This window comes from Talpa europaea (genome assembly GCF_964194135.1).
Source record: "Talpa europaea genome assembly, chromosome: 1".
Classification (NCBI taxonomy): domain Eukaryota; kingdom Metazoa; phylum Chordata; class Mammalia; order Eulipotyphla; family Talpidae; genus Talpa; species Talpa europaea.
The window spans coordinates 123377749-123521927 of record NC_140073.1 but is presented as its reverse complement, the minus strand read 5'-3'; the positions used below and the strand labels follow the sequence as shown (position 1 = coordinate 123521927).

The 144179-nt window shown below is 37.5% G+C and overlaps 2 protein-coding genes across 3 annotated transcripts in view; one reads left to right on the top strand and one right to left on the bottom strand.

Annotated features, from left to right (window-relative positions):
• STAT1 (signal transducer and activator of transcription 1) overlaps window positions 1-18950 on the top strand; it is a gene marked incomplete at both ends in the record, with an annotated part of 29052 nt that extends 10102 nt beyond the window's left edge. Inside the window, 14 exons of the mRNA XM_084252500.1 lie at window positions 2040-2198; window positions 4001-4093; window positions 5575-5634; window positions 7637-7666; window positions 7756-7849; window positions 9027-9068; window positions 10324-10407; window positions 11198-11296; window positions 12374-12509; window positions 14323-14372; window positions 15076-15170; window positions 15895-16040; window positions 17645-17830; window positions 18871-18950. Of these exons, the coding sequence (XP_084108626.1) occupies window positions 2040-2198; window positions 4001-4093; window positions 5575-5634; window positions 7637-7666; window positions 7756-7849; window positions 9027-9068; window positions 10324-10407; window positions 11198-11296; window positions 12374-12509; window positions 14323-14372; window positions 15076-15170; window positions 15895-16040; window positions 17645-17830; window positions 18871-18950 (1354 nt within the window). The remainder of the gene's footprint in view (window positions 1-2039; window positions 2199-4000; window positions 4094-5574; window positions 5635-7636; window positions 7667-7755; window positions 7850-9026; window positions 9069-10323; window positions 10408-11197; window positions 11297-12373; window positions 12510-14322; window positions 14373-15075; window positions 15171-15894; window positions 16041-17644; window positions 17831-18870) is intronic.
• Window positions 18951-31086: 12136 nt separating this feature from the next.
• Window positions 31087-105071, bottom strand: GLS (glutaminase; the record flags this gene model as incomplete). Of its 2 annotated transcripts, XM_084240383.1 has the most annotated exons (18): window positions 31087-31379; window positions 34085-34148; window positions 34238-34314; window positions 36297-36358; window positions 57824-57916; window positions 60141-60272; window positions 61919-62095; window positions 64426-64476; window positions 65034-65100; window positions 68173-68231; window positions 68325-68357; window positions 76277-76335; window positions 81253-81416; window positions 83516-83595; window positions 84256-84385; window positions 89371-89492; window positions 89850-89946; window positions 104662-105071. In XM_084240383.1, 18 exons carry the CDS (start codon window positions 105069-105071, stop codon window positions 31223-31225), a joined length of 2034 nt encoding a protein of 677 aa, XP_084096509.1. The 2 variants fall into 2 exon arrangements, with proteins under 2 accessions (XP_084096509.1, XP_084096510.1); XM_084240384.1 differs by lacking the exons at window positions 31087-31379; window positions 34085-34148; window positions 34238-34314; window positions 36297-36358 and adding an exon at window positions 56635-56781.
• Between the last annotated feature and the right edge of the window lie 39108 nt (window positions 105072-144179).

The following is a 144179-nucleotide window of genomic DNA, read 5'->3' as shown; positions in this document are numbered from 1 at the left end:
GGGTGACAGCCTCCAGGGCCCTCACTTATGTGGAGCAAGAGGTCGGTGTGGCAATAATCCCGTGCAGGAAGAGGTTGCTGTGCTTGAACACAAGTCCCTGCAGAGTTCTGTGGGGGAAGCAGTCCCCAGGAAGGATGTGTTACACAGACTTCTGAGAGTAAATTAGGAGAAGTTCATATAGACCAGACAGGAGAACACGGACAGCGGTGCGGAGGGGAAGAGAGGCCAGCAGGAGCACAGCCTGCAGCACTGCCGATGGGGTGGCTGGAGAGTCACGTGCTGGGGGTAGGAGGAAAGCAGAGCTGGCAGGAGAGGCTGGGGCTGACTGATCATGGAGGTTCCCAAACCATATCTGGAACAAGGATTTTATCTGGGCACTGGTGGATCAGGCAGATATTTTATTTTATTATTATTTTATTTTATATTTTGTTTTATTTTATATATTTTTATATCATTTTTAATTTTTGTACTATGAATGCATTTTCATCTTGGTTATATTCCCCATACACTTCCCACCTCTCCCCTTGTTTTGATCCTACTCACTTCTCCCCCCTGCCCCCCATAGTGTGTCTCTGGTTTATAGTTGCTTGTTGATTTCGATTTTTACTTTATTATAATTAGTCTTTTTCCTGGTTCCTTAGTCAGGTTTTCTAGATTCCTGCTATGAGTGAGACCATCCGGTATTTTTCTTTTTCTTTCTGGCTATTTCGCTGAGCATGATCCCTTCCAGCTCCATCTATGTTGCTGCAAATGTCACGAGTTTATCTTTTTTGAATGCTGAGTAATTTCCATCGTGTATATGTACCACATCTTCTTGATCCAGTCATCTATTTTTGGGCATTTGGGTTGTTTCCATAGCTTACATATTGTAAATAGTGTAGGCAGATACTTTATTGAAGTGAAGATTTATTTCGCTGATTTTCAATTTTGAAAGGTTAACTCTGGCAACAGTCTGGAGGCTAGAATAGACACAGAAAGACCCATTGAGCCGATTCATTCATACCTTCAAGTAAATCCTTATGAAATGCTGTGTGCCAGACACTGGGTGACAACCTAAGGGGCCCTCGCCAGTGTGGAGCAAGAGGTCGGTGTGGCAATAATCCTGGAAGAGGTTGCTGTGCTTGAACACAAGTCCCTGCAGAGTTCTGTGGGGGAAGCAGTCCCCAGGAAGGATGTGTTGCACAGATTCTTGAGAGTAAATTAGGAGAAGTTCATATAGACCAGACAGGAGTGCTCTTTGGGATGTGGAGGGGAAACTGGTGAGAGCTAAACTCAGGATCAAGCAGAAGGGATGGAAAGGGTAGAGTCAGAGAGAATTTGAGGGGATGGTGACTGGAATAATTCCCAGAACCCTAGGCTGGAGATTTTGTGAGATTATTTTCTGAATTGCTTTTTTTTATACAATGAATATTCAGTCATTTGCTTTTATTCTGTGACTGACTTGTCCATATACACATTTCTTGTGGGTTAAAATGGAATTTCCCAGCCCAGTATACCCCCTTGCCCCTTGAGAAGCACTGACCCCCAAAACCTCCAGGGTGCCAGGAGACCCTGGGCTGTGTGGCGCCCCCCAGTGGTAACTTTGGGGCACAAGAAACCTCTTTTACTCCCCTCTGCCCAACATCTCTGTCCTGATAGAAACCCTGTGGGGGCTCCTTTCTGCCTCCCACATGGCCCTGATGGTGTCTGTCTTGTCCTGTCCCCAATCTCTGCCCTCTTCCCCTTTTCCTTGTCCCGTTAAGTCATTAAATCACACAGATCTTAAAGTCACATGTCCCATAGAAGCCGCATCCCCAGCCTGTCTCTCCTTGCATTCATCTCAGTAATATGCAGAGGTTTCTGACGCCAGCTGCCATCCCTTAGTGCATATTAGTTTTTTCTCCCCAAGAACTGAGCTCCTCAATGCCTAAAGGAGCGTTGGCCTCTGTCTCTCTGCAGCCTGTGCAGGTAAAGTTGTGCGTTGCCTGTAGGGTCCACTGTTACTTCCTGCGGGCTGCTCTGGGGCTATTTCTGATTGAGAGCTCTGTGTCTTGTGCCAGGTTCACCATAGTCGCGGAGAGTCTGCAGCAGGTTCGTCAGCAGCTTAAAAAACTTGAGGAACTGGAACAGAAATACACCTACGACCTAGACCCTATCCCAAAAAACAAACAAGGGTTATCGGATCGCACCTTCAGCCTTTTCCAGCAGCTCATTCAGAGGTAAATTGAGGGAAATGTATTTGCATCTTTTGTAATGTTTTTATCAGAGGAAAAATTTTATAGTAATTCAGATAGCTGAGAAGGGTTTCATAGGATAGATTTTTTTTTTTTTTTTTTTTTTTGCTTAACCAGCAATTGACTCTTTCTGAATTTGTTGTTTATGCCTACATCCCTGCCTAGACCAGGACTAGTAATTTTATTCCTGCTCTTTGTCCCAGCGCTAGCCTGCTGAGACCTGGTGAATCTAACCATATGATGACCTCTCCTTTCCATGGGTGACCTCATCTCATTTCAGGCTCTTAAATCCTCTCTGCTGAACTCTTTCATGGTAGCCTCCAAACTAGTGCCCTTTTCAGGTGCCCTTTTCCTTCCCAGTCCCGGTGACCCAGCTCTGTACCAGGCAGAGTCCTGTGTGGTTCTGCATCACCTACACAGTGGAACCCCTCTGCTGGGTACCCCGCCCCACCCACTGCCTGGCCCTAGCTGGCCACTCCAGAGTTAGCTTCCACTGACCCCGTTCCCAGGCACACTTCACCTTGTGCTGTTTTCAAGGCCCATCTAGTGCACTTGCTCCTCCATGTCTTGCCAACATTATTTCTTCCACCTCAGAGCCTTCTTCTCTTGTACCTATTTCAAAATTGTATTATCCCGAAAGTTTCAGCTTTCAGCTTTCATTTCATCATGAAATCTTGCCAGTCTCTAAACACATTCCCTCCCTTCTAGATCTGCATAGTTCATTTCTTATTCTTCCATTATGGATTTTATTATATAGTTGTCAAATATTCTGTTGCCAGTAGGTGGGTTCTGGATGGCAGAGATATGCCTTTGTCAACCATTTTCCCCCACTAAGGCTTGCCCATGGTAAGATTGTACAAGCATGCTTCGTAGATAAATAAATGGCATTGAGTGGAAGAGTAGATTTCATATTGCACCTTTTTTTTTAAATGCTAACTTGACATAATAAAAATATCTTTGGTTCCCTGTTGCTAATGTCTAAATAGGGATGTGTAGATGTCAAATTTTAACATAATTAAGGACTTTACTTGGGTTTTGGAGTGCAAATTTGACTTTTTTTTTTTTTGTGGGACCCTTGCTGGCGGCCAGGAAACGAACCAGCACTGCAGAGGCTGCAGGCAGCCTCGCAGCCCAGCGCTCAACCACTGCGCCACCAGGGGAGACCCAAATTTGACTTTTTTTATTGAAAATTAATGGTTGGGAATGTTTACTAGATAATAAATATTACTAAGCAATTTTACCAGAAGAATAATTTTCCAAAGGATACTAAAATTTGCATTTCAAATATAATGCTTATGATATTAAGTAATAAGTTACATACATGGTTTATTTTTAAATGTACTAAAATTTCTTTTTGTCTCCTTATTTTTAAATTGAGGTATAACATTATGTTATACCATTATGTTATAGGACAACATTATGTTAGTTTCAGGTTTCCAGCACAATGATTTGATATTTGTTATTTATATGGCAAAATGATCACCACTGTGAGTCTAGTTAGCAAATTTGATTCTTAGTGCAGATTTGTAAGTGAGCATAATCAATCCAGGATTTTCACTGTTGAAAAGTATTACCATCTCTATAATTACACTGATTTTGTGAGTACAACTTAGATTTAAAGATTTCTTTTACTGACTAACCTTACTTTATTCACCCAACTGGTTAGAATCTTTCAAACTGTCATTTAGCTTCTGCCTTCTCACTTCTTTTCTCTTTAGGGAACATAATTTTTCATTGTCTCAGCCTTAATGAAAATGCTCATTTCCATTTTTGCTTGAAATTTACAGCTCATTTGTGGTGGAAAGACAGCCTTGCATGCCAACTCACCCTCAGAGGCCGCTGGTCTTGAAGACTGGGGTACAATTCACCGTGAAGTTGAGGTAATGAAGAAAAGATGGAATCCCATACGCTGCTGGTCACACAATGACACCCTGATTTCTCTTTACAACACTGTTATACAGGGAACCTTAGCGGAATTAGAAGTAGCAGAAGTAATTTTGCAAAGATATTTAATATTTACAAAACCTAAAAGCATGTCTCATGTATTCATAATAGAAATGCAGCAGTTATATATATAAATACACACACACACTAATTTTTTTTCTACTTGTGCATGTAATGCAGGTTCACTGTGAAAAAGAATTTGAAATTACAGAACTGCAGTATATAACTGAAAGTTCCCAGCAGCCTCATCCCCTCTTAGCATAAACTTATAGTCTGAGCTTGATACAGCCCCTAAAACTGTATGTCCTGTGTGTGAATGTGGGTTTATGACATATGCATGGTGAGGAGGTTCATGGCTTTTATCACATTTCAAAGTTGCCTGCAACCTAAATAGTAACAACTTAGTCTATCCTCCTGGAATTTTGTCCATGTCTATACAAACATATAAAAACTCATTTGTATGTATGTATATGCATGTGTGCTTTTTCATACAGAGGAACACTCATGTATGCACACACAAATATATATGACATACAAGATTTCATTTTTAAAAGCTAGGGCCCTCTCTATAATGTTTTGCAGCCTGTTTTTCTCCTGTATAATAAATCAAAAAAATGCTTCCATGTGAGAACATGTGGTTTAACTTTACCCTGTTGGAAGGCATCATTCATTCAACCGTTCCTTTACTGAGGAGCACTGAGACTTGGAAGAGCCGTGCTTTCCTTCTGGGGTATTGCAGAAGTCGGGCCCCAGAGGCTGCTTCCCTGGCTGCCAGTGTTACAGCCTCACAGAGAATCACCCACCAGGCCAAGGGCTCCCAGCTGGAAGGGGCTAGAAACCTAACCCCATCCACCTGTGCATCTTAGCAGAGCTGACCACGCGGGGTTTCCTTCCTGAGGTCTCTTGCTCGACAGAGTAGAGGCAGGCTTCTACCTTCCACACTGCCCTACAGCAATTATCCATGCAACCCTCACGTTCCTGGTGATGAGTGATAGTTTTTTTTTCCCCAGACAGCACAAATATTAGATACAAGTTTTACTAAAAAGTAGTTTGCTTTTTTTATCCTTGCAATTGGCCCAAAATAAACATTTTGATAGAATACAGTATTGACGAGGTTATAGAGGGAAGTAGATACCCTCACTAACTTTTGGTGGGAATATAAAATCAGTCCTGCTGTCCATCATAATTTAAGTTACATTTTTGTGGTGGCAATTCGACAGCTAGGAATTTATCATACAAATATACTTTATAATTTATCATACAAATATACAAATAGACATACAGGATGTCGGTGCCTTTGATTGTAATAACCAAAACCTGGAGGTGGTTGGGGTTTCACTGATAGGGAATTAGAATATTAAATACATTATAATAGATTAGTTTTTAAAATAATAATGACTTTTATTTTTCTTTCCAGATTGTTGGTGAAATTGCAAGAACTGAATTATAATTTGAAAGTCAGAGTCTTATTTGATAAGTACGATATCTTTAATGTTATCTAAGATACATGTACTATTGAAATACTGGTTGTACTACCCAAATGCAAACTGAGGTACCAGGGCCATTTGAAAATGATTCTAGTAGATTTAAATCAATAGCTCCAGATCTGGATATTGGAAGCTTCCTGTAAAGCATGTATCACACACCCGTGTCTTTTTTGGATTATAAATGAACAAATGAATGAGTATATTTTGTGCATCTGAACTAGTAATGATCATGTCTTGAAACAGCTGGTCATGGCATCCCGTCCTCCTCCCAGACCAGCCCCAGCGAAGGGGCCCTTGTTCAAACACAAGCCTTCCTTCAGGCTGCTGGGTTGAGTTGTGGCCAGTTGTTGCACTGTTTCTGGAGTGAAGCTGGCAGCATTTGGAGGAGCCTCTGTGGAGCCTGCTGGATTCATGCTTGTCCCTTCTGAGCAATCGGACGCCAGGAATATGCAGGATCTTCCTTGAGGGTCTCAGTAGAATAAACCCATCCCACTTTTCCCTTAGACCCTGAACTTGGACTAGCACTGACCTAGCCACATGTTATGTGACACATGACTTTTCACCCCAGCTTATATTTAAAGCTGTAATTTATAGAACATAACCTCTTCATCTCTTCTGCCCTTGTCACAATATTCCTCTTGATCTCTGCCTTTGTCTTTCTATCTTTGGTTTCTCTGTGTATCAGTTAGCTCTTGCTGCATAATAAATACCCTCAAGCATACGGGCTCAAAACCCAAAAACATATTCATTCTCTGGTTCTGTGGGCTGTGGGTCATCCATCTGGTCTGAGCTAGTTTGGTGATTGCTAGGTGATCGAGCTTGGCCTTGCTCCATGTCTGAGGTCTTGGTTGAGATAATTGGGCTCCTCTCCCTGGGTCTCTCAAAGAGGCTAGCATGGACTTTCTCCAGGGGATGGCCTTCCAAATGGGCAAGAGGAGCAGTGTTGCTAGGGCTATTGAAACTAATCTCGGAATTATACACTATTATTCCCATCCATTCTGTCAGTAAAATCAAGTAAGCTACTAAGATATAAGGGACAGGGAAGGGAAGGCCCGCAAAGACTGTATGACTAACTGCAATTTACCACATTCTGCTTGAACTCAGTCTTCTAGTGCGCTCATGTTCCTTTCTCTTTTCTGACTGTTCCAGCTCTGAGTTTTCTTCTCAGCTTTGACAAGCACCTTTGCTTCACACTCTTCCTCTTATTTTATTCCCTTTTGCTTTAAACCAAGGAAAATTGGTTACTCTCAGAATTCCTGGTGATTGTTTTTCACAAAAACATCTAACTAAGATAGCAAAGGAAGCAAACTCATTTCACTGAGTGAGCTAATGATTTCTAATCTATACCTGTGCCACTAACCAATGCATTATTTTCCCAGAACATGACAAAGTAATCACTGAATTTATAAAAGATGTAAAGTCTCTCAAGATTTTAACTTCAGATTTAAAACTTAAACTTGCCATTCCCTCCGCCCCCCCACCACTCCCCAAATACGTGACTGTTCTAAAACTTTCATAAGGGCATTGAAGGTAACAGAGAATAAGAATAATGATTAAGCCATCACATTCAAGGGTCCTCTGAATTCTGTAACAGCAGGGGAGTGCGCTCAGTTGACTCCAAATGCCTCCCACAACATGAGTAATTTAAGCAGCAGTAACTACAGCATACTATGTGCTCTTTTTACCCATTCGCTAGTTTACTCCTCACGATACCCTGTCAGGTTAGTCCCTTTCACATCTTATACAGTTGAGAAACTTGAGACCCAAATAATTTATTTGCCCAGAGGGTGCTCAGTAATACTTGGCAGAACCAGTGATGGTTGATGAAGCTGTGAGTGAAGGAACGTAAAAAATCCACAGGTATAGATTTATTTTTTATTGATATTTTGCCTGTGCACATACTTTTGTATTTTTATTAAAACTCATTTTAAATATTTAATACACATGTATAATCATTTATCTTCATGCCTTTTTTTTTTTTTTTTTTGGCAGAGATGTGAATGAGAGAAACACAGTAAAAGGGTAAGTGAAGTACTTTGCACCATATTTTTGCTCCCTTGCTTGATTGTGTAATAGTTCCAAGCCTTTTATTTCTACCCTGTATTGTCTAGATTTAGAAAGTTCAACATCTTGGGCACACACACCAAAGTGATGAACATGGAGGAGTCCACCAATGGAAGTCTGGCGGCAGAGTTTCGACACCTGGTAGGGAGACACTTTTCTCTTTTCATGCTGGGTGTGGTTTCGCCTCGTTTATCTAGTGGCATTTGTGTGTGGCATGGAGGGCGCCCCCTAGAGGAATATTTTCTAGAGTTTACAGCTAGCGGCTTTACCAGCATTTTGGTTCCTTTTAGAAGGGGTCACTGTTTACTGCCATTTTCCCCCAGGGAGGCTTCCTTTGGAATGTAGTGATCTCAGTAAAATAGTGGAAATTAACCAGTGTGCACATAAATTATCTGCACTTGGTGCCTCCACAATTTCAGTGATGACTCACTCTAGACACTTCCTTTTTCCTGAGGGTTGTTATTGTTGCCACGTCCTGACTGGTTCTTCTCCTGCCATCCTGTATGGTGACTCCAGGAGTCTCTCCTCAGCCCCTTTCTTCATAATCTCACTGGTGGTCTTGCCCAACACCATGTCTCTCCTTTGTCAGGGCCCTTGCACCAGCAACAGACATCCAACAGCAGATGCCCATAAGTGGGCAGTGCCTTCATCCCTGTCTCCCTGAAAACCAGGCCACCAGCTCTGATGTTAGTACTGAACCCTCCCCTCCCTCTGCCAGAGCCTGAGGCAGGGTCATGGACCCTTTTCATGGATGACCCTCTCCCAGCAAACACTGCTAGGAAGCTATCCCTTGTGTGAGAGCCTCAGTCCAAACTCTGGGTTTCCAAAGCAGCTCTCTTGTTTCTAAGTTCCTTGTTGGAAGTCACAGGGATTGCAGTCCTCTGTGGGCCATCTTAATTGGGCCAGGAGTCTTTGGGCCTGCCTGGAAGACTGCAGAGGGAAGGAGAAGGCAGGTGAAGTTGTGCCCTGAGCCTGGGGAGCATGGACCAGCTAATGAAGGTGATGGGGGATGATACAGGAGAAGTTTGTCCCAGAAAGGGGACAGAATGCCAATTCCTGGGATCCTTCGAGACTGTTGGTGTGATGTTTGGCTGCTAGGGAGAGACCCTCCTGCTCATGTGCCCACTCCAGGGTCATTGTGTTAGGGGGAAAGGACTCGGGGCTGCCCTATAACAATTGCATCTCTTGTTTCGCATTCTGAAAATAATTTTACATTATTCTTTCCAAGTCTCGACTCTGGTTTAATTTGCAAATAAATGAAAATAGCTACTTTGATGATTATCGCACCATTTTGTAAAAACAGTTTCTTGTTTTATAGCAACTGAAAGAACAGAAAAATGCTGGCACCAGAACTAATGAGGTGAGTCTTTCTCTGGTGCGAATGGTCACTAACTAGTGGTCTGTTGGGTAAGGTTGGCTCCGTGCCCCTCCTCACAAAAAGGGGCTCAGACCCCAGTGAAGAGAGTAAATAAGCTTTGGTACTTAGTATATCTGTGATAACAATAAAAACTTCATTCTGCTTTATGTTATGGTTGTCAGTGATTTTGTCATGAATATATTGCCTCCTCAGAGAGCCCAGTGAGTAGACATGATTGATTGGGCATCTGAGTTGCTCACATCACAGATAGCAACATTGAATCGCAGAACGTTTTCAGGATTTAATATAGGGAAGGGTCGCAGGGAATTACCATCAGAACAGGAACAGAGACCAGTTTAATGACGACTGTGTCAATAACAAAGCATGCCCGAGGGTTTTCCTGCCTTCTCTTCTCATTCCCAACCCCCTTCTGTATTGCCCACCACCTAATCTTTCCATCAGTTTCTTTTCTACAACCAGGTCCTTGAAGACTTGTGTTTCTGATACAAATGAGTGATGGACAGAGGATTAAATGCCTGGCGTTGTTTGGTTTGGAGTGATTCCTCCTCTGTGCCAGTAGAGGTCGCGTGGAGCTGTGGGATGACAGTGGCCGAGGCCTTGCAAACACAGCCATGCTCTCGCCCAATCTCTGCCTTAATTATCTGTCACCTCCCAGAACTTGGTTTCCTCTCCTGTAAGTGAGGGTAGAGCTGCACTTTTCTGGTTCTAAGGTGTGATGGTCACATGAGACACTGTGTCTGAAAGCACTTTGAGAGCTCTAACATTTCTACCCAAACCAAGGCATTTTAGGACATGCCAGGACTATGCAAATCTACCCTGTCAGGAGACAATCACACCTGGAATATGGTGTGTGCACCTGTCACCTGCTCCCTGCCTTTGGTGTGCACCCCATGTCAGGTGGGGCTGAGAGGTGGCTGAAGGCCAGGACGCTTTAGGTCACAGATAAATTCATTAGAGTTATTTCCCTAGGGACATTTCTTTCTCTTAATCCAGAACCATTGCCTTAGGCCTTAATTCAGAAATTTTTTTTTTTTATCTTATCTCAGAGAGAATGCCAAGATATCCACAATCATTAGATCTGAGAGAGATTATTGAGAATTGGAGTTTTCTGGAATTGCAGCGGATGGTGTTTAGGCTCTCTGTAGCCTGTGGTGGTACTTACTCCATTTTTGAAAATTGCAGAATCAGTAATTTACTGGTTATGTTTGTTCCTCCCCCACCCTTTTTCTCTTTGAAGGGCCCTCTCATTGTTACGGAAGAGCTCCACTCCCTTAGTTTTGAAACCCAGTTGTGCCAGCCTGGTTTAGTCATTGACCTCGAGGTAAGACTGACATGGTCCAGAGGTGGAAAGTATTTGTTTTTGCTTTTTAACTGTAACATGATTTTTATTCCTTAATTTTTGTTGGTCTTGGTAAAAAAAAAAAACAAAACAAAACAAAAAAAAAAAACAAAAAACCCCTCGCTAATTGCTAAAAGATTATCTTTCTCAGAAAACCCTATTTTGACATTAGTTTAATGATTTAGAAAACTGTCGAACTGAATTAACCTTCAAATTCTTTAAGTTGAATGTTACAGTTGAGTTAGCCTGTTAATTTTTTTTTTTTTAAAGATTTTTTTTTTTTTAATTTATTTATTTTTTATTTATTTATACAAGTACTGGGTGCAGTCAGAAGCGCGGGAGGGTGAGAGAATTCACCAGAGCCAGAGCGGGGCGCAGAGCAGGCAGAAGGACCAAAGTACACTGCTGAGGGGAGCAGCGGGCGGCAGGAGAGGTCTGCGCGCCATGTGGGACCCTCCTCTGGTGGCCGGGGAGCAGCCGGGGATCGAACTGGCGCCGCAGAGGCTGAGGGCAGCTTCGCAACCCAGTGCTCAACCGCTGCGCCACTGGGGAGGCCCTAGCCTGTTAATTTTTTATACGAAGCATTAAGACTGATTTCTTAACTGGAAGATAATTCCAAGAGAAATTAAACTATAAACAAAATAATATGTACCTATTTTTAATTTTTGAGTGTAAGGCATAATCAAAATTGTAAATAATCCTTACATGTTTTTGAGGCTGCACATTCATTTGAAGTGATTCAGCTGATTTCAAGGTCTTTGTCATCTTTTAGACGACCTCTCTGCCCGTTGTGGTGATCTCCAATGTCAGCCAGCTCCCAAGTGGCTGGGCGTCCATCCTGTGGTACAACATGCTGGTGGCAGAACCCAGGGTAGGAGAAAACATGTGATTGGTACGAGGGGTTAAGCAAAGATGCCAGGCTCTGGTTTCTGCATATCTGAAATAGCTCCTAAGGGCCAGGTGTTGAGGGGAAAAGCAACATCACTTAAGTGGCATTGCTAAGGATCTTGACTGATTCTGGAAAAGTGAAAGTATGTGTATGTGTAGAAATGAGAATTATGATTTTCCTTCTATATGACTAAGCCCAGACAGTAGATGATTTCTTATAACTTATAGAGGAAAAGGTTCTTCATTTTTCATTCTTTTTTTGATGTATACGTTCACTAAATATACATGAATATGTATATTCACTCTGGGTTAATTATAGTCAAGTCTCATTTTCCACTGTACTTAGATCCTTTAAATTCACTGTGACCACTGACTGAGTGAATGCTAAACCATTGCTTTCCAGGATGGAGAGGGGTGAATTCCTGTGAGCTTCTGGTCACAAATCTTGTTGTCAAGCAGTCAATACATAATTCTGTTTATGAGTAGGTATTTTTAAAGACACGGTAGTATATTGTTGATTCATTAACATGGAACTGTACCTACTGTGTGTTATATAACAAGGCCTACGTAACACACATTTTCTCTATAAGGTTCATCTTGCCCTTAGATACTTTGTCACTGCACTTGAGGTGGTTTAAACAGTGAAATCAACAGTAAATCACAAATGTGTAACACATGGCGCTATATATACCTCCATAAGAACATTTGTTTATCAGATAGGAGCTGAGACAAGAAACTAGAATATCATTTTATTTGCCCTCAACTGTAAATGGACCTATTGGGTGACTCAAATTTTTCACTGCTCTATCATGGGTATATCTGTGAATGACTGCAAGAGGGTCTTGATGCAGGGTTTGGAGTTACAACCAAGTTTTAGAAAGTAGGTGAATTTTACAAAAGTGAACCTATATATTCAGAACACACTGTATTTTTCGTCAACTATGAAACTTCCATGTGTCACAGAAACTAGCAGTAAACTTAGGACAGGTCTGTATGGGGGTGCTGGCTTGTGAATGAAGACTCTTGCTTAGCCCTTAGCTTTTTGATGTTTTCCCTCTAGAATCTATCCTTCTTCCTGAACCCACCTTGTGCACGGTGGGCTCAGCTGTCAGAGGTGCTGAGTTGGCAGTTTTCATCTGTCACCAAAAGAGGCCTCAACGCGGACCAGCTGAACATGCTGGGAGAGAAACTTCTCGGTATGAACGTATTAAACTTTAAAAAAAAATTTTTTTTTTAAGAAGTGGGGTACAGGCCAGAGTTGCAGAGTCTTCACCAGAGAGAGCGGGGAGCAAAACAGGAGATGTATTGAAACACACTGCTGAGGGGAGCAGCAGGCAAGACAGGAGAGGTCTGCTGTGCCATGTGGGTTGCTCCTGGCCGGCCAGGGATTGAACACGTGCCCCAAAGGCTGGGGACAGCCCCATAGCGCTGTGCTCGACCCCCTGCGCCACCAGTGAGGCCCTGAACATATTAAACTTTTACATATATGTGTGTGTGTGTATATATATATATATATATATATATATACACACACACACACATATACATATAGAGAGACAGACATCAAAATTCATAAAAATATCTTTCCTTGCTCCTTTTCCCTCTTTGTTTTCTATTTTTTTCAAGGCACTAGCATGTGAACATCTGCTGGCTTTTCCAGCTGTGGCTAATGCTAGCTTAATGAGCATCATACCTCACCTGGGGCAGAGGACTTAAATTCTTTTCCCATGATCGTGTATTAATATCTCTGAGCTGTGTTTCTAAGGGAAAGTTTTTTGAATTATGTAAAATGTGTTACTTGTAGACAAAATAAATTCCTTGATGAGAAAGGTGAATCTTACTAACCTTGAGGAGAAAAATATCCAGTCCTTTGTGTGCTAAGAATAAGTTCCCATGCAGCCCCCAGCGCACAGCCGAGGCTCGGTCATGGCCCACCCAGGTAGACAGTGTCTGTCAGAAGGGCTCCTCTTGACCAGTAGCTCTGTCTGATGGCTGGGTTGCAGCCATGGTGGATAATTCCCTTTCAGTAACCAATGTTTTAGATTTATTTGTCTTCTACACAAAGCAAATCAAAGACCTCATAGTCTTGAGTCACATCTTCAGTGACTGGAAATGTGTGGGCTATTTCTTTAAACACCCACGGCAACCTTTATCTGGATTTGCTTTCTGCACAGCAGAGCTGCGTACACTAATAGGATCTTCTTCATCAAATGGCTCTTAGAGCAGTGCCTTTTTTAGGCCATACCTCTCTCAGTGGGGCCTTAAAAAATTTAAAAATAAGTCATTTTCACGTCCTTATTTGGTGCAATTTAAGAAAGTATCTTTTCTGCCAACAGTGGCTTATTTGTTGTTCTCTTTGAAGAAAGATGATGGCTTAACACCCTCAGAGCCTGGGCTGCTTTAGTCTTGTAGCTAATCACCCCAAGCTCCCCCTCTTTCCTCTCACTTGGCTTTTGATATGCGACCACCTCCCTTCCTGTTTGGAAGAAGGCTGGGGGAAATGCCTCTATTATAAATGTGGAAAGCCAAATGTGAAAGAGATGCCTGTGGCTCACCTTGGCCTTAGTTTGAACCTCAAAAAAATAAAAGAAGAGTGGGGAGGGGCGGGGAGAGGAAGGACTCGGGTCAAAATAAGGGGGGGGGGTGCAATTGTATGGGGAATATAACCAAAATGAAAATGAATGCATTGTGCAAAAATGAAAAATGTAAGAATTATATAAAATAAAATATTAAAAATACATAAATAAATAAAAGAAGAAAGCTCCATAGGGTCACCAGGAGAGGGGTCCTTGTTGAGGAAGTAGAAAGAGGCAGTGGGACGTGACATTGCATGGGGAGTGACCAAACTGAGGGCTTTCCAGGAAGAGCAAATAATTCAGAAAACTGTGTGAAATATGGTCTTCCTTTGTTGCTCTTGGCTCTTGGCGAACAAATACAAGACTCATCAGTTTAGGCAAAGCCTCAGAATCAATTTCTATTTCTTGAAAATGCTTGTTTTTATTTGTCAAGGTCCTAATGCTGGCCCCGATGGTCTGATTCCCTGGACGAGGTTCTGTAAGGTGGGTACTCCCTGGGGTTTAGACTCTGAGTTCTCTCGGATCTCTGTAAGCTTCTCATATTTCTCCCTGAGGCAGTTACTTAACTGTGTGCTGACTTTGGCATGTTTGTCACCCACAGAACCCCTAGGCTATGTTGTTTACTTTTCTTCAAGTCTGAGTTTCCAAGTGGCTTTGACAGGAAGCACCTGCTCATGTGATAACATTCCTTTATATACGAAACAAGTCTTCTGTTTTTGCACACACTGGCCCCTGGCCTGGCAGCCCGCTAGCCCCTTCCATGTGAAATGCGTACTCTGTGTTGATGACATGGTCAGCCTGGTGAGCAGATGAGCTCCTCTGAGCCTGCTGCCACAGAGGAACCAGTTGGAGGCAATAAGTAGACACCTTTAGGGTGTCTACACCCAGACAGTATTTACGCTACTGGATTTACTAGTGTGAGGGCAGCTTTGGTTCTGTGATTCACCCCGGAGGTCACTTCCTGACTGGTCTGCTACTATTTGGAGAGGGAAAACTATCCTGGCCTAGGAAGTAGAGAGCTTGGTGTCTGGATGCTGATAAGAGGGGAAGATTGGCTTTTTGGGATCAGTTCTAGCTTTGACAGCTGAGGAGGCTTTGCAAATTAAAATCTGATGGTGGGAGAAGTTATAGTAAGTCACCATTCTGTGTTTCTTTGTCCCAAAAATGTGCATTTGTATGCTTGCAGGAAAATATAAATGATAAAAATTTTCCTTTCTGGCTTTGGATTGAAAGCATCCTTGAACTCATTAAGAAACACCTGCTCTCTCTCTGGAATGATGGGTAAGGGTCATTGTGGATGTATTTTTGAAATGTATTTTTAGCACATACTCCTTTACCATGTGAATAGACAGGTGTGATTTGGCATCTTACAGAAATGCTTGTCTCTTCAGGGCCTCGCAATAGTGGAACCTCCTAAGATTACACTAAAGGTTTTATGGTGTATATCTATGTATATGTGTGTTTTCAGAGCTAAATTAAAAAGTGACATGAGTGCCAGTCATGCATTCATTTGTTTAACAAAAATTTCTTGAGCACTTACAGTATTGTCCAAGGAAGGAAGATAAAACCTTTAACTCAGAAAATTGTCCCTATCTAATTTATTCCCAGGGTCAGGTTATAGTTCAACAAAGATTTTAATTTAATCAGAAGTGCTCAAATGTGAAAATAAATTTTCTGCCTTTTCCTTTCCAGTATTAAAGGTACATAAATTCAGACATTTTCATGGCCTTTAAAATCATCACATGAAAATAGAAACTCATGAATCCAGCAACTATTTGATTGTAACATCCTGTTAATGAATTGTATTTTTGGACTTCAGCTTACATATGAATAACTGAAATACTTCCTGAGGCATCACATCAATGAACTAGATTTTAAAGCATCTAAAATCGTCCATACATTTTTATCTGGTGTTCTTTTACCCCATTCCAGTCATCTTGATGTGTAAGTTAACCTGGAAATCTAAACCATAACCGAAACTCCGTGGGTCCCTTCCCCTGTGCAGGTGTATCGTGGGCTTTATCAGCAAGGAGCGGGAGCGCGCGCTGCTCAAGGACCAGCAGCCGGGAACCTTCCTGCTGCGCTTCAGCGAGAGCTGCCGGGAAGGGGCGATCACCTTCACGTGGGTGGAGCGCTCCCAGAACGGAGGGGGTAAGCCCGCTGCGCTGTGCGTCCGCCAATTCATGATGTGTGCGAGGCCTGTACCACGCAGATCTACTCAGACAGCAAATGAGCTTGTGACATAAAATCAAGGATCCTATAGCACCCCAGGGGAGCCTCCCAGAGAGCATTTACTACATCCACTAGAATATTTGTGTGCTGCTTGGAGCATGTTGTGGAAATGATGGCTTTTAAAACACAAGGCCAAATTCTTTCCTTTTTGTCAGGCTTGTTATCTGCAGATGAAGGATGTGAGTCAGTGTGACCGGCAACCAGCTCTTGCCAGTTCTTGGGAGGAAACCCATTTTGTGCAGGGGTGGGTGCGCAAAACGTGCGTGATCCCACGCAAAGTGAAGATGAGGGTGGGCTTTGTGAGGGTGGGGTCCTGGGCACTGGGGCAGCCTCCACCCACCTTCAGATAGAGCAGTAGCAAGCTTATCTTTGTTGTATGTGGGTTCTATTTAACCAAATGAATCCATGGGTTCAGGATCCCCCAGGTCTTGGCATTACTATACAGGTTTCTGGGGAATGAGGCTAAACAGCAGAAATGGGAAAATAATCAAAACAACTGGTGACTTTTCACTGTTGCTTATAGTTTATGTGGGTGGAAGGACTAGAGCAAAAGCTGATTTGTTCCAGTGATTTCTATGCTTTCAGTCAAACAATGAAAAAAGATGGGTTACTTTTCTTGTTCTATTTATTCTTTTCTTCTGGTTAAAAAACAAACAGGAGAGCTGGGGTGAGCTGGTGTAGATAGTAGATGTTACAACCCGACCTTTTGATTTTCTTCATAATTCTTCTGCAAACTATCTGAGAGATGGGAGCTAGCAAACCTGGCAAAGGTTAAGAAAATCCTTGGAAACCAGAAAGTTCCAACAGTACAGCAACAACTGCAAAACTTTAGGATGCCAAATCTTAGTCAAAAGTTGTAGAGCAGAATCCTCCGAGCAGCCTCTGGAATGTGTGCTTCCTAGGAAGCAGAATTCGAAATCTGGGAATAAAATGGGAGTGAATTTTTTTTGGAGGGGTGGAGTCTTATGTAGTTGCTACTTTATTGCTTTTCAGATGGAAAGGGGTAAAGTCTATTATGTTAAGGATTAGAGAAAAAGGACCTTTTTGGTCTAGAAAATTATTTTCCATGTATTGTCAGTCCTTTCTCTAAATGAAACATTTTATTTATCATATAAAAAGAAAAACAGAAAATGAGCTGGTTTTATTGCTAGCTTAATATATGGTCTGTTTTTTACTAACTTAATATATGGTCTGAGCCAAGATGACCTAATTATCATTTACCTGGGACATCACTGAAGATGCAGGATTTAAAAGGTGTTTAACTTCTTTTGACCAGATTTACAAATCTGTGCAAATAATGACAAATGCCATGTCATTGAGAGTAATGATTGCCTTTATTTTCCCTGTTTTTAAAAAACGATTATAACTTATTTAGAAATAGAGCAGTATACTATGTATGTTATAACTCCAGGGCTGTGATTCGTTCTTACCAGGTTCTCTCAAATGCATAAAGGCTGCAATGTTCTGTTTCTCCCCTCTATTGTTTTGGGCTACTTCACAGACTCAGCTTTTCTTCTTTTCAGAGCCTTACTTCCATGCTGTTGAACCCTACACGAAGAAAGAACTTTCTGCTGTTACCTTCCCTGATATTATTCGCAATTACAAAGTCATGGCCGCTGAAAATATTCCAGAAAATCCTCTGAAGTTTCTGTATCCAAATATTGATAAAGACCATGCCTTTGGAAAGTATTACTCCAGGCCAAAGGAAGGTAAGTTGGGAGAGTGAGCAGTCCCTGCCCTGAGAGCCATAGCCCAGCTCTTTCCTAGTGACTGTTCTTCCTTCATCACTGTCTGGCTTGCTGGAGAGGGGGTTCCAGCACAAGTCCTCCCTGGCCTTCCTGTAAGTGCAGGAAGCCAGCACAAATCTCCCCAATGTGTGCCATTAATCTGCCACGTTTTAATTGCTTAAAGTAGATTTTCCAAAGCTGGTATAAATACCAGGCAGTAGAATAGAAACATTATGCATTGTTTTGCCTGACACAGCTATTAAGAAACGAGTCATTTATTGTTTGAGGGTGTTAGAAAGGCTTTTTTTTTTGCTGGGGGGGGAAGGGGGAGGTCTTGTGTAGTTCTACTTTATTACTTTTCAGATGGAAAGGGGTAAAGTCAGGACTGCCAGGGCCCATTGATTTATGCGAGACCGCTCAGGTGGAAACTGAGGCTGAGGAGACATTAAGTGGTTCATTCAGGGTGACCCAGTTAACAGGTCATATTGTTACTAGTGAATATTGTTAAGAGTCCATCTAGATTAGAACACAGGTCTCCTGCATCTCAATCTTCACTAACTTGCATTTAAGAGATTTCAAACCAGACTGATCTGGTTTGGAACATGCTGACAAAGTTCATTGCTTTTCAGAGTCAGGAATCTCAAAGTTAGCACAATTATTTGGGGGAAAAGATGCCTCCAGCTTACCTTATAGCAGTGTAAGTGGCACCAACCAAATTAGAACCCCAAAATCAATTAGAACTTTGCATGGTTGGGACTCCAGCTTCTAGAGGATTTCAAGTCTTGGAAAGAAAAATCTCTCAGTTCCATTTCTGTACTGAACTCTCCTCCTATTTGTACTAGTTGCTTTTGTATTCCCACCCAAATTTCAGGTGCCAGAGCAGGGAGGTCATAGAACCCCTTAAAGTAATAGACTCTAAGTTGTCAAGTAAAACAGTGAAATTTTGACAAAAAGAGAAAGTTGATGGCCATTTCTCGTGTGATTTCTGCTAATGGAAAGAATACTGATGTGTTTGCTTCTAGCACCAGAACCAATGGAACTTGATGGCCCTAAAGGAACTGGATACATCAAGACTGAATTGATTTCTGTGTCTGAAGTGTAAGTGAACACAGAAGAGTGCCATGTTTAAAAGCCTCCAGCCAGCCCATTCCTGGCTGGGGCTGTTGAAGATGCTCATACTTTGCTTTGTCTGTTGTAATTACTGCTACCTCCATCCCAGTTGGACCTGTTGGAAAGATCCTAACTAGAGATTGTGGTGTCACTGCCTATCAGCATTTTATTGCCTTTATAAAAACCCAAAAAACAAAACCCAAAACAAAGTTGTATTTAAGGTATATAAGTTCTCCCCAATCTGATATTTTGAAAAAGTATAAATAAAATGAACAAAAATTGATCGGAGTGGGAAAGTAGTTCTTTTTCAATATAGACAAGGCCAAAGTAAGAATTGAGATACATTTTTTCCACTTGCTTTTATTTTGTTGTTTCATTTTACAAAAGGTAGAAAAAAAATTGGAAAAGTCATTGTCAGTTATTTGGCCTGCAGCACTGACTTGGGGTGAATGGATGTAGCCTTCATGTAAAAACACTCTGGAGCAGCTTGATCTGCATACAAACCTCAAGGTAGGGATGAGGGACTCCCCAGACTTCCCTCCGGTGCTTCTCGTCCAGGCTAGCACTGAGGCTTTGTCATCTCGGTGACACACCGCAGCAGGCAGAAGCGGCCCAGGGTCCCATGTGGCTATTGCTCATCACGTCTTTGGAGTCTGACATGCTTCCCAAGGGCCGGGCTGGGGACACGAACCTCCTGTCTGTACTTTTTTCAAATGTATTTTCCAAGCGTACACACTGACATGAAATTAAAAATCTAAGGAATGATGCAATCACAGGCCAGAGATGAAATGTCTAAGTTTCAGAATCCAGATGTTAACATGCCCTTTTCCTCTCTCTCATTTTAGTCACCCTTCTCGACTTCAGACCACAGACAACCTTCTCCCCATGTCTCCTGAGGAGTTTGACGAGGTGTCCCGGATAGTGGGCCCTGTAGCAATCGATAGTATGGTGAGTACTATGTGTGTGTGTGTGTGGGGGGAATGTATCCCAGCGGTCCTGTGTGTGTTCTCTGATGCATGGAGGGCTCCCTGGTGGATGTTGGTGGGGGGCTAATGGGGAGGGATAGGGGACCAACTGTATGATCGGGGAAGGGGCTTGGGCAGAGCCTGGAGGGGTGGTTTTAGATTAGCCTGTGACAAGTTGGCACCTACTGAACACAAACAAGCTGTGTCATCACCAGGGTTTTTATTCCAGGCACTCAGCACTTACAAAAAAATTATGTGACATTTCAAATATTTAGAATACTGCATCTCTTCTCATCTCTTCTTTGAAGTTGTCCCTGTAGAAATTTCACATATTACAGCATTAAGATTTCTGTGATTTAAAAAAATGCTTTCCTTTGGCTTGTTACTCCAGCACTATGTCTGGGGGAAGGAGTGTTATTTTTAGGAAGACAGGGGACTAATATTTGGTAGTTACAATAATTGTGGACATGTAGCTGGCAGCACTGGAACAGTTTCACCCACTTCCTGTTGGAGAGCTAACTTGTAGTGGGGGCACCTGGAGCTGTAAAGGGCTTGCCAAAAGTAAAGGTTCCAGGAATGAAGCAGTTAATGAGTATTAAGAAAGGGATAGGAATAGGGTTGTCTGCAAGAGAGAACCTTCTTTTGGTTGAATGTTCAGTATGTCAAATTGTATTGTTTACCTGTCAGCTTGAAATCCTTCCTCTTAAAGATTTTTTTTTAGTTGACTGGTTTTTTGCTGATACTGTTTAATTTTAAGCGCTTTTCCACATGAAGCTATTCCAGTTCATGCTTTAAAAAAAAAAAAAACCCTCTCTGAGTCATCCCTGGCCTTTCTTCATCTTGGTGCCGGGTTCCTGGCATGACTCTGAGCTCAGCTCTGAGGGGGGAAGCAGGGAAGGTGGGGTTTGGTGGTGGGGGATGGGGGAGGGAAGAGGAGACTGCAAACATTCAGTGGCCTATAGTCCTCATTTCAGGGAGGGTTCTTATATTGCATTAATAATATCTGCGTAGTCAAGATTCTGGTGTGTAAATTTTTTTCTTCATCTTTTCCTCACCTAAAGAAGCATACCGAGGTCTTTGGAGACTGAACTTTTTGTACTCTCTGACTTGAGAATGAAAAAAGTCACTTAGAAAAATGCTTAGATAGTGTAGCATCAAAATAGTTCTGTTCCTATTAACAAGTGTACAATGAACCTTTTCTATGTAGAAGGTCACTTCCTCAGTTAGAATGAGTGCCCGATTCTGCTATAATGTGCCTTAGAAAGCCCTACACAAAATGGAATATTTGTAAAGCCCTATTCAGAGATTGTAAGATGGAACCCAAAAATAAGGTAATCTTTTGTACCTCCTTTGTTGTGCCTGAGCAAGTTACATCATCATAGTAATCACCCATCACCCATGAATAGGCGACATTTATTAAGCACTTACTGTGTACCCGCAACTTCACATGTAATGACTAATTCAGTCTTTCCAACAACTGTCTGAATTAGGTATTCTTAATTATTCCCTTTTACGGATGTGGGCAAAGATCCCCTCCCCGACCCCCACCCCCATGCCCCATAACATAACTCAGATTAAGCAGTTAGTAAATGGTGGAATGAACATTTGAATTCCACTGGTGTCTCTGGAGGACATGCCCTTGTCATTGTTCTGAAGGCGTGCCATGAAAAGCTGATCCTTGCTTCATTTAAAACATACTCCCTAAAGAAGCTGTTTGCACAGGACTGAGTTATGTTTTATTCTGATTTATTAAGACAAAGGCACTGTGGCCTTTGGATAAGAGACCTGTGTTTGGAAATTCTAACTCTGTCATCACCATCATTGCCTGTGACCTTGAGAAAATAAGATGGATTAGCTCTCTTCATCTGTGCAAGCAATTTTGACTGCTTTTTCTGCATCTCAGAATGCTACTGTGAGAGCAATTTAAATAGAGGCCAAGAAACGGTTTTGTGGTCTCTCTATACCACCCTGTACCCCAGCCCCTATAGCCATTCCATTCTAGATGATTTCCTTCATTTCATTTGTAGAATAAAATAAACCTATTTTGCACCCTCCAGTAAACCCATAGGAGATATATTCAGCTAAAAACAGCTATAATGTGGGCACCACACTGATTAGACAAAATTAAAGTTGGATTAGTCTGCAGATTGGGTGGAACTGCCTTATCTGTCTCGGATTAGCTGATTTCCTCTCAGCATCCATTCTGGGAACCAGGGCATCTGCTCTGAAACAGAACGAGCGCTTCTTGAGCTGGCTGGCTTCCCTCATCTGGAGGTTGTGGCTCTGACTAGGGTGGCACCATGACTGATGCCAAGGGCTGCCTCCGGAACAGAGGACTGAAGGCCCCTGAGGAAACTGTCCGACAGACACACAGCACCAGTGTTTTCTGCAGCATGACTTGAATATTTGTTTAGTCTGGATTTCTTGGACGGTAGACCTGTCCTGTGGGATGATGTGAGAACCAGTCTACTCTCCTGGAGGCCTTTGGTCAAAGCTGATGATGGTAATAATGGTAATATTGTCTGCTATTTTTCATCAGCTATACAAGGCATTTTACAAATGCTATCTAATTTAATCCTTTCAATAAATCTACCTCCTAGGAACTCTTAACCTCCTTTGCCAAGATTAGGACCTTGAGATTTTGAGAGAGTAACAGGCTGAGGTCACGCATTTAAGTAGGAGATGGTGATATGGATGTGAATGCAGGATCTCTGGTGCTCGCTCTCTCTCCCCGCCTCCCTCATCCCCCGCCAACCCCAGTCTGCCATCTTAACTACACAGTTTCACTTTCAGCCTTCATTGTACTTTTACAGCTTTGCTGTAAACCCTTCATTGTACTTTTTGATCCAAAATAATTTTCCAAAGAGCCCACTATTGAGCACTTGGGATTCAAAATAAACAAAAATGGACTGACTTCTCAAGAGACTTCTAGTCTAGTGCTGTAGTCTTTAGAGCCAGATGTCTCTCTGTGGGAGGCTGTCCTATGCAATGTGGAATGTGAGCAGCAGCCAGGCCGCTATCCACTGGATGCCAGTTGTATACACCCCCTCATCACACAGTCAGTGTGTCTTCAGACATCACAGCGGGCGGAGTCATCCCCATCACCCCTTAAGAGCAGCTATCCTAAGGGGAGAAGTGAGGTAGGCCTGGAAGTGAGTCAGAGGCAGGCTGGTATTCTTTGGATGACCAATTCACTGCCCACAAGATGCCCTACACAAGGTGGCTGGTCAGGAGGCACTGCTGGGAGGGGTGCACCAGGGGTCCCCAGTGATTCTGCTGCCCTAGCCTGTACCTGAAACACAGCCGTTCACACTGTTCCTCTGAGCCCTCTAAGCAACATTCACCATCTCCCTCACCCCCCTCCCAGGCGAAGCTCAGCATTGCCTCACCCTTATTTTGCATGAGCAGACTTGTGTTGCTCTGCTTCCAGACTTGCTCAACAGCAAAAGGCTTTATGCAGCCTGAATGAATTCAGAGAATTAAGCCAGCAGGCTGCAGAGTAATAGTCCATGAGCGAAGTGATAGACAGTCTAGTCTAAATGAAAGGACACTGCACGCTGAAGGCCCTCTAATTCCACACTGGTTATTTGGTGTCGCCTGTGTCTTCCACCTGCTCCACTGTAGAATAGTCAAATAATGTGAAATATATGAATCTACATTTTGTAAGATCAGTGCAATAAACTTAACCACATTTTATCTTTTTACAGATGAATGCAGTATAGAGCATGAATTTTTCTCATCTTCTCTGGCGACATTTTTCCTTCCCATCTGTGGTTTCCTCCTGCTACTCTTCCTTCACATCCTATGTTTCTAGGGAAATGAAAGAAAGGCCAACAAATTTGCTGCCACCTGTGACTTTTCCCTAATTCAGAAACAGCTGTTACTCTGAAGGGCTTCATGCATCTTGTTAAAGGTAAAACTGAAATGCCCTCTCCACAAAACGGTTTTGGCAAATGAAAACCATCTAGACACCCAAGCATCAGAACTAGAATAAGAGCTCTTGGGGAAAGCGGAGAAGCTTAATAGCATGTTAAAAAAATGCTGAGCATCGAGTCAGGCCCCAGATCTCTCAGGGTGTTGCATAGATCACACGGTTATTTGGAGAAATGCTTGATGTATGAACGGCAGATTTCTGTTCTGGAGAATTCTTATTTGTTTCCTCTGCTTTATATGTGGCTGGACGTTTTCCATTGGCTTGTCTGTGAAATCGTTTAACCTAAGTTTATATAGAATTACATCAACCCTTATCCACATTAGCCATCCTGCATCTGGGCAGGGGTAAAGCTTGTGTTCCTTCTTACATTTTCCACACTGGCCATTTAAAGCGAAGACAAGTTCTCTCTTACCTGGGAGAATTAGCTTTTCTGCTTATTTTGGCTTTATGATACTAGCTAATATCAGTAGAAAGACGTGCATTTTCCAAATTCATGGGTCGTGTTTTCTGTTTAAACTTTAATATCCAGAGCTGAATATATTCTGCCTTCCCCTAATAAGTAAAACTGTCTTCACATTTCTCTAGGGAGGCAGGGGATTAAGAATTGCTCTCTCAAGGCCAAAAAGATTAACGTTAATCTTAGGTGTAGAAAAACTCAGAAATTTCATTCATGTTTTTTGTGTGTTAATTTGTTTTTATTGTTATTGTCTGGTATTTAATCTATTAGTCATAAAAATTTCAAATTGAGAAGAAAAAAATAGTGGCTGGTGAATCAACCAGAAATATGAGACTCAAATAATTTGAAAATTCATCCTGTGTAATTGCATTAAGTATTGCCTGTTTTTCATTGATAAATGTGTTTTTCTGAAAAATACATTGGCAAATGGTTCATCTTTCTGGTGCTTTTTCTAGACCTTCCTTGACATTTTGTGAAGTGGACTGTTACTGATCTTCCCGTTCATTAGCATTGACACAAAAAAAAAGTAGTTTAGGTGGTGGGTTTGAAAGGATACTTTTATTTTATAAAAACCTTATTTTTCTCTGGTGGGAGTAAAGTTTTCTTGAAGCCTGTTTTAAGTATAGGTATTGCATTAAATAGAATATACACATGGGACTTTTCTTGATACTGAACACAAATTAAGGCTTCCTCTCCATTGTTACATATGATGACATGAACCTGACTAGGTTTGCATTAACTTTTGACATTGAAATGATGAAGGAACAAAGGAGACAGCATTTTAAAAAAATCTTACATGTTTTAAAAAATGTTATGTGTTATTGCTGGTATTTAACTACTAGGTATCTTTTTGCCCTTTGAGAATGATGTGGCGTGGCTTCATCTCACTGGACTAGCCACGGGATTTTGTTTACTTTTAAGAAGTATTAAAATCCCAATGTTGGTCTCTTATTAATAGCATTTCATGTAAAGATGTTAGAAATTACCACCATTATGTATAGGCCTGATGTTCTTCATTTTTTTCTTATATGTGATTGAAAATAAAAATGTAGCAGTCCTTATCTTAAAGTAATTTTAATGACACTGTTTCCCTTTCTTACCCTGCTTGTAAGCAAGAGTGCTATGGCTTATGAAGATGGGTTAGTTGAAGAGATCACAAAGGAAACATGACTGGAACAAGCTGTAATGGGTCCCATAAAAAGCAAACCAAAAAACCAAAACAAAAAGTACTTTGATCTTGGTGACCACAGCTGCCTCCTAATGCACAAATAATTTGGCACTGACTATACAATGAATTTGGGGCCTGATAACGTAAGTTTTTAATTTAAAAATTCATGTAAAAGGGGCTCTGTCTGGCCTCCAGAGTAGCCATCTGAAACTACATGTCCATGATTAGATGAGTTGTTACTGAAGTCACTACGCCATCCCGAGAGGTGCCAGTTCTTCTGCAAAAGTGTTAAAAGCTAGAAAGCCACAGTAAAGGGCCCCATGAGCTGGAAAAAAAATAGGACTAGTAAACACATAATCACCAAGTTAGATGTAATCTGGCAAGTTAGATTCAACTGTTGTTTGGCGATTCATCAAGGAGTGGCAATGTCCCAGTGTGATAAGCCGCACCTCTGCAATCGCAGGATGTCCATCTCGGAAATATCAAACTTCTGTGTATCATATACACTGAGAGCTGTTTTCTCCAGGGAGAAAGGTAGATAATGCCCTGGGTAGGTGTGTATCTCATGTAATTGTCCTTATAAGAAGTGACTAAATAGATCCTGCCCTAGGGATGTTTGTGTTTCAGCAGAATTCTAATATATTTATAGGGTGTTTTATATGCCTAGAGCTTGTATGTACCACTTGGGACAATTCTGTCCTTATTAAGGAGTTTTGATAGTCATTAAATGAGCAAAATCTATTTATTGTCTATAAGCTAAAGTGGAATATGATGGTAAATCTTAATGAACAAAGCACTCCTTTCTCATCTGACTGTATTAAGGGAAACAAGAAAAAATTAGAAATTGCATTGAAAATGCTCTACCTCTCTTTAGAAGTGAGGTGCTGTTCATAGAGTAAGGGGTACTTACTTGGGTGACTCCTTTTGGTTAGATTAATTCATTATTTCATAAGAAAAATGTTGAGCACTAGCCATAAGCCAGGCATTACTCTTAATGTTTAAGAGATTCCTGTTCTGTGGAATTTAAGATATTCTGAGATATTGGATCATATGTTTTAGTACAATCGCCTTACTCATTAAAACTTAGGACTTTGTGAGGCAAACATAACCAAAAGCTACAAGTAATTTATGTTATATAAAAATGTACACAATTTCAAAGAAATGCCATTTAAAGCCATTTTAGGAAGGCTAAAGATAATAAATTTTTAGACTCTTTTGAGTTAATAATGTAGCTCTTAAATGATACCTGCTTCCAAGTTTTGGTGAATTAACTTCAGGTTCTGTTTGTTAGAATGAGAAATTAAACATCTTACTTGGCCAATTGGTAAAAAGAACCATACCTAAGCAGCTTTAAAGTTATTTATTAAATCTCTATTGGCCATACACAGAACGTAAAGGTGTAACCATCAAGTAGAAATCTGTCAAACACCTATTATCAAACTGAAAATTCTGGGTTTCGTAATGCTTTTATTCCACTTTAGGCCCTACTGCTGGTGTCTCTTCACTAGCTTTCCCCAGTTCTTGTACAGGAATGAAGCAGTCTTGATATTCTGTGGCTATTATGTTGCTTGTTGGACTCAATTTCTATTATACTCTTTCTCGACTATGTGGCAAGACAATGATGGACAAAGCTGGGCACATGAAGGCCAGGAGTCAGGTTCTGGCAGAACAGAAATAGAATGCCAGGCTTACCCCTTTTAAATAACTGCCATAATTTTCTGACCTTTTGCATCCCAAAACATACATACCTTCCTTGCTCTGCTAGAGAATCACACCCTTCCTTTATATAGCTATGAAATGCCCTTCCCCCTAAAGCCTTCAAGTGTCATGTAACACATTCATGGGCTGCCTGCTGTGCCATCTGGTCTGAGATTCATGACTTTACTCATTTTACTATGAGGTTTAGCAAGCAAGATTAGGATCCCTAATCCTAGCCCCTAAAAAAAGTACCACAAAAGTAAAATGATTGTGTTGGCTCAAGAATAATTAAGTTTTGGGCCTCCCCGGTGGCGCAGCGGTTGAGTGCTAGGTTGCGAAGCTGCCCGCGGCCTCTGCGGCGCCGGTTCGATCCCCGGCTGCTCCCCGGCCACCGGAGGAGGGTCCCGCATGGCGCGCAGACCTCTCCTGCCGCCCGCTGCTCCCCTCAGCAGTGTTTGCGGTCCTTCTGCCTGCTCTGCTCCCCGCTCTGGCTCTGGTGAATTCTCTCACCCTCCCGCGCTTCTGACTGTACCCAGTACATGTATAAACAAAACAAACAAATAAATAAAACATGCCTCTATTAAAAAAATAGATAAAAAATAATAATAATAAAAATAAATAAATAAATAAAATAATAAATAATAAAAAAGAATAAGTAAGTTTTTCCCCATTTGGGATTATTCTTCCATTTGTTTCTCTATACTTGAGTCATGCTTCTATCTGCATATGCATAACTCAAGTTAACCATATTACAGGACTTAAACTGGCGCATTTACACTTCTCCTTAAACCCCCCCGAGGCCAGGTTTTAGCTAACATGCAAGCAGCTAGATAGTCTATCCCTAGTGTGTGGGATGTTAAGGCATGAAAATAGGACTAAAGAGTTCTGTATCCCAGCCCACTCTGGGATCTCAGCTTCATCTTTGAAAGAGTGGAATTAGAGATTTGAGTCCCATCACAAATTATTTTTCACCAACAGCTTTAATAACTGAAAATGGACAGCCATGGTGTTCATGTACCTTCACAATGATTAGAAAATCATACACTAACCCTGACCCTGCAGGCCACGGCGTACTGATGTTGGGAACTAATGCCATTTAACACACCCATGAATTAGTGAGAAGCTGCCATTTTTCCAACTGGTCCAATTCAGACCTCAATGTGGCAGCACTAAGTTCAACTCTCCAAATAGACTTGAAGCCTTTTTGAAAACCACCTCTCTTATTAAAGGAGGCTAGAACCCTTCCTAGTGAGGATATATTAAATGAGTCAAATCAGATATTTACTGAGCACTTCCTAACTGTAAAAGGGTAGTGTGAAATTCCAGGGGACTAGAAATGTACGGCCCATCCTCTCTCCTTAGATTCTCATCTTAATGACTGTGGTAACCCCAGCTGACCTCTTGCATAGTTCCTGGCTTACAGTAGACATTAGAAATGGATTTGAGCCAACTAGACAGTCCCTGCTCTTCCAACCCAGAAATGTAAGGAAAAAAAAGCCTTAGTTGTTTTTAAAGAATTCATTTTCACAGGTTTTTTTGGATACATGTATTTTATTACACTGTAAAAAGCAACACTACCTGATTTCATCTAAAATAAATATTTCCCAATCAGAATACTTACAACTTATAGTTTTAAGATTAGATTCACAAGGGGAGGTTCTGGAAGCAAATACATTCATAGCTGGACAATCCCCAGGAAGAATCTTTATCTCACATCAGGTCATTCGGTCCGTGCCAGACAGACAACTGCATCAGGCGGCAGTTAGCTAATTCAAGCTCTGCAGCTAAGGGGCAGTGGGTGCAGATTACACCCCAAAATGAGACCATTAGAACTCAGACCAGCAAAAACAACAGTGAATGCAAAGCTTAAAAAAAAAATGGCCATATACAGTTCTCATGATACAGGAAAAAGTCCATGATCCTAATGCCAAATCAAAAATATCTTTGGAGCATAATGATGGCAGGAGTTAACAGCATGATCAACAAGCATTTAAACCAAATGCACTTATTACCAGCCAACAGCAAACAGCCATAGCAGGAACTCGTGTACAGTCATAAATAACCTCACAGGTAAATAAGAGCACATTTAACTGAACCACTGGATTTTTACAAAAGTTTTAATCTGAGAAAAGATGAAAACTCTCTTCGTTCCCAAATAATAGTACCTCTTTTTATTATCGAAAAGCCTCAAAACCATTGGTAACTTTGAAGTCACACAACAGAACCATCACGTTTCATTTAAATCATACAAAGGAAGCTGCTCTTTGAGCAGTCACCTTAACAGATTTCAATTAAAGAGTCTTTACCCCATAATATCTTTGGGGATAACGCTGTTCCTGTGCAGCATTTTGCAAATACTACCTGTCTACCTGGCTTGAGAAGAGCCTTGGGGCCAGCTGCCCACCCACCGTGTTCCCCACAGAGGCACACACCTATAAACAGCTTCCTGCCTGATGTGGCTGAGTTGAGGAACACTGGCAATGGTTCCACCAAAGGAGGTGCAGTCTCAGTAAGGGTGATGACTCAAGCCACTAACTTAGCTTGGAAGCAAAAATCTAAACACCTGGAGGCTACCAGATTGGGAGAGGAGCCATCAAGCTTAATAAAGCTCAGAAGCAACAGGGTGTGCAGGTAGAAAAAGCAAGGAATTTTTTACATTAACGTCACAACCAGCATTGGTGCAGTTGAGGATTTTGCTGGTTTCACCAAGTACAGCTTCAGAGACGTCCATTTGTGTGTGTGTGTGCGTGTGCGTGTGTGCTTAATGATCAGAAATCCTTGTTAGCATACCCATTTACCTCCTGAGGTAATAGGATAAAGTGTGTGTGCAGTTCGTCCCCAGACAAGTCATGGGTCTCGATTTAAAATGAAGTGGCCTTTTCTTACTAGTAAACTACAGAGTCCACGAAAAATCATACAATAGAGAACGAGGAGAAAGCTGGGGTGATCTAGTGGTCCCCCAAATAGAACAAATACCTTGATGCAGATTTTAATGGCAGGTTTATATACAGCTGTTGTTTGGAGCAGTCCCAGATCATCGTGACAACTTTGGTAGCTTAGAGCACTTCTGAATTTATCTTTATCTTTATCCTAGAAGCTGAAACTATCTTAAAGAGCTACAGTAGCACACCCCTTCCTTTTTTTTAGGCTGATGAATTAACTAATTTGTCCTTAGCTGAGTAATTTGTCTCTGGTTCATCTTCTACAGACAAATGGCATAGTTATAGCTGGGATGTCAGAAATATGAGGCTTTTTCTGACTTACTGTGGAAAACATGAAAACTGCATAGTATGCCAGCACCCGCTTCCCCAGCTAGAGGAAAGAGGCAAATAGCTAAATGTCTGGAAAGAGAGGCTGGACGAAGGGGATATAGAAAAAGGAAATTTTTTTCAAAAGTATTGTAACTACATTCACACACGTGTTTTGGTCATCAAACATATCTTAAACAGATTCCCTGATAAAGTCTAATCAGAATTGGTCTATCCTACTGACAGTTGTTAACTATGATAATCTTTAAAGAGTCACATCATTGGAGTGAGGGCTATGGGAGACATTTTAAACACGCAACCATGAGTGGATATAGTTGTTCAAACACTCAAACTAAATCTATATTTGAAGTCAGGAAGCTCACACTGTTTTGCTTCTAAAGGCAGCCTTGACCTGTCTGGACAGACTACACAACAGAGCTTAATTTATAAGTGCATATCAGCAGATCACCACCATAAATTGAAAATCCACAAAACACACAAAAGTAAGTCATGAAGACCACACAGTTAAGCTAGCATTGGTAACTATTTCTTTTACATCGAATTATACAGAGCACGAGGTAAATATTGCTCACATTATGGAGGGGGATTGTTTTATTTCTATTTTTTTCCCAAAGTGATCAGATTTGTCCTGTGCGTACAATGAAGAAAACTCCAGTAACACTGAAACGACAAATGTAAAATATACATCACTACCAGATAAAAATACACACGTTCTTCATAATCATTTCCCACAATTAAATAGGTAAGTGGCTTAAATCTTGGGATTAAGAGCATTACAACAATCCATCAAGATTCTTATGAACGGTTTGATTTTCCTTTCCATCGTCGGAATCTCCTTGAGGTGTGTACTGGACTTGGTATTCCTGGAGGATTTTAAATACATCATGGTGTCCAAAGTGCAGTGCTTCGTCCATCGGGGTGTTATTCCACCTAAACAAGTAGCACAGCATGGACTGGGTCAATTAGGTAATTTCGGCACAAAGATGATAATCCAGCATTCTTAGATTTTACAATGACCCCTTGGGGGTTAAGGGGTCACTTTCAAATTCAGCCATTTTAGCAATACTACAAGTGAGGATAAACTGAAGAAATGTAGAAAGGGATTTATAATTCAAAAGTGGCCTCAAAGACCTCTTCAGATATGGGGAAAAGAAAAAAAATACCTTCTAGAAAAGGATTTTGTTTACATATCTAAGTGCTTATGTGTGTGTGTGGGGGGGGGGCAGCTGTTAGTGTTCTCTAGTTTTCCTGAATTTTAATTTCATGAAAGGCCAAAGGATCTTTCTTTAAATAAAATGTTCAAAGAAAAGTCAAGCATATAACATCCATCACACGCACCTTTGATAGAGAATTTGTGTTCCTGTCAATTCAAAATCACACTAAGTTTCAGAAGTCTGAAAAAAACTGACCTCATTAGGGCTCACACAAACACTGGGGAAGCAAGACTGGCCTCAGGACTCGACATTTCATCATCTGTGGTAAGGATGGCAGTCGGGGGCTCAATCCAACAACTACACAAACTGAACATTACCCTTCCCATCGTTTGTGTGTGTGTGTGTGTCTGTCTGTCTGGGGCTGTGCTTTTTGGAGTGATATAGTGAAGACTGAAGAGAAGAAATGAGTTGCCAGCTGTGGTGGTATCAGTTTGTTAACATTATGAAAGAGGAAATAACAGTATGAAACTCACAACCCAAGTAAATGACGGTCTGATAATTAGTTCCCTAATACTTCACACACCATCAAGTGTCTCTTCCCATCCTCCCTCACTACTTGTCTCACTTCCAGGCTCCCAGTCTCTCTTACTCCACTTTTTCAAGTGCCACTTACCACTTCCTTCCCATCTCTATCACCTTACACCTTCTTAATGGGATCACAATACAGAGCTAAAGGTTTTTAAAAGTCTCATTTAAATATGCTTTTGGATCAAGTTTGGTGACTGTTGCTAATTTTAAAAATCAGGTAAGTAACACTTTATATGGACCTGTGTGATTCCCAAAAAAGAATAACTATGAAGTTGCCTTTGACTTCCATTAACTCAGGGAGTGGTCAGCCCTAAACCAGAAGGGGGAGAGGGGAGACTTTTCAATCATCGACAGCATGTAATTATCTCTCTTTTTAGAAAAACTGAACGTTTACTGCAAGTTACATTTTACAACTCTTCCATGAAAAACACAAGACACCAATTTTAAAAAATACACTGAACTCACTCAAGCCTATTTTGTAATTTGAGGTGACAGCCATTCTATAAAATAGTTATTGTGGTCCAGAACAGCTGAATACCAAGTTAGGTAATGAGCTAACCTTTGCCTATTACATGGGTAGTTGTACTTCCACATTCCTTGCTTTCAAATTAGAGTGTGCACATTTACAAAAATCTGAACATTTTAATCCTTAAATATACAAAGCACAATAAATACTTCCAGCATGTGTCAGCCTTTCAGTTAGAATTATAAACATGAAAGGGGGGCTGAAGGGACATGCTTCAGTTTCTTGCTCTGGAGAGAGCTGGTATGGCATTACATTTGGGCATAAAAGGGAGGATTGTCACACTAACACGAGGGTTTAGAATACTATCAGTCAAGGTCATTTTCATTGTGATGTTATTTAACATCATAAAGTTGGATACCAAAAGTGTTACCACACTTAGGAAACTGCTAAGAATTTTCAGACAACAACATCATAAATTCACTGCGTTTTTTTGCAAGCCAAGCTAATAAAACCTGAACCTCTAATTTAAAAAACAGTAAACCTTACTAAATAGACCTAATAGTTAAAGAATAATCAACTTGCTCTAAACTTACTTAGTAGGGTCTTCAAATATCCAGTTCAAACTCTAAATCATACATTTCAGACCTCTCCATCAAGAATTTTTTTCCTTCCATTCTTCTAGCCTTTATTTCTCATTACTGACTCATCCAGTTATATAACTAGTTATATAACTTTGGTTATATAACATGCAAATCTATGAGTACAGAGTTGCATTATATATGTATATACATATGCAGCATTCATAGCCCTTGATGATGGGTCACTCTGTGGATAGCATTCACTGCAGGATAAAAGGGAATTTGCCATGTGAACCAGAAGGGAAAGAAGAGCACAAAATATTCCAGGCAGATTTCTCCCACTATATAGAGTGACCTCATCCTTCAAATTTTGGCCCCCTAAAAGCACTGATTTAAATTCATTTTCCATAAAGCCTTCCAAAATTGACTCTACTCAAATCCAGGAATTGCAAAAAATATATTCATTTTAAAAGTTCTGTAACTAATTTTCTTATACATTTTTAATTTGCTTTTATAAATGCTTATCATTTTTACCCTATGTAGTTAAAAAAACCTATGAGGACAAACTCCCTACTTTTTCTTCCAAATACAAAGCACTGTTTTCTTCACTGTCAGATTAACCTGGAAAATTCTAAATGAGAGACCATTCTTAGACAAAAATAGGATGTAGGAGAGAGGATGATGGACCTTGCAAAAACAAGGTTTGCTGCCTTTGTAAGTCACCATAGCAAGTTCAAAGATGTCTTCAATACACACATGGTGGATTTAAATATACTATCACATAGATATCAGAGTCTGTGTATCAATACACTCACTTGTCCATTTTAAGAAAGTAACTTAAGTGCTCACCTGTCCTTGGGGAAAGGATTTACTTTGCAGGCTTCCAACAAAAATTTAACAACTTCAACATGACCTAGATCCAAAACAAAACAAGCAGACTTTAGTATTAAGTAGAAAGTTAAGTCTTTTAAAAAAAAAAAAATTGAGTGGTCCATATATTACCTTCTGCAGCAGCTACATGGAGTGCTGTTCTAGAATCATAGTCTCGCTGTTCCATATCCATGGCCGACAAAGCAAATCTGAAAGTTTGTAAGCATAGCTATTCATTATACACAAATATTAATTCACACGTGTAACACTGACCCCATTAGTTGAATCTGAGGTCCTGTGAGATCCTGGCATTCTTCACCAGGCCCACTCATGGGAACTTGGGACCCTGTTCAACCCACATACCAGCATCTTGGGTAAATGCCACTACACAGGTTTTCCCTTTGTTCTTTTTGGGTTAAGATGAAGCATTCATCATCTCTCTCAGATTTATTTTATTTTTTTTAATTAAAAAAAATTTTTTTTTAATTTATAGAAGAGCTGGGGTATAGGCCAGATATGCAGGAGGGTGAGAGGATTCACCAGCTAGAGAGTGGGGAACAGAACAGGCAGACTGACCGAAGTACACTGCTGAGGGGAGCAGCGGGCCAGACAGGAGAGGTCTGCTTGCCATGTGGGTTGCTCCGAGACTGGCGGGGATCAAACCGGCACCACAAAGGCTGCGGGCAGCTTCACAGCACTGCACTCAACCACCTGCGCCACCAGGGAGGCCCTCTCACAGATTTAAGCTTCATTACATTACAGTTCAAAACTCAAGAACAGTGGCACAACTATACCAAAGTTCATGTCTCAGAAGGACAGAAACCAAAAACTAAACCTAAAATGTTTTCACTAAGACTCCCATTTTTATTTTTTTATTTATTTACACAAGCACTGGGGTACAGGCCAGAGGCACAGGAGGATGAGAGAATCCACCAGAGACAGAGCAGGGAGCAGAACAGGCAGAAGGACCGAAATACACTGCTGAGAGGAGCAGCGGGTGAGACATGAGAGGTCTGCTGCGCCATGTGGGTAGCTCCCTGGCCGCTGGGAATTGAACCGGCACTATGGACGCTGCAGACAGCTTCACAGCACTGTGCTCAACCCAGGGAGACCCAAGACTCCCATTTTTAAACTAGCATTTTACAGTCTACGGTTTACAAGTACTAATGAGACTTTATTTTTTTATTTATTTTTTTTTTTTTAATTTTCTAGAGGCATGTCTTATTTATTTATTTATTTATTATTTGTTTGTTTGTTTGGTTTATACATGCACTGGGTACAGTCAGAAGCGCGGGAGGGTGAGAGAATTCACCAGAGCCAGAGCGGGGAGCAGAGCAGGCAGAAGGACCGAAGTACACTGCTGAGGGGAGCAGCGGGCGGCAGGAGAGGTCTGCGCGCCATGTGGGACCCTCCTCCGGTGGCCGGGGAGCAGCCGGGGATCGAACCGGCGCCGCAGAGGCCGTGGGCAGCTTCGCAACCCAGCGCTCTACCGCTGCGCCACCGGGGAGGCCCTAATGAGACTTTAGTTGAAAAAATTTTTGAAGTGCACTTAAAAAAACTGAGGTATATTAACATGTAACATTGTGTAAGATTCATGCATATACAGTGAGTTAACTGGATACATCTACAATACTGCAATCTAGCCAATAGCTCTATGGGTCACACAATTCTCTCTTTGTGGTGAGAACAATTCAGAGCTAGCCTCTTATTTACTCTGAAGTTTATAGCACAGTATTGTTGGTACAAGTACTGGTCAGACAAAGCTGGAAATGAAGCATACACATTTTTCCATCTTAAAGTTCAATTGCAATGCTATACAAAGACCTAGCCCTGGTGATCTGCAAGATATCAAGTGCTCCCATTTGTCCATCCCCCTCATCTGCAAAGATGGGGTGTGGGCAGCAGATGAGAACTGAGATGCCCTGTCCAATTCCAGTAAAACATGAATACTAAGTTGCTGGGTTAGGTGAGCAATTACCATGTGGGAAAACAGAGGCCTGGGCTTTAGTAAGAGGCAGGAAAGGACAAGAATGCGCAGACTAAGGCACTGAAAGTGGAAATTCAATATAAATTTGCTCAGATCATCTTTATTAGAGGAAAACGAGAGGCATTAGCCTTAAAATGACTGCTTGCCCAGAAGCAACTCTCTAAACATCTGTGAACCTTGTGCTAATCCACCCTGTGAACATACCTTCGGAGGGCAGACACATCTCCAGTGTACGCAGCAAACAGGAGGTTTATCACAGACTTTACCTGCGAAGAAAAGAAACATTAAGCATCCAAAGGGGAAAATACACACACAGAACGTACAGCTGTGTTCAGTGACTTCCCTGTGTCCTGGGCACTCCAGCTGGGTTACATGCAAAGAGTTTTCACAAAAGACTGTAACCCAAAAGACTGCACGTGTTATTTTTTTCTTTTTTAAAGAGGATTATGAAGGAAAATTCAATAGTAAAGATAACATGTATGAGGGAAGGAATGATGACATCATTGGCATAGAAGAATGGAAACCTGTGATTTATGAGAAACAAGTAGCTAAGGCAACTGAAAATGTAGACTCTTCCTCACTTACATCTCAGCACTGCTGCCTTGCATCCTGGTAAAATGTGCATCACATCCTTACTAAATACCTAATCCCTGCCAGCAATTGTGGTCCTCACCAATCACTAATCACTGGCTTGTCTGGAAATCTTAAGAGACAACATTCATTATCAGTCATCTTAAAGGTAGGAACAGCACTAGATTGGTGAAGAGAGTCTTCCAGTTCCTTCCCAGGGGGTATAAAGTGGCGTGTTCTCAGAGCCAGTGACACTGCCAATGCCCAGAAGGGGGGGCTGAATTCCCCAATATTAAGTAAGCATTACTGAGCGCTGACTCATTACTGAGCAAGACTTCAACGTGTATCATCTTTGGGCAATTATCTACTTTCTTCCCTTATATTAAGGAAAAGTCTAGTTTTCCTTGAAGCCATTGGATTTTAGTCTGTTCTCATAAAAACCTTATCCAACACTATCTTTGAGGAACAGAACTATTGCAGTTTCTAAATACTTCATCAACTCCCCCTTCACTCTCATACTTCACAAATTCAAGATTCATTTAACAATTCAGCTGATACTGGACTCGGAGGTAGAAAACAGTTTAATTGCAGGGATGGAATATAACCCAGCTCTCCTCAAAGTCATAGCCCTGGAAGCTGGACATTTAACTGCGCCCCCCCCCCACCTCGCCCCATGGCTCCCCTAAGCTTCTAAATCAAACTGGAAATACACTGGACTTATGTAATTCAGCTTTTCAAAAAATGTTTTCCAAAAAATGTTTCCCACAACTCCTCTGAAAAAAGAAAGGTCCTGTATCCGATATTTTCTTACAATGTTAACTTCCCCTCTTGGAGACCCACGAGTCTATGTATGAAAGGCTCTGTAAAGTTCTGCAGTAAAGGAACCCAACTTGCTGAACATAACCTCAACATATTATTAACGCTTGCTTTGTTGCTCTCACAAAACAAACCCTACTCATTCCTTCAGTCCACTAGCTTCCCTTCTGGCCACGCTCTCCCACGCCTGCCCAGCCAGTACGTGAGTCCATCGCCTTCCCCTTAATCCAGGAGTTTTTTCCCAAAGGAGTGGGGGGAAAGCTGAACAAAATCACTCAGAATGTTCTCAAAGTAGGATATAAAAGCATCTCCTTCCATCTCTAGTTATCCTAGTCCCACACCTCAATTTGATCTATTTTAGGGTAGACTTTGAGAAAAGCCTCCTTGGTATTTTGATATGCATTCTTCTGGATAATGAACCTTTGAATCTGATCAACTTGGAATCCTCAAATCCCCTATGCTCTTGAATTCACAAAAGCTGCAGATTACTGATGGGCCATTGCAAATTATTCTCCTTATTTCCAACTGGCACCTCATTACTGCTTGACATTTTTTGTTGTTGTTGCTTCCCTCACTTTGCTCAAGCTTTCAAATCAATGGCTACTACTCAAAACAGAGAACCCTGACCACAAACTGTCCTCCTCCTTCCTTCTACTCCTATGCAACATGCCAGCTCATACCTTCTCTCCCTTCTCTCCAAACCTAAAAGCAGTAAGTACCTGACCTTCCTCATTTCTGAAAATAACTCCTGTACCTAATCCTTCAAACACGTTTCCTCCAGATCTCCTAACTTGCTCCTTCTTTTATCCCTTTTCTAGGATCTTCTGTGTCCCACTCCTCACTGGTTTCTTTATCTCAGCCTTCAGAGACAGCTTCATCCTATTTTGAAAAACCAATAGAATAACCCTATTGTTACCATTTCAGTGCACAATTTCTAAAAGTAATATATATTTTTCATTCCTTGCAAGTTTCCTTCACACCCACTATTACCTCTAAATAGTACTTTGAAAAGCTCCAGCAGCTTCTCGAAACTCTAATTTCACCAACACGCCCAGCCTCTCCCTCCCGGTCTCCTAATGCAGCTGCATTACCTGAACCTTCCTCTGTTCACAACTGCAATCATTTCCCACTTTCCGCTGCCTCATGCACTACGTAGTTTCCATCTTTCCTGTTTCAAAATAATTTCCCTCAAGGATTCCATACATTCCTCTAGGCCAAATGACTTCCCAATCTACATCTGATATAGAAATTTTCACTCCTAAGCTTTAACCCTACAGCTGCTCTGCTTGCTTGTCATGCTGTCATTTCAAACTCAAAAAATAGCTAAACCTCTCTTACAGTTCCCCACCCTGACTCCAAAATCCACATTCATCTGCCTACTCGACATGCCTCTGGGATGCTTAATAAGCATCTCAGGCTTATGCCAAAAATGGAACTTTATTTCTAATGCCTTCCCCCACCCGCAATGAGCTCCACCTCCAGTCTCCCTTATTTTGGGATGATGCTACAATTCACCCTGTTGCTCATACCAAAAACTGAGTGACTGTCCATGGCTGCCGTATGACTGCACAAGGCTGAGCCCTTCCCAAGGATGCCAAACCAACCCCACTGTGGTGCCCGGCACATCTGAAGGGAACAAGGGAGCCTTCTTCACCAGACACGCAGAGAGGGAGGCAGAGCTCGCTTTTTCTATAGTTGACACAAGCCCATCATACAGACCCTGGGGGAGCAGCGAGGGAGACATATTCCTTGATTCTATTTCACTCACAACCCACGACTAACTCCTGAACAAGTCCACTTCCACCTCTTCTCACCCAGGGATGCTACAGCCCCTTGTCCAATTCTGCTGCCACTGGTATTAAAAAAAAAAAAAAAAAAAAAAAAAAAAAAAAAGATCCAGGCACTCCTCATCATATCTATAATAAAATTCAAACTCTTTGCTGCAACGTTCAGAATACTACACGTTCTACTCTCTGGCTAAGCTGTGATTCCCCATCACTCTGCCCCCTGCCACACTCTACCCTTGCCAGGGATGCCCGTGCTGGTCTTGGTTCCCGGACTTAAACTTGCTGCTCTGCTACCAAGGACACACTTGACCCAGCAGTGAGGAGCTCTCTCCTCACTTCATTCATGTTTCTACCCAAATGTTACCTCGGAGGCTCTAAAATGCTGTCCTCTTTCCCATCAGTTTATCCCTTACCTACCATTATTTTACATTACACACACGGGCGTGCACAAATGCACACACAATGCTTCTTGTCTCTTTTCCCCATTAACCATATGCGCCATGTGGGCAGAGACCTATTTTTTCTTTTCCCCACCCTAATCCCAGTGCCTACCACATGCAATAGGAGGTCATTAAACATATATTGACTCAAGTGAACACATTACTCCACTAACACACAATGTCCTTTATATGTCAATAAAAAACAAACATTAACCAAATACTCTCTCCCAAAGCATCATTTAATTTGGTACCACCATTTGGAAATTTAATTGCAATTATCAGTACTGGTCTTCCATCTTTCTAAACTTTTCCACATATTTCTAACCATCTTCTCAAAATATTGATCTGATCACTGAAAGTTTCTGAACAAAGGAGTGTCAAAAAGAATAAAAAGCCCACCCAATCATTGCTAATAAAATCTGAACTCTTTAGCCTTGCCCTCCATTCAAAATTCTTCAGTCTGGTTAATTGATTTTTCTGTCTCAACAGGGCAAACAATCTTACTTATTGTTTACTTGTTCCTTGTTTTGTCATCTATCCCCTCTCCTTTTGTGACACCTGAATTCATACTCAAGTCCTCTCCTCCCCTCAGAAGGCTCTACTGACCCTTCTTCCCTGAAGTCCTTCCCCAGAGGCCCACCCATCACTCACTAGCGGGGCAGCCTGTGGCAGTCACCCAAACAGCTCAGCGACAGCAGGTGCCAAAGGGTCATCAGTGAGAACCTTCTCTCCCATTACGACTCTGAATGTGTGTTGTTTTTCCTAAGCTACAGTACCTACTCTTTATTCCCTGAAAGTGTGTTTTCTCTACCCTTTCTCTCTGAAACGTGACTCTTACCCCCGTGTGATCAGAAGTCACCTCCCTCCCCATTTGCCTGACCGTGGCACTATCACATACAACCACATCCTGTGTTTACCGGTCTAGCTCTTCCCCCTCACGACTCAAGAGAAATCCAGAGCTCCAAAAAATGCAAACCATTAATATAGTACCTACTACTCTTGTTCTTATTCTTTAAAATGTTAGTCTTAAACAATAAATTCTTGACCTATTTCAGTGACTGTATGCGTGAATTATAGCCCTTTTAAAAATTCTGAATTCAGATTGAGCTAGTTTGAAGAATTTTTATTGTATATCATATTGTTTATCACTTAGTCACTTAATTATTCATTTTCCCCCAAAGTTCTAAAAGAACATTTTTTTATTAGTGAGGTCTAAGAAAGGCTGACTTTAGAATATAATCAGTTTTTCACTTTATTCAGAAGCATATTTTGGCTGAGACATAAATGTAAAATGAGAAACAAGTAAGTTAAAAAGACTTTGGTGACTATCAGGAGGAAGAAAATAAGTGAAGGGTAATGTGGAAGCACAGTATTCTTTCCATGAAAACAAAAGCCTGGCCGTAGTGCTGAATTTAGCCCCACATCATTGGGCTGATAGCAAAATAAGTGTCATTCACTTCAATACAGAAAACACTAGGAGGCAGCACATGCACAAGCACCATTTAAAATGAAAAGCACCACTGGGGCCTCCGTGGTGGGTTAAGCACCCCACTATGAAGCAGTCTGCAGCCTCTGCAGCTCGAGGTCAATTCCCAGTCAGCCAGGGAGCAACCCACCCCGCGAAGCAGACCTCTCCTGTCTCGCCCGCTGCTCCCCTTAGCAGTGTATTTCAGTCAGTCTGCCTGTTCTGTTCCCTACTCTGTCTCTGGTGAATCCTCTCACCCCCCTGCATCTCTGGCCTGTACCCCAGCTCTTGTATGTATAAACAAATAAATAAATCTTAAAAAAAAAATGAAAAGCACCACCTCTTCACTAACAGCAAAGATCCATCCATACATTCACAATTTAAAATTGAGCTATGGATAGAGTATCAAGAAAGAAAATAGATGGCTTAACAGTTCTGAGAGTGCTATTTCACTTAGGGACAGTCCATTTCCTGGGTTGTTACAAGTTCAACAAACATTTCCAACTAAACCGGCACACCCTCGGGAATGATTACCAAGGCAAATCGCACTGAAGAATGAGGACACCCTTTGAGATGACTCATGCAGCTCCAAGCCAGCTCACGCACAGGACGGAGGTGTATTCATCACTGAACAAGGCTCATTCCTCTACTTTTCCCAAGAATACTTAGCTATGTTGATTTAAAAGTACTTGTCAAGGTGACCGATGTCCAGAAAATGAGTTCACATGAACTGGCAGAGGCATGGAAGCTGTATTTTCATGAATCACCCCTCAGTACAAAGAAACATCACACACAGAGTGTGGCCTGATGTTAAGCGCATACCTCTCCATGACGAAGAGAAAACTCACTCGGGCAGGTAGCCACTAACAGTTTATAAATTAAATGTTAACAGTCAGCCTTTCCTATTGCCTATTTTCCAGTAGACTACATTTTCTTATCAAATCTCTTTGTCAGAACCTGCCAGAACCAAACTACTTTATCTTAGTTTATCTGTACAAAGTCATGACAACAGGACAAAAATGTTACAGTTCACATGAGTTCATTTACCACTGGCATGCTCAACACATAAAAACCTCACTTTTCCAAAACAGTCAGAAGCAAATGGAAATTTTATCAATTTTACAAGTCTGAAACACGACATTCCTAACTGTTCAATCCTGTCATTCACTTACTCAATTTTCAGCCTATTTAAAAGTTGAATTATGTGACTTTTGTTCCCTCTGTGTAAGCCCTAAACCTGTATAAGCAGCAACCATTGGAATTATATAATCATCTCATTTAGTATTTATATAACGATCCACGGAAAAATCCATCATTTAAAAATTAACCACCATTTTTAAACATCTGACAGGCTGGTTGTGAAATATAACTATAAATGTTTTATTTATTATTACCACTGAGGTTAAGGCCTTGGCTCAAGATCAGATAGTGTATGAATTAGTGACGTGGCTGGGTGACATTCCCAATTCTGTACAACTAGACCACGATGATACACATCCTTAGGAAAAGACATTTATGGAGACCCTGAGGAGCCCTTCATCTGTTATTGAAAGGATAGAAGGAAACCAAAAGAGTTAATAGACATTTAGCGCTAATCCATAAAGGTCCTTTGCTAAATATTAGAAGGGAGGGAGCGTAGAAGGGGGAAGAGAAAGAGAAAGGGAGCAAAGACTGATTTATTTACTGGCTTTCCTCTTTACTCCAAGTATTTTATTTCCAGCTCTATTACCAAATGCAAAACTGTGCTTTCCCTTGTTTTTCCACATTACTTTCTGTCTTCATACAAAGACTAATTCAGCCCTTTTGGAAAGTTTTTAATGAAAAAATAAAAAGCAGACAACTGGAAAACCACCCTCTTTCCTACCACTTGCAGTTTGATGCAAGCTGCTCTCTGGTTTCCAGCTCACTACAGTATCTGTTGCTGTGGAAGTGATACTCTTCTTCAGCTTTTAAATAAACCATCATCACTCCAGATCTAATTCAGCTTTAAAAGTTTCATTTCAACTTAGCCTTTTGTAGGCTTTAAATGAAACTAAGTTTTTGGCCTTCCTTGATAAATACTTTGCTTAAGGTCAGCTTTAAAAACACAGTATCTACTGTAGCATAGCTTAAATTTCTTTTTTAAGTTGCCAGTAAATGTAATTACTTGCTGACAGGGTGAAACTATAAATTTGTAGAATGTGTATATAATGAACAGTATTTCCTTTTTTCCCTACTACTGAACTTACTTAATATTTGTATGGACGTGGAAAACAAAATTACAGTACTTTTATGATTAGATGTCCTTAAGGTTTGAGGCCATATATATTCCTAAGTTTTCAATGCCTTGTTCATATACAACCATTAATATACTATATATAGACAAAATTAATCCCAACTGACATGATCAGACGATTGCAGAAAATCTTTTATGGGAATTACAGTTTGGAAACTTCATGACCACATATCCAAGTTTTTTACACAAATTCATGAGGCTCTCATATGTAAATTTTAAGAGAGGAATACACTGATTAGTTACAGTTTAAAGTACTTTATAGAAATTTCACATACAAAATACAAGCTCAAGATGGCTTGTCACTGCATTCAGCTCTTTATTTCCAAAATTTCTCAAGTAGATTATTCTGAAATAATTTAACTTATTCTTAAATTAACGAGTCATAATTGTATCAAAGAAATCGGATAACCCATGGAAATAGAAAATTAGGATTATAGATTTATAACAAGACTTAGAGATTTATAACAAGATAGCTAGAATGAAGCACCTACTCTCCCAGGTCTGAGCTTTGTGCTTTAAAAAGTATTATTATTCCTGCTATTATTATTTAAAGGAGGAACCAGAAGGTATCATGTGTCAGCTAACTTGAGCAAGGTAACAACACAGTGGCAGAGTGAGGGCTTCAGCCCAGTGGGCCTGACGCCAGGGTCAGGGTTCTCAACCACTACTCAGATTCTACTGGGTCAAGAGATTTCCTAACAAAACAGGAGACAGAGTTCCTCACCAACACAATAGGAAGACTACATTCTGTTGTGATGGGCTATCAGGAAAAAAGAAAATACAATTTTTAGGCAAATCAGAGATACTGATTTTTCTTATTGACATACTAACAAAATTTTTTTTTAATTGAAGAGAAAAAAATATTCTACAATCCACAAATGGGAAAACATGGGAGATATTATCTTCACTCTTTAAAGTTTCTAAAAAAAAAAGTGAGTTTTGGGTTAAATGTGAACCAGAGCAAGTGTCAGTGCTATAACACTGGCAGCAAATGAATCGATTTCTTATCTCAGTAGCTCAGATTATTCTGGCAAATGCCAATAAATGGTCTTAAAAGATACCAATGGGTTCATACCCCAGCAAACCCTTCTTCTAGATCCTAGTACCAACATAGCTAACAATGTATCTTTGTGTGGTCTGAAAAACACCACTTCTAATTAAGAAGCAAGCAGCAAATAGGAGAAAAATAGAAATGAGTAAGAGCACAGGCAACTATGCCTCTGAAGAACAAAAGCGCATTTTCCTTGTGGCTGACCCAAGAATATTTGTACTGCACTGACAAGGTTTCTTATTCACAATCTGACTGGTTCGCTTCCGCTCTTACACAAATATTTGTTAAACTCCAAGATTTGCTAACATTACATTAGTGTGTTCAGAGAGGACAAGATGCCACATTTCTGACAAGATAGTGTTAAGTTTATTTACAATTATCAGCAACAACATCACACACAAGTACATGAAACAAAGAGTCAAAGAAAACTAAAAACAAAGATGACAGGAAGAAATTCATTACCAATGGTTGTATAGGACTTCTCCCCCACAAACGATCAGGGTCAAGGTCACTGGAATCAAAAGGGTCTTTGCACTGTCTTGTATAAATTTAAAATCAATTATAAACAAGGCCCTCAGAAGAGATGAGTTTCTTTGTTGAGAAACAAAACAAGGTTTTGGCAGAAATGGAGGTGAAATTAGTTTCAATTTAGTGTTAAAGGACATCCCCTGTGCACATCAACGTTGCTGCTACTACAAAGCAGAGCACACGGACACGAGGGTCCTGTATTTATTCCATCCACAATACATCCTTAGCTCTCCTTTTCTTTGTCTCTGAAGAGTCAAACTTCAATCTCCATTTTCCTTAATGCTTGAAATCTGTGAAACTCCTCATCTTAACTTTCATCTGCTTTGGTACAACTGATTGCTCTCAACTTCTTTAAATATTCTCCTTCCTTGACTTCTGATGCTATGCTATGATGGATCTTCTCCTCACTAGCCATTATTCCTAGTGGGAGTCCCCACTACTGTACTTTTAAAATAGGAGATCCTTGGGAGTTCTTATTCTACCATCTCCTTGAACAATCTCACACATCTCCACAGCTTTTGCTGACCACTCACAGAATTGCATCTCCAGGTTAGACTTTTCCTGAGTCCCAGACCTGTTATGTTTTACTCAACATCACTACTGCAATTTCATATATACAGATGTGTAGATCAGAACTAGCTCTCACATTGATAATTGCCTACTCATAATGCATTCTCTGTCCCTGTCCCCACTAAGAGAATGCTATTAGCAAGGTTGCAATGTGCCCAACTAAAAATACTTCCCAAGATTCCCTTGCAGCTACTCTGGCCAATATCTGATGGGTTTCTGGGAAATTTTTTACCTTTGACATCACTCTTTTATCTTACCTTTTTACTATATAAGTGAGACTAAAGCTAGAGCAGTCATATTGCAGCTATAAGACAACAGCCATGAGGTTTAAGGCCAGTACACTAAGGTTGGTGGAACAGCTTACCTTACTGATGGTACTAGCCCTGATTGGTTACTCCCACACTTATGTTAGAAAAATAACCCCGTGTGTCTGACCTACTGTCAATGAACACCCCATGTATATTATATGGGATGTGTGTTACCTACCAAATATTATGTGCTGCCAATTTTATTTCCTAAACACATCTCATATCTACCTTTCTCCCTCTACCACCTTAATCAAAGCTACCATCACTTCTCTTCCTGAGCCCAGGACTTCAACTTTGGTCGCCCTCTAGTCCACGCTCTACAACGCAGTGTTTTTTAACAATGGTATTCCCCTTCTTAAAAGCCTTCATTTTCCATTGCACTTGGAATAGCCCAAACTGTGTCCAGAGGACTAGGAACACCTTAGTTATCAAAATTGCAGGTTTTAAAATCAATTTGTGGTTAGACCTAAAAGCCTGCACTTTAAAACTACTTCTGAATTCAGATGTACATTAAACTATAAGAAAGCCTACCCTCCACACTGTGGTCTTACCTCTGAGATTCACCCTGGGTGCTCTCAACTCACCTTACCTCACTCTTCATCACCTTTGCTTTCTTTCGCCTGAAATATGTTAATAAGCTCCTTCTAGTTCTGGGGTGTTCAAGGCAAAGTATCCCATTAATCCTACTCTAGCCTTTCTCTCTAACTCATTCAAAATTGAACTATCACTTAACTATCAGGGAAAATCAACCATTTTATCCAGATAAAATGAGGTTATACCTCTCCTAGCACTTGTACTTTCATATGTGCTTTAAGTAACTGTTCGAGAAATGAAACATTAAAGGTACAGCGAAGCTCTCTCCCTGCATCCATTTCCTCCTGCCGGAAGCCTCACTGAAGACTGAGATGCATATTCTTATTTTGTGCATTTAACCACACTATGAGCACTTGTCTAAAGATCTGTTATCTATAAAAATGGTGCCATGTGGTAGATACCACTTCACCTCCTTTACAAGTTAAAATGAACTAGACCTACATGTATTCTTATGAACTCTTATTTTTAGTAATTTATTATTCATTATTTGCATTCATTCCTAGATTGCAATAACCCTGAGGTGGAGTGCACTTGTCTCATTAACTACTGCATTTTTCTTGAGCACCTTGCAGTTCAACACATAACAACAGACAATATGGGCTGAATGAATAATTAGTGACTGAATAAACAGGACAATGCTAAGGTTAATTTATGTAAAATCTGAACTACTCCATCAAATTTAACTGGCTAAATAACTTGAACTGTTTGTATGCCGTTTAAACAAAACTACTGAAATACAGAGGGATAACTGGCTCTTACTAGAAAGAAAAAATTGTAAAGATTATAATTTTCACTTATATATAGGTGGGCTTCACCTTGGACATTGGAAGGAAATTACATATAGTACCAGAAATAAGGAAAACACAAGATGAAAACAAAATTCCTCATCTACAGAAGGAAAAATCTTATATGGTAACTATTTAAAACAGGAACCAAGAATACTGAAATAGAAACCTAAAAACTAACAGAGTCCTGGCCACTTTCTAATCAAACTAAGCAGGAAAGAAAATTCATAAGAAGAATGAACAATTCTGACCAGTTTTATGCTTTATTATTATAAAAGCAATACTGGATGAAAAGGAATGATTTAATTGGGAAGTGGGTATATTTATGGCCAACTTGCCAGAGTAACGGTTTTGGGATAGGTCGAAGTTAATTTTTAGTTAAAATTTAACGAATTGTGTTTCCTCATAGTCCAGTATACCTGGTATAATTTGGTGGTTTATTAAGCTCAAACACATATTCAAGAACTGTAAATGGCTCTAGATGATAATATATTTCATCTTTTTATCAATCACTCCAGCTCTGCTGGTTTCCAAAAACTTTTTATTCTAAGTGGAGATGTTAACACAGATACAGTCACTCAAATAAAGTTCCAGATCATAAAACTGCTATATATAAATGACATTAATGAAAACCCCTTAGAGTTCTATAAGAAGTTCCAGGGAGTAAGGGTTCATAAAGGTTTAATAAAGAGTTTAGCTAAGAGGTAGCAAACAAATGGATTTTAAAATGCATCTCCTAAACTAACTCTTAAATAAACAGCAGTTTTCAGTGCAACATACTAATTTATATTTGATACTACAGGAATATACAAGCTTTTTAATGAAAGGCACTTATGAGAACTAAGGAATGATTTTAATGGTAAGATTTAGAACTGACATTTTATCTCCCAAGTCCAGTAACATAGGAGTTAATTTTCCCAGTAAGAACACTTGAAAACATATAGGTGATCATGTCTGCTAAAGCCTTAGTAAGTTTTACCATCACAACTAATTTTGAGTAAAAGACATTACCTTCCTACATGAATACCACACATGCATGTATTAAAATCACAGGCTATTGGTAACACAGGATGGAAATACCATCTGCATTATATAAGCCATAGTTAAAAATGAGTTTACTATAGCATAATCTTGTTTAATATGAAATTCCTGGTCATTCTGAAGTCATCACTGTCCTTAACTTTTCATGGGATATAAGTTTTATTAACAAGGAGGCCTAAGTGTCTCTAGCAATATTTTGCAATGTGAAATAGTAGTCAGGGGTCAAGGGTCAAGCTCTAGAAGCAAAACTGGTTGGGTGCAAATCGTAAAAGCTCTTAGGGAACTTGCAAAAGGGGAAAATCTACAGAAAAACCACAGGATCTTCTGGTAGTTTGAGTAAACCCAAGTTACTTGGGTCTAGGCCCATATTACTATATACTTAATTCTAGTCTGCACACTGCTAAGCTTCCTGTGATAAGGGAATGACAAAGGAACTCTAGACTTCCACGGTGTTTGGGTACAGGTAATAGGCATGGATGAGACACTACCCATTTTAAGCAGGTATGGTTATTTCAAACCTGTGATTAAGATTATTTGTACAATAAATTTTGTGGTTTACTATCCTGTGTCAGGATGAATGAGAATGGTACATTTTCCTGAAGCCATTTTTACTCAGACTCTAGAGCAGGAAAAATTTTAATCATAGAACTGATAAGCACTCTATGTTTTAAATATATTACAACAGGTATTATGAAATAGAACAAAATTTAACATGGATTTTTAAAGTAGACAACAAGTCTCAGAAATTCATGTATATGACACTGGGCTACCTAACCAGATAGTATACCCAACTCATTGATGCTTTGTAAGCACTGGCTGGGTGAGTCTATTAAGGGTCTGAATCTATTAAGATTTGTGCAGAAGACCCCAAATTCTTAGCTATCAAAAAAAAGTGAAGCCTCACAATGGCACTGAATAAGGCTTTCTGAAAAACAAAAACTACAACACAACGTGGGGACAGAGTAGCAGCTCTATCCAGAGCTCCTAAGGTACACGGACTAGTATGTGAAGTAGACCATCACACGAAAGGGACACCAGATAAGCAACAATGAGGATACCATGATTCTGTGACAGACATATAGGGTGGATTTAAAATAAAACTATACAACTGAGACAAAATAAAAATGAAGGCTTCATGAGTTTTTATTATTTGGCTAAAAAATACAGCAAATTAACTTTCTCCTTTAGGCAAAAAAAAAAAAAAGAGTCACACATACTCTGAATTCTGTTGTAATACTGATAGTTTTAGTTAAAACACTTCATAAACAGGTAAAGAAAAGGTTAAGCTCTCCTTTGCAAAACCATGCTCTGAAACTTCAATTTCTGGTAAAAAGAAGAGACATTAAGGTATGAACATTTTATTGTATGATTAAAAAGGGTTAATTGTATTAGTTACCAGATAATTTTAACAAAATCACTTTTCTTGTAATTTCATCAAAAGATGTCAATAAAGTCACTGTGCAGTAAGTTAACATTTATTCATTTCAATTCAAAGTCGAAACATTCTTAGTTCATTTTATTTAAATTAAAAATTTCATGCACTGGTTGACCTGGACCAACAGATACATGTATTCCAAGTTGAATGTGAAATAATAAGTTGCCAACAATAAATTCTACTACATTGAAAAAAGTAAGTTTGGACTTTAACCTTTTTTTTTAACTTTTGCAAGAATGTAAATTTAGACTGGCAAAATGTCAACAATACTTAAAGATCTGAATATGAACATATTAGCAATATTATGATTTGGAAATGAAAATACATTTCATGGGCAATATAGTTTTAAAAATTATCTTTTTCAGTCAAAAATGAGTTATGTAAGTGTGAAAAATAAAAAAATACTATTCTATGAATATACTTTGAATTTTTCAACTGAAAGTTTAATTTTGAATAAGAAAACAACAGATCTTGGGTAGAGCTCAATAACTGACATGAATATCATTAATCTAATTTAAAAGACAACCAAAACCTAAGTTTTATGTTATCCTCACAAAAGACAACTTGTAATTGCCCCTTAGTGATCTGTGAAAGGCACATACAAAATAACGAAAGAAGTAACAAGAGGCTAAAGATCCTGATTTTAATTTGGACTTTACAATGAAATGGTCCAAATATAATTAATACTTGTAAAATTGATGTTAATATTTTAGGATCATTCTAATTTTAATAGGTACAATGTGAAAGCAAGCAAAGTTTCCACTAAGAGCCAGTCTCCTAAAAGTTCAGGTTCTCACCTACATTAAACTATCAAAGCAAATTTAAATTCTGAGAATTAAGAAACCAATATTTTTTATAGGGTAACAATATTTAAGTTGTAACATCAGTGAAAAAAGGCTTTAAAAAATTAATGCACTTCAAGAACAGCAATAAATTTTCATCTTAAAGAATAAAAAGCTCATAACTATCTCAAATAAAAAGACTGCTACTCAGGACAATAAACATGCTAGAACATTAGACATATCAAGAGTACTGTTCTGAAGTCACTGAGACCACATATCTAAAATAAAATCAAGGACAATTTTGTATGGTACATATGTGCTGGGAAAAAGTAACATGCAAAGAAAAAAAAAAACAACACTTTCTGTAGGAAGCATCTGTTTAGAATTCCAGTAACCTTTTGGTCATTTAAATCTGCTTTTATTATATATTTAACCTAACCCCAAAGGAATTTATTTCTAAAAGTTAATATGCAATGTTTATTTTTAGAGTCACACTTCTGCTACACTTACTTTATTTCAAGGGTTCCACGGTAATGTTTATTTTTAGAACTACTATATAATAGCAACATTCACTTTTAACTGTATTAATCTTTATAAACTGTGATGTGAACTTTATAAACTTTTTACCTGAAAAATACAATCAAGTAGTTTAATAAATACTAATGGGACAGTTGGCAAAACAACTTTACAATCATATTATCTACTACCAATTATGTTTATTAAAAATAAGCAACAAAAGGTTTGACCCAATAAAATATAAATCACCATCAAAAAAGAGGGGAAAAACTGTAAACATGATAATTGAGAAAGCAAGATGCTAAGAATCCTGGAAAAGGAGGTTAGGTGGAGTGGGAGTTTACACCAGATAACCTTTTAAGATTACTTTCAAGTTCCATTATGTGATTCAAATAAATTATAAGCTTATGGTAAACGAATGTGCATCATATATCCAGAGAAGTTGAACTATGTTTTTTTTAAAAGTAAATCAAATGCTTCAGCTGGTCACAGAGTACGAATCAAAATGCTAATTCAGGGCTTCAAGTGGTACTACAGGGCAGAGATTTTCATTATGTAAATATAATTACCAGAAGCATAATATCAAAACAAATTTAAAACTATTTTAGGTAAGAATTTTTGCTTACAAAAACTAAGTCTTCCAGATAGAGTTCAATCCTCTAAGGTATTAGGATTGAAAGTATTTCAGTAAATACTTAAGGAAAAAAGAAAAACTGTCGTAATTTTAAATAGAAGTAGTTGAATTTGATGTTTTTTATTTTATTTTATATAATTCTTACATCATTTTTCATTTTTTGCACAACGTATGCATTTTCATTTTGGTGATATTCCCCATGAAATTCCCACCCCCCTCCTTATTTTGACCCTAAATCCCTCCTCTCTCCTTGAATTTGATATATTTGAGTGTATGTTTAGTATAATCTGGCCCTTGAATTCCATGACAGAGAACATACTAACATAAAGTCTATTCCAAATTAAGTGAAAATCTGAAGGATGGAATATGACTCATCACAACAAACTTGATCTCCAACATCTGGCTTCGGTTTTATGACATAATGTTAACATTACATCTAATATAAAAGTGGAGAAAATTGAGCAGAAATCACATGACTTTTTTAAAAAAAATGAACTCTAGTATTTTCAAGTCCATCCAGGTGAAAAAAAATCAAATTTTTTTATGTTGCTAGTTAAGATGAAACTAAAAGTTATGCACAGTGAAATAAAGAAAACTTACTGTAACAAGTATTCACTGGAAAGTACATTATTTCTTTTAAGATGAATATAATACTTCTATACAAAATACTTTGGAAACAGCTTTAAAGTCAAATTCTGCATGAAATCTTATGTTCTTGCTTTCCCTTTTGTGAAGGTCACTGTTACTCTTGTACTGTGTACAGTGCTGGTAGTGAACAGAAACCACAAATCTTTAATGCTAAATTGAACAAGCGAAATGCGCTATATTTGATTAATTCTACGGGCAGGATAAATTAAGAATTTCTTTAATGACAAACTTGGAACAGGAGCAGACTGATGAACCAGTTATAAATCTATACTAACAGAGGATGGATGAACAGAAATATGCAGACATAGATATAAATATACAGCAGGCCCTCTGTATCACAAGATTCCACATCCTTGCATTCAATGTACTGTGCATTAAAGCTATGAACTATGTGATTAGGCCTACAGTGGTTGCTCTATAATTGAACATGAACGAACTTTTTCCTTGTCATTACTCCCTAAACAATACAGTGCAACAACTACTTACACAACATTTATACTGTATTAGGTGTTATAAATAATCTAGAGATGACAAAGTATACAGCAGGATCTGGGTAGATTACATAAACACTATGCCATTTTATATAAATAACTTGATCATCAGATTTTGAACACTAGGGGTTCCACCTCCCTCCCAACCCAGTCATTGAGAAATGACTGTACACACAAATACACACTTATGTAACACATACCCACATCACATATAAATGATCAGAATACAGACCACCGTATCAGTATACAGTGTTTTTTTCCCACATATATAATGTGCCTATAAAATCCTACACCATCAGCTCAACATCACCAGGCTCTTTCATTTACCTCTCCCTTTACTTCAAGTGGGTTAACAATTCAAAAACAACCCATGTATCTTTAAAAATAATTGATCATAAACTGTTACATAATGAATATACCATGACAGTGAAACATCTTATTCAATAGTTCCAAAAGAACTTTAGGGAAAAAATTCCAGAGAATATTATAATTTTCCATAGACAATTGTATTCCCCTTTAAATACTTTTGAGCCTTCCAATATATATGGCATATATTCCCTGGAATATGAATGGCAGGTTTAATCAAATGAAAACAATTTTAATACTGTATTTGTGCTACATGCATGGAGTCTCATAATTTGGACCATGCTATTTGGAAATATACTAAGTTTCTTCTGAAAGTTAAGCTCCTTAAAAAATAGTTTAAGTGGATTCCTATATTATAGTAATCCACTTCACATAAAAACCAACTCAAAAAGCCACCCCAAATATATCTTTAAACACAAGTGATCATAAACTGTTACATAATGAATATACCATGACACTGAAACTCCTTATTATGATAGACTGAGTTCTCTTCTAATGCTATATATTACAATACTTTTGATTTAACAATGTTTTTCCTACTCTTTAAACAACAGATAAAACATACAATTACATAGTGAATAACATCAGTAATATTCTTCCTCATAAAGGAGAAAGAATGTGCAGATAGGGTAGTTTTTTTTTTTTTTTAGTTGTCAAGGAAGGAAAAATTGGGAGAAAAGCCTTTATTCAAATACTTCTAGTACAACCAATACTAGAAAATGTCTCTCCCGCCCCCCCCCAATCTCCCACCAAGCCAATGCTACGCTGGGTTTTAAAAAAAAAAAATTAAATGAAGCTCTTTAGAGTACGTCTAGTTTCCCATCACAGCAGACTCATTTATAAAGGCATTTTGATAATATTTTCATAATTTTTTCTAAGTTCAAAATCCCAACTATTTGTTGTACTTAAAATGCTAGAGTTGCTGTCATTAAAAATAAAAAAAAACCAATAAAATCAGCTTAAAATAAATTTATTGTACAATACAAAAAGTAGGCATACTGCAAAATAAAAGGTACATTATTAAATATACAAAGCAAATGAAAGAAAGCTAAATAACACAAATGTTTTAATCCAAACACTAAGGTAAAATGCACAACATTTATGTTAAAAATAAAGTATTTCAGGAGGATATGCATTTCAAATGAAATATTAATGATGAAAAAAAAGGAAAAATACATGCTAATTTCTAAATGCTTGAATATCAAGAACTGGTAATGGCAGGAAACATTAAATCCAACAATACTGGGTACTTGAGGACTTTATTTGAAAAGGCATTAAAAATACTGAAGGAACAAAAATAATGTCCTTAAATCTGGCAAAGATTTTCCTTTTCTTTATTTTTTAAAGTAAAGTTTGGGGGCCTATTCACAATATTTTTCCTCTTCCATTTTTACCTTTCTACAAAAATTTCTGGATGCTGATTTTTAACAAGATTCTATAAACAGAGTAGTCTAGAAAACCCTAAGTACGGTTGATAAACATGCACTGAAGCCTTACCAACGTAGTAATAGTCACCACAAATTAACATAAACTTTAAAATCCATACAAATACTGATACAATATGAAATTTTAAAATTTCATTTTATAAATAGGGCTAACTTTCAAATGAAGAAAGATGAAACAATTTAGAGCATGGGGAAAAGATAAATTTTTAATGCAAGTTATCAAAGTATCTAGTTCCTCAAACCAAAAATAGTCTCATGGAACTAACACAAACAACACTGTTCCAAGGGTGTGGCAGAGGTAAAGCCTTCAACACACCACCCTCCGGTAAGTGGCAAAACTAGAAGCATCCAATTAGGATATGCATCTGTATATTAGAGGAATGTTCAAATAACATACAATCCTTCGTAAAGATCCTTTAAAACATAAATTATTTGAACATATGAGTTTAATACTTAAGCTAGTCCAAAGGCATGTGACCAACACCTTTGGGAGGGAACTTCTTTTCCTATTATCAAAGTTCCCAAACTCATATGATCAGAATTATCTATATTTGCACTAGTATTGAAATTACCCAATGAAATCTTTTTTGCTGTGCTATAGTTACTTTTACAGACTTTAACCTATCACATAGGTGTCATGAAACAAATTCTCTTTCTACACCTCATTTCTGCCCCTCCAAAGTTTACAAGTTTAAAAATGAATAAAATTCAAAAACTACCAAGCTTGAAGCTATGGGGAAATGTGGAGAGAACTGGATAGGTATATGGAGGAAGGAAAAAGTGCGAATAGGTCCTATAAAACTTTACACTCACTTTGCCAAGACAAACTAAATATTGAGAATTATTTGAAATCAGGTTGTGTAGAACGTACAGACCTTCTCTTAAAAACAAGTTTTGATTCTCAATATAACCAAACAAAGGATCCAGATCTAGCAAATATTTTAGTAGCATACTTACTACCTTGAGACTGAATTCATTCATTTCCTAAGTACTCTAAGAGTTCAAATAGAAAAAACTCTACAAGATGTTATAATGTATAGTAAGACTCATTAGCATTTGTGAAATTATTAGGATAATAAAATTATTAAAAGCTAAAAAAAACAAAATTCACCATTCATACTTAAATATAACATAGAAAAAGTAACATGGATAATACCAAAATATAATTGTTCAGGTAAACATTTCACATGAAGACACTCACTGTCACTGCTTCTGAGTAACCATTATAGCTTTTTAACAGTGAAACATGTCATTTATCTTACATCTGAAATTCTTTGGCTGGAATGGTTTAGTAACATAAAACACTCCTATACATAACAATTCTGACAGAACAAAGGAGTTGCAAAGTAAAAAAGCAAGACACAATTTATATTTTAAAGTGTTTGATAAAATTTTAAATGAATTTTAAAATTTAAACCCAATCTATCACTAAAAATGGTATAAGATGTAAACTTAAGCTAATTTTATCATCTGCTATATTAAATAATCTGCAACTCATTATATGGACTTTTTTAGTTTTGTATTTAGCATAGAAATACTTTCTATTGCCACTATGTAACTGTCAGTTTTAAAACTGGAAAAGAAAAAACAAAATTCAACAAAACTGGTGAGTTAAATGTGTGGATTTTAGAACCAGGAATTACAAAGTTCTGTTACTATTCTAAACTGGAACTATCTAACTGTATAGTTACAAATTTTAATTACATTAAGGAAAATTTAAAAGAAATTTTTCCTTTTAGCATTTTTTAAAATAAAGCAAGTTTGCTTTATTTACTTATAAATACTTTTTAAAAGACCAACAAATCCACTTTTCAATGTATTAACAGAGATTGAAAGAAAAAAAGCTTTATGGTTCCAGCACCCAAAATTGAGAACACAAAAAAACTCAAATAAATATTTATAGTATGCAAAAAAGCTAAAGATGCTTGATGCAAAAAAAGCTAAAGATGTCTGAAAGGTTAAATGAAGAACATTCTGAAACTAGAAACCATTTCTTTAGCTTTTTTCTCCCAGACTTTCCATTCTATATACTACAGTTGTAGAGATGTCCTCATTTGACTCAGGTGACACTTTTTTCCATACTGTCTCTTTTAAAGCAAGTTCTTGTTGCAGACTTTCATAGTCCAATGGTCCAAAGGAATGCTAGTTGTTCAAGCAACATACATAATTTATTAGTGCACTTGAGTGAAGAAAGGTCCAAGCTATAAAACGGTATTTTTCAATGAATGTTATTGACATCTGTTAACACTTTCACCCACCACCATCTGATGTTCTGCTCCTTGTTATTCATGTTGTTTTCCATGGGAGTTTTTATTGTAAGATTTGCATAATTTTCATGTATTATTATTATTTACTTTGATTGGAATTAAAGATTAGAATTTTACTTTGAGAATATTATCTACTTCTAAGTGTCTCATGCTAGCTTCAAGTCTAACTAGGTCATTTTTAGAATTAACATTTTATATACGGGATGCAAAGGAATGTAATTAAAACACAAAACAAGTCCCATGGCCCAAGTGAACAACTATGTAAGACAAAAAATTAATTATTCCTGAAGTTTAAGTCCTTCCTCTCAGTATTAGGTCTAAAAAAGGTATAAATATTCAGTAATATGAAGTCAAATCCAGTGATAACAAATGGCTATATTTTAAAGTAGAATACTGTATTAAATCAGGTATGTTGCATTAAGTACTTTTTAGAGAAAAACCTTTTTTATAGAAAAATATCTATAGTAGCCTATAAAATATATGATGATGATATGTAAGGTCGCTCACTAATATCCCCTCTTATTTAGATATCCATCCATATAAAAACAAGTTTCAAGACTGTCACTGAAAAATATTAAAAGTAAATACAACACTTTCTCTTGATAGCATGGAGTGCATTCTAATGTGGCTTACTTTAATAAAATCAATTCTTAAAAATTTTGCTTAAAATACTAGAAAAATGGAGGGAGGGGTAACTCTGCTGCTAAGCTAACTAGTTTCAATTTAAGAAAACAGTAACAGTTTTTAATATATATGTACTATTGGTACAGGATGAAAATGTCAACAATTTGTTCACTCTCATTTGATCGGCAAAGATGCAAGGCCACTAACAATTAAACTTAGTTTTATTTAAAAAGGTGAATCTCATCTCTCGCAAAAAAATAATACATAATAATCTAAATAAGAATTCCGCTTACCCTTTGATCACCACCTTCTCTTCGAGGATCAAGTTTTTTTGCAAAGTGTCTCAAATTATCATAATTATGGAAATTGCACAGAGAAACAAGATCCTGCCAAAAAAAAAAAAAAAAAAAAAAAAGGTCAGCTTTAAGAAACTGCCTGTTCATGGGCTACTGTTTTCTCATATTTGAACAAGTTACCTTAATACTCTCCTATTTAACTACTTTCTTATGGAAAGCACCACTGCACATAACTAAAGCAACATGATACACCAAGAAAAGGACTGAAATCAAGATGAGAAGATACAGATATACATTTAGACAACACTAGTTACACAGCCATTTAGACTGCTTAACCTTCATATCCTATAAAATGAGTATTATAACAGACCACAAGAAAGAGTTCTTCTATTATATAACCATAAAACACCATAAAAATATAAATATTCTGGCTACATTCTATTATAGTGAATGAAGAATTCAATGTCATTCTCTAGTTTAAGATATAAAACACAGAAAATCAGATTTTAATTGACAAAGTCTGCAGAAAACATTACAATACTTAATGCAGACTGCAAGAAGTAGTAAATGTAAATAAAACCCTAAGTTGAAATATTAAACAAGACTTGGGTAACAACATAAAAAATGAACTAATCAACAGTTACAATTTTAAATTGCAGTGCATAGTTCCTCAAAGAACTTTTTTTAAAAGGTAGTTTATTTTTTTTTAATTTTTTAAAAAATTTTTTAAATTAAAAAAAATTTTTTTTTTAAAAAAGATTTTATTTAGGGCCTCCCCGGTGGCGCAGTGGTTGAGCGCTGGATTGCAAAGCTGCCCGCAGCCTGTGCAGCGCCGGTTCGATCCTCGGCTGCTCCCCGGCCACCGGAGGAGGGTCCCACATGGCGCTCAGACCTCTCCTGCCGCCCACTGCTCCCCTCAGCAGTGTACTTCGGTCCTTCTGCCTGCTCTGCTCCCCGCTCTGGCTCTGGTGAATTCTCTCACCCTCCCGCGCTTCTGACTGTACCCAGTGCTTGCATAAATAAATAAATAAATCTTAAAAAAAAAAAAAAAAAAGAAAAAGAAAGAAAAAAAAAAAGATTTTATTTATACAAGAGCCAGGGTAGAGGCCAGATGCGCGGGAGGGTGAGAGGATACACCAGAGACAGAGTGTGGAACAAAACAGGCAGACTGACAAAATACACTGCTGAGAGGAGCAGCGGGTGAGACAGGAGAGGTCTGCTCACGATGTGGGTTGCTCTGAGGCTGGCGGGGATCGAACCGCCACTGCAGAGGTTACGGACAGCTTCACAGTGCTGCCCTCAACAGCCTGTGCCACCAGGGAGGCTCTAAAAGGTAGTTTATGCATATTCAACAGATTAAAGATAAAATAAGCTATAATAAGCAATCTATTGATTTTTTTTTTTTTTTTTTTTTAGAGGCATGCTTTATTTATTTGTTTGTTTGTTTGTTTGTTTATACATGCACTGGGTACAGTCAGAAGCGCGGGAGGGTGAGAGAATTCACCAGAGCCAGAGCGGGGAGCAGAGCAGGCAGAAGGACCGAAGTACACTGCTGAGGGGAGCAGCGGGCGGCAGGAGAGGTCTGCGCGCCATGTGGGACCCTCCTCCGGTGGCCGGGGAGCAGCCGGGGATCGAACCGGCACCGCAGAGGCCGCGGGCAGCTTCGCAACCCAGCGCTCAACCACTGCGCCACCGGGGAGGCCCAGCAATCTATTGATTTTTAATTTACCTCTCCAAGTACAGTATCTTTCGCTGAGCTTTTGAAAACTAATTACAACTATAAAAATTAAAATATAAGCAGCAAACAAATTACTTTCTGTGAGAATGATTATATCGGGTCTGGCGGAGCAATTTTTTTTTTATAAAAGATTTATTTATTTATTTATTTATTTATTTATTTATTTATTTATTTATTTCTACGAGCACTGAGTACAGTCAGAAGCGCGGGAGGGTGAGAGATTTCACCAGAGCCAGAGCGGGGAACAGAACAAGGAAGTACACTGTTGAGGGGAGCAGCGAGAGGCAGGAGAGGTCTGCGCGCCATGTGGGACCCTCGCCCGGTGGCCGGGGATCGAACCTGCGCTGCAGAGACTGCGGGCAGCTTCGCAACCCAGCACTCAACCACTGCGCCACCGGGGACACCCTGGTGGAGCAATTTAAAGCTCCTCTTTTGAGTCTTCCATGGCTACCCAATAACGAGGAGAGAGGCAGCAGAGTGCCAATAATCAATAAACTATGGAAATGAGTTAAAAAACTGAATTACTGGATAGTTCAACTTTTACAATCAATACTTCCATTAAGAAAATGTACTTACATGACAAAAGTGAATTCCCTTAACACTGTTGCCCATCTTGTCCAGAGGAGGAGACCAGCACATCATGCCCATGACATTGGGGACAACTAAAAGAATGCCCCCAGCAACCCCAGATTTTGCAGGAAGACCAACCTGAAAATGATTTTAATAAATATATATTCATATTTTAAAATAAGAAACATGTCGAATAAAGAAATTAGCTTAAAAAATATGGCATATCCATGCAGAATTCTCACATTAAAAATACTGTAAAAATGTATTAGTAATATGTTTATAATATAGAAGAAATTATAAAACAATTGGGATGTATTTAAATATAAAAGAAATTCTGAAAGACATATCCTAAGGAGTTAAAGTGGATTACACCTATATTGTGAGGCTCTGCAGGTTTTCGTTTTATTCTTTTTGACATCAATGCTTTCTAAGTGTTCTAGAATGGATATGTATTATTTTTAAGCATTAACTAGTTAAAAAAAATTTTTTTTCAACTAAAAAACACTGAGAAATTCTATCTTCCTAAAAGATTATCAGTGGCCCGTTGTCAGAGAATTGCCTGAGGAATAGTGGTAAGATGGTAAGTAAAATTAATCTTCTTCAAAACAATTAAGTTTATATTATGTAAAAATTAACAATTATGATAAAAGACGAAACTAATGTCTTTTGTTTAGTGTACACTAATGGTTTACTAACAGTCTGGCATTGAGTGCCTCTTGTGAGAAGTGCTCTTGCACAAAACAAACAAATCGCCTGAATAGGATATACCAATTTACAGGAAACAAAAGGGACAATGGAATGGATGTACTAAACTAAATCTAGACTGTGAGAAACTGTACTGATAAAATGACCAGTTTTTTCAACCAAAATTAGCAAGAAAAAAAGAGGACGTTCAAGGGGAAAACTACAGATTTTAAATAAAGGGAGCTACACTCAATCACAACAAATGGCCCTATTTGCACCCCAAGTCAAACAAATTAAACAAGAATTTGATAGTTCAGATAACCTGAATATTAACTTTTTTAGTTAATATTATTACATTTTGTAAGTTTATTTTTTAAGTTATTTTATTATGTGGTAATGGTATTGTATTTTTTTTTTTTTAAAGAGTCCTTAAATATATACTGACCTATGGCATTTATATACTGAACTATGACATGGGTGAGGGATGCAAAAGTACATACAGATGAAACAAGATTGGTCACACATTGCTAGTTTCTGAAGTTGAGTGATTGGGAATATTCAGTTCTACATTTCTGTTTTAAATCTTTCAAATAAGTATTTTAGGGTATTGTGACCACACATAAGCAGAATGAAGTAAAAGTCTGTTTCACACGTGGTAAATGTGTAACAAACCTTAAAGTATATTTCTGTTAGGTTTTAACTTTGATAGACTTTAAGCCTTTACAGCATCTATGGCTGTATGTCACTAAAGATGTAAGACATCACAAATATGTACTCTTTCTTTATATAAGGAATTACTGAGGTATATAATAACTGTAACACTAAATGCAACAACTAAAGTCTGTACTAACCTTGTACATTTGAATGTCTTAAAGGTAGAATTGAAGAGGTTCTAGAAATTAAACTTCGAGTTTTTAAGGACATCTTGTAGACTGCTTAACTCTATTATTTACCAATTCAGTAACAAATTAACCTTGAAAACAAGCTTTTCTCTCAAAAAGTAATGTACTGCTTTAGAAGCAAAGTGCAAACTGCATTTTTAAAGAACCAGTCCAGACTAGTTTCTTGCAGGGAAAAATGAAGATTAAACCACTACTTACATGGAAAGCAAACTGCCCTGAGAAATCATACATGCCACAGGAATGCATCAAACTCAGTGTATTTCGAACTGCTTCAGGGCTCAGTACCCTTTCACCAGTAATTGGGCAGAAACCACCGTTAGCCAGTGTTGCAGCCATTACACTGGCTGATTCACAAGTTACTTCAATAGAGCAGAGCTAAAAGGAAGAAAACACTGAGTTCTGAAAATGTAAGTTCACATTATTTTTAGTATTATAGTTGACTTTTAAGAAAATCTGTTTTATCTGTTATTTCATATAGCTCTGAAATCTTTCTTCCAAAGGATGATGTCATAAAACTTGATATTTCAAAGATTTTAATTTGAATTAAATTCCTGCTCCTTTAAGATTTATTCTGATTTGCCCAGTTATTCAATCCTTTAATGGGAGAACTAGGCTGAGCTAATTCCTAAGCACTAAGATTGCCTCCATGTGACATTCAAAGTTGCTTAAGTATGAATGTTTCCTGTAGAATACCCATTATTATTTTTAACTCAATAAGGAAAAAGGAGCCATAATATGTTTTTAAGATAAAGCAACATACATCAGTATCATGACAGATAACATCTACATAAGAAGTTGCTACTTTAGGGGAAAAAAATACTGAAATGACTGGCATTTCGCCTATAACAAAGCTCAGCATCCCCATATGGCAACTTATATAAAAAGACTAAGGGAAGAAAAGAACTAGGAGATGTCTAGCCTTGATACTGTATGCCTAAGCCAAATGTTCCCTTTGAAAACCTTTATTAACATTCATATATTTATATGAATTTTACTATGGGTGGGGGACATATTATGATGAATGAAAAAAGCAAAGTCCAGATACACTGCAGGATGAAATTTTTGCATTTAAATATAACCAAAGGAAATAGTCTACCAAACCGAAATCCATTTGCCTATAAAAAACCAATAAATATATTCTTTATTTTTCATTGACAACAACCAAAACTGGGGAGAAAGTACAGAAAAAGCAGGAAGAAGACTGAGTAGTCAATTTACATACAAACTTTCCTCACTCATACTTCATGATCCTTAAGAGGCACAAAGGGATTTTAAAAATAGCAAGAAGGAAAACTAACTACAGTGAATTAGACTTTCACCTATGCTCATTTATATTAAAACCTCTTTCCTATTTTTCATCTCCAGAAGTTACAGAATCTACTTACTGTACTGACAGAAAAGAAACATAATATTGTTGATCTAATGATGAAAGTTTTCTAAAACAAGATTTAAATTCCAATTATCATTTGCTAATTTGTACTTAATATTAATTAGAATTGTGTTAATCATTAGGTGAGCTATTCCTAATAAGATAAATCCCAATTTAAGGGTAGCTTCCTGATATTCTGATGGATATTCAATTAGATGCAGTCCTTCTCAACAAGAGTTAAGACTTCTATGGCTGTCTCCTGATTTTTGCCCTGAAGTGTAGAAATTACACAGTAGATTAGTAGCACCTATGCTATAATTGCCAAAGTTCAATGTGTACACAAAAGAAAAGAATCTTCACCATACAGAGGAAATTCATATCAGTTAGAGAAGAAATAAAGGCTATTGGATAAAAGTAAATATGGTATCTTCACTGTAAAGCAAAAAGTTTAGTCTAAGCATATACCACAGATAATGAAATAGGGCACAGTAACTGAAATTAGATCATAGGGCTAAAATGTGGCCAAGTTAGACTTTTGATTTTACATTAATAGTCTGGACCCCCAATTAACAGTTCTTCCTGTTGGGCAAGTTAATAACCTGTGACCTCGCCCTCCATTAAAATCTGTTACATTAACAATCTTCCTTACATACTCTTTCTAGTTACTGACAGGTTGAAATTAAAATGCCTTTAAAAGCAAATACAGGCAAGTGCAAGGTAAACTAGAAGTTAGCAATGACTCACTTGCTATTATGTAGCTTTACGTTACCAACCCACTAGTGGTACCAATGGTATTAAATTTGTAAGAATAAAGAGGAGTGGGGTGTCCAGGAAGGTTATGTTAAATATGAGTTCTATATTATAGCAGATGAGGTGAGTAGTCCTACTTCCTTAATAAGGAGAGCTACTCCAACTAGAAGAAAACCCATGTGACACCTCAGAAACAAACTAAACAAACTGAGAAATTGATATTTTGAACTGCAGAATATGAACTGCCTGATAAAAATGCAACTTCTTCAAGTTTAAAATCCAAGAAAACCGAGTTCCATTTACAAGAAGTCAATTTCTGGAACTGTATACTATTTTTGATTAAACTTAATAAACATACTGTGTTTATAGGAAAAAGTCATCTCTATTACAATCTGTGGCATGACGTTTTAGGAAATACAATTTTGTCTTTCATGAGGACTTTTTTTTTTTAAGAAAGTCAATAGGAAATATATTTTCTCTTGGTCTCTAGTCAAGTTTTCAGAGATAGCTATATTCTGCATAATATGACATACACAATTATATACACAAATCATATATTCTCATATTTAAGAATAGAGAAAATTACCTGGAAATAGAAGTCTAATATACCAACCATATCTGTGCCTTCTGGAAAACACTGGGGGGGGAAAAAAACAAAACAAAACAGAAAGGCAATTGAAAACACAGACACACAGAAAAAATGTGTAAGCAAAACATATATGGAAATTAAAGATATGAACAAAATGTTTCATTTTAATGAGAACAAAATAACATAACCTAGAAAAAGGTATAAATATGAAATAATGAAGAATAAAAGCAAAATTATATCATATTTAGTTATCTAGATACTAGTTTAGCTGGTAATTATATGATATACTAATTCATAACTCATGACACAAGTTAATGGAGCAGCCACTTAACATTTAAAAATCAAGCGTAATCAACAGTTGGCAGCTATTTAATTTTTCAAAAGATGGGCTAGCCCTTAAAGCAGAATTTGCATGAATATAACTAATCAAATACTTGAATACTGAAAAATACAAATTGATTTACTAGCTAGAATATTGTGCAAAAGTTTCAAATCCTTAAATAATAACAGGTAGTTGCTTAAAAGCCATCATTGAGTTCTTAGCATACATCTTCATGAATTTTATTAAAAAGAGTAATTTGAAATAGAAACAAAAATTTAAAAACCTTTTTTTCTTTTAAGTAATATCCTATTGCAAAATTTCGATCTCCACTTTCTCTTTCAGACTGAAACCTAGAAGAAGAAAAAAATTGCTCTATTTACTTACTTTCTGTAAAAGTATGACTGTTTTGTAGTTTAATTTGTATAGCAAAATGCAGTATAAGGAAAACTGACCTACAAATCAAGAATGCTGGTTTCCATTGCCAATTCTGTCAACAGGCTAGATATATGGCCTTGGACAAGTAATTTAAGTGATCATTTTTTTAGCCTTAGTTTTCTCAGCTATCAAAGTTCTAATATATACTAGGTCCGTTTTCGTTCATATTTTATGAATAAAGAAGCTAATTTTAAAAATTATAAAATATTCTACCAATGAGATATGCTAAAAAGAAAAAAAAAAACAAAACTATAGTCTTTTGGCTCCCCCCAACGTACAACAAATAGTCAATTTCAACTGAGAGAATTCACAGAAACTTCACTGAAAGGATTCTTACAGCATTCACTGGGTTAAGATATTTGGGGGGAAGCCTAGGCAAGTCAAATTCCATACAACATAAAGTTATGAAAGTATAAAAGCCAGGAATTCATTCATTAAAGAATAGCAAATGTTCTGATATCTTGGAAGGAAAGTTAAGAGTGAAGAAACATCAAAATAACAAAAGGGATTGGGACCACATTATTAAGACTGATAAATGTTAAAAATGTAGTGATTCCTGATTGTCTACAAGAACGCATAAGGCTTTCAAACATGTTACCTTGTCAGATCTAAATTAAAGAAGAGTAAGATTGACATCAGCTTAGGGAAGAGCAAAAAGAAAGAATGAGTGATGTTATTAAGAGGCAACTGTAGTGACAGCTACACAAAGCATGAAACTGAGGGAATGGTAAAAGAATGGAGGCGAGGTATGATTACACAGGACAGCTATTGGGCAAATCATTCCACCTGATGGGAAAAGAGGAAACACAGGGTGAAGTCTGGTAAAAGCCTAGATTTCTATGTTCTCTTGAAAGGAATGACCCTATCAGCTGACATAGGGATCACTAGAACAAAAAGCAGTTTGAGAAGAAAGCAAATGAGTTTTGATCTAGACAGAGTTAATTTGTAGTACTTTTCAAAGATCAATCTGCCAAGTATCCAGAAAGCTGTTGAAGAAAAGTGCTCCTGTGGTGACAGCCTTTCTATTACTGATTAAGGAAGACAGCCTCTTCTAACTGAACACTTTAATAGTGCTATAGTGAGAAAGACAATGTTGGATTCAAAAAGTTCTTGGAGATAAACTTGTCAACTCAAAAGAAATCAAAATAGTATAAAAGACTAACTACTTAAGCAATTATCACAGGGTGTAGCACATAGTGCTGTTCATCAAACACTATTGTCAAGAGCATGTTATCTGTGATATTACAACAGGATAACAGGAATACAGAAATGATGTGGAAGACGTTCTATCCAGGTTTTAAAGAGGTCAGTGTCTAGTGCTAATGATGGGGCTAGGAAACATACAAAAATAAGCTCAATAAAATATGGTATAGGAGAGAGGCATGACAAGATTTCATTAAAAGCTTGCTGGAAAATGGGCCTCCTGGTGGCAAAGGGATTAAAGACAGTGCTATCAAGCTATCGCCAGTTACTGCAGCACGAGTTCGATATCCGGCCGGCCAGGGAGCAACCCACATGGCGCAGCAGACCTCTCCTGCCTCGCCCGTTGTTCCCCTCAGCAGTATATTTCAGTAGATCCTCCTGTTCTGCTCCCCACTCTCTCTGATGAATCCTCTCACCCCCTGCACCTCTGGCTTATACCCTAGTTCTTTTATGCATAAATAAATAAATCTTAAACTTCTTGGCAAAGATATTTAAGCTAATGGGAAAAAAAATGATAAAGGAAGATAACCTCAACATTTTTACTCCCTAAAATGAAGTACAAAACACCACCTATTTACCATTCATGCCAAAATGGTTTAATCTTTATAGGAACAGAAAAAAAACAACTACCCAAAATGGGGAATAGCCACTACAGACCAGAAGCTAGATTCCTCTGCTGCCAGTTTATATAGTTTTCTGGAACACAGCTCATACTGTCTATGGCTGCTTTCCTAACAAAAGAGTAGAACTAAGTAGTCATAAAAGAGACCATACGGCTAACAAACTTAAAATATTTACTATATGGTCCTTCACCGAAAAACTTAATTCTGTTATATAAAACAACTCATATCACTCCTACAAAAAAAGCCTTTTAACAAATGCTTTTCATGTAAGGATTTATTTATAACAGACAAAAGAGACATAACAAGCACAATGCATGCATGAACCTTGATTAGTTCATGGGGAGAAAAAAAAAAGGCCAAAAAGGCATTTAGGGGTAGTTTCAAGTATTTAAGCATTGATTAATATCAAGACATTTTAAAATTAATGTTCTTAAGTGTGCTGATGGTATAGAGGCTATATAGGAGAATGTCCTTATCATGAGGTCACACATGCTAAGTTACTTAGGGATACAGGGTCATGTCTACAACTTAATTTCAACAGTTTAGAGGGGGAAAAAAAGACCCACATTTATGTGTATTTACATACTTGTACATATATGTGTATGTGTAGAGATATTCATAACTGTCTAAAAAGTTGAGAAAAAAACAAATGAGAGAAAATATTAATCAAAACATAAGTAAAAAATATGCAAATATTTGTCATTTATTCTCTTTTCTATTGATTTGTAAATTTCAAACTAAAAACACTGGAGTAAAAATCAAGTTAGCTATGTACAGAAAGATTAAGAGAGCTAAGACATAGCCAAAGAAAAAACTGAACAAGTACAGATTTGAGCTAAACTTGGGGTCCCTTTTAATTTTGTTATCACCCACAAGAAGTCTATTGAAATTACTTAAACATTTTAAATGTCACCCTCTGAATAATAAAAAAATCATTCGTTTCCCTTCCCCAATCAATTTTTAAGCAGTTATTTATTCACTGATGTCCTTAAGACTAACAGGGGAGTACAAGTTTGTCCTAAATACACTATATAGTTTGTACATATGTGTAGAGATATAGTCACAACGTAGTATTTAAAATAAATTGTATAACCTACATTTTTTTAAGTTAATTAAAAGAGGCGTGACCCATTATAAAAACCTAAGTTATAAATCACTCACGTTGCATTACTGAATCCAACATATTCATTACCGGCCATCTTATTCAAAAACTGCATCACCTGTAAGTCAAAATTAAAATTGGAAAGCATTATGAAAAAACAAAAAATTTATTAGAAAAATAAATCATAAAAACAATTCTATATTGTACTTACATAGTCAAATTTCTCAGCATTATTCACTCCTTGCTGCAATGAAATGAGACATAAATATGTTAAGATAGGAACCACCATACTTAGGTTTTAAGTGATTATCAAATCTCAAACTATCATCATAATCAATATGCTGTGCATTAGTACTTTTAAATCTAGGAAATAGCTCTAAAATAATTTAATATTTTCATAAACATTTTTACAAGTTCTTTTATTAATACCCATTATGTAGAGAATGGATCTGAATTACAAAAGGAATGCTTTATTTTAAGTATATCTTTACCCAACCCAAAGTTAAAGTACTTTTAATACAAGTTATCCCAAATCCCCGTATCTTTCATGACAACATATAATCTGCTAGAAAGTATATTATTCAATTTCATACTTAAAAAAACTTAAAATAAAGTTTCACCCTTAGAAAAGAATTAAGTAAATACAAATTATGGTTTTCAATTAAGAACTGTATACTTATGTTTTATAAATAACCGTAAGCCAATAAAAGTTAGAAAAATGAGTTATACTGCAAAACTAGTATTTTCTAATTCTAGTATATACAAACATTCTGGATACATTTTACTATTGTAGAGAAAGCTCTACCTGAGTATCGCACTTGTTATTAATAATACTTGAACTAAAAAATATTTTTCATAATCTAAAATTAGCTAAATCTATAGTCAATATTATGCCATTTCAGAGTATGAAAGATGTATTGTTTCATCTCTTCTATTTCTGACATTAGCTACTGCAAATGTTAATAGGAAAAACCTATATAATGTAGATCAGTTCAAGTAGCCAAATGGTTTCATTTTACCTCTGCGAAGTTTACAAAGCAGTAAGCTGTAGATCTGAAATCAAACGTATTAATTGGTGATATGCACCCAATAGAAACAATACATCTCTAATTTCAAAACAGGTTTAAAATAAAATAATTTGACAACTCAAGTTTCCAAAATGAAAATTTTAAGCTATGTAAAAAAATCCAAAACATTATACTTTAAAATTTTATTATGGAGGAAAAACCTCTACCAGAGCATTACTTAAATGAATAAAGCCAGGTTCTTTCTCCACCTTACAAGTGGATTAGGATGTGGCTGATAATCTGTGAAACCTTACAAATCAAATTTGAGAAAGAAAGCACAATCACATATTCAATCAGTACATGGAAAGAACACCACACTATTTCATCAAAACTAGGCATTAAAAATGTTTTAAAAAGGCAAGGATAATTTAGCTATAGCCATATTGTGATCACTATGTATTTTCTCTAAAATAGCCTCTGATATATTTTAAGTTTTCTTTCCTTATAATTCACCAGAAATTAAAATGTAGAAATGTAACTCCAAAGCTGTTCAATGAAAAATAATTAAAAGAAGAAATTACCAACTTCATTGAACTGTTGCAGTTGTCAAAATATTCCATAGATCCTAATGCTGTAAAATATGTAACAACATTTAAACCACAGAAACCTTTAACTTTTGAAAAAGCACCAAAAAAAAAAAAAAAAAAAAAAAAAAAAAAAAACCAAAAAAAAAAAACACAACTCTTTTGGAAAAAGATGTCAGCATTTGCATTGGGATGTCACATGGATAATTACTGGTTATACAATTATGCAATGTAAAATAAAATTTGATTCTTGGGCCTAAACTGTGCCTTAAAAAGCTAATGCAAAGTTTCTTAACTTAGCTGTAATTTAATAATAATTAAAAAAAAAAAAATTATCAACTTAGACTGGGTTCCATAGCTGGTTTACTCTGTGGCTCACTAAAGCACAATTAATCTTTACTTTTATGTTATTTTTAAGAAAGAACTGGTATTTATCAATGTTTATCATTAACATCATTTCAGGTAAGCTACTTGTAAGTACCAGGCAAATTATGTAAATGTGAAATAAAATATAATTATATTGATTATAATGAATCCAGAAAGTATCTCCCAAACTTGATTAGTATCTGTTCTTTTTATCCACCCTGGCAATAGCATTTAAATTAAATCAGTAAAATATACTTTCCCCTTGGAAAGATTTCATGTACTTTAGGGCTAAAGTACCTAACTAAAATCATTATAAAATGTCTTGCTATTTTGATTTTGAAAAGTCACAGTATAAAGTTTATTTGCAAATACGTTAGGGGAAAAATACATATGAAACAAACTAACTTCCCACCTCTAAAAAACAAAAACACAAGCTAAAAATTCCATCACTATTATCCAACAATGGATACAGAGAGGTGGAGGAACAGATGTTATGAAAAATCAAAGCCAGGAATGAATACATAGGGCTGGTTATACTGTTGTTTATTTTGTGTATGTTTGAAAATTTTCACAAAAAGTTAGGGAAAAAATGATTATTTGCCAATAATTTCTCGCTCTCACAAAATTTTCCTTTGGAATATTTTTCTTTCCCATTGAGATAGTAATTGATTTTTAGTTCAAATATCAGTATATTTTTTCTGTTGCTAGAATTAGGCATTTAGTTCTTTTGCTATTTTACATTTTTACAGATATATGAGTTGAGATTTCTAGGTGACAACAGATGAATTAATGGAAATAGAAAAGGTTGTGTTATAGCAATGCCAATCAGTTTTTTATACATCTGCCGCACTGCATACAAAAGTCACACAGTAATCTATCTTCTATCCTCAAAAATCACATTCAATGTTATTAACTAACAAGTTGATTAGATCCTCTGTTTTTTATTTTTTAAGATTTATTTATTTATGCATACAAGAACTGGGTTACAGGCCAGAGGTGTGGGGGGTGAGAGGATTCACCAGAGACAGAGTTGGGAACAGAACCAGGCAGATAGACTGAAATACACTGCTGAGGGGAGCAGCGGGCGAGTCAGGAGAGGTCTGCTGCGCCATGTGGGTAGCTCCCTGGCGGGGGATCGAACCCGTGCTGCAATGGCTGCGGACAGCTTCATAGATTGCGGCTTACCCCTTTGCAACACCAGAGAGGCCCCAGATCCTCTTTCTATTTTGTTGAAACCAAAGAACTGTAAACAATCTGGTATATAAGAGGACTTGTTCTCAATCATTGTATTGATTTACATCCTCAAAACCACTGACCCCAATATTTTCAAGTGTTCATTTTTGTTGATGGCCCAAAGGTTTTCACAACCTGAAACAGTGCATCAGAGTAAAATATGGGACACCTGAATTATGTCTTTCTTTTGGGAAATGTGAGGAAATGTGAACCAAAGACAGATAAATTTGAAGAAAAACACATATGAAAACAGATTTGGAAACTGATTGTCTTAAATGTTCAATGTCCCTTTGTATCTTGAAAAAAAATTCCTGAACCCATGGTTAAGTTTATCCCAGTTTTAAGATCACAGCCTAAATATTAGTACATGTTTGTGTTATTTTAATCTGGAAAAAAATTACAGTAATTTGTAGTAAAGATATAGTAGGGAAACTTAAAAAAAGGAAACTGAATAAAATATATTTGCCAAAATTTCTAATCTAGTCACCACATAACTTTTAAAAAGGAAAACAGGTAGGACTTGTTTGGAAAGACTGGCAATCAGACATTAGGCCAGAGAAATTATATAAATTAATTTTACCATACCATATCAAGTTAAAGACTTTACAGTCCTTTGAAGAAAACTTTATGAAAATATGATAAAGAGGTACTAAATTTTAATACTGGCTATTAAAAGAATATCACTATATTGGATTTTATGGTCTGATTCCAAAATATATTTATAAATTAAATCATGTATTATCCATTATAACAGGTGAATATACCACTATTAATATGGGCATCTGCTAATAAATTTAATATAAAAATCACTCATTAAAAGTCAATGCTTTAATCAGTTATTTCGTAAGTAAATCACTTCATTTCACTCACAAATCATGCAGATGTAAAAGCCAACTAAAAACAAGTGAAAAATTAGTTTTAGGAAAGAGGCACAGAAAAGGCAAAAAAGAGGCAACTGAAAATGATTTTATAAAATACTATTATAAGCTTGCCACAGAAAATGCTTTAAAGCTAAACAATATTTGGATTAAAATAGATATTACAGGTAATAAAATAATGTTCTAACTACTATTTTCATAGATTAAAAATAAAAATAGAACAGTGAACTCTCTGGCAGTAAATTATTTGCCTTTCATTTAAAAAAAACCTCAAATACGTTAAATGATATTTACAGCAAGTAAATAAGTCATATACTCCCATTTCATGAATGCTGTAAGTCTAAGGCATTATCTATTGCTCTCCAGAGCCACAGATCACCTTCAAAACGTGGCCCATAAACAAGTCTCAGAAACAAAGCGAGCTTTACATACATATTAACTAAATTTTTCTTGATTTTCATGGAGTATGATTGTTTCTAAAAAAAGCAAAAAACACTCCAATTTTGTAAATTCAAAACTACTTCTGATTAAAAGAATTTTTCTGAGCTTCTTCAAATAACAAATAACACTTTCTTCAAATAACACTAGAAGAAAGACACAGGAACAGAAGACAATGTAACCTAACTTTTACCTTTAAAATAAATCAGTAGAACGGCAGCAATTATTTTGTGATATGTTGTCCTCATTTTCCCACCCTAACCCTTGCATTATCAGTAGACCTTAACTTTTAAACTGAAACTGAGTGAAATTTTTACCGCTAGAAAGAAAAAAAAAAATGCATCAGGACACTGCTATTTCATCCAGAATAAATGTTCCTTCCAAATTTATTTTTTTCTTTCCTTTAAATCAAGTAACCACATTACCATCATTCAAGTAAAACAAATCGCATCCAAAAGTATTCCTTTAAATTTACTAGCTACCACAGAGAAAATGTATACCTTATGGTTTTTTAAATTATGTGCATTTTAATGACAAAATGACATTTGTTTTTATGAAGGTATTTACCTATATAGCTTTGCTTAAAATTTTAAATATTGGAGTTTTCCTATAAGTTTAGTAGTTAAGAATTTATGCAACAGGTTCCTTCTGTGCAAATCCTCCTTTTTCCACAATCTGCTAATCCTTTTGAACATTTGCTCTGCCTCTTCCCCCATTTCCTGAGGATCACCACCAATCCTACAAGGAAAAAATATCAATACTACAAAATTATGATATAAAGAGTCTTACTAAAGACTCTACTTAATTATTTTGTGTGGAGGGAGGGGGGGAGGGGAATAACATAAGGAGAATGTTTATATAGCACCATAACAAAGTCTTGAATTTTGAAAAGAAAATAAAATAACCTCAAGGTCATGAACTGAAAGAGGTAAAAAACAGAATTTACATCCAATAGCCATGGTAAACTATCTTTGTTTTTGGTACTCAAGTGCAAGTTCACTGAGAAGAGGGCTAGTTATTTACAGATAGTAGGCACCATCTATGTCCAGAGAATGAATATTCACAACCACTGAAAATCAGATGTGACTTTAAAGCCAATAAGCAAGTATCTTCTGCACAAGTTAAAATTAAGAAAATGAAATGACTGCTTTTTGGACAATAGAACAATGCCAGGTAAAAATCAAAGATGTCATCAAGAACAAAGCAGACATCCCATTAAATATGGCAGAGTGAATGCTAATGAGCCACAAACAGAAAATAAGAGTCACCTCAAGCCCTATTGTATTACTCTTAGAACCTCTCCAGTATGCTTCCTCATCTCACCTACATAAAGTATGAGAGCTAGATTTGAAGACCCTTTCAAATTATGGATTTATTACCTCAATTTCAGTTCTCAATTCATAAATAGTATGTGATCATACAACTTGCAGAGATCACATATAGGTATTTCTAATAGCTTAAGGATTCTTTTTTAAAAAGCCTAAGAAAAGTATTATATTCTGGGACAATTTTGAACAGTGGTATATCATGCTTACCCCTTCCAAGATTTAGATGAACTTCATTAAAATAAAACAAAACTTGTGAAACTACCTTCTAAAAACAAAACAAAAATTCAAAGAAAGTGACCTTATATATGAATCATAATCCAAATCTATTTCTAACTTCCAATAAATTTTAATTTTTTAAATAAATTTTAAATCACTGCTCAAATTTGTAAATATAAGATGACTCAGTTCAATTTTTGTACTGCTGGACACTGAACCACACTTGTCTTATGGATGTGTGTTTCTTTAAACTTTTTTAGTGCTCATATTAATGTGACTCAATGCACAGTTTATGACTTGTGACTGAACACAGTAAGTGAAACTAATGAAATGATGATGTGATATGAACAGACATGTATTTCCCACATGCAGCATTTCATGTTATAGATTAAACCAATGAATCATTAAACAAAATATGTTTAACTGCATGAAGTGAAGGAAGGCTTCTATTAATCATTTACCTATGGTCCTCTCTTGAAAATACTAGTGGTATACTATGTTAATCTTTCCACGGTTTAAGAGTTCTCAAACTGGAATACATGAATCAGCTTCAAAGAGTCTATTAACTCCCTAAAGTTTATACAAAATCATGGATATGTACATTTTTCTGGGAAGACCCAAAAATGGTCCAGAACCATTATATCAGTTTCCTGGTCAAGGAATAGTACATACATTTTATTATCTTATTTTCCCTTCTAAATTTAAGTTACTTTCTCAAACGTGAGCAATTATTGAGATTTTTCTCTCATTATAGTTTTTACTGAATATCATTGTAAGAACCCATCTCCTTGTGCAAACCCCACACTACATTAAATCGAAACTATGGCTACCACATACTCATATTAGAATTTTCTACAATAAACAAATGGCTTCTTTCACCTAAAACTGCCAACTTTTCTCCTATGGAAAAACTGTCATGAATAACTGGAATTTATAATGGGTAAAACGAAAACTTCCAAAGCTTATTAAAAAATATCTGACTATAATATCTACCTCGCTGGAGTTACAATGATTAAGTGGGTCAATGCTTATGAAGCATTTGCCCTAAAGTAACAACTAAAAATGTATATTCTTAAGATAGTCTTCTTCTCATGAACATACAAAATTTGTGACAGTAAAGAGGACTTCTAATATATAAATTAGATGAATTTTTATTAATTGGGCAAAAGGCATAAATTTGTATTCAAACATTCTTTGCATACCCAGGGTATCCCATCCTCAGTAATAAATTATTTACAAAGTCATGTAATCATGTTTTTCCCCATCTTAAATGAGATACTCACAGATTTACTGAAGAAAATTATAAATGTTTCACATACAAATGAAATTTTTTCCCATATAAATAAAATTTATAATTGGAAATTATAAATCTAAACTGAACAGTATCATAATTGGAAATTATAAATCTAAGCAGTATCACATAACAGAAGCATTTTCATATACTTATTTTAAATTATTAGAGCTTCCAATTATTAAGGCAAACAAGAAAAAAAATCAAAACATAAAATGCAAACCAAAGTGTAAGAAAAATAAAAAAAACTTAATAATTGGAATAAGCCTTATTTACTTGAGTTATGATATGACTTAAGTAAAACAAATGAAACAAATTCAAATGAAAATTGTGATTACAGCTTATGAAAATTTAAAGATTTGAGGATACTTAAGGGTAAATGTACTTTGTCTTAACACTAAGTACCAGAACACTTGTTGTTATATGTACTGGTGACAAACATTAACAGTAAAAAAGCTTTTAATTCTTTCACATCTATTTATTCTAAGAGTCAAAAGGAAGAGAAAGAAAAAATATTAGAATTTCAGGAAATAAAATTTCTGTGCCTATTGTTCAGCAGCAGAAACGTCTTTTTGAATTTTTGCCAGATCTTCAGGTCAAGAATAATGGTTAGAATTTAAAATGAGTCATCTGTTTTTAACTGTCCTTGAAATCACATTATTTAACTTGGAATAAAATATATCCTAACCTTATAACATAGGATTTACTTTTAAACACCAAAGAAACTTTTTCATACTTTCTCATAAATAACCCAAGTTCATCTCTCTGCCTGAGCCATTAAAAAAATTTTTACTAGGATAAAAGGAAATGTTAACATTTTACCTTTATTAATGAAGTCACAACAATTGCTCCAGCATTTACCATAGGATTGTGTGGTTTATCTGTAAAATAAAAAAGCAACAGCATTATTTAAAATATGTGATCATTTTCTTTAACAAGTAGGTACTTTCTTTGAACATATCTCTCTCTATAAATTTTTAAAGATTTATTTATTTTACATAAGCACTGGGGTACAGGCCAGAGGTGCAGGAGGGTGAGAGCATTCACCAGAGACAGAGCTGGGAGCAGAACAAGCAGAAGGACCAAAATACACTGCTGAGGGGAGCAGTGGGTGAGACAGGAGAGGTCTGCCATGCCATGTGGGAATCTCCCTGGCCAGCTGGGAATCAAACCAGCACTGCAGAAACTGCAGACAGCTTCACAGCTGCGCTCAACCTGCTGCTCCCCGTGGGAGGTCCTATTATCTACATTCTTTATGTAAGCCACTGTTACAGTTCTATTTGAGAGGCAGGGGGCTATTTGGGGGTAGAGGAACACATTCAAGTCTTTATATATCAAATCATAATACATTTCTAGGAAGTATACTATACTATCACAAAGATTCATGTACACAAAGACAGTGAACAATGGTGGAAGAGCACACCCAAATTTCCTAACTCTGCCAATGATCAGCTATTTGACAAGAGAAATGAAAAAAAGAAAATGCACATAAATACATGTACACAAGTGTTCACAGAAACATTAAAGTAAAAACCCAAATGTGCTGTCAACTGATGAATGAACAAACAAAATGTGTTACTATTAGACATATAAAGGAATACTACTCAACAGTAAGTACTAATACGTGCCATAAAATGAAAGCACCTTAAAAGCATGTTATACATTTGAGGAGGTGTAAACCTGTATTCCTAAAAGTGCCCTGACATTACCTCAATAAAAACGTGTCATAAAAAACCTAATTTTACATGATTTCACTTATATGTAATGTCCAAAACAGGCAAATCAATAGATACAGAAAGCAGATTTCTAACTACCAGGAATATAGGAGAAATGGAGATTGCTTGTAAATGGGTAAAGGAAAGCTTTTGGGGGTGACACACAAAGTGTCCCAAAATTGGCTGTGGTGATCAGTTCTATGAATACTGAGAGTTGTGGTGAATGTACAACTCTATGAATGTACAGTCAATAAATGTGAACTTTAAATGGATAAATTACATGGCATGTGAACTATACCTCAGTTAAGCAGTTAGCTTTTTTGACCAAAAATTAGGTTAACTTATAGCCTAATTAGACTGCAATATAAAATTAACAACGTGATTTATAGTGATGCTTGTACATAACATCCATTTATGCTTGTAACATTGCACATTTGGGGTTACCCAGGATAATGAATAATTCAAAAGTTAAAATAAAACTCGGTGCTATAACTGAGTATTGCAATTAAGATTTCACCTACTCTTAAATTATGCTAAGAGATGTTTGCTTTCTCTGAGATGACATGAAATGAGAGCAACTGCTATCACAGAAAAATACTACCTGGCCAGAGAGTCAAGGAAGGAAATTTTTCCCATATTATCCGCTTGAAAGGAAAACCACATGCAGACAGAAAGCAGAATGTGGAAGTGCTAAATTAGTTTAAACATGTATTTGTGCAGATCTTTATATATCTGTCTTTTCATACTTTGTGACTTTAGGTTTTAGGGCATGAGGAAGCAGGTAATGTATGTATGTATTCCAAATGGTACCACAAAAATGTGATTTGTTTTAAATCATAAATATTCTACAAATACTACATCAGCTACATTCAAGATCTTTCAAAGAACACAAAAACATTTTATAGCATGACAGCACAATTTTAAGATGTAAGCAACTGCTCATGCTGTCTTTGGCTCAAAAATCAGATATATGAACATTTGGAAATACACCAGATATTATAACACCAGCAGTCCAAAATCTAAGTCTAAAACCTTTGACAATTAAATATTCATTTTTTTCCAGCTCTCCCACAGGTAAGAAGGGGCAGTCTAAGAGTTCAATGTAGAATCCCTAATTTAAAAATATTTATAACAGCAGAAACAGCACTTAAGCTAATTACGAAAGGCTACTATCTGAAGTAATGACATGTTTATTTGCTTGGTGTAATGACAAAATGGACCAGGGAACATCTGAAATTTATGAGCATGCTTAACTAGAATGCAAAACTGATTAATTTTAACAAGTATTTATTTTTCCCAAGGCAGTAAGTATAAATAACGTTCTTTCGTATTATACTAGAAAAAGTCTTTGAACTACTAAGCATAGGAGCCTTACCAAGTATGGGGCTCATAACTAGGCTGAGTCAAAGTTTACCAATACGTATACTAAAGAACAAAAAAAGTATAATATACAGTTGAATTCAAATATTTATATTACAGGTATTATACTAGAATTTTACAGGGCTATATAAAAATATCAAAGAGGTAAATAAACCTAATTGTGTCACACCACATGTTTGCAATGTACTCTACATGATTTAATCTTGCAATGTCCCCTTAACCACCCACCTAAATTTTGTTCTTTCTAAACTTAGTGATGTCTTCTTCACATAAATTGAAATCCTCTTCTTCCTCAAACTGTCTACACATACAAAAGCAGTGTCTCTCTGTGTGTGTGTATATATATGCTTTTGTCAAGTACGTACTTGTAAGATACATAATTAGTCAAATACAATGCTAGAGTTTGTCTTCTTTCTCCATGTATTAGAGGTATGTAACTGTTTTCTGTATTCTTTAGTAGTAGCCAAAATACTCCAAGAACCAATGTCCATTCATGTACCCTACACAGCTCTTAACAATATAGGAGAAGATATAAATACATGTTGATTAACCCAATTTCCACAAAAAGGTAGGAAAAAACCTTCACTAGGAAATGGTGGATTCCAAAATTGACAATTCTATCAAGGAACTTATTTCCTCATTTATAAAGATAGGTAGTATTAGCAAACTCTCCTCCATCACAGGACCAAAATTCTTGTATTTTTTAAGCATTTTAAAACTACAGATATTAATAGTACTATAATTTTTTTCATTATAATCACATCTCAATATATAATCATAAAAAGCTAGGACAGGGCCTCCCCGGTGGCGCAGTGGTTGAGCACTAGGCTGCAAAGTTGCCCACAGCCTCTGCAGCGCCGGTTCGATCCCCAGCGAGGGTCCCACGTGTCATGCAGCCCTCTCCTGCCGCACCCGCTGCTCCCCTCAGCAGTGTACTTCGGTCCTTCTGCCTGCTCTGCTCCCTGCTCCGGCTCTGGTGAATTCTCTCACCCTCCCGCGCTTCTGACCTAGTGCTTGCATGCATGCATGCATAAATAAATAAATAAATAAACAAACAAACAAATCTTTAAAAAAAAAAAAAAGCTAAGACAATAGTAATAATTTTAAAATTTTGTAATGTCAGATACACAGATAGACAGATACATACACAAGGTGTATAGTTTCATCATAATTTACCCTTAAAATTTTAACTATGAAAAAGACCTACAAATTGGTTTTGCTGGGGTTAGTCTATAAAATCAAGACTCCAGAGCACAAAAGCTATCCATAACTTAGAAAGGTGTGGCATTTTCCCATTATTTCTTGGCATTGGCTCAGACTTGATAAAAGTCAAAGAACATAAAGGCAAAACCTCTTGTTTAAAACTTTATATTTCTTTTATTATAAACCAGAGCTAAATTCTAGGGTTACCATTTTTTTTCTTCTGTTAATAAATTTTCATTTTAAAATCATAAATGTACATGACCAAAAAAAGTATTACATGTAGTTCATTTACCCCAACCCTATTATAGTTTTTTGTTTCTGAAATACTTCCTCACATTCAAATTCCTATATTTAATTTCTATCCTTTAAATAACTCTTTCGAAAATCAAACAGAACCACCTATATTATTCTATATACTTTATCTTAATTAGGAAAATACTTTTTCTTATAAGATGCTGAGTAATCTTGTTAGAATAATAACTTTCTATACTGATTCTTGATGTGAGTCTAATAAATAAGGTATTTCTGCTTGATATTCTTACTGAGATTGGCAGTTAGTAATAAATTCCTTAAAATCCATAAAATCAAATGCTGCACTAGGTTATAAGAATATGGTAAAACAAGTTAAGAAAATGTAATTGTTTTTAAAACAGGAAGAAAGGTATAAGAAAAAAGAGAGAATGAGGTATATTTCATTTCTTTATCCAGGAGAAAAAAAAAAGTGTATTTCTCACAAATATTACTATAACTACATAATCCCTTCACTCTTGCATTTTCAATGCTGTCTCACTTCATCACACAAGGAGCAATCTAGCAATGCTTAAAACATTTTGTAACAAGAAACCAATCCATAGGTTGATGTTTAGATTTTAAACCTCTATCAGATCAAAAGTTATACTTTGTCCTTCTATTTTCTTTTGAATTTCTATAAAGTATTAAAATTTCCTAGTTATCTAACTACTTAAGATATTTCTTTCAAATATTAAATGTTCTGACAGAGAAAAAGGAGAAACATTCACTACTTCAACCAAGGCCACCATAAAAACTTATTACGCAAGTTTTCAAATAAGTACAATACATAAAGTAGAAAGAAAAGACTACACTCACTCACATGGCCATCATTCAGTTGTAATAACTAACAGCAGATACTAATAATCACACTTAGCACTCCAGCTACATACACACCACTGAATTACATCAAGGGAAATCCCAGACACGTGAGATTTTACTACAGGATATTCCCCTAAAGGTGATTCAAGTGAAAATCTTACTCCCTGCTACCATCCTCTACTTATCTCACTTCCCCACCGGGTATGAGACACCTAAAACAAGCATTTTTAAAAGTAGATAATTAAACTCTCTCTAGGGTTTCACACAAATTTCATGACAAAAAGTATGAATACTTTCACTTTTCTTAAAACATTTTTTTAAAAACTACTTAAGAGCTACGTAAGAAAGTGAGGTATGTCTTTTTCCAATCACCTTTTATGTAATTCTTACCGTCTTCATTTAAAAAGAGTTTGTTGAATCTTAATCCACTTGGCTCCTTCCCGACATATCGATGCACATATTCTGTTCCAAGATCGTTAACAGCAATGGCATATTTCAAAGGTTTTACACAGGACTGAAGACAAAATGGAACTTTGGTATCTCCAATAGAATGCCTATTTTTAAGATTTTAAGAATTATTATGATAAACTGGAAAAATAACTGTATAATTGGAGTTGTACATGTTAATTTTAATATATACACAAAGGTTTTCCCATAGCTCAACTACATGTTAACTTGAAGGTTAAAGAACAAACATGCATATGTTTATTTTAAGAGTGATTCTAAATAAGAAGAGGACAAAAGCTTGAAAGTATTCAGGTAACAGAATGGTTAAAATTAGATGATTCAGTGATATGAAAATTTTGCTCTGAAGGCAAGAGGTATGGCCTCCATACTATATTCAATTATTTAAAATGAGCTAGTTTCTTTGGAAATTAGTCATCATTTTTTTTTACTCAGAGCTTTATTCAATGTTGAAGAGTGTTGAGTGTAAAAGGAGCTCAGTTTAGATTTGATATTTTCTGAGATCTTATCTTTAAGTATCTCATCTTGTGAACCAAATTTACTCACAATTTTAGCCCCATTAAGAGAAATAGCATCCATCTTTATAAACCTAACAGAACCTACACTAAAGTTACAGTGGGAGGTTATTAGCACTATATAAAGTAAACAAGATAAGAAAAAGAAAGTTTTGTATGTTACTAACCTAGATGCGCATGAAAAGAGAATAGGTTTCAAAATGAAAATATTCTGACTAACCCAAGTAAAACTTTTTGAAGTTTCACCAAAGGCAGAGATCTTTGTTGTATTTGCTGAAATATCTTAGGTGCCCCAGCATGTTTCAACTCGTTCATTCAGAGTAAAACTAGGCACTAACAACTACCCCCAGGCAAAATGGTTAACAAAGAAGTCAAAGGGCAAGAGGACCATATGGCCACCTCACTTCTAAGTATATAACAGAATATAAATACATGAATATACAGCAAAAGCAATTCTTTTTCTTACCAAATTTATGAAGAATTTCTAATTCTGGTTATATCTGCAACTTGATAATCATTCTAAAGCCAGACAACAGTCTATCTCATTACTTTTGGATTTAAAAATACAGAAATAATTATAGACCAAAGCCAACTTTAAAAATTCTCTAGATGATAAAACTAAATAAAAGAAACGTCTCTGCACACAGTATACTTACAAAGAAAAAAACCATGAACAAGAATTACATAATTTTCTCTAAATATAAAAACCTCCATTATGGAGAATACAAAAGATAAGGAACCTAGGATCTAGATGCACCTTTGCCAGTATTAATATGACTTTAGACCTCAGATTCCTTGTATTAAGAGCAAAATGAGTAAACTTTAAGTACGTTATAATGTTATATTATAACGTTATATTATAATCAAAGTACATTAAGTACATTATATTATAATCAAAAGAGAAATACCTTAGTAAAAACCATTAAAAAACAAATTATACCTCTCAGCTGTCTTCAAGTACAATTTTTTTTTCCTTTTCCAGCAAAGAAATTGCAAACACATTACAACATGATAATGACAAAACAAAACTGTGTGTGACACTAACAGCCATTCTTGAAAAAAATATTCCAGAACTTTATCCAATTTTCCAAGAGCTCTCTTAATTGATTTTTAAAATCAAATTACTCTCTTTGAAGTGCCCTTACATCATTATCCTTTTCTTAATTCTGCTAGATTGTTTTCATGGACTTAAAGAAATCCTCATTTCACTTTTCAAATCACTGATAAATAATAGATTATACTATGATATACTGTCTTAACTTCCTAGTTAATTATATCAGAAGCATGAGGAGCAAAGATAATGACAGAATCAGTCAGGAGGGTAGAGCTGAAAAATAGAACTAATTTTACTAGGTCAGTTCATTAGTGAGTTAAATTCATATTTTGACGAGCATACTTTTCTTAAGTAAATCTGTATGTGCAGGTACTTGAACAATATTCAAACAATTAAACTACAACTGTAAATGAGATGAAGTGCCTCATGCAATTTATATGGTTATTGTTTCAGCTGATATTTTTAAACTAAATTTAAAACCGAATTAATTTACCTTCTTGAATTTATGTCAATAAATTTAGGATAATTTCCATTACAGAAGATGTTCCTCTCTTAATTCATGCTGTTAAGCAAAATTTAAGGCTTAGAATTGGTTTTCATGCATTTCAAATAAACTTACCTCTGTCCATCTACTGTACAAACAGATACACCCCATAAATCAGGACTGAACTTGGCTAGTTGAGGAATATAATCTGCAACCTATTTAAAACATTGGAAAGAAATTAATATATAAGCAAATAGCATTTTCTTCTACCAAAAATTTTATCAGTTTCACTTCTACTGAACTGGCTTTGTATTATAATTAATAATTGTAATTAATAATACTCATTAAAAAACTAATGGCATAACAGACTTCAAGATTACAAGTGAGATCTAAGGAACTTCTGTTTCCATCATCCCCTGTGTTTTTTCCCATGTTGCTCTTTCTAAATAAGTAGAGTCTAAAAAGAAAGTAGGATTTGATTTTTTGTTTTAAAGGAAAAAAAAAAACTTTTAATCAGGGTCATGCTGGTAGGGTTTCACTTTAAACTTCTATAAAGAAATAAGATAAACCTTATTACTTAGACAATTTTTTTAAAAAGAAACACTTAATGATCAAAAATATCATATCTACGGAAGTTCCCAGTAAAATTACTTTGTTAGATTTAAAAGTGATCTCAATAACTTGAAAAGTCAAAAGAATTCTTACTCTTTTTAGCCAAAATTACAATTAAATACTTAAAAGATTCAGAAGCACTTAATCCAGTGGCTTAACTTAAATTTCATAATTAGCAAAACAAAATAATCACACAATTTTACACCCTGTACCTCAAGTTGAGCTAAATTTATTAAGAAAAATATTCATATAAAAATGTTTACCTTTCCTCCAGACTGCTTTTTAGCACTTTCATATAACTCATCAATGTGTGAGGTAAAAGACATAAAGTCAGGAATGACAAACTTTCTTCTAAATGCTTGGGTCAACAAAACAATGTTGCTTTGAACACATCTGTGGAATGTGAGAAAAAAATTAGTAGACTGGGTGCTTTTCAAAGACTGGTACATGGTAATAACAATATTATTTAGTAAAATGTTTAAACAATAGAGAAATTCACACTGTCCAACAAACTGAACTTTATAAATTATACTCTTTCTACATTGTTATTTTCTCTCAAACAGTCTTTCATGTAGTTGCTTGCAAGCAGTTGATCAAGCTAAAGCAAACAGCAAGGTATCTAAAAACAGTGTCAAAGATTAGAACAGCAGTGTATCCCACTAGGCTAAGTATCAAAATCATTTAAAAACATTTCTTAACCTACCAGTGAAAAGCATTCCATATAACAATTAAAGTATCAGACTTTAAATATTTCACAGTTGAGATCCTATTCATTTTACCATTGAGTAATTTCAAACACATACCTCTTAGCTCTTGAGTAACTATTTCACCAAAAAACTTAACATTTGCATTTTAATGGATTTTTCTTCCTGAACTAATTTAGAAAAATTTGCACTTCTATGTTAAAAAGATGGCGGTAAAATCACTTTGTCTCTTAAATGAAACACTTGCAAAAATGCTTGTTAAAACAATGTGATTTTAATAAAATTAGATGTAAAGTAGTATAATAATTTTGTATTATTTGAATCATTAAAATGCTAAATTTCATTATTCTATTTACTGTAAAATATGCATACCTTGTAAAATAAAAAAAAGCATGGTAAACATATAGAGGGCATGAAATCTAATGATTTGAACTAATATTCTGCTTTGTTCTAATAAGGGTTGAATTAAAAAAACCAATATATTAAGGTACTTTTAAAACAGGATTCTGTAAATAGGTTATAGCAAACCATATAATTTAAGCTCATCTTTTTTAAGAAAGTCTGAGTAGCACAGTAATTAAATTCTTTAATGAAAAGTGTGATTTGGTAGACATTAAGCATCAAGCCATATGGCAATTTCAGGTTAAGTCCTCACTGGACAAAAACCCAAATGATTACAGTTGAAGTATTAAAGTCAAATCATTGCCTATGGTAAAACTATTTAGGTAACTGGATTCTGCACGGGTTAAGTTATATGATACTATATGAGCAGTGTCTTTGGGGAAGAGGAAAACTCAAAATTTGCACTATTTTAGAAAGTACTAAGTCTCAAGTACTTCTCAACCTGTTTAACCCTTAAAATATGAACACTTTGGGGGCCTCCCTGGTGGCTCAGAAGGTTGAGCCCAGCACTGTGAGGCTGTCCGCGGTGTTTGCAGAGTTTGATCCCCGGCCTGCTGTGGAGCAACCCACATGGCGCAGCAGACCTCTCCTGCATTGCCTAACTGCTTCCCTCAGCAGTGTGTTTCAGTACATCTGCCTGTTCTGCTCCCCACTCTGTCTCTATTGGGTCCTCTCACCAACCACATCTCTGGCCTGCACCCCAGCTCTTACATGCATAAATAAATAAAATAAATCTTTAAAAAAAATGAACACTTTAAAAAGAGTAATTTCTTTACTTTACAGATAAGAAAACCCTGCAATTTGCAAGTTAATAATCTGAACTAACTTTTTAGTTAGTTCAGTATTTCTTTACTTTATGGTAATTGGAAACTTTTTTATATTAATATTTTAACTCAATTTGTTCTAAATGAAACATCAAATTAAAATTAAAAGCCAGATTTCATTCTATTAACATTCAATATATAAATGCAAGAGGAATTAAAATAATCGACTTGATAAACATAAAATAAAAACATAGATTTAAAATATAATAGGTTGTTTTTAGGAAAGATATTGTCCAATTACAACATGAAGAAATTAGTCCTAATTATTAACCTATAGACATAATTGACACAAGACATAACTGACATCCCAGAGATAATATTCACTTCAATAAGCTTTGCTAAATTGTTTTCTGCTAGTTTCAATTTAAAAATATTTAATTTTGCCACTGCTTTAATATTTACTAAGCTTCGAACAGCAATTTAACTTGCATGAGTAAGCCAAGAAATATGTATCAACATATTTCACAGAAAAAGACAATTCCTGATTTTAAATGACTATATGTATCAAATCCTCATTGTTCAAAGAATTATAAATGAGAAAATATGAAGACTGCCAGACAAATTTAAATTATTAACTACTACTAACTAACTATTTAAAATTAATCAGCACTTTCAAGAGGACATTTATAATTAACAAAATTGTGCAGTCAGTGAAACTGGGTTGTGTTTTTTATCCCTCCCATCAGAAAGTACTAGAAAAGTGGTAACAGTTTTTGCTGATCAATTACTGTGGCCAAGAAAGGCAATCTTACCACTCAGAAGAGGGTCTCACTGTATACTGATGAGCATTCCAACAGCACTGCTTTTCTTAGGAGTTATAATTTACATACCAAGAATCTAACTAGAGAATTAGATGTATCATATAAAATATACTGAGGAAGTAGTACTTATGCATTCAGTGAGTCACATGCTTTGTTCAGTTTTCTCATTTGTAAACTTGGAATAACTTTTCTTTCCTTTTTCATTTAAATGCTCATAATTAACAACTGGAATGCACAGCAATGTGTTACAAAATATTTCTTGTAAGTATTCATCAGCAAAATAACAAAATGGACACAAATTTTAAGAAAGTCAAACAATATACAAATGCAATTATCCCCCCCCAAAGATCTGAAAATTATGATCATACACTTAAAAATAGCTTTAATACATCTACAGTTAAAAATGTATATATAACACACTCATTTTAACTCAAATATCCTACTTCTATTAAAGAATTATTAGAATTAAAAAATTCACTATCTAGATGGGTACAGGCAGTCTCCAACTTTCAGATAGATTATGCTCCAAAAAGTATGCTTTACAACACATTTTCCCATTTGAAAAAAAGTCAAACATACAAATCCAGTTGTTTATGTATATACATATATAGTTGTTTATGTATATACACTATACATATGTATATACACTATACATAGTGTGTGTATATACACTATACATATATGTATATATACTATGTTTATGTATACAGATATCCAGTTGTTTATGTATATACATATACATATATACCAACAATTTAGGTAAAATAACACGTTGACTTTAACCAAATCTGTCCATCTTATAAATTATTATTTCTCTGGGAAAATGAATTTCAATGTAATGTCTCCTTCCCCTCTGCAGCTTGGGAGTGAGATAGTTTATTTCTGGCAACACTAACTAGATAACTTATTTTGAAAACAAAAAGAACTCTGGAGCAATCACCTTCCCAGGTGACCTAACAAGGTTAACAATCAAGAGGTTCTGAATCACCTCATCCTAGGATTAAAGAGAAATCATACCTGTCTTGAACTTATGCACGACCTACTCATATTTACTAAGTATTTGTCAAATTGGGAACTGCCTATATTACAATCATCAATTTTTAAAACAAATCAACTAGTATTTAACAAAATAGTAATTGTTATTTTTTAATATAATGGGTAGAAAACTTTATGATGTTTCCTGGTTTTGTAATCAGTGCATTTAAATTACTTTTAATCCCATCTAAATATAGCAGCCTATCTATAAAGCACACACACAAAAAAACTTAAGCGATACTGTAATACAGCTTTCATTTAAAATTCTGAAGTATTACTCATACTTATTATCAACATCTCTCTGATAAATTCATTCTCAGATATGCTCAAAAAGCATAACAATCAATAATACTACTGGGTTGTCGGAAAATCATGACATATTTTTTCTCTGAAAAACGTAGGAAAAAAATGCATCATGACTTTTCTGACAAACCAATACTTTGCAAAATTAGTTTGTGAACACTAAAAATAATCCTTTCTGCAAAGGCATAGCTAACTAGAAATTATTTTCTTCTTTCCACAAAGAGGTTCTGAAGACTCAAAATTCCTACACTGATTCCAACATTGATCCAGGACCTACACTTTAAGGTCTGCTAATTTAAAATGAATGAGGAACATTGTGGAAAAAAGGTAAGAATTCAGAACTGTCAGCAATGCTTCAAAACACGCCAGGTAACTTTAAAGGATCTCAGTTAAATACCTATACCTTCAGATGACTTAATATTCTAGGATATTTCCAGGAGATATCTAGAACAAATCTTCAAAAAAATAAATAAAAACACTACATACAAATAAACTTTCAAGGTGGATCCTAGAATTCTTTGGATCTATCGCAACCTAAACCTGTGGTCTGGAAAAAGGCAATGTCTTAAAAGTATTTATACTATTATACTAGTTTTCCTAAATAGTTAATAGTTGTTTAAAGTACTATTTACATTCTGAGATAATCACAAACATGCTGTCCATAACATCAAGTAATGACCTGATGTAGGAACGCCCAAATGAAGATAATGAACAGATATGGGAATACAGGAAAGTCAAAATAAATATTCTCATTCAACCAAATTAAGGCATTAATCTCCAAGGTTGTCTTCAGTTTTTAAATATTTTGAGAAAAATGAAAATAAACAAAAGCCTATGTACTAAGTTTGATGAGGAGAAAAATACACAATGGAGATAAATAAATCTAAAAATACAGTTGTCTGAAGCCTTCTCATTTTATGGTGTGATCTAAAGAAAGAAACGGAGCATGCTGAGAAAGCCTGTAAGACATACATATGAATTGGAGATCTATTTAAGCCATGGTAGGACAAAGAGTGTGTTCTAAGCAAACTGAATGCCATCTCCAGGTACTGTAAATTGGAAACCTCCATATGTCTACATTTTCTTTAGACAATTTCTAAAATTACTCTTTATTTATTTATATACTCTTATACTCTTACTTTATTTGTGTATTATAGATGTATTTTCTTTATTTATTTGTGTATTATAGAACTTTAATGTAGATCTTCGAACTACGGTGCTTATAAATCCCACCCCCCACCATTTTTTCCAATTAAACAGGAAGCACTGGCCTTCAAAGATGCATTTTTTTTTTTTAATCACCATATAGCATAGCAAATCACCATTAAAGGTTTGGCAGAAATTTTTACTTTTTAAAAAGATCTTTGTCTAGCATGACACCATCTGATGTTGTTTGAAGAGTTAATCTTAACATATCCATACACTCTTTCAACCTGGGATCAGACGTTCGCAATCCTGTAGATTTGAGTGCCTGTTTTTAAAAAAATAAGAGTCTGTAAATATATAGTGCAAATAATGTATATGCTTATTCCAACTACATGTTTTTATTCCTGTATATAAAAACCTCTACCCAAAACCTGAATATGTATATGGCATTTCAGTGTGTCTATTACCCACTGTGTGGACAAGTTTCTCACTGTTTCTTTCATGTTCTTTCATTGATTACCTTGAAATGAGCATGATGAAAATTTGAAAACATAGTAAGAACAACAGTGTCAGTCAGAATCTACATATCAGATGACCTTTAAGACTACATTTCAATATTACTGTATTATTTCAATATTACTGATGTTTTTAAATATTAAGGTGGAAAGATATAAAAACTTACTGTAATAAATTTATGGACAGGTATTTTCTCTTGTCCTTCTGCAATTGTATAGAACAGCAAATCTTCCAAGCTAGGTAACAGACCCTGTTTTATTTTACTAAAGGGGGGAAAAGAAAACAAAATTAATCCTAATATGGACATTGCAACAGATTTTAACTACACTCTAGTGGATTTTACCTGTATTATTAATAATTGAACCAGACTACAGCTGCATTGATCTACGCATCAAGACTACCTACCATGGTAAAAAAAAAAAAAGCTGATTCATCAGTCAAACTGACAGTGCTGTAAACAAGTAAAAAACGATTCATTACTGAATACATATGCTTTTTAACCTCAGGTTTTAAAATCCTGATTACCATCTCCAGTGGCACCAATACATAGTCAATCTGTTATGGTGATAACTTCTGGTACAGTCTAATATAATAACCCTATACTAAATGTAGACGTCAGCAAATTTTAAGATAGCAGTCACTATTTTTTTTTAATATGATAACTATACTTAACATTCAAATGGCTAAAATGATTATAAAATGTGGTTAAGAGAGCAATTAAGTACTAGACAGTAGAGATTAATGCAAAAGTTTTTGAATCCTAACTATAATATTTTACTGAGTAACTTCGGCAAAATTAAAAGGTAAGTGTGTACAATATAGTCAATACCTTTTAGAGTACTGCCTGGCAGAGTAAGTAAACAGTTGATGGCAGCTGCAGTTTTTATTTCTAAAGTGACCTAAGCTTTACAGATTAAATGTCACAAGCCACAGTCTACAAGAATAAAAATCTTACCATAAAAAATTAACATCTTAATTAAGCCAGTATAACAGTAAGATACTATAATTAACAATTACACAAACTTAAACTTAAGAAAGGAATGTCTTCCTAGCCACTGAAAAGATTACAAGTAAACAAATTATAAATGAACCTATTAAAATGTCTTCATTTTCTGGTGGCTCTGACACAGAAACTGACACGTTTCATTACTCTGAATATCATCATAAATATTATAGTGATGATGTAAGGACTATAGATCGAAAGCACATCAACCTCTTCCCCATCCTTCACTACTTATTAAATGGGAGGGAGAGGTATGTGTGTGTCTGGAAGAATTTTACCTGTATTGCAAGAAAGCATGAGAAAAAATTGAGAGAAAAGAAGAAGTGAACACATTTTTTTTTAAGTCAGAATTTAGGAAATTCTGGACTAGTCACAGATAAATGACAATATTCTCAGGAAAAAAAATTGTACATATGATTTATGTATAATAAACTGTCTTACAGCATCAGCCTATTTAAAATTATTTTCATACTATTAAAAAGAACTTTTCTAGGGGCCTCCCTGGTGGCACAAGGGGTTAAGCACTATACTATGAAGCAATCCACAGCCTCTGCAGCACGAGTTCAATCCCTGGCCAGCCAGGGAGCAACCCACATGGCAAAGTATACCTCTCCTGTCTCACCCACTGCTACCCTCAGCAGTGTATTTCAGTTAGTCTGCCTGATTCTGTTCCCCACTGTCTCTGGTGAATCCTCTAACCCTCCCACATCTCTGGCCTGTACCCCAGCTCTTGTAAGCATATATAAATGAATCTTTAAAAAAAAAATAGAGGGGAAATTCCTGGTAGAAAAAAAAAAAAAAAAAAAAAAGAACTTTTCTAGGTGTCTAAATACTTCCTGGATTACCCAAAGATTGCATAATAATTCCATACTTTACTAATGCCACATGTATTTAATTATTCCCTAATGTAATAACTACTTTCCTGTTACTTGTGGTCAAATTTTTCTATCTTGAAATAATATATAGTTGGTTCACAGAGCATGTACTTTTATACATACACATTTAAGAGTTCTTCTGAAAGAAACATTAATGTTGGCATTGGTATCATTTATACTTGTTTTCAAAGTTATTAATATCAACTTTCAGTTTTTAAAGTCAATCTGAAAATATTTCTTGCCAATGCTTAAAAACACCTAACACATTGGTTTATACTTTAATGACATATCCTATAGATATTACATAAAATAATTTTGGTTCTTAGAGAATATTTAAAATATATTTGGGGTAGCTTAACAATGAGAGCTAAAAATTATTGTTCTAATATTTATGTTCTAAATAGGCTGCTAAGTGTTTTACAATAATTCAAATTTAATCCCTCTAATGGTCTTAAGATAGAAGGTACTATATTGATTCAAAATACATAGTAGAAAATAAAAATTGTGTTTAAAAAAATTAAAAACCCTATGCCTATTTCAGAGATGAGGAAACAGAGGTTCAACTAAATCAAGAAACTTCTCATGACTGCCCACTGCAGGAGTTGAATTTAGCATCTCTGCTTTTCTGAATCAGAGTTCAAACTATTTACCACTTGCAATATACTAGCTCTCAAACTTTGTAACTGGTTATTACTTTTACAAGGTACAATTTGGCTTGATCTGCAACTATTAAATCAGCGTTCAACAATGCTGATGACTTAATATTTAAAGACTGAATCATCTGTCAAAAAAAATCAGTGGAAAAATAACATTCCAACTATTTACAGAAAATGGTGTGTCAAACTTCAGCTAGTGGCAGTTTATCACTTAAAAAAATGCAGAATAAGCTTTCTATAAATTTATCATGCCATTAATGGTATTTGCTTTGCTTAAAAACTATGTAAATAATATAAAATATACACTTCTTTAGTTTAGGATACATGGCACAAGAAAATTAAAGTGATATTTATTGCCACAGCTGGCAGAAAATATTTACTTGTTTTGGACTAATTTTTATCTACAGAAAAGAGATTTAAGTCTCCCCGAAAAATAGGTTTACAAATGACCAAAATTTTTAAAAAAAAAGTACTACCCAGGGCCTCCCTGGTGGCGCAAGGGGTTGAGCACAGCACTGTGAAGCTGTCCTCAGCCTCTGCTGTTCGATGCCCGGCCAGGGAGCTACCCACATGGCACAGCAGACCTCTCCTGACTAGCCCGCTGGTCCCCTCAGCAGCGTACTTCGGTCTATCTGCTTGTTCTGTTCCCAGCTCTGTCTCTGGTGAATCCTCTCACCTTCCACATCTCTGGCCTGTTCCCCAGTTCTTGTAATCACAAATTTTTTTTTTTTTTTAAAGTATTACCCAGCTCAACATTCAAAGTGCTGACTCTGATTTGAGAATGAGTTAGCTTCAATAGCCTGGTGGGAAAAAAAGTGCAAATGTTCTAACAGGAAGAAATTATTCCAACAATTTTTCTTGCTATCACTCATTTTTCTTCTCCAACTATATGGCAATGTTTCACAATATTCTGTTTTGTTTTTTTTTTTAATAGAGGCATGTTTTATTTATTTATTTGTTTGTTTGTTTATACATGCACTGGGTACAGTCAGAAGTGCGGGAGGGTGAGAGAATCCACCAGAGCCAGAGCGGGGAGCAGAGCAGGCAGAAGGACCGAAGTACACTGCTGAGGGGAGCAGAGGGCGGCAGGAGAGGTCTGCGCCATGCGGGACCCTCCTCCGGTGGCCGGGGAGCAGCTGGGGATCGAACCGGCGCCGCAGAGGCCGCGGGCAGCTTCGCAACCCAGCGCTCAACCGCTGCGCCACCGGGGAGGCCCTTTCTTTTTCTTTTTTAAGATTAATTTATTTATTTGTACAAGAACCAGGGTACAAGCCAGGTGCGCAGGAGGGTGAGAGGATTCACCAGAAACAGAGTGGGGAACAGAACAGGCAAACTGACAAAACACACTGCTGAAGCGAGCAGTGGACGCAACAGGAGAGGTCTGCCGTAACGTGTGGGACCCTCCCGGTCGGCCGGGATCGAACCGGCGCTGCAGAGGCTGCAGACAGCTTCGCAGCACTGCGCGCAACCGCCTGCGCCACCAGGGGAGGCCCAATAATCTGTTTTTCTATTCAAAAGCAAAAACTATAGTTTTCAGTAACTAGGAAATTCTTGCAAAGTATTTGAATTTTAAAGACAAGGAAATAGAGTACACTAGGCATTCAATTTATAACATCAAGCCCTCTTGATAAACACAAGTGAACTTTCCAGATTCTCCAAGAAAAAACAAGATGGATATGACCTCAGAAAGTAAAATAGCACATACATAGATTAGTAAAATCAAAGAAAAATGCTGTTTCATAACTTTTTATTTCCCCTCATTTCCTTTCTCGTTTCTATCTAAAACATCCTTTTATGATCACATTGTTCTTTCTTCAATCTACTCCTCCTTCCTCTACCCTCACAAAATATGTGCCAAAAAACCAGATGAATCTTTTAAAAAATTAAAAAAAAAATACCATAAATTTAACTGGCATGTACACAGCATTATATTATAGTCACTGCTTAAATCTAAAAGGGAAATAAACAATGTACATACACAGGAGTTACAAGAAAGTTAACGGTGGGATCCAATCATTAAAAAATTATTTTGGGCCTCCCTGGTGGTGCAAGATTAACCGGTTAAGCACAGCACTATGAAGCAATCCATAGCCTCTGCAGCATGAGTTCCATCCCCAGCCAGCAGGCGAGCTACCCTCATGGCACAGCAGACCTCTCCTGTCTTGCCCACTGCTTCCCTCAGCAGAGTATTTCAGTCAGTCTGCCTGTTCTGTTCCCCACTCTGTCTCTGGTGAATCCTCTCACCCCCCACACCTCTGGCCTGTACCCCAGTTCTTGTATACATAACTTAAAAAAAAATTATTTCACTATGAGTAAGGTAAAGCTTTTATAGAAATGGAATTTGAACTCAAACGGTGAGTATGAACTGGAAACATGTCAACAAATGGGATTTACCACAAAGGAAATAGAATCATCAAAGCTATGAAGGTAAGCATTCAAACAGCAAACAGCTAGAGCATAGGCTATATGAAATAAGTGCAGATTTCTACAAAAGCGTTGTTAATATACCTAGGGATGAAAGAGATCAATATTAATTAACCAATAAATGAGATTTCCGCCAAAAATTTACATATGGAGCTTAAATTTAGTGCAATGAGAGGCACTCTCTTTGTTTACTGATCAACCAGTTTCCTAATACCCATAGGACCATTAAAATTCCTCAGTATGGCATTTGGTTCTACTTTGACTTTGAACAATAAGAATTTGACTTTGTACACTTATAATTCGCCAATAAAACTGACTAGACAACTGACCTGTAAATAAGTACTGCTATCTCACCTTTATTTTTTAACCTGTCTATGCTTTCTGTCTATAACCTTCTTTCTAAACCTTTCCGCTATCAATCATCATTCCAATTGTATCAGTTTTTTTTCCCCAACAGGAAAAATGTATGCACTGGCTGCATCTCTGAAAGTTTTCTAGTTTTCTCATATACCATGTGCCAAGCTTGCACAAGCCTGCAGTCTAAAAGGAGAGCTAAGACTATGTGGCAAGTTCTATGATAAAAATGTAAGTAAAGTACTACAAGTATAAATGAAGCAGATTTTTGTCTTAATAAGTGGGGGGGAATCAAGATAATGGAAAAATTGTGATTAGAAGCAGTACTGCAAAACTCATGCTCATCAGGTCAAATTTTTTAAGTAAAAAAATACTATCAAGTGAAAGGAGGAAAATGAAAAACAAGTTTTTAAAAACTATTAAGAGGAAGAAAAAATTAACTACACTGCCTTATTTGGTTAAATAAGGTTTCATTTCCCTTATCTCTGCAAACTATAAACTTTCCAGTTGAGTAATGTCTGGCTGTCCTTTTTTTTTCCCTGTCAACCCCAGATAACATTAAATGTTTTGCATGATAAAACTATCAGATAATCAAAGCTATTTTTTTTTAAGTAGGTTAAAAAAAAGGCTAACAATGCAAAACAATGCTTTGGTTTATTTAATTATGTCTTCATTTTAAAACAACAATATTTTAAAAATACTTGGAATTGCTTTTGATTTTAGAGAGCTATGACTGAAAGTAAAGGTCCGTCAACATTAGCAAATTAGCAGATTAAACCTGTTAGGATAAAAGTTGAATTGACAGTGGCTGACAATACACCATGATAAGTCTGTTCATCCTCCACAGTTGTTTTTCCCCAAGGCTAATTATTAGCAGAATTCAAAAATAAAAAAATCTTATCTTTTAAGGCTTCACTGTTAACAAGAATTTTCTGTTGCTTTATATTAAAATTCTATGCAGTAAAGCAAGTGGGTAAACTGCTCCCAGTTTATGAATACGGATAATCTCAAAGTCAAGTAGTATGTCCATCATTCTTACAACTCTGAAGCAGCTGTACCAGATTTGGTCCCAGAAAGCTGGTCCTTGGTTCCTATTTCTAGATTCTTGGTATGCCAAACCAACTGTGCTCAATTGTTAGCACTCCTTTATAAGGAATACAAATTCATTTAGAATAATGAAAGACAAGGCTCCCAATATGATGAATTTCTAACTAAAATGCCAATATTAGATAGCTAAGTTGCTCTGCCTTATTAAAATTGCATTTTGTACGATGCAAGATGTAGATGATATTAAATCAGGTCTATTTTGATTGGTTAAAATTCACTCTAGAGCAAGCCCAAGTAAAAAGGACAAAAACCAGGTCTTACGTTGAGCAAGTGGCCAGGCTGCCCCTATCACCTGATGGCAATTGGTTCATGTGTGTAGCTTCAAAGTCTAACCCAGGAAGGGCAGTCTGCCTCTCTGATGGGAAGATGCAAAAAGCCTAGGCCAGGCAAGTTCCTAACGTCTCTTAGTCCTTACAACTACACATTTCTTTAGCCAAGTATCCTTTAAAAATATCGCTCTAGCTGTAAAAACACAGATATTATATGAATTATGTGGTACACTGATACCATATTAGAGATGACTTGTTCAAAATAACTAAAATATATAGGTAGAAGTTAATGAAAAGCAGACTTCAGTTACACATAAGTTAAATCAAAATAGTTCTGAAAACAGAATGGACTGCCTTCAAAGGGAGTGAACTCTTTTGTTAAGGAAATATTCAAGAGGAATACAATGGGAAAAAAACACTAGGCAGAGGTTTTTCAATCTTCTGATCCTGAGCCTAAAAAAAGCAATCAATTCAATTTTTATTAATTTTCTAATAAACATAGGGCTTATCTAAGTTTTTTTTAAGTATTCAATTACACTTTCAAAAAAAAAGACCACAGGAATATTTAATGCTACTGGGTCATACACCTAAATATGGTTAAAACAGTAAACTTTATATGTGTTTTCCACAGTTTTATTTTATAGCTAAGGGGAACCAGGTATAGAAAGTGAGAGTGAGGAGAAAGTAGCTAAAGTGGAGACTTGAAGGGTAAGAACTGACATGGTTGGGGGCCTCCCTGGTGGCGAAAGGGATTAAGTGCAACCTATGGGGCTTCCGCACCCTCTGCAGGCCGACCAGGGAGCAACCCACATGGCACAACAGACCTCTCCTGGCTCGCCCTCTGCTCCCCTCAGCAGTGTATTTCAATCAATCCACCTGTTCTGTTCCCCACTCTGTCTCTGGTGAATCCTCTCACCCCCCATACCTCTGGCCTATACCCCAGCTCTTGTATGCATAAATCTTTAAAAAAAAAAAAGAACTGACATGGCAACTAACACACAACAGAAAAATCCAGAACTTACTCATTCAAAGCTACCAACTGGAATAGGAGATACTTATACAATTAAATATACAGTTCAATGGAGAGGCAAGCATAGTACAGTCACCTGTTTTTATAAAGTTCTACTGCAAGACAGCCATGTCTATTCATTTACCTATTGTATATGACTGGCTTGCAAAAACAGCTAATTGGAGCAGTTTTAACAAGAACCAGATAACCCACAAAATCAAAAAAATATGTACTAGTTGACTCTTTCAAGAAACTTCAACACTTGCCTTAGAGCAGCACTTTTAGTACAGAATAGTAACATTCCTTCATAGTAAACCTAAGTTAAACAAGAAATGCTAAACCCTATTCATTATGTTTTAAAATAGCAGAAAAGTATACACCATTGTCTAAGGAGCCTTACATCAAGAACAGGTTATAAAGAAGTTTGATGTCCAAGTATAATAGTGAATACAATTGGACAGTGCTGGTAAATAGCTGCACAAGCCCATTCATAAAATTTTTTCAATGTGCTTTCTATTATAAGACCAGATTAGGACAGCAAGGTAGAAATTTACAAGTCTAAAATTTAACAGGTGTGGTTCTTCCAATTACAGAAGTTATAAATGCTCACAATAGGAAATCTTAAAACTATAAGAAGGCAGAAAAAACAATGCCCATTCTCACAAACTACAACTGCTAATATAATTCTGACTTATTTCTATTATTTTTTCTAAGCCTTTTTTTAAAATAAGGTTAAGACCACACCACACAGAAAATTTTGTATTCTTAACATTTGGCCTTAACATTAACATCATGTCTTCCTATATCTCTAAAAAGTATCTGCATACATTTTAAATAACTGAATGATAAACTCTATTATGGGATTAACCATAATTTAACCACGCTCTAAGGCTGAATACACAGTTTTTCTCTAATAAGCATACTATTGTGCCAAAAATATTAGTGAATAAAATCCTTCTACACTTCAGTTTATTTTGTTAGCCTAGATTCTTAAAGGTTATGAATATTTTAAAGTTCTTCATACAATTTAAAAGCTGTTCTTCAGAAAACCTGTACTCTTAATAACTCTCTAAGGAACTTAGGGAAGTGCCTATGTCACTGAAAATACCCTTACCAAAATGAATACTGGGCTCATTTAGAAGACAGTACCAATAATTAGTAGGAAAAAATACATGCATTTTTAAATCCTGAAAGCTATTAACTGGCCACTATGGAACATCAATAGGTGTTTTAAAATTAATGCATTAATTATAAACTTCTTTATGAATCAGTAAGCAATAATGTTACATATCAGCCAGAGAATACCTCCCAAAGAAAGCCAACACACAGTAACGTTTTGCTTCTAGTAAGTTACATGTAGGTGGTCAGAAAAACCACCCAGTGCATTATCAGTTATAAGTACTATTTCATAACCAAAGCAATTTTATTTTTAAGAGATATATTTTTATACATTTTACATCATTTTTCATTTTTGCATAATGTATGCATTTTCTTTTTTAAAAAATATTTTATTTTATATAATTCTTACATTATTTTTCATTTTTGCACAATATGCGTTTTCATTTTGGTTATATTCCCCATACAATTGCACACCCCCCCTTATTTTGACCCTAATCCTTCCTCTCCCTGCCCTTCCCCCCCACAGTGTGTCTCTGGTTTATAGTTGCTTGTTGATTTTGATTTTTACTTTGTATTTATTAGTCTTTTTCCTGGTCCCTTATTGAGGTTTTCTAAATTCCTGCTATGAGCGAGACCATCCGATATTTTTCTTTTTCTTTCTGACTTATTTCGCTGAGCATGATCCCTTCTAGCTCCATCCATGTTGCTGCAAACTGCATGTGTTTATCTTTTTTGATTGCTGAGTAATATTCCATTGTGTATATGTACATCTTCTTGATCCAGTCATCTATTTTTGGGCATTTGGGTTGTTTCCATAGCTTAGCTATTGTAAATAGTACTGCTATAAACTATACCCGTGCAGGTGCCCCCAAAGCAATTTTATATCTGAGTAGATTTTTAGGTAAAAATGTATTAAAAGCCTTAAAACTATTTACTTCATTTAGAAATAAATTGTAGGGCCTCCCCAGTGGCGCAACAGTTGAGCGCTAGGTTGCGAAGCTGCCCGCAGACTCTGCAGCGCGGGTTCGATCCCCGGCTGCTCCCCAGCCACCGGAGGAGGGTCCCACATGGCGCGCAGACCTCTCCCACCATCCCCCTCAGCAGTGTACTTCGGTCCTTCTGCCTGCTCTGCTCCCTGCTCTGGCTCTGGTGAATTCTCTCACCCTCCCGTGCTTCTGACTGTACCCAATGCTTATATAAAAAATAAATCTTTAAAAAAAAATTGTAAATAGTACTGCTATAAACATAGGTGTGCAGGTGTCCCCAAAGCAATTTTATATCTGAGTAGATTTCTAGATAAAAATGTATTAAAAAGCCTTAAAACTATTTACTTCATTTAGAGATACCAATAATTAGTAACTATTTTTATAAATATATCTGTTCACTCAGCTTTCTTAATCATTCCTTACTAGCAAATGACTTAGGAGATGAAAAAGCACAGGAAAAAATCCTTGGTTCATAAAGAATTTAAAGATTAAACTCCTTAAGGAATGTAAATCCAACAATTAGACTATCTTTGCACCTATATCATTTTTCTTCATCTCAGTTACCACAAGAAATAGTGTAGCTTTATACAGATTAGAAATAAATTTTTAAAACTCAATAAAACCTGTAAGTATCTTCAACAAATTGCTCTTCAAGGTGACACTGATCCTTTTCAGACTAAACTAATGGCTCCCCACGCCCAACTACTTTTCCATTAAGTGGTGCACGAAAAGGTAAAATTCTATTTGGTAGTATTTCCTGAGTTAGTTGATATTAAGGTAGGCTTACTTCTCTGTAAAACAGACAAGGCTGGAAAACAAGGTAAAACTCCAAGAGTTACTAAACTCAGGATCTAATTTGTGCTTCCAGTTAACTTTATTTAAATATTAATTAGTAGCACAGTTTGTTAATTACAGATCATATACAGTTGTATCAATGGCTAAATAGATGCATATGGTTAATGTAACCATTAGGCAGCAAAAAATGTTAAAATGTATGCAAAACTAAAACTCACTGATAACTGCAACCTGGAAAAAATGTTTAACATTAAGGAAATCACCAAAAAAAGTGAAGGAATGATTGAGAACCCCCCCCCCAAAATTAACTATACTTTCCATCTTGATTTTAGTTTACATGAATTGTAAATATGTTCACTTACAAATTAAAAACAAATACATTAAGGGATGCCAACAGCATTATCAACTATTTCAAAACATCCTATCTTTCAATTCCAAATTATATCATCTGTATCTGCCAAATACTATCTCAACTTCCTATCAGTACTTTCTAGAGACTGAATTTATTGCTTGCTGAAATGCAGAACTATTTCATCTTACTTTGAAATTCAGTTCTCGCAGCATGATAGAGTGATTGTGCCCCTCATGTTCTATTAAAACCACCAAAGTCATACTTTCTAAAGCTAGCCGAAATCACTTTTGCTTATACTTAAAAATATTTTTTAAAGCCACGATTTTGTGGAGATGAGCATATGTGCAGTTATTGCAATGTGGATGTGCACTTTTAACAGGTATTACTAAAAAATGTCCTCTGAAATAGCCGAACTAATTTACACTTCCACCAGCAACTTAAAATAGTTCCTATTTCCCACACTCCTAGCATCACTTGATTTAACTTAACATCTGCCAATCTGATAAGGAAAAAAGATCTCGTTGTTGTCTTAACAAAATGCTTTCAATATACCTGTTTTTTAAAAAGAATCACCTGTTTTTTAAAAAGCACACGTGTTATTTTCCCAGCCTAGTCCTTCTGTTAAATCTTTTCCTTTTTAATTAAACAATAAAATGCCAAACAAAAAATAATTTTAAAGCATCCCCTCATCTTCATTCACCAACCCTTCCAAGGGACTGGAGTTTAAAGAAATGACAGCATGCTTGACAGAGAAGATAGTCTGATAAAAAAAAAACAATGTCCACACTGAGCAAGCATTGATAAAAAGATAAGTCAAAAATTTTGCATGCAACAGCTTAGTTTGTTTGTAACTTTGATATAATGCTTATTGGTTTTCTTCAAGGTGATATCTTGAAATTAAAACCATGCAGTTAATCTTGAAACTATGCAAAATTTTGAAATGTGACAAGAGAATGAAGATGGGGATACAGATATTTAAATATGAGATGGAGATTAATGGGAAGATAGAACTTGGGTGATATATGAAATGTCACCTACACAGAGATGACCAACAAAGCTGAAAGAATAGGCTGTTGAGAAGCCAGACAAATGGGTAAGAAGCAAAACCCTTTGCCTCAGGGTTTATCCACTGAGCAAACCCCCAAGAAGCCAGGAAAGCAGAGAGAACTTTAAAAATGAAGAGAGCCAAGCAAAGTGGTTTTCAAAATGATGGAATGACAGTAACAAAATTAAATATGAGCACTACAGGGAAACTGGGCAAATATTCCATTTTTCCATAAATACTGAAAAGATGTTAGTAGTGAAATATTAATCTAAACTAAGAATCTAGAGAATTTAAGTTGAAAGAGATGGCATAACCTAGGATGACACTAGTTCATTAAGAATGTGACTATGGAATAAAGATAAGTAGATAACTTATTTATATCCCACTTCCTTCCAAAATGTAATATGGTAAGGTTAATAAAATGAAAGTCAGACCAAAGAAAGGAGGAACAGAAAATATGGTCACCATGTGAAGTAATAAAACTGCTGTGGTTAAATATAAAATTCACTACAAGTTTACTGGTAAGCAGAGCAAAAAGGTAAGCAGTGCAAATCACATAGTTTCATACATTAAGTACAATTTCTCAAGAGAAATTTTGTCTGGAAACTAGAAAACAAAAAAATTTTCTTATATGTAAGCCTAAAATTCAAGGTGTTAAACAAAGCAATTCCATTCTTATTAATAGACAGTTATGTAATATTTAACACATGCTAAATAATGTTCTAAGCCTTTTACAAAATGTTAAATCGTTTAATTTTCATGCGCCTTTAAAACCTGGCAGAATCCTGGGTGAGTGCTGGCAATGCAGGTTGCTTGTTGATTGAGGGATGACCTTATAACAGGATCAAGAAGTCTGTCTCCCAGAATGAGAAATATTTATCACAGAGCAGCAAAAGGGAAGGAGTCAAAGAAGGAAAGTTACATTTGGAAACCAGATTATTCAGGAAACAGAATCTTTAACCAGGTTAAAATTCTTTTTCTTTCACAATGCTGAGGCCAGTTCTCTTCACTTAACATGTAAATTGAAGATAGGAGTTCACTCTAGTTCTTGATTGAAAGTCTAAGGATTATATAGTTGGACTGCACCTGACCCACTCTAGCTACTCAAACTTCGTGGCCCCCAAAAAAAGAAAGAAAGAAAGAAAGAAAAACCCCCTTGAACTAAGGTACACAAAGTTATTATATTCTTTAAGTACTCCCTCCCTAAAATGGTTCTCCTTGGGAGTTTGGGAGACAGGAGACGTTTTTTATGTAGGGTTGTCAATAAATATTAGCCAAAATAGTATTTCAAAGTTATTGCGAGGAGCTGCTTTCTTATTTTGAATACAATGATGCTAAAAGTCTCTGGGAAATCCATAAATCACAAAAGCAGCTTAATTTCCCATCTGATGAAAGGGAAAGAGGGCCACTCCAGGCACACAAGAAACAGCAGGAGACATATTTTCAGTAGAAAGCAGTTCCCATCCTACAGTCATTAAGGATAAATTTTAAACAGTACAATAACTGCATCTAGCAATTCTGCAACTCTGAGCACATGTATTTAATCTCTTACTACATGCCTGGTAAGAGTATCAGATGAGATTAAGCATACAGCACAAGCATACAGCACTCTAGTCCCTAAAATATGAGAAGCAGAAATTTAATAGAAGTCTGTTTTTTGGAACTTGAAGGAATTTGAGTCACCTAACCCAAGATGTTGAATGCGTCCAGTGGTCATAGTCTACCTTGTGGCACAAAACCATTATGAAAGAACACCATAAATATCGCCCATCACCAAGTGATTTTTTTTTTTTTAAAAAAATAACATTTTTCAGTCTGGAAAAACAACTTTAGCTTGGAATGTTTTAGGAAGGTACCAATTTCAATTACAGGAAACATTAAACAGGCCTGAGACTGAAAGTATGAGAATCACACTTCCAGGCTGAATGAAGGTACTCTGGGGCTGGAGAGAGTAACATACTTAAAAAGGAGGATGGGGTGGGGAGTGGGGGGGCAAAACTGGTCCCATAACATCAGTACAAACTCAGAAAAAAGTAGGGTTATATTCTATGTCCCCTATTTAGACAGCAAGCAGGCAAATTTTACCCACTCATGAAAAAGCCTGTGTCCATTTACAATATATAAGACAAAATATCCGGGAACTGCTTCCCACATCGTGGAAGAAAAATCAATTTCATGTTGAGACTAAACTGCTGCAAAACATACACAGGTGAACGTCCTATCACTATTTCAGTTTCAACTCGACTTTCCACTGAGTTAGTGCCTGACCCGTCACATTTCCTCTTGGTGATTTTATTGACTTTTATTTTTTAAAACTGGCCCCTCTTACGTTAGCCCCCGGGCAGGCCGAAGCGGTGCCCCTGCGCCAACAGGTGGTCCGCGCCGCGTGCCCCATCTTCTCGGCCGCGTGACCCTTTTCCTCCTCATCTCGTTTCGGAAACCTTATTTCCGGTGCCCCAGATGGCTCCACACACGCCTCGAGGAGCCTCTCCAGAAATATTCACAACACTCCGGCGCTCGCGGCTCCCCAGGAGAAGGCAGGGCGCGGACACCCGAGCCTGGAGGAGCGACGAGCCGGGGAGGCGCAGGCTCTGCTCGACGCCCAACTCCTAAATGTCACGGCGGAGATGTCCGGGCATCCCCGCGACGCGGGGCGCGCGGCCAGCGCTGCAGCCCTTGGCCGGGGCGCGGGGGGCGCGGGGCGCGCGGCGCGGGCCGGGCGGCCGCGGCCCCCGGCAGGGCGAGGACCCCCCCGGGCCCCGCCGCCCCCGGCCGTTGCGCCCCGGGCGCCGCAGGGAAGCGGGGGCCGGCCGAGGGGCGCGGGCGGGGCCGGGCCTAATCACATGGCGCGGACCGCGCAGGCCGCCCGGCATCTCTTTCTTTCTCTTTCTCGAACCTCCGCTCCCATCCCGCCCCACGGCCGGCGCCCGCCGGGCCGGGCCCCACGCGGGGCGAGGCCTTCCCGGCCTCGCGCGGACACTCACTTTTCGCCCGCGGCGGCCAGCTCCTTGCCCTCGCTGTTGCCGAACGCGTCCGTCTCCCCCAGGCCGTCCTTGGGGCCGGGCGCCGGCGGGGCCGCGGGCGGCGGCGACGCCCCGGGCTGCTGCGGCGGCGGCTGCTGCGGCGGCTGCGCGCCCCCCTTGCCCAGCTCCTGCAGGATCTCCGAGGGGGAGCTGGACATGCCCAGCGCCGGGGGCCCCGCCGGCCGGCCGCCCCCGCCCCACCAGGGGTGCAGGCGCGCGGCGGCCGCCGGGCCCGCGGCCGCCGGTTCCCCGCCCCGGGGGCGCCGGCACAGGGTGGCGAAGGGCTGCGCCCGCCTCAGAGCCGCGCAGGCGGCGGCGCGCGGCCGCAGGAGCAGGTCCCGAAGCATCGCCGAGCCTCGCAGCCGCATCATGCCTCCGGGTCTGGGGCGCCCGCTCCTGGGGCGAGGATGCTCCGGGCGTGGGCGGCGGCGCTCCTCCGCGGACGCGGGCTCCCGCGGGGCGGCGAGAGGGCAGCGGAGGAGAGGGGCGGCGGCGTGGGTGTGGTTCCGGCTCCCGCTCCCGCTTCCGCAGCCGCGGCTGATGCTCCCGAGCGCGCCCTCGCAGCCGCTGCGCCCCGCTCCGCCGAGGGCTCCGCACTGAGGCTGGGGCGCCGGGGAGGGCCGGAGACATTCCGCGCTTACCCTCCCGGGGGCGGGACGACGCCCGCGGCCCGCCCCCTTCGCCTGCTCCTATTGGCTCAGATCCCCAACCTCTCTTCTGATTGGTGAGTGCAGCAGTCAAATTTCTCTCGGCGCCGGGTGCCCGGAGAGCGGGCGGGGGACTGGCTCGCGCTGGCGGGGGGCGGGGAGAGGGAAGAAACTGACGTGTGAGCCTGGGGAGTCAGGCCGGAGTCCAGAGTGGCCCTGTATGGAGTTCTTCCTCCGCCTCCAGGCTGCCCCGGTTGAGAATTAGGGACTGGGGGTCTTGTCGTTTAAGAAGCTGTGGACTCGGGGACTCGAACTGTAGGGGGAAGTGATGGGCAGAGGAGGACCGGGGCATCAGCGAGGCTGGCGGCCCCTGGCGTCTGGCCTGGCCGTCGGAGCTGCCCTGGTCCAAGCTCGCAGCTACTGGCCCTTGGCTGTCTGGTCAGGGTGTGTGGCGATGCCTCTGAGGCCCACGATCCCGCGAAGGCAGCCCCCCCCCCCCCCCAGACAAGCCTGGTCCCTCTCCCAAATGTCACATTTACTTGAAACTTTCCATGGTTGGCGACTACCCAGATGTGAAGTGTTTTGGAAAAAATGAGCAAAATCCTTTCAGCTATGCGACTTAGCCATTTGGAGGATTGGAGTTCTAGGGAGGGTGACCTCGGTGAAATTCCAAAATGTCTGCTTTCCTATTGAAAAAATATGTTTTTAAATATACACCGATATCTCAAAAATATTTTTGAGCAGGCAATGAGCCCCTTGGCACTAGTTTGCTTGAAAGCAGGATTATACTTTTCTGTTTTAAAAGCTGCTTTGTCGTTTTAAAAGAGGAGCATCGAAATACTGGTTCTTTAAATCATTTAAGCCTAATATCACTTTATCCATGTATGCTTTTGGACCATAAGAGCAAAGGATCTGAGCTTGTATACGCACTCCACTCCAGAGCATTTTATTCACAAAGGTCAATGGGATGATTTTTATTAAAGAAAGGGTGTGTGTCAGGTGCGTCATTAAATGGTTACCGGAATTAGTAATCAAATGAATCTTAAAATATTGCACTAGAGTAAAAGGATACCTGGCTGTAACTACAGGTGACGTGACCTTTGATATGTCATACTCTTGCCATGTTTAAGTTTTTTTCTATCAGAAGAACATGGAAATGAATCATGTGTACATAGTTTAATCACCTCTTTAAAATAAGAAAAAAAAAACTCTGTAAGGCAATCGTAAATTATTTAGAGTGTTTTTATTACTTCTTAATATTGCTTGTCACTAAAATAATGATGAGTCAAAATAATAATATATTCAGGTAAAGAAGCATCAAATGTTGGAGGAAAGATAATAAATGCCTCTGTCTAGTCTTTCTAGTTGTATTCATCCATGATATAAACCTGAATATTGTCTTATCTCTTAGATATAACCAGTTATCAGTTTTGACTGATATTTTTATCTTAACCATATCCAAGCTCTTAACAAAGCCAATTTTTTTCTTCTGGATTTTCCTCTTAGTTTCTCTTATTTGCCTAAAAAAATTCTTTTCAATGTTTAAAGATTTAAATACTTGCTAATATATAACAAATATAGGAATCAAACCTAGTAATAGATTATTCTCTAAAATTTCTGCTTTCAGGGATAAGATAGAAAAAATGCACATATGTTGCTCCTAACATTTAGAAGAATTTAGAAGCAGCTGAAATGTAACCCCCACTTTGAGAAGACCTACAAAGAAGTTATAGACAGCAAATTAAAGCAACCATAAATAGAGTAAAACTGACTGACTAATACTTTCATTTGATTCTTTCTTCACCTTATATTGGTTTTAATCTTCAGTAATTTTAAAAAATCAAATACAACTTGGAACCATGTATTGAACTCCATTACTATTTCTAATAGGTTACGTATTCACCCATTAGATATATCATCATATAAAACAAAATCTATCACTATAAAGGCATTTATATACGTATACAATAGTCCACCAACCTATCTATAATAAAAGGCTATCCAGATTAACAAGTGGCTAAATTATCAAAGCTACTCTTGCATTCCTTTTCTAGGAAGTAAACAGCAGCCATCTCACAAAGGTTGTAGACCCATAACCACTGAGAAAATAATCAACCATGAAAAGGAAAATTGGAATTTATAGACTTTGTTTCTATTCTAACTTGAAGAACAACTTCTGAGGGCCCGTTTATTTTGGAAATTAGAAAAAGCTAGTGTGTCAAGATAATAACATAACCTAAACATAAATTCCAGGCCTTTCCCTTAAGATTACTATTGGTTGAACTAGTTACTAGAAAGTAATTCTCCTTTGACTAACAGTTTAAAAGAATTGCCCACGGTGTTTTGTTTGCAATTCTTAAATACAGAGAATAGAGTAAGCTTCAGGAAACTTCTAGACAAGCGTTTGCTACTACTTCCCTTTCTTCTTTTGGTTTCCTGATTTTTTTTTTTTTTTAAGATTTATTTATTTATTTATACAAGCACTGGGTACAGTCAGAAGCGCAGGAGGGTGAGAGAATTCACCAGAGCCAGAGCAGAGAGCAGAGCAGGCAGAAGGACTGAAGTACACTGCTGAGGGGAGCAGCGGGCGGCAGGAGAGGTCTGCGTGCCATGTGGTACCCTCCTCCGGTGGCTGGGAAACAGCCGGGGATCGAACCAGCGCTGCAGAGGCTGCGGGCAGCTTCGCAACCCAGCGCTCAACCGCTGCGCCACTGGGGAGGCCCTGATTTCCTGATTTAACTGGCCAACTTCCTAGCCTCACTGATAAACCCTGCCAAACAAGACTTTTTCCCCCATAGCTGAATTTACAACTTTTTAAAAATATTATAAATCTCTCATCTGTAAAATGAGTGTAACATTAATATTCTAACTCATAATGATGTTGCGAAGATAAAGAATACATGTATTTAGAACAATATCAGTAGATCTCTATAAGTATTAACTGTAATTATAATTATTATTTTATTCTATGAATCAATACATTTTGTTGGGTAGTGTGATCAGCTGCAACATCTACTATTGAAAAGTCAAACTGGAAATTAATTGTCTTAAACCATAAGGTATCATTTTAGAAGTTTGCTTCTAACTTCTGGCTTCTAACCAAAATGAGATATTATACATACTTCATTTTTAGAAAACCAATAATTAAAGTATCTTAAAATAGAAAGAGATTGCTGCAAACACAGTCAGATTAAGCGAAGCTGGCTCAGACCCAAGGTGCCAGCTACTTACAAATTTATTTTTTAAGTATTAATAAAGACTTACTGGACCAAAAAAATACTACTAACAAAAGCCATTCTGAATATGCATGTGATATGCAATTAAACCCAAAAATTTATCATTTGCCATTTACATAAATTAAGTTAAACCTCTGTGTCTTGCAACATCACACAAAAAATGGTGACAGTGATTTTCATTGAATTTGAAGAGAATTTTTGAATGGTCTCATTTAAATGTTAACATTTAGAGGGCTTCCTAATCGGCTAGAATAGAAGTGGGATGACAATCAGTTATATTCCTTTATTTATAGTAATATGGTAAATATTTCAGTAAGTTCACTTTATAAAGTAATGCTGTTTATCTCAATTATACCCATGGGATCTCCAAATGTTTATTGATTTTTCAAAGAGATTTTAATTACTTTTTCATAGATTTCATAGAAAATATCAAATTGGACTAAACAACATCCCAGAAATAAGAAAGTCTTAATTGTGTTCTAGCAAAACCTAAAAAACAAACCTTGATTTTATAAATAATATATTAGTCAGTCAAAAAGATATTGTTTGAGAATGAAAACAAGCTCCATAGCAGACTGTTTACTATTCTGATACCTTTTTTTTTAAAGATTTATTTTTTTATTTACTTATACAGGCACTGGGTACAGTCAGAAGCGCAGGAGGGTGAGAGAATTCACCAGAGCCAGAGCGGGGAGCAGAGCAGGCAGAAGGACCGAAGTACACTGCTGAGGGGAGCAGCGGGCGGCAGGAGAGGTCTGTGCACCATGTGGGACCCTCCTCCGGTGGCCAGGGAGCAGCCAGGGATCAAACCGGCGCTGCAGAGGCTGTGGGCAGCTTCTCAACCCAGCACTCAACCGCTGCGCCAACGGGGAGGCCCTATTCTGATACATTTTTGTCGCTTCCAATAGAAGGATTTTAGCTCGCCACCTGGCTGCAGGGCAAACTTGACCATATGTCTTGATTTGTTCAACAAAAGATAAAAGGAAGTGACATAAGCCATTGCTGAACTGAAACTTTAATAGTCACCAATTAGTTCTGTCATCTCTTTTCCTTTAGGGACAATGAATGGCATGTCCCAAAGAGGATGTTCCTTTTTCTGGGTCTCATAATAAAGGAACAAAGCTGAAGGTGACTGTGATTAATGAGTAACATGAAGAGAAATCAAGTTTACTGTAAACAATTTGGATTTGGGGTATTACCTTAGAGTGAACCTGAATGAGGAAGACTTGGCAACCATGAGACTAATATAGATTGTGAATAGTACTTGAGAACTCTAAAAGACAGGTAGTCAACCTCCAGGGAAGTTGAAACTGAATACCATTCAGAGGACAAGTCTGAAAAGGCATATTCAGAATGGGCATTCTATGTCAGGGACAATTAAAACCAAAGTTCAGGTAGGGGATGTTTGGATGATATTTCAACATGCCATATGCATTCAGACACTTAATTAAGAAAAATTAGCAGTTGTATCTAGTGTGAGCGCTATATCAATCATAATATGTTGGTTTTGTGCTATGAAACTTTAAATTGGTTCAACACCAGATATGTCACATTTCTAAGCTCTGAAAAAAAAATGAGGTGGAATTTTGTCTATTTATGCTTTTCTAATGATAAAGTTATATTACCAACTCAGGAATTAATAAACTCCATTAAAATCATTAGTTAGTGTAGTTAGAGCCAAAAAGAATACTGTGGTAATATTGTATTGTATTTTGACATACCTGGGTAAAGAATCAGTATTCAACCTCAATGTAGCACTGGTTCCTTCAAACTTTATTTTTCAAGCATCTGGTATTTATAGTTGGCATGTGATTCCCTCTGTTCAATTATAAATCACCAGAAGCAACTGTACAAAACAAAGTTTGATTTGTTGTTGAGCTGCTCCTTATACAGGGGCAACACTGAGTGGTGTTCTGATGTAGAGTTTTATCAGTATGCACCCCAACTAGTACAACAAACTGTGCGATGTATTAAAAGAAATTCTGTAGAAATAGCCTAAGTGTTCATTAGTTAATTAAAATGAATGAACCCAGGGTCATTTATTAAAGTAGTTAAGTTTCAAAAACAATGTTGAGAGAAGAAAACAAGTTACAGATGGGTATGCATATTATTATACTGTGATTATAAAATTGTAAAACATGTAAAACCATATATTATTTACTTATATATGTAATTTAAATGTTTCAAATTTAACAAAGGAATAGCAAACATGAAATTTAATGTAGTAGTGATTATTTCTGGGGATTTATAATGGGAAATGGGATTTAAGAGCTGTACACAGAGAATGTCAATTATATCTATAATGATTGTTTTTTGTGTGTGATTTTTACAATCTGAAACAATCATGCCCCTAGGTAGTTGATACACAGGTGTTTGTTTTATTTTATTTTTCTCTGTGTTTGAAATATTTCATAACTAAAAGACAGAAGCTTTAGTATAATGTTGAAAACCATTAGTACTCTTTAAAAATTAAAAGTATAGTAAATATTAAAAATTCAATGTTTATTGGTTCCCTTTAAACTATATTTAATTTTGCCTAACCAATACTGGGTGATACAACTAGTAAGTAACACAACTACCCTATAAATATATTTCAAGAGTGCAACCAACAGACAATATCCTTGAACGATATACTTTAGGAATGGCTAATGTTATGGGACTGGGTATAAATTGTGGCAGGGCCCCAATGATCTATGGTGCAGGACTATGGGTGCTTTGATGGGTGCATGGTATGATGACATCTATCTCAGGAGGTGTGAACCTGTTCTCCTAAATTGTACAGTGTGGTAAGTCAATATTACCTCAATTTTCAAAAATGCTAATATTTAACTGAAAAATTTACAGAAGAATTATTTGGTTATTATCTGTCTCAAACATAAGTAATAGCAATTCTCTCATTAATAAAATATGAATAAAAATATTTTTTCTGCCTTTGAAATTTAAGAAGTTATTAATCTATCTTTGTTACATTCCTATTGGGGACAGATGGCAATTGCTAGATTTTTATGGCTAGAGAAATTATAAATCAATAAAGTCACACAGCTAATTAATTAATAATAGAGCTAGTGAAGATGTACCCTCCAGCTAGCTGTGGCCCTGCCCTCATTTCTTTTGAACCACTGGACAAATGCTTGTGATAGACATGTTTATGGATACAAAAACAGTCACAATGCTCTAGAAGTCTTTGGGAGTAATTTCCCCAGATGAGGGACAAGGTAGGCAAACGAGTAATGCAGATAAAGTTTTAACATATTAAGAAATGATGAGGTTCCAGTAAGTTGGATGTGGAATGCTCTGAGTAAAGGAGCAGTAACTAATCTACTCCAGTCACATTTAGTTAAGTGGATTGCAGACAGTTAGACCTTGGGATTCTTATGATAATCCAGAAATGTAACTCTTAAAAAAATAAAAGTTCTCTGACTTGTAAATGTAAGCAGTTCATTCATTTTTAAAAACACTATACTATTCAAGCAAAAATCTGCAAGAATAATTTGTTTCATGGACCACTGTGTTTGTAACTCTATCCTGCACAACAAAATGATGATAGCAAAATAAATTTTCCTTGAGGTTTATTATCCAGTGCAGATTCTACTCTAGATCATTAGTCCTAACTATCCATGGAAATCTCATATCCTTTGAAACTGCTGTAACCATCTTACTACCAGGAGAGGAATCAGTTTTAACACAAATCCAACCTACCAAGGCCAAGAGAATGTAGAGATAGCATCTAGAATCTCCATGATATTCACAAGTACTGACTCCACCCATTCTGGTGCCTGTCCTCCTTTGTTATGCATGATATATTTCTTCATTACTTAAACCATTTTGAATTCAGGTTCCCACTAAGACATTTTGACTGATTCAAAATCACACTACATAAGATTCTTTTTCTGGGCTCTATATGTATCTTTCCCTTACACCCATTCTCACTTTCTTAATTAATCCCACTAAATTATCTACCTGTGTTTTAACCTATTGACATATTTTATGACTCCCCAAATGTTTGAGAGCCATATGTGATAAATATGCCTGATTTAAAATAAAAAGCTAGAGACATAGTAAGCATTAAGAAGCTTGCCCTTGGCCTCCCCGGTGGTGTAGGGGTTAAGTCTCAGTGTTATCACTGGTACAGCCTGAGTTGGATCCCTGGCCAGGGAACAAACCTACATAAGTCACAGCAGACCTCTCTTATCTCACCTGCTGCTCCCCTTAGCAGTGTATTTCAGTAAATCCGCTGTTCTGCTCCCACTCTGTTTCTGGTGAATTTTCTTACTCCCCTTCATCTCTGGCCTACCAAAAAAAAAAAAAAGAAGAAGAAGAAGAAGAAGAAGCCTGCTCCAACCTGAATAATTTCTATAACTCTATACTTTCTTCTCCCCTTCTCCCAACAAAAAATATTGAGCTATATTGAGACAACCAGATTTGCCCCTTTGCTAAATTAGACTACTCTACTTGGCCCTCATTGGTTAGCATTTGAACCTTAACTAGCCATCCTTCATTCTTGCCAGAAAGATCTATTTTCCTTCACCTGGTCAGGATCCTTCTTGAAGTCTCTGCTTACGCCATTCTTATCATCTTGCATGTCCTAAGCCCCTTTCTCCACTCATCAAAATTTCACTTCAAGTTGCTCTCCAATTTCATGTCATAGAGGTCCTATTACCTTCCTGACAGCTGTTACCCACCTAGCAGCCTTTTGAAATGGGCATTTTGCAGGTAAGGAAATTAACATAGCAATATTAAAGTACCTACTCAACATTTCAGTGACTTGCTTTAAAGATATCATATATTTCTTAACTTCATGATTTTCCCCCGTTATTATCCCTTACCATTCTCATCTGAATGTACTTTGTCTTTCCTAAGAACTCAGCTCAAATGTCATCTCTGAGAAGTCTTTCCTGACCTCTCCAGGCAGAGTTAAGAAGTTCTGTCTCTCTATATCAAGGTTCACTTGGTAACACCTACACTTATTGTACTACTGTATCTCTCTCCCAATAAGATAGGAGGATTTAGAATTTTTAGCTTACAACATTTCCACCCTCATTTTGAATGACTTCACTTTGCAAAATATAATTTAGTTTGTTTAATTTAACTGGAGAGTATTAGCTGAAAAATAAAAGCATTACATTAGAACAAATGGATCTCTGCCACTTTTATTTGAATCTTTTATTTATTTATTTTTTTAAGATTTATTTATTTATTTATTTATTTATACAAGAACTGGGGTACAGGCCAGATGCACAGGAGGGTGAGAGGACTCACCAGATACAGAGCGGGAAACAGAACAGGCAGAGTGACGAAATACACTGCTGAGGGGAGCAGCGGGTGAGACAGGAGAGGTCTGCTGTGCCATGTGGGACCCTCCCCGGCCCGCCGGGATCAAACCCACACTGCAGAGGCTGAGGACAGCTTTACAGCGCTGTGCTCAACCACCTGCGCCACCAGGGGAGGCCCTTTTATTTGAATCTTGAGTCAGTTCCTTCTGCTAGATTTCAGAGGAGGAAATTTATTAAAAATTCAAACTGTAGGTCCTCCCTGGTGGCACAAGGGGTTAAGACAAAACCTATGAAGCTATCCACAACCACTGCAGCACAAGTTCAATCCCCGACCACAGAGATACCAACATGGCGCCGCAGACCTCTCCTGACTCACCCACTGCTCCCCTCAGCAATGTATTCCAGTCTGCCTGTTCTGTTCCCCACTGTCTGTGGTGAATCTTCTCACCCTCCACACATCTGGCCTGTACCCCAGTTTTTGAATGCATGCATAAATAAATCTTTTTTAAAAATTCAAACTGTAAAAGAACTGTACGGACACCTTGTTTTTAGTGACTGTCTATCTGTGCCAACCACCATGGAGGAAGCTAAAATTAACTGGATGAATAAGGCATGGTCTTGTGGTTTGAGGAAGGAAATAAACCACACACACGTAAACTTTGAATTAAAATCTACTATTTTGATTTAGATATTTAAAAAGATAACAAAGATGAAATAGTACATTTTGGGACAAAATAGATGGATCATGTCATGAGGTGATTTGCTAAGTAAAATAAGTCAGAAAGTAAAAGATGGATACTGGATAGTTTCACTTATATGTGGAATACAAACAGCCAAAACAGAGCAAAAATAATTCTTAGATTCTGTGAAAAATATACTGTTTATCAGAGGGAATACATGGGGAGGGAGGGAGGAAGGGGAAGGGACTGGTCACTGGCATGGGGATTTTGGTGGAGGGTGAGTGAAGCATATGCACGTTTGGAGATATGAAAATGTATCCCCAAAGCTATATAGATATTGAAGCAACTGACAACTTAATATTAAAATAAAATGGAATAAACTGATAAAAATAAAATGCAGTATTCCAGATGTGATAAACAATACATATTAATGTATTAATGGATAGAGATGATATTGAAATTAATTCTATCAGGAATATCATGGAATAGTCTGAAAAGGAAGTGGTATTTGTAGGTAGATATCTTGATGTATAAGGTTGATAAAGGCATTCTTTCAAAGACAAAAAGCAGGGAAGTTAAATAGTAGTTTCGGGGAATTCTAAGTAATCTGGTATGGTATTATTTGCACTCTCCCCTAAATATTTCCAGTCTCTTCCTAGATGGAATGGCATATCCCTGCTTCCTTAAAGTTGGATGTGTCCATGCAACTTGTTTTGGCCAAAGAAATGTGATTATTAGTTTTAAAAGTTAATGCAGAATTTTCTGTTCTAGCTTTCCCTATGCCACAGTAGCTGTTAATGCTGAAATCTAGTGATTGTTCCTTCTGCCTGGGTCTCTTAGTTCAGAGACAGAAATATCTCTGAAATCACTTTTGTGACTTGGGGCTGTTTGTTACTACAGCAAAACTTATCCTATTCTGATTAATCCATCTAAAATGAGAGGAAGTTGGAGAAAGAATATAGGATCACAGAGAAACCAATCTTACACGGGCAGCATATATAAAGGTCAGCCTATAAAATGAGCATTGATCTAAGCATGTATGTCAAAATATTTGAATCAGTGAATTCGTGAAAATATAGTTAATGTCTTTTCTATTGAACACCATTCCTGACTAGCTGTTCTTATTTATACAACTAATTCCAAAGTTGACAAATGTAATTTGAGTTCAGAAAAAAAATATCTTTAGTTCTCCCTGGTGGCACAGGGGGTTAAGATGCAATCTATGAAGCTATCCACAACCTCTGCAGCATGAGTTCGATCCCCAGCCCGCCAGGGAGCAACCCACATGGCACAGCAGATCTCTCCTGTCTTGCCCACTGCTTCCCTCAGCAGTGTACTTTGGTCATTCTGCCTGTTCTGTTCCCCACTCTGTCTCTGGTGAGTCCTCTCATTCCCCCACACACACCTCTGGCCTGTACCCCAGCTCTTGTATGCATAAATCAATAAATCTTTAAAAAAAGATATATTTATAATCCAATCCTTTATGTAATGTGATAATTATACAGCCACTGACCTATTGTTTCAGATGAAGAAAAAGTACCCAGAGGCATCTGTGGCCTTGTAGATATCAGCAGATACCTACATGGTATGAAGATACTTCATCAGTATCAAATTCTATATCAATATCAGATATTAAAACATTTCTACTGTACAGGCATGATACAAAGAAAAATGCTTACAGTGTGGAGAGTTTAGATTTAAATTCCAGCAGGATTTACTGCTTTCACATAGTACTGCCTTCCTGCGTTTTACCTCATATCAAACATTAATTACATTTTAACAAGGTTTCTAGAAATAATGTCTTAATACAAGAGAGTGACTGAAGTGTGAGAATTTGATATCTCACAGTAGGCAAAAAGAGGTGACTTTATTTCGACCAGCACAGGTACCTTGATAACATCCTACCTGAGAGGAGTAGTTAAGTGGATAGTATATATCGTACAGGTCAAATTTGAATAGCAGAGTAGGAAATGAAGTAAGAAAGGGTCTATACCTCAAGGCTTGTACTAAATTTTAAGTATATAAGGCCAAGCCCTTAAATAGTGCAGGATACATATCTTTAAGATACCAAATTGCTAGGAATAGAAAAGGTAGAAGATGGGAAGCAAGATGAAGATTCTAGACATAAACCTACTCTCCATCATTATAATTTTTCCCCAGTCACTTGTGAAATGGGGCAAGAAAAGTACCTCAAGTGTGTCCACTTGCTGGGATCTAACTAGTATTCAGAGAAAGATCAGTCTTGTGAGAATACAATTAGTAAATTTTAAGTCCAATCCTGAAGATGAAATGTGTTTGTTTAGTTAAAAAAAAATGTTTAATAACAGATACAGAGCTCTAAGGGCATTGTGAACTTGCAATCAGGTGTCTAGAGTTCTTGCTCCACCTATTATCAAGCTAGGTGACCTTGGCAAGGCCCTTGAACTGTTCATGCCTCAGTTCCCTGGGCTATAAAATGGAAACAAGGCCTCAGCTACCTCAAAGGTGCCGCCTGGGTCTGAAGTGTCATTATGATCACTGGTTACACACAGTTGTGACTTTATCTGAAGATTATTAGACAATGATGAAATTTCATCTTATTTTTTTTTAATCCAACAGATACTATGGGAATTGCACGTGACACATTGTAAATATCAAACGAGGCAAAAGAATGTTTAAGTCAAGTGACTAGACAAAAGCTATAAACAGCGTAGTGTATGGCAGTTTTGCAAGAGCAATAAAAGGTACACATGCCTTTAGGTTAATAATCAAAGACACTGTAAAGAGATGATGTGAGAATGGGCAAAGGGATTTACAGACAAGAGGCCATCTACATCAAGGGCCTCAGGGACTGGGTGGGAGTTTGTCCTGGAGTGGGAAGTGGTGTCTCTTATCCTGATCAACACAACTTCAATCTCAATGTTTTGTTTTATTTTTGTTCCCCAGTGGTAGACATTATCAGAATATGAAGGCAACAATTTGGAAGGTGATTCACAGTAGGAAGCTTTGTAGTCACTCAGCCTGCACGTGTTCACCAGCACTAGAGGCAGCTGTTGGATTGAAAAGCCTGGCAGTCAGACTCCTTCAACAGTATTTTGGTGTAAACCTTAGTGTGTGCTTTCAGAGAATCATTAGCGAAAGGAGATAACCACAAGCAAATAGAAAACAGGTGGACTAGCGCAAATGGTGTCACAGAAATAATGTTCAAGTCAATTACTGTAGGTTGTTTTTCTTTTTAGTACTTTTTAAGGGGGTAGTATATCTAGACTCCACTTATCTCTAAATAATAAAACTCTTTCACTCCTAGCAACCACCTCCTGCAAAACAACCCGACAAAAAGATCAAAACAGTGAAAAGAGGCCTTTTGCACGTTTAACAATGATAGGAGAGGGTTTAAGAGCAAAATCCTATAATAGCTTCAATCATACATGGCTATATCTACTATCTCTCTGATGAGCAGCCAGCCTCAGGAACTTCTTTGCTTTCTTTGCAAAAAAAGAAGGGTATTAACCTTGTGTGGTCACTGCATCCTGGATATAACCTTCACCTACCTAGAGAATTTTACAACAAAAATATCACTGAGATTTTGTTGACATGTAGTATGCTCATGCCTTAACTACCAATAATAAGTTGCTCAAATCCTTACTTTTTCCGATGTTATGTGATCAATACAGTCTCAAAGGGTATCAGTTTTCTCACTTACAAAGTGAAGACAGTTATACCCATGGCGGGGGAGGGGGGTTTGTGGAGATAAAATAATAATGTGTGTGTATTATTCAGGGACAGGTCCATGCACAAACAACAAATGTTAGCCATGTCCCTTGCTACCCATGTCTTTGAAGAGGTCTGAGGGATCTTCTTAAACTATAAATCAGATTATGTTTCTCTCCAGCTTAAAACCCTTAATAACTTCCCAGTATACTCAGAATTAAATAAAAAAAAGTTGGTAACCTTCCCTACAAGGCAATCTTGGCTCTGCCTAAATTGTAACTACAACTTCAGCCTGTCTTCCACTGAGGTTTATGCTCACAGTTTCCTTCTTTCACCTCTTCAAATAGGCCAGACTTTCCTCAGGGCTCCTGTGTGGTGGTAATACTAGGGGGAGAATTAAGAGACCTATTCTCTTTATCTTAGAATAATGCATCAAGCCCATCTTTGATGTGCTCAATTGATAGTTTCTAAATTTTATAAATTTTATGTAAAAATAGCTGCTAGCTGATCATGCATAGTCAAATATCTGCCTCTAAGGCCCTCTTCAATGGTAATTCGGGACCTTCCTGCTTCTTCTGTCTGAACCCCCATATTACCTTAGTAACCAACAAAATCGTACTCTTCAGGTCTCAGCTTAAATATCACATCCTTAAATAGGTTTTCTTCTTAAGAATCCTCATAGCACCCTGTTCTTTTTTTTTTCCCCCTCAAGCTAGGGGATGATGCTGTGTGACTATTTCCTCTACTGGACAATATGCTTCTAAGGACAAGGAGAGCCTAGCTACCATTCTTATAGCCTGGCAGCAAAAGGGCACCCAGGAAATGCTTACTGCTGGAGTTCATTTACCATGTCCACCCAAAGACAGAGGAAGATCTACCTTCCGCATGAAAAACTGAAGAACATTACTCCAGACCATCTGATGGGGCTTCATCTTGAACCGATATTTAGGAGTGAAAGAAAGAAAATGCTCCCTTAAAGACCTTGGCTGCATTGTCCTGGGCTCCTTTTACTTCTTTTTTTTTTTTTTTTTTTTTTTATAGAGGCATGCTTTATTTATTTGTTTGCTGGTTTGTTTGTTTGTTTTGTTTATACATGCACTGGGCACAGTCAGAAGCGCGGGAGGGTGAGAGAATTCACCAGAGCCAGAGCGGGGAGCAGAGCAGGCAGAAGGACCGAAGTACACTGCTGAGGGGAGCAGCGGGCGGCAGGAGAGGTCTGCACGCCATGCGGGACCCTCCTCTGGTGGCCGGGGAGCAGCCGGGGATCGAACCGGCGCCGCAGAGGCCGCGCGCAGTTTCGCAACCCAGCGCTCAACCGCTGCGCCACCGGGGAGGCCCTCCTTTTACTTCTTTAACCCACTTTCTTTTCTTCTACCCGGTCCGCTATATTTGAACATACACGGATGATTCTGGAGCAACATGAAACTTTATATAGAAAGAGGGCTTTGAGAAAGAGAAAATGCAGAAACAGAAAAGATAAACTACAATTACAGCCTCAACAAACCTTTTTTTTTTTATTTTTTGTGCCTCACTTCTAGACAGTCACATGTCCTTTAGGATTATTTTTCCAGCGGGCTAGGTCAGCTTCTGCACAGGTCTCTGAAAAGAAGATTCCCCTGCTTTTCTGAAAGTTCACATTTTATCATTTTGTTTTTACAAAATACATAGTGTCGTCGACACTAGGAACTACAAAATTAAGCAAAAAGGACACATCATGAAAGCAGTTCCTTGAATTGCTTCTTGTTCGACTTTGTTCCCTTTTATGACAAAAGCCAAAACACACACACACACACACACACACAAAAACCCCAACTGCATTTAGTGTTTCTTTTGCAGCAGCCCTAGAAGAAGCAGGGTGCACTCAGAGCAGTGAAGAATGCACCTCCAAGCTCCTTTCCAAGAACTATACTCAGCATCAGGTGGAAGTTGATGAAGATGTTGTCAAAGAGGTAGGTTTCAGCACCCCAACGGTGACCTTTGACACTGAGGCAGGCAGACACAGAGAAGTTGCATACATTAGTGACCTACTTCCTCTAATGGATTCAGACAATGGTGAGATGTTAATAGATAATCTTCTTCCTCTCGCACCTACACCCCAGTCTCCTATACTCCCCATCTCCCCAACCTCCCACCATCAGCCTAACACAGTCCTCACCATCTCTCAGCCTTCCAGATTCTGGAAAGTGGCACTGTACTGTACATGCATTCTACTTTATACAGACTGTATTTTATTATTTCTGCTTTTCCCCTATGTTAGTATTATTTTTAAATGTTATTTAGTATGACTTGGTAGGTTATTTTTGAGTTCTGGGAAATCTCAAAAATGTTTTCATATAAGTGAATAACAATTGCTTCTTCACTTTACTCTGATTTAGCTGAGGAGAGCATTCCTAGGATGCTGTAACTTATGGATAGTGGGAGAAACCTATACTAATATCCTTTTCTGTTTGGATTCTAGCTTTGATTCCATTTGGCTTTTGTTCTTGACAGCATACTTTGTAGCTAGACACCTTTTCTGACAACTTAAAAAACTTATATTAGGAAACCCTGTCTTGCCTCTCTTCATTTCATAAATATTTATAAAATGTCCCTGATTGCCAAGCGCTGTGCTAGGTACGATCCCTTCTGCATTTGCTGGCTTTGATAGTCTATCTAAATTGATGGTCTTATCTGCATTTTTTCCACGTTGAGTTTTCTTTCCAATCTGGCATTGATTTTTCATTAAGTTTCCTCTCCCCAATCTGGTCTCAAATCCTTTTAGACTAGACTGTTTAGAAACCCACAATGTGGAATACATCTCCCAAGGAATTTCTTGGAGAGATTGCCATGTCTATGTTTAAGTGTGAACTTACATTTAAACAGTCAGATGTGGGGAGGCTGCTGCTAAATGAGGACCAGAGACCCTCCCTCTGAACTTTGAGGGCATCCCTCTGCTTTGTCGGGAACCCTTTGTGTTTTAAGGTGACCCAGAATTTCTCCTTCCATTTGTTGAGGTTGTCACATAATCAGGTATTTTTCTCCAGACTTCTATTATGACTTGCCTACAGAATAAAATAGAGTGAGAACAGTTGTGGTGCCACTATACTCTATTTTTATATACTTTAGTTAATTTGCATTCCTTTCCCCTCACTCCAGATTTCTATTGCAATATTCCCCCTCCACAATAAAAACAGCTTCCAGAAACCCTTTATATATATTACTACAAATTGAAAAAGCCATCTTCCAGGTAGATATCTTTAAGCTTGATCTTCACAGTTTGAGGCTTTGGGATCCCTCCTAAGCACCCTTACCGCTGTCAAGAAACTTCATACTCAATTGTCCTTGCCTCCTGTAAAGTCACCCCACAGAAGGTTTCTCTTCATCCAGAAGTGATTCCTGCCCTGTCCTGGTGTTCCAAACTTTCCCTTTTCAAGTTCTAAGGCTCACCTCAAACTCACAGCACATTCTTTCACTTCTTGCACAGAAGCTATACACATCAGTCCTGATCTGGTAAAAACCAAGCAAACTGCCCAGTAGGTAAGAACTGGAGAGACCAAAGATTATTAACTGTGGCTTTATTTAGCTAGCAAATAACTCCAGAAAGGCACCAAACTTCTACATACTCATTTCCTACATTTTGGCACAATCCTTCATCTCGCAAAATTTTAAAAGGGAGAAAGAGATGCCGAGAAAAAGAGCCTAAATTCCATGGATTCAGATGTATTATGTATCATCAAAAATGTTGTAGAATCTTAATTGAAGAGGAAAGAAAGAAGGGACTTTAAAAATATGGTCTATTCCCCCATCTGTCTGTTAATCCTTTCAACAGCATTCCTCAAAATCAGATAGGTAGCCACAGCTTTAACAAGATTTTTAAAAGAATAATTCTAAAATCTTAGTCAGTGTTTCTCAAAGAATGCTCTGCAGAGGGCCTGCATCAGAGTTAATTGGATGCTGCCAAGAGTACTTGGGCTCTAATCCAGAGGGATGGAATCCCATCCCTTGGGGTGCATCCCAGGATTCCACACCCCCAGGTATATCTTACACATACACAGTCTACAGCCCTGCATTCCAGTGGGGATAAGCCAGCCACATTTTCCAGTTCTAGAGAAGGTCTTTTTGAGCCTTGAGTGAACAGTCTGTGCCTGTGGGCATTTTCGCGGGAATGTGGCCAAACAGCTGCTACACACCTACCCCCAACATATTTTTCCACATCACACTCAGAGTAGTCAAGGGTGTTAAGAAGCTGGCAGATGCTCAGGCTTCTACTCCCCCATGAAGATGAGGCAAAGGAGCCGTTCCTGGGGACCAGGGAGAGGGAGACTGAGCAGAGTATTATGATGGTGCATGGTGCTGGTGGCGTTCCAGGCCCTCTGGCAGTATTTCTAGGCAACCAGAGTAAGGGAAAGGCTTGAACATTAATGATAAGCTGGAGAAACTGATTTACTAGGAAGCATACATAAATGATTCTAGGCTATGTGGAGCGTATAATAGTTTGTTCAAAGATAAAAACACAAAGCTGGGAAGATGGATCAGAACACAGGAAGCTGAAAAAGAAAGCAGTGAAAGGAATTGAGACACAATTCAAGCTATGATAAAATGAGCCTTAATAACAATTTCAACCAGACAGCATATTTTTAGATGAGGAGGGCAATGCAAAACCTAAGCTGCCTGTGTAACACTCCCTGTGAAGGAGGCTCATGTTGAACATTCCAGAAAAACCACAGAGCCTCTGAGCGCCACATATAAGAGTAGGCTCTGTTGAAACTGCAAGAGCCAGAAATGACACATACCAGGCAGATGACCCAAAACTGACCAAAAACCAACCAAGGAGTAACAGAGAAATTCATTCTTCTTTCTCCTAGAGAGGAAAAAGTATCAAACGACACCTCTCTTGGTCTCCTTCTCCCTCCCTCCCAAGAAAGAGCATTAGACCAGGAGTTAGAAAACCCAGATTCCAATCCTGGCTTTGCTACTACTTATATGATTTTAACAAACAAACCTACTGTGCCCAACTTCTGATTCTTTTACTTATATATGATAGGGTGTCATGGTTGACATTAAACTTTAAAGCTTGCAAATTATATTTTTGGTCTCTACAAGTAATAATTCATTCACCTTTCACATAAACTGAGCCTTTGTTTTAAGGGAAAAAACAGTGTGGTTTCTTTCCATCACACGAATATAGAACAAGCGCCATTAACCTGAATGAAGTACGGAGCTCTCTGATTTGGTAAGGAAGATGGCTGGTGGTGGAACTTTGGGCTAGATTTTGCTGTCCTTGTCCCCTATGTGAGTGTGTGTGTGTGTTTATTTTATTTCAATAATAGAGAAAGAAAACATATTTCACACAAGTATGTAGACCGGATAGGGAACCCAAGAAGAATTGCTGCAAAAATCCTGCTTAAAGGTGATAATGAGGTGAAGAAATACTCTTGTGCAAGAGTATTTCTTGCAGTGCCATGGGGGCCAATTGACTGCAAAAGTGGCTTCCACCCACACCTCCACCCTCCACCCCCCCACTCCCCCCACCCCAAGGGCCTTGCTGGCTAAAGGCGGAATTAGGAGTAGGCATTCTTGACATGCTCCATGGACTACTTAACTATCCTTAAGCAGTTGTGGCAGGGAGTTCCTTAAGGAAGTTTCAGTTTCACTGGACATTGACAAGAGGGAACCCAGGTAGGAGAAGGAGAACTTAGGTTGTCTCTACATGGGCCTCGCCCTTCAGTTACTCTTAGAAATACCAAGAAGGTTTTCAAGTCTGTGGGAGTGGTGTGTAAAGTACACTGTGTAAGAATAGTGTCCAGGGCCTCCCCGGTGGCGCAGCGGTTGAGCGCTGGGTTGCGGGGCCTCTGCGGCCTCTGCGGCACCGGTTCGATCCCCGGCTGCTCCCCGGCCACCAGAGGAGGGTCCCACAAGGCCCGCAGACCTCTCCCGCCGCCTGCTGCTCCCCTCAGCAGTGTGCTTCGGTCCTTCTGCCTGCTCTGCCCCCCGCTCTGGCTCTGGTGAATTCTCTCACCCTCCCGCGCTTCTGACTGTACCCAGTGCATGTATAAACAAACAAACAAACAAATAAATAAATAAATAAAAATTCATGCCCCTTTAAAAAAAAAAAAAAAAAAAAAGAATAGTGTCCAGAGCTTTCGAGGCAAAAAGCGTTGTGCAGGCTCAGCAGCACTGCTTGGTATATACAGGCTAGCCCACAGCACAGAGCTGCCTGAGGGGACTAGGACGGGAAGATAGAGTTGTTTGCCACACAGATACAATAGTTTTGTTCGTCTTACGAAATGTGCTTGACCCTGGGAATATGCAGGCCTCACATATAAATCCTGTCATTCTCCAATCATTACAGCATTAGTAATACCTCTAAATTCAGGTAATCACTCCTCCCTCCTTAAATTCTACTCGCTGTCTTGTCACTTCCTCCACATAGGTCACCTAATGGTGAGTGGAATGACTAGTTTTCATGGCCCTCTCCCTCACTAGCGGGCAGAGGGACGTCTCTAATTAAGCCTGACTTGGAGCAGGCACAGTTCTACCCTCACTCCAGGCATTTCAATAGATTCAAGGTTTAGAGCGTGGATTTGCATTTTTTACTTTTAAATACCTTGTGATAAATTTTATTTTTCCTACAATTTTCTCATCATTTGTGCTCTTTGAGCACTGTATAATAAAATAAGACTATTGCCATACACAAGACTTCGACACACAAATCTTATCTAAAATAAAGCAAAAGGACTTTACTCCTTGGTGAAACTCTTTATGACCCCTGAAACTTTTATTTACTCACCATTAACTACAAGTGCATTTTACTATGAGGATATGGAGTTCTTATTCTCGCTCATAACTTCAAACTATGTCATCACAGGAATGTGAAAAATTAATGAAATTAATACAAACTGACTTATTAAAAATTGTGTCATGTGAACAATATTTTACAAATCAGTATTTTCAGGGCCTCCTTTGGTGGCACTGGTGGTTGAGCGCAGCGCTGTGAAGCTGTCAGCAGCCTCTGCAGCGCGGGTTCAATCCCGGCCAGCCGGCTTGGGTCCCACATGGCGGGGCAGACCTCTCCTGTCTCACCCACTGCTCCCCTCACATATTTCAGTCAGTCTGCCTGTTCCCCGCTCTGTCTCTGGTGAATCCTCTCGCCCTCCTGCACATCTGGCCTGTACCCTGGTTCTTGTATAAATAAAATAAAATAAATATTTTTTTAAAAAATCAGTGTTTTTGTGTTTTATCATGGTACTTGGGGTATAGAACTTCCACTCTCATTATTCTTATATACCTATTCTATAACAATGATCTTTTGAATGTGACCAAACATGACTCTAACTGTAGTTAGATAATTTCTGTTACCCTCAAAGGGCTTAGTTTTTTTTTCAAGGATAATGTCACAATATTAGAAAGCATATCTAATCCCCAAACTGTCCCTCACTAATCTGCTGTCTGAAGAAAGCCTTTAATTTCAAAACATTTTCCTAGCCTTTCGTCTATAATTTCTGACTCCTGATAAGAGAGTTGACTGGAAATATTTTGAAAATGTGGAGAGGGAAGGTCGTTCCTGCCTTTTCCCATTTACACACTGTATTCCTGAAAGAAGCTAAGGTCACTCGAGGTCCAAGGTCGCTCAGGCTGTTCAGGGCTCACGGGGCATATTGTTTTCCCCATGAAGAAGGCTCTAAATGGCTCTAAAGGGGTAGCTTCTTTCTCCCCAGGCTCGTGCCACACAATTGAAAGTGTGTGGGAGGTGTGTTGCTTGTCACAGTGACTGAGCAGGTGCAGTGGTGGGGGAGAGGGAATTTAGTGGGTTGAGACAAGGGATGATAAAATTTCCTGCCACATATGATACCACTTTATAAAAGAAAGGACTGTCATGCCCAGAATGGTGCTTTAGCCCCTTTTTTGAGAAATGTTTTCCCCTGAGAAGAATTGTGGAAGACTCAACTGGGCTTGTTGACACAGAGGGTCCTATAAAGGTGGAGGTGAAACCGTCTGCCCCTTGTGTGTTTTGGTCCATGTGTGATTAAGATCACGTCCAAGTGAAGCAAAGATTTAGCCCATTTCTTTACAACCCTCGAGACAGGATAACAAGGTTGGCAGCCACTCATGTATCTGATGGACACCAAAAGCCCCCTCACGCTTGTGGAAATCCTTACCAGTAGACTACTCCTGTACACTAAGATTTGTCTCTAAAAAGATAGTAAAATGTAAATATATTGCTGGAAGGGATAAACTGGAATGTATCCTAGTGTCCATTAGTTTACCTGATTAGCTAGCTCTCACTTTAGTAACGAGTCCCTCAGAAAATAGATTATAAACAAGTCATTTTGATATGGGTGTAATAAAAGAAAGAACTGGAATGGGGATAATTTCCAAAGTAGAAACTTGAGGGACTCAGGGACTGGGAGAGGTGTTGGGTACCTCAGAGAGAGATCAAAACAAGAGGGGCAGCTACACAATTTTGCCTACATTCTACACACATTGCTTTTGCTATAAGCTTTCTGAAAAGAAATATTGTAATGTCAAAATAACCTTATCTCTTCAAATGCAGAAAAGGGTATCTTTTGTCTGCTTGATCTCATGATGCTTTGTAAAATGAACACTTAATAAATTTTGAAATTTAAGGAATCAAAAAATGCAAAAAGCTTGCCAAAAAGCTACCAAATTCTAAGCTCAATAAAATGCACACCCACATATTGGCTTGTTCTATGTGTTAGGCTCAAAACACCATGATGACCACAGGCACAGATGCTGTATTCTTTTTTCAGCATGAGGAACGCTTCCAGGTGTTTCAGAGGAAATTGATATTGAATAAAAATGGACTTTCAGCTCCACATCAGCACTCTGAATTTGAAATGATAGGCTACTTACTCTTATTTTATGAAAAGCCACAAATTTTAAGATTTGAAACACTGTAACTTAAAATTATCTTGTTAAAATAGCAACTGATTTACCCTGCATTTCTGCACATTTCTCAAGCAATAGAATAGTAATAACAAGATGATTCTTAAAATGTCATAAAACAAGGGCAAACAAGACAAATATTTTGTTTTCTCTAATATATTACATATCAAATATTCTGAACGTGTACTCTTAAAGGAGGTGAAGAACTTAAACTCCATGTTAAAAGATTTATTGCTGTAGCTTATCCAAGATGTATGCCTGGAAGTTTGAAAAGGTACTTTTGAATCTGTTCTGGTGAGAAAATTGTTAAGAAGACCCTTGACTGAGTGCAGGGCATCAGCACCAACAGTTGTCACTCTCCTTAATTTTTTTTTTTTTTATAGTTTTAAAGGCACACTTTTGGATCCAGGGACACATTGCTGGCAAAATGTTTTTTTCGTTTGTTTGTTTTTTTTGTTTTTTTTTTTTCAAATTAGAAAGAAGTGCCTGTTTGTATGGGACAGATGAAGTCCCCTTATTCCCCTTCCCAGGATATGTAGTTTGATTAGTGAAATTGGGTCTGGATTTCAGCACCACCTCCTCACCCCCACTGCTCCATCGAGTGTCTGCATGATCCTCAGACTAAAAAGCTGTCTAGAGTAGCCTTGCTTTTATTCAGTTCAAGATTTCTTATCACTAAGGCATAGCTACGTTTTCTCTTAATATTTATAATTGCCAACACTCTTTGTTGACCTCTGAGTACTTTTTCTCCCTCCCCTCCCCCATTGATTCATTCCTCACTCACTTCCACCCTATCCTGCTTTCTTAGGGAGAGATTTCTTTAGTCAGAGGAGATTGAAGACACTCAATGGCTGGAACTGTGGTATTTTTCACCCAGGCATTCCTAGGACCTGGCATGCAGAGGAATCTACTCATGTTTGAAGAATGAATGAATGAATGAAGATGTTAGAACTGCATGAGGTTATCTCACTAGTTAAGCAATACAAGTTCACATCATTAGATTAGTGGCAAATCCATGTTTAAAACCTGAAAAGAAGTGATTTTTATACTACTCTTGTAGGTTACTGGTAGAGCATTTCGAATCCCAGATTGGTTCTTTTTGACTTCTTCCTCTCCCATCTAACTCATTTTCATACTAATTAATTCAATGACTAGTTAATAAAAGCTGCTAGGGAAAATTCTACTTCATATTTTTAAATTTAAGAATTGATATTTGGATTATCTGCCTATTGGAGATATCTAGCATGACAATAAAGCTTTATTGCATCATTGCACTGTGGCAGTAATCAAATGTTGACTGAATTTTCCTCTCCAAATATTCTGGGGCCATTTGAAAAGATTTACATTTTAAAATTAGTTTTCCAGCTTCAAACTGTTTCTCATATCTTAAACACATATTATACAATTTCTTTCCTTTTGAATTTAATGCTAATAGTATGATAACTTAAAATTTTTGCAGACCAGATGACCCAATGATGATAATTATTGGCAATAGTATAAGGATATTTTTATATTTGTTATACTGAAAGAAGAAAAATTTATATTTCAGATTTTCAGTTCTTCTAATAGTGGTAAATTTTATGAGGACTTTTTCACCATACATGTTCTGTGTTTGAGGTCTATACTAACTGGCTTGATTCAAAAGTACAAGATTTTGCTTCACTGCTTATATAAGCCTGTCTCCATATGCTCCAGTGTTGAGAAGTTGTTGGTTATAAATAGTGCCAGCTAATTACAAAGGGAAAGAATGATAGAAACAGAAATCGCATTTTGCAGTGATCACTGAAAATATCAAACAGGTGTATGTGTGGAAAGAGAGAGGAGAGAGAGCTTGCAAAAGTGGCAGGAGATTAGCAATTGTTGATTCTATGTGGAAAGTGTATGGATGCTCTTTGTATTTTTCTTTCAAATCTTTCATAGTTTCAAAAATAACAAGCTGGAAGAGAAGGTGGCTGATTTGAATTGTATATGAAGCCCAGGACTATGAACTAGAACCCAAAATATGGAATTTGATATATAAAATGCTTTCTTTTTAAATCCCTAAATCATTGATGATAGAATAAGGTAACATGTCAATCTTTGGGCTTTCAAGTTTTGGGTAAAATTAAATTTTTCATTTATTTATTTAGCAGATGATTTTTTAATTGCTAGTATATGCCAACATGTTCTGTGTGCTGCAGAAGCAGCTGTCAACAAGCAGAAAGCTCCTGCTGTTATAGAGGTTACAGTGTGTGGACATAAAAACATCAACAAACACATACAGAAATGAACCAAGCACGTGGAGAAAAATCAAACAGGATGTAACAATGACAGTGCAAAACCAGGGTGAGCACTGATACTTTAGGCTGGAGGCTTCTTTGAGCCAGCAACACTGAAATGAGTCCTGGGGTGACACAGAGGACATGCCACACAAGGAGCTCTCAGGGCAGGGGTGTATCGAGTGAAAGTATGCTGTATTTCAAGAATAGGAGTTAGGGGGGCATGGCCAGAGCATAGTAAGAAAGGAGAGGAGAGGAAGAGGCCCCTAAGAATGGGAAGCTTCTGGAGGATTTTCATCCAAGGTGCTATGTGATCTGGAGCTCCCAATGGGGGCACAATATGTTGAAAAGGGCAAAAAGTGGAGTGAGGACATGGATTAGAATGGTATTGCTCAAGTCCCAGGAGAGAGATGATGGTGGATTGGACTCTGGCATCGAGGAAAATGGAGAAAGGAGGACAAGATTGAAACTATTTTAACCAGGAATCAGAAAGATACTAATGGATTGGATATGGGGGAAAGGAAGAACGAAGATGAACAATGTAACTGATAAACCTAAACCAATTTCAAAATTTAGTCAACTAAAGATATAGTAGTAACAATTTCAGATCTACTAGAAAAATTAATTAGCTGTGCAATGCTGATATCTCTGCAAGAATTATCCTCTCTCAGGAACTGGTCCACGAACAGCATAAAGGACTGAACTGCAGTAGACATCCTGCAAGAAGTCTCTCAGCAGAACTGACCTGTCCCTTCCCTAGTCCTGATCATGCTCAGAAGCAGACCGAGGACCCACAGAGCTAGAGCCAACTGTTGTTTCATTTTGATTAATCATGGATATGAAAGAGCTTTCTTACATTTTAAATTTCTGAAACTATTTTCTTATTTTCCTAATTTCTCCATTTAAATTCGCATGTTTTCCCAAAAGCTGGCAGACTTCTTGGATTCTAAAAATCAAGGTTTTTCAGTATCTCAGCAATAGCTTTTGGATACCAGCTTTTGCTAACAGGACTTATTTATGACACATTCTCGTGAGTTATCCTATTAAGAGATTCTGCGTTTCAGTTTCCTTACATGTTTAAAAGGGGAGAGTTGTGGGAGGGGTGATTCGTATTTTCCAGCAATGCCGACAAAACATGTTTTGCTCTAACTTTATTTTCAGATCCCTAAATATATAACTACATATTAAATAGAATGCAAAAGAAGCTCAATTTGTTTGATCAAAAATTTAACTAAACTAACAGACATTCTGAATATGAAAGAAAGACATTATTCTCTTTTTACAATTCTGAACCATCCTCTCATTTTTAACATTTGAGTTTTAAGTATGGTTATGGTAAAGCTGACAGAGACTGTATATTAAGTGCCCTATTTTAAGGTCTCAATTTGCCTATTCAATTACTGATCAATGAAAGATTCCATATGACAAGGGAGTCTTTCAGTCTGGAGAATTTCAGAGTCTATGTCCTTTTATAAAGTTAAGACCAGATAATTGGCAGAATTTTGAGGACACATTAACTATTATTATTTTTTAAGTTTTTTAAAGATATGATTTTCATGCCATAAAATTCACCCAACATGTGCAATTTAAATTTTTTAGTATATTCTTAGAATTGAACAACCAGCACCCCATGAAATTCAGAATATTTTCATCATCCCAAAAGAAACTCTATTCCCTTAACCTCTCCAAACCTAGTCCATCGTTATGATTTTTTTCACTGTGTCAAAATACACATAACATAAAACTTATCATTTTAACTAGTTATAAGTGTACAGTTCAGTGGAATTATATGATAATTTTTGGAACCATCACCACCCATCCACTCTAGAATTCTTTTCAATTTGCGAGACTGAGACTCCAAATGAATAACCCTCCATTCTCTGTGCATCCCAGTCCATGGCAACCACTCTATTTTCTGCCTTTATGATTTTGCTGTATGTGCCTCATATGTGTGAAACCAGACAATATTTATCTTTTTGTCAGAAATGTCCTCAAGTTTCATTCATGTCAGAGCATATGTTAGAATTTCCGTCCTTTGTAAGACTGACGATTAGTAACCTATTTATGTCATTTTGCTGTTCATTTTCTGCATGCTTTATATCCTTTTTGTTCCTCATTTCTTGCATTTTGCAATTAAATTTCTTGGCGTTTAGTTTGTTTTGTTTTGTTTTGCGATGAAATGTTTAAATTTATTTCTCTTTTCCTTTTTTTGTATATTCTATATCCATTTTATTTGTAATTGCCATACGAATTACATTTTATAATCTAAACTTATACCATCCAATTTGGATTTATCCCAACTCCACATCAATATCATTTGAAAGCTCTGCTTTTTTATGTCTCCTTCCCACTCCTCTCAGCAGTGATGTCATAAAATTACATCTTTCCTGGATACACATCATATACCCAAAACAAACCAATAATGTCTAAAATCATTTCAATCTTTCAGTGTAGAAAACAAAAACTTGAGATTCAAATCACTGTTACAACAATACGTGCTTTTGTAATTTACCTATGTTGCCATCTTTCTTTCATCCTATGTCTTCGGTTGCAGTCCAGGGTTCTTTCATTTTAGTCTACAGGTCTTCCTTGAGCACTTTTTTTTGCTAGACAGGTCTAGTGGTCATGAACTAATGTCTTAGTTTTACCCTCACTGTGCTGATTGTGAGTGAACTCACAGAATAGTGAGAAAAAGGCACTAGAGGAAGAGGATGCTGATTTTTGTGTCCCATCTAGCATTTTCTACCATGGGCTAGAGTAAAATGAGATAGATAAGAAGGTGGAAAACTGCTTCTAAGCAAACTCCTCATGGCAATTGTACAATTCTTGCTTTTACCTGCAGCTAAGAGACTAGCCAGATGCCAAACTAGCTTCAAGTATCAAAATAGCCTTTTTAGAAGAGTCCTGATTCCTTCAGAAGTGGATTCAGAATGAATATTTAAGTTTGTTTCAGTCAGAGGATAAGAATAGAATTAGAATAAGCTAATTTAGTTTTGTATCAGTGAAAAATAAACCAATTTCACCTAAAATTTGTTCATTTAAAAATGTTGATTTCTATATTAGTGTTCAATTTTTTTATTCCTTGATACTATAGTGTCATTTTTAATGAGAAAGTTTTACTTCAAGCACTTTAGAATGTTAAGAACATAACCTTTCTTATAACATCCTCCCTACTTTGGCTTGATTATGTAGATGAGGAGCTCAAACTCAAATGCCACATAGGCAAGGCAGGGAAGCTGAGGCAGACTAAGGGCAATACATGTTCATTTATCATATGAATGATGGGGTGTTAAAGACAGTCTGGCTATCCAATGGGGCAGCTGGATCCAGTTACAGCCAATTGATATCTAAAGGAAACAGAAGAGACAATAATTGCTAGATCTTCAGATTTCTCAAGAAAAACTGAAAATCTATATTTTTAAGTGAATTCCCCAGATTAGTAACCTATTTATGTCATTTTACTGTTCGTTTTCTGCATGCTTTATAGACTTTTTTTCCTCATTTCTTGCATTTTGCAACTAAATTTCTTGGCGTTTAGTTTGTTTTGTTTTGTTTTGCGGTGAAATGTTTAAATTTGTTTCTTTTCCTTTTTTTGTATATTCTATATCCATTTTATTTGTAATTGTAAATGAAGAACCCAATAAAACATTTGAAAAAAACAAACCACGGCTGCCAGACACGAATTTGCTCTCTCTGGTTCTGACCATGTGACAAGATATGTGTTGCCCCCTGGTGGTCATTTTCCTCAATTCTAGTTTTAATTTTAAGGGATGAGGTGACAGCAAATTTTTAGTGCTTGGCTCATTTGTGTGAGGAACATGGTCCTGCTGGGTGGGCAAATTGCCCACTTCCATTATCTGTGCCAATGTTTCCTTATATTGGCACAAATGGCCAAAGTGAAAATCAGCCCTGAAATGAACATTGGTGATTCAGAAACTGAAAATATTCATTAACTCAATATTTGTATGATAATCAGTACAATATGGAATTGTTTTTAAGCCTATATTATCAAATATGCAGGGTGCATGCTGGGTACAGCTAAGGCAAAGAGCACCAAAGAGCACCAATTGTCTTGGGCTCTCGTGACTGCAGGATTGAGCATCTGGACCATGACTCACTCAGGCAGTTCGCCAGTTCCCCAACTGGTGCTAAAAATGACCTGAAACACAGTTTTCTCATCTGTAAAATATGGGGATAATAATACTACCTGTCTCATAGGGCCATAAAAACTCTATGTCCTCGATACTCTTTAGGGGGGAAATTTCTTCTATATGCGTTCAATGAGCCCAACCCTAGGTCAGCAAGGCAGGCAGGTAAGACTGGCTTAAGTTCTGTGCACACCCTCTGCTCAGACTGGGTGTGGCTCTTCTGGGACTTCCTCATTCTTTCCTTTATAGTTTATATCTTTTTGCACAATGTGCCCACAGCAAAATGTTTGAAGCAGAAATTGGTAGAGAATAGTGTGGTCTGGACTGATTTCCACTCCCACCTCAAAGTCAGACATGTCATTAGAGCATGTGAAAGATGTGTCTGCTTGAAAGGAGCTTACATACTAATTTGTGATGGAAAATTACAGGAGCCTGTCAGCAAAGAATGACTACAAAATGCCACCATTCAAATAGGAGTTGAAAGTGACTTCATTTTGCTTACTCTTTTTTATTTGGAAGACTGAAACAATAGAAAAATCACTAAGGTTACAAACAAATTGTAGAACTAAACAAATTAAGGCTCCAAACAAAATTTAAAACCATGAGTTACCAGCTCCAGGAGTTTTACAAAACAAAAACAAGAAATTCCTCCAACTAAAAAAATCTTTCCAACATTCACTGTCATGTTTTTCATATTTAAATGTGAAAGTGTCATGAAGGAAACCAAAGCACTGTTGTCCGTTTCTGCTGTGAAAACAAGCATTAACATGAATATTAAAGTGAGGAATGGTTCTTCTCCAAAGAGAAGACATTATATTAAATAATATATTTCATACCAAGTAGTAACTATGAAGGCTATAATAGAGTGAATAATTTTGTAGATTTTGTAAAGATTGTAAATATCGCAGCATTTATACGTTACACATTCAATAGAGTCAGCAGAAAATAAATTATGTGTTGGTGCCAATGCTAAGATTTGTGGAGTTGCTCTTCTTGAACTGCCTTCAAATCCTATTCAATTTGAAAATTACTTATGCTTCATATTGAAATCATTTAGATGGTAGTTAGGCTTTGTGTTTGATTGTTACATAAAAGAGAGACTATTTTGAAGGTGACCTTCATGGTCAGGGGATCAGGATTAATTAGGAAGTTATGTAGGCATTGCATACACTTTATCAGAGGAAGAGAGGAAAAGAAATCAGATGAAATCTGAGACAATCTAGAATCAATCAATCAATCAAAGCATTTAAAAAGTACCTAAATATTTATACAGCCATAGAGACGTCATGAAATCTTTCTTTGGTGACAGAATATTTTCTGTACTCTAAATTAATGCTGTAAGCAACAGAGCAAGTTAATAATTTTTCTAATGAATGTGGCATTTTAATAAAAGGGGGAAATGGGAAAAACATTTGTTCTTATGCAGAAACTCCAAAGTCTGATTAAGAAATATGGAACAGAGCAGAGCAAGTTCAACTACGAGAGAGAACAGATGGGCGCTTCCCCCTGAGATAACCCTACGCAGAATCCTTAGTACCTTCCTGGAAAATTTTTAATCCATCCATCTTCTCAATATTTTTTTGGAAGAAAGAAATATTTGTGAAATGAGTTTGTATAAGACTGGCTGCAGTTCAACTTTTGCAGAAGCAAGCTGCTTATCTAGTTCCTGTCTGAAGGGCATTTATTTTTATTAGTGGAAGTTGTATCCGTGCTTTACCTCTTCAATGGGGGGAAAAGGTTTTGAGAGAGTCTCCTGAAGACTAAATTACACTGTAAGTAATTACATATTTCCATTGCCAAATGTATTCGTGCACACAAGAAAATATGGAAAAAGATCTACACAAACATCTTTGTAGAAACAAAGAAATTATATTAGCACATTCATAATAAAGAACTTCTGAGTAGTTCTATGTGAAGAATAATAAATTAAAGTTTCAAAAGTTTTTCTCAATTACAAATATCTATGGAAATATTACCCAAAGTTAAATTCGTGCTATAAAATACACTCTTAAAATTCAGTTTTGAAACTCAAGCACCCTGACCTTCACAAAAGAAAGGAAAAATGACTAATGAAGAGAGTCTTCACCTTAGTTCAAACATGAAAAAGACTTAGTTCAAAATAACATAAGAGCTGTAAATAGGAACCTTATTTGTGTGCAGGTTTGTATCTTTTGAAGACCATCTCTCCAGAGTCATGACTGAAGCCCTGGAGACCATTACCCTGAAACTGATGTTTGGATTATTTGACCAGAAAGTATCTTCTATGTTATCCTTGAATACTCAGCACCACTACTCTGCCCACTCACCCAATCTGGTGCCATCCTCCTGCCATTTATCCCACTGACTTGGCATTTTACTAATCGGAAGGGTTTCATGTCATGTGTCACTTCGAAGATTTCACACACATGATCACCTCTGAATCACTTACCAAACTATTTCATAAGAGGGGTGTAGAACCAATCCCTGGTGCACCCCTCTGTTTGACTCTCTTCCTCCAAGTGGAATGGAATGTTAAAGTGGAAGTTTCAGCTGAGAGCCTAAGGTAGCAGGCACCTAAGTGAAGTGTGAATTTATGCATTTTAGAATTACAATACTCTTAGAGCCCTTACCCGCATCAAGGGCATAAAAGGGCAGTTTTACTGGGTATTTATAAAGTGCTTTTTTTTTTTTTTTATAAGAGTGAGAGACTTGTGAAGTATCACCTCCCCTTAATCTCAAGTCAAGAGTAAATCTTAAAGTGAAACTGCAAAGTGAAGCTTTCTTATGCAAGGGTAAGGAGAAGAAAATGTTTCCACAGAAAAACAGGGCAAGCCAAGACCTACTGAATAAATGTAAGTGGGCAATAGAAGACAAAAAGTAGTTTTTCTGCTTACATTCCACAAATTAGTATTTGTTCAAAGCTGATTATGATGCAAGTGTCCGTTAATTCTTATTCGTTGTTTAGTGCTTTTATAGCACTTCTTTAGCCATTGAAATTTTCCATGATGATTTCCGGTTTCTTTTTTTTTTTTTTTTTAAATGAGTGAAGTTCCTTTTTTTTTTTTAAGATTTATTTTTATTTATTTCTTTATACAAGCACTGGGTACAATCAGAATCGCGGGAGGGTGAGAGAATTCACCAGAGCCAGAGCGGGGAGCAGAGCAGGCAGAAGGACTGAAGTACACTGCTGAGGGGAGCAGCGGGCGGCAGGAGAGGTCTGCCGGTGGCCGGGGAGCAGCCGGGGATCAAACCGGTGCTTCAGAGGCTGCGGGCAGCTTCGCAACCCAGCGCTCAACCGCTGCACCATCAGGGAGGCCCGATTTCCGGTTTCTTTAAGAGTTTTTGGTATAGACTTTTTAAAGAGTTTTTTTTTTAAAGAGTTTTTGGTATAGACTTCTGAAAACATTACATTTATTGCTGTGCTCCCATTAAGATATTTAATTTTGCTCTCAAAGTATCTATAGTACATCATTCAAATGTACAATATTTTTTTACTTAATGGGGTAAAATTATTTTCTATTGGTATGTCTGTCAGATTGGTGCAACTTTTCAAATATTTGACACTCCATGATTAAAGTATAGACAGATGAGACTATACTGCTCCTCCACCTTTTAAAAGTAAGAAACAAAATAATAAACTAAGGAATGGAAGTCAGAGAGGCAGAAGTCTCTGAGAAGTGGGTGAGAAAGTTTAAAGGAAGACAGTCGATGGAGCCAAATAATGCAGAAACATCAAAAAGAATAACAGAATAAAAACAGAAAGTATGGTGACTTAGGGAATCAGGAGTGACCTTTTGGAATGCCTTTCAATAGAATGGTAAGATGAGATGCCACAGTGAGAAGGGTGAAGAGCAAATGAGAGGGAGGAAGTGAGGAAACAGATGTAAGGTTCTTTTTCAGGAAGTGTGGCACTGGAGGAAAGAGTGAAGAGAAAGCTTTTGTTTTTTTTAAGTTGAATACCTGAGCCTACATGGCAGCTCATGACAATAAGCACAAGAGTAAAGGTTTGAGATGTGAAGAGGTATCATTGGTTTCTGGAAGGGGAGAGGAGGAAGAGCCCATGAGGATGGGGCAAGTCTGGAAAGAGCATGTCTGTCATGAGGGAATTTGCAAACATAGAGTTAAATCTGTGGTGGCAAAGACAGACGTTGAAGTCATTCATGACTCTTGGTCTCAATTTTCTTTGTGACATGGGTGGTAAGATCATCGAGTGGATATGTATGTGAAGTAAGGTGCCTTCACAAGAGAATGGAAGCTGTAATTCCAGAGGGATCACTTTTTTTTTTTTTTTTTTAATTTCTTACAAAGGCTGACTAGGGCTGACTACAGTCTTTAGTAAGAGCCTTGGTAAGAGTGATGAACTCTTGGGAAATTATCTGTTTCTAAGGAGTTACCTTACAAAGAATAGGCTAATGAGTTGCAAAGATGTTGGCATTATCACAATTTGATCTCATTACTCTAACTTGGTCGTTCAGAAGCAAATTTGGACTTGGAAATCCTCTGGTCTCTCCTAAAGTAAGGCATTAATTAAATTTGTGCTCGTTATATTTTATCTAACTCTGTCACTTAGCAATGTTAAAGAGTCTCTTAGTATTCGTCTTTGAGTTCCCCAAGACACTTGAGCGCTCTTCTTGACTTCTTTTTTGAAACATCTCAATTTTAGTAGTTTCCTTGGTTGAATTTTTTTCCCTTGTGCTCTAGGGTTCTTTAATTCTAGGCCTGCCACTTTAATTTTTTCATTTTTTTCACAAACAATGCCCATATTTTGTGTTATTTTTTTAAGTAGATAACTCTGTATGAAAGATTGGTATTTTCCTTTTCCCACTAGGATGTTGAATCATTCAAAATTTGTCTGGTAGCTTGAAACAGCCAATGGGGGAGTCATAGGGTTGGGCAGCACTTTTCTATGAGCTCACTTGAATCTACTCCCATGTTACAAAAGGTGTATCACATGCTTCACACAAGGCAAGGTAAAAACAGGTTTACAGAGGAAAGGGGACTTTGAGCTGATACCTGACTTCAATTCTGCATCTGTAATGACTGATAACTCCATTCATCTTTCTTGCTTTAAAGGTTTTATTAACTCAATTATTTATTTATTTATTTATTTATTTTTTTAAACTCAATTATTTAAGAGTACTTTTTTATTGAAGTGAATAACTCTTTCATTTTTGTGTTGAGGAAAAGAGGTCAGGTGAAAGATGAGTTCCTCATAATCTGAACTGTTGGCTCAGTTTGAAGTCATATGGGCATTCTGACATATTCACCATATGAAAGGATTATAGCAGGCATGTTAGTTCAGGTCTTTGAGAAGCAGGCAAGATGAGAAAAAAGTTAATTATGGGAAAGGCTTGTAAGGGAATCATTAGAGAAATGGGAGAACCTATCAGACCCTGGTGCAGGTATACCTCCAGATAAATGCGAAGGAGAAGGAAGGGAAGCTGGATAGCCGCACCTTGGACTGCAGTGCTGTTCTAAGAAATTTAGGTAAAGCTGTGAGGAGTCCTTGAGCCAAAGTCAACTTCAGCAGATTGTGCCCTTCTGGGAATGGACTTGCCGTCCTCTCACTGGGAGCAATGAGAGAGAAGTGCAGCCTCATTTCAAATGCACTGAAAGATTTCAGGGCACAGCAGCTAGGCCTGTCAGTCAGTTATGCTTCCCAAAGTCAGAAATCTAAGAGACATATTTTCATGCCCTTTACTATCTACCCCCTTTCCATACAGATCCATTTTACTACATAGGTTCAGGAGTAACAACTCTGTTACCTAATTCCTAGGGGAAACAGAAGGGGAAGGTTGGTGAAATGAACTACAGGCCATATAGTTGGGTAGATCCCAGAACGGCAGCTGGTGCTCATCCTACTCCCTCCTCTGAGTGATGCTGCTAGCTGAGGCTCTGTGAGCAGGAAAGGCATAGACGAAAGCACAAAAGAAGAAAGAAGAGGCAAAAGTCCAAGTAAACTTATAACACCCTTGAGAGCCACAGGGGTAGAAATAAGGAAAGCTGGAGGCCAGGGATGATGGTACAAATTGTTGGATTTGATGATACTATCTAGAGCTTGTCTCAGTGAATCTAGAACATCCACAACAGCTGATCACCATGACCACCTTTGAGACACCCACCTTACTCATGCCAAAACCAGTCTCTTTTTGTCCATTGCCCTTGACTAGTTCTGTTCTCAGTTGGCTGAATGTAACGTGCGCAATAAATCATCCCTTTTGCTATCTTACCTGAAGGAAAAAAAAAAAAAAGTCCCACAGGCACTGAGCCTTCCTGTTTGTGACAAAGGACACAGGATTCAACAATGTCTTTTGCTTTCAAAGAAATATCCCAGCATGTTCCTTACCCCCTAAAAATGTCACTGAAGGGGTAGAGTCTGAGACTTCATAGGATTTATCTTCCACCCTCTTGAGCACATGTCTTACCAAGGTCTCCAATGTATTAGCCAACTCTCCCTCTCTTGTCTAATTATTGTGATGTCATTGATGTAATGAATCAGTGTGATGTTCTGTGGGATGTGCAGCTGATTCAGATCTTTTCAAGCATAATTTTGTAAAAGGGTAAGAATGCTAACCCAATCCTGAGATAAAATTGAAATTTGCTATTATTGTTTATCCCACATAAATACAAATTCTTTCTGATTGGAATGGGAAAGAATATGTTGCCCAACTCAATGTCTACATAGCTTGTGCCCTAAGTTCAGGTACATCACATATGGCACATGTTTACTACTTGATTACATCTATAATAGCCCATAGTCTTTCTTCAGGACCTATATGGTTTCTACAGGGACTACAAGGGTGAGTTTCACAGAAATAGAGGGATCACCACTTCTGCATTATAATGTAGATCCGTAGCGGCATTATTAAGTTCCACTATATTAATGGGATATGATATTATATTTATTTACGATCTTGTTTTGAGACTGGGGTCAGTTTCAGGCATTTTCATTTAGTGTTTACCATAGCCCAAGGACCCAATGTTGGGTTAGTACAACTGCCAGGCCATTTCCAATAATAGTCTCAGGAGCTAGTTAAATAAACACAGGGCTAATCCCTGCATCTAGTGGGCCAACTGTGAGCCAAATTTTAGTCCACTCGTTTATTACCTGGGCTCTAGATCTCCACGATAGCAGGGACTACATGTTATCAGTGTGACTCTGCATGTCAATATCAACTATGTTTTTGTCTAATAGTCCCGAAAATGCTGATTTATAGGCACAATTTCTCCACTACTCCCATAAATTTCACATATTTACACCATTGTACTTGTCACTTTTCCCCTCTACACCAGGATATTTTCTCAGGTCACCAAGAGTGAAATCTTCAGCAATATTTAGCCACTGTCACCTTGTGCCAAGTCACCATTTCAGCCACTTGAAATATGTCAATCACAGAACCAATAGAATTTCCTCTTCTGAAGCCTATGTCCTCTCTCTTTGATGTCCTATCCCTGGAAAAGGGAATCCTGGAGTAGGAAACAGGATAAGGAGAAGTTTCTTCTCTCTCAGCTTTGGGCATGAGTTCCTCAGTCCTGGGAAAGGACAGTGGACGAACCAAGAACCCTTCCTTTTTAAATTTTTTTTAAGAGTTATTTTTATTTATGCAAGAACTGGGATATAGGCCAGAGGCATGGGAGGGTGAGAGGATTCACCAGAGACAGAGTAGGGAGCAGAACAGGCAGATGGACCAAAGATGCTGCTGAGGGGAGCAGCAGGCAAGACAGGAGAGGTCTGCCACGCCATGTGGGTTTCTCCCTGGCCTGCTGGAAATCAAACCTATGCTGCACAGGCTGCGAACAGCTTCACAGAACTGCGCTCAACCTGCTGTGCCACCGGGGAGGAGCGCAAGAACACTTTCAATGGGGGAAACAAGCCAGCCCTGTAACATGTTGCCTTGCCAGAGACCAAAGTGAGCTTGCTTTACTTTTCTGCCCTAGAGTCTCCTGTTAAGATACTGAGCAACTATGTGGAGCAGACGGTAGTCTAGTTGAACCATCTTTGACCAAAGAGCCACAGCTAATCTGCCAGGTAGCCCCAGACACAGGGACAAGCCCAGCTCAGTGACCAGCCAAGCCTGGGCAAGACCCAAACCACCCAGCTGAACCCTGTCCAAAATGCCAAACTGTAATTTGTTTCAAATCATAAGTTTTTTAAACAATAAAAATTATCTGATCACTCTACACATCTCTGTGCTACAGAGCTCAGAAATACTATCAAGTAAATACTTTCTTCAAAATAAGTTGAAATTTATAGAGTCAGGCCACTAAAAATGCTGATCCTCAGAGAGAGAAAGCACTTGAACCAGAATGTAAATCTATATGCTGCTTCCCTCATCAAGAAAGTTTTGCTGCAAAAAAGATATCAGCTGAATTCAATAGCGTATATAAGGACATGGCTGGTTTCTATTCTGGGCAAGCGCCTCCTATTACTGCAAATTGGTAATAAATAGAGAGGAGATCAGCTGCAGACTCGAACCTCCCAATGACCTAAGGCTTAGGGATTAGCTTGCTATCTGTTAATGGTCAGACAGTAAAAAATTTAGCACCATTCCGTCTCTTTGTCAACTTTGTCATTATAGCAAGGAAGAGGCTATGGGAAAATGCCAATGAACAGAGTGACTGTGTCCCAGCGAAACTATTTTAAAAACAGGCACAGGCTAGATTTTGTTTTTGAGGGATAGTAGGCTGACCCCTAAGTCATTTCTGAGATTCATACTCATCAGAGCTCATTAGGAGGCCTGTTTTTTTATTAATGTAAAAATAATGTAGGCAAAGTGTAAAGGCAGGAACGGGCACAGTGCAGGTTTTCTGATCCCATGCAGACTGGGTAAAGGAGGAGTCAGAGTCCTCAGTGGTTTTGCAGGTCTTTTATTGGGGTTCAGCAGGTACGTGCAAGGCAGGGGTGCTGGCTGGTGGGCTGGGAGGCCTGCCAGCCTCCCAGCCCCCAGCAATTCTTCACTCTATCTGAGCTCTCTGGAGTTCGTTCTGCTGCTTCTCGGCTTCTCTTTTGGCTTCGGCTTCCACTGCTGCTGCTGGCCTCCCGGTGACGCCGCCCTTAAAAGCACAGTCTTAGCTCAGCTGAATCCCATCTACTTATGCCCACACCCTATTCCAGGTGTCCGCCATCAGGCATGCATTCAGGACAAGGATCTGTCATCTATCCTGATGGCGGAAGGGCAGAAAAGCCTGACATTTTCTTTACCCTACACAAAGGTAAAAGGAAAACTAGTGATACTCTCATTAATGAGAGGAAAAGCAAGTGCCTGAAATAGTTATTTTAGCACAGGGCTACCCAGAGGAATAAAATGAAATGTGGAAATAAGTTTATCATTATTAAAATATATATATGGGAGACAAAGTGAGTAGGTTCTGCCAGTTAAGGCCCTTGGCTAAATCTTGGGGGAAAATATGCCCAGCAGTTTGCATTTCAAATTGTTGGTATTGCAACAACAGGATTCCCCTTTTCAGCTTTTGCCTCTCTACCTCTCCCTGTTTCCTCCTTTTCTGTTTTCTTTTGCTCCAGATACAGGGGAAAGAATTTCTAGACACCATTAAAAGCAGCCAGTATTACAATTTCATACAGCAGGTTCATAAGAGCAGCTGTTAATAATTTATGTTTGCCTCATTTGATTCTCCTTCAGTGTAGTTTGGAAACAACACATTTCTGTGTCATTAAAGTATTAGACAACAATCTGTTTTGACAATAACCTTGAGAATGGGCTGTGCTCCTATGAGGGAGTGTCAGAAGAGGCACAAAAAGGAGATATCAACCATCAAAATCCATTTCTCAAAAAGCTTATGGGGCAGATTTCCATATTCCCGTTACCTTTTTTTTTTTTTTTTTGTCAAAACAAGATGATGCTTTGACAAATATACTCCTCAAATCAATAGCTGCTATCAAAAAGCCTTACAGGGGTCTCCCCAGTGGCACAGCAGGTTGAGTCCAGCACTGTGAAGCTGTCCGCAGCCTCTGCAGCATGGGTTCGATTCCCAGCCAGCCAGGGAGATACCCACATGGTGCAGCAGACCTCTCCTGTCTCGCCTGCTGCTCCCTCAACAGTGTCTTCGGTCCTTCTGCCTGTTCTGCTCCCCGTTCTGTCTCTGATGAATTCTCTCGCCTTCCCGTGCCTCTGGCCTGTACCCCAGTTCTTGTATAAATAAATGTTTAAAAAAAAATCCTTACAGTGAAATGAACTGAAGTATTTTGTGTCCTGTTTATTTTAATGGAATATGAAACATTTCTTAAGGATCTCAAATTCCCTAAGAATGAGACCTCCAATTCAAATGGAAGGCTTAGTATGGGTTAGTTTTCAAATGGTTTCCCTTATTTAGTCTTTATATTTACTATACCTTTTGATTAAGCTATTGACAATCTCTAGCAAAATACATGTATGGGAAAATGGGAAAAATAACACATTGGGAATTAAAGCCATTGTCAGTGATTAATAATTTAATTCAGATTGGCCAACCAAATTTTCCAGAGAAAATGGACATGGTGCCATGGCCTCCAGAAAGAATTAGGAGGGAATAAGCCAAGACAAGGAAATGGTGGGGTGCCATGAGGGGTGCCATGGGTAAGGGAATGGGCTGGGTAAACAAATGAAATTAAGAGACAGAGGGGAAGTTAGAGAAACTTGGATAAAATGGCAAGGGCTTTAGAAAGAAAGTAGGGGCTATAAATA